The sequence below is a fragment of the Mastacembelus armatus genome, chromosome 16 (assembly GCF_900324485.2).
Source record: "Mastacembelus armatus chromosome 16, fMasArm1.2, whole genome shotgun sequence".
NCBI classification, from domain to species: Eukaryota; Metazoa; Chordata; class Actinopteri; order Synbranchiformes; family Mastacembelidae; genus Mastacembelus; species Mastacembelus armatus.
In genome coordinates this window covers 14,085,766-14,227,983 of record NC_046648.1, presented here as the reverse complement: position 1 = coordinate 14,227,983, position 142,218 = coordinate 14,085,766, and the positions used below count along the sequence as shown (strand labels likewise).

The 142,218-nt window shown below is 41.7% G+C and overlaps 8 protein-coding genes and 1 pseudogene across 24 annotated transcripts in view; 6 read left to right on the top strand and 3 right to left on the bottom strand.

Moving 5' to 3' along the window:
* Nucleotides 1-5,922: 5,922 nt before the first annotated feature.
* Nucleotides 5,923-8,025, top strand: LOC113136218 (G-protein coupled receptor 20-like). Its single transcript, XM_026316833.1, has 6 exons — nt 5,923-6,123; nt 6,248-6,514; nt 6,596-6,840; nt 7,099-7,183; nt 7,337-7,462; nt 7,652-8,025. The coding sequence occupies exons 1-6, from the start codon at nt 5,929-5,931 to the stop codon at nt 7,835-7,837; spliced, it is 1,104 nt and encodes a 367-aa protein (XP_026172618.1). The 5' UTR covers nt 5,923-5,928; the 3' UTR covers nt 7,838-8,025.
* Nucleotides 8,026-14,755: 6,730 nt separating this feature from the next.
* Nucleotides 14,756-42,587, top strand: LOC113136729 (solute carrier family 45 member 4-like; annotated as a pseudogene).
* A 4,765-nt stretch (nt 42,588-47,352) lies between these two features.
* LOC113136341 (DENN domain-containing protein 3-like) lies at nt 47,353-63,816 on the top strand. Of its 9 annotated transcripts, none has more exons than XM_026317066.1 (28): nt 47,355-47,777; nt 49,446-49,541; nt 50,022-50,211; nt 50,297-50,404; nt 50,633-50,748; nt 50,862-50,986; nt 51,260-51,368; nt 51,498-51,617; nt 51,729-51,806; nt 53,782-53,901; nt 54,529-54,644; nt 54,819-54,974; nt 55,693-55,789; nt 55,968-56,068; nt 56,382-56,563; nt 56,720-56,879; nt 57,065-57,260; nt 57,425-57,593; nt 57,931-58,196; nt 58,313-58,483; nt 58,874-59,003; nt 59,345-59,452; nt 59,580-59,719; nt 60,225-60,385; nt 60,513-60,649; nt 61,016-61,134; nt 61,521-61,661; nt 62,005-63,816. In XM_026317066.1, exons 2-28 carry the CDS (start codon nt 49,470-49,472, stop codon nt 62,251-62,253), a joined length of 3,837 nt encoding a protein of 1,278 aa, XP_026172851.1. In that variant the 5' UTR covers nt 47,355-47,777; nt 49,446-49,469; the 3' UTR covers nt 62,254-63,816. The 9 variants fall into 9 exon arrangements, 7 of the variants coding, with proteins under 7 accessions (XP_026172854.1, XP_026172851.1, XP_026172849.1 ...); XM_026317064.1 differs by having other exon boundaries at nt 47,356-47,777; nt 51,708-51,806; XM_026317067.1 differs by having other exon boundaries at nt 47,356-47,777; nt 51,708-51,806; nt 62,035-62,253.
* LOC113136342 (potassium-transporting ATPase alpha chain 1) lies at nt 63,080-74,235 on the bottom strand. Its single transcript, XM_026317073.2, has 24 exons — nt 73,651-74,235; nt 72,275-72,379; nt 71,996-72,055; nt 71,628-71,831; nt 71,355-71,468; nt 71,041-71,175; nt 70,813-70,930; nt 69,917-70,185; nt 69,590-69,668; nt 69,022-69,141; nt 68,743-68,852; nt 68,433-68,567; nt 68,065-68,257; nt 67,716-67,891; nt 67,399-67,535; nt 67,073-67,223; nt 66,640-66,808; nt 66,400-66,554; nt 65,997-66,120; nt 65,574-65,719; nt 65,336-65,469; nt 63,514-63,615; nt 63,214-63,305; nt 63,080-63,108 (listed from the first exon to the last, which is right to left on the bottom strand). Exons 1-24 carry the CDS (start codon nt 73,660-73,662, stop codon nt 63,080-63,082), a joined length of 3,069 nt encoding a protein of 1,022 aa, XP_026172858.1. The 5' UTR covers nt 73,663-74,235.
* A 1,678-nt stretch (nt 74,236-75,913) lies between these two features.
* LOC113136344 (SUN domain-containing protein 1-like) lies at nt 75,914-80,117 on the bottom strand. 5 transcript variants are annotated; one of them, XM_026317079.1, is made up of 10 exons: nt 80,045-80,117; nt 79,106-79,331; nt 78,326-78,416; nt 78,031-78,164; nt 77,815-77,900; nt 77,483-77,612; nt 77,237-77,352; nt 76,930-77,103; nt 76,722-76,811; nt 75,914-76,522 (listed from the first exon to the last, which is right to left on the bottom strand). In XM_026317079.1, the coding sequence occupies exons 3-10, from the start codon at nt 78,412-78,414 to the stop codon at nt 76,409-76,411; spliced, it is 933 nt and encodes a 310-aa protein (XP_026172864.1). In that variant the 5' UTR covers nt 78,415-78,416; nt 79,106-79,331; nt 80,045-80,117; the 3' UTR covers nt 75,914-76,408. The 5 variants fall into 5 exon arrangements, with proteins under 5 accessions (XP_026172864.1, XP_026172863.1, XP_026172866.1 ...); XM_026317078.1 differs by having other exon boundaries at nt 79,582-80,105; XM_026317081.1 differs by having other exon boundaries at nt 80,003-80,096.
* Nucleotides 80,118-80,120: 3 nt separating this feature from the next.
* tbrg4 (transforming growth factor beta regulator 4) lies at nt 80,121-85,592 on the top strand. 4 transcript variants are annotated; one of them, XM_026317076.1, is made up of 12 exons: nt 80,121-80,201; nt 80,284-80,338; nt 80,674-81,202; nt 81,313-81,633; nt 81,916-82,090; nt 82,459-82,616; nt 82,743-82,853; nt 82,945-83,089; nt 83,677-83,919; nt 84,056-84,167; nt 84,314-84,428; nt 85,049-85,185. In XM_026317076.1, the coding sequence occupies exons 3-12, from the start codon at nt 80,771-80,773 to the stop codon at nt 85,148-85,150; spliced, it is 1,914 nt and encodes a 637-aa protein (XP_026172861.1). In that variant the 5' UTR covers nt 80,121-80,201; nt 80,284-80,338; nt 80,674-80,770; the 3' UTR covers nt 85,151-85,185. The 4 variants fall into 4 exon arrangements, with proteins under 4 accessions (XP_026172861.1, XP_026172860.1, XP_026172862.1 ...); XM_026317075.1 differs by lacking the exon at nt 80,284-80,338 and having other exon boundaries at nt 80,128-80,201; XM_026317077.1 differs by lacking the exon at nt 80,284-80,338 and having other exon boundaries at nt 80,137-80,201; nt 80,766-81,202.
* Nucleotides 85,593-87,105: 1,513 nt separating this feature from the next.
* On the top strand, nt 87,106-99,949 carry nacad (NAC alpha domain containing). Of its 2 annotated transcripts, none has more exons than XM_026317041.2 (10): nt 87,106-87,485; nt 91,104-91,387; nt 91,504-96,964; nt 97,220-97,468; nt 98,018-98,109; nt 98,400-98,468; nt 98,630-98,776; nt 98,862-98,996; nt 99,186-99,308; nt 99,816-99,949. In XM_026317041.2, the coding sequence occupies exons 1-10, from the start codon at nt 87,401-87,403 to the stop codon at nt 99,828-99,830; spliced, it is 6,660 nt and encodes a 2,219-aa protein (XP_026172826.1). In that variant the 5' UTR covers nt 87,106-87,400; the 3' UTR covers nt 99,831-99,949. The 2 variants fall into 2 exon arrangements, with proteins under 2 accessions (XP_026172826.1, XP_026172825.1); XM_026317040.2 differs by having other exon boundaries at nt 91,086-91,387.
* A 923-nt stretch (nt 99,950-100,872) lies between these two features.
* On the bottom strand, nt 100,873-109,307 carry glipr2l (GLI pathogenesis-related 2, like). Its single transcript, XM_026317042.2, has 5 exons — nt 108,908-109,307; nt 108,241-108,349; nt 103,342-103,445; nt 102,785-102,862; nt 100,873-101,610 (listed from the first exon to the last, which is right to left on the bottom strand). The coding sequence occupies exons 1-5, from the start codon at nt 108,918-108,920 to the stop codon at nt 101,444-101,446; spliced, it is 471 nt and encodes a 156-aa protein (XP_026172827.1). The 5' UTR covers nt 108,921-109,307; the 3' UTR covers nt 100,873-101,443.
* A 26,608-nt stretch (nt 109,308-135,915) lies between these two features.
* Nucleotides 135,916-142,218, top strand: part of steap4 (STEAP family member 4) — a 9,499-nt gene continuing 3,196 nt past the window's right edge. Inside the window, exons 1-7 of the mRNA XM_026316972.2 lie at nt 135,916-136,502; nt 136,897-137,004; nt 137,095-137,165; nt 137,265-137,352; nt 141,424-141,702; nt 141,842-141,936; nt 142,045-142,155. Of these exons, the coding sequence (XP_026172757.1) occupies nt 136,278-136,502; nt 136,897-137,004; nt 137,095-137,165; nt 137,265-137,352; nt 141,424-141,702; nt 141,842-141,936; nt 142,045-142,155 (977 nt within the window). The 5' untranslated portion in view covers nt 135,916-136,277. The remainder of the gene's footprint in view (nt 136,503-136,896; nt 137,005-137,094; nt 137,166-137,264; nt 137,353-141,423; nt 141,703-141,841; nt 141,937-142,044; nt 142,156-142,218) is intronic.

Below are 142,218 nucleotides of genomic sequence, written 5' to 3'. Positions count from 1 at the left end.
TTAGTTTAAAACATTTTCTTAAAAAGTAGCTTACTTACACCCATATCACAAATTATGACTTAAATTTAATTTCCTAAAATTAATTGCTCTCTCAAATGACCCCAAGGGTATCTTGTTATTTTTTGAGACTTTTTGTTTTGTTTGTTTTATAAAATCACATGGCATCTGCTAAAGGCCAAGACTGTAAAAACATAATGTAATGTAAATTCCATTTGCCATGTCTCTGAGCTGTGTCCATATACAGTCACTAATAATTCTAATCTATTCCAGTCACAGACATTTACCAAACCGCACTATAAGACTTCATGTAATCATTAATCATGATGACATTAATCAACATGTCTAATTCATCAAAATTAGGCTACCTACCAGTGGTAACATTAATTTTGACAGTGACAAAGATCATTTTACCACTTTGCTACTGGGCATCTGATCCAGGGGCACAAAGATGTGTTCTGTGCACTTGTAAATTTGTCATTCAGAAATGTGAGGACAGGACTACAGATCTGCAGTTTATCAGCTTGGCAATGAATTAAACAGTTAAGTCTGAGGCAAATCACAAGGTTTCTGCAGGCATGTAAATACATGCTCTGTGAGTGTGACACTCAACAGTCATCAGTGGGGATTAGAGTGTAAATGTGACAAGAGGCATGGCTTTCAACACGATACAACATACACGATACAATACAGAAAATCAGCCTGGAGTAAAAATTCACTACCTTATTTTTTCTATCAGTCTTTTTCAAATTCCCTAAAAGGTAGGGACCTACTAGAAACAAGCATATACAGTAGGAAATGCTAACCTGCTCTTCTATAATGCACTCATTTACATTACAAACCCTAGAAACAGCATTGTCAGCATTGTACAAATCAAATATAGTAGTAATGTCCTTCACGCATCATTTAACTGGAATGTCCACCATCTCATTCCTTTGAACATAAATACTCTAAAGTGGTGATTAATGGTTTACGATAGATGTGGTCGACAAGCGATTTTTCTGTTCATGTTTTCCACTTGCATCTGAAAAAGAGAGGCAAATGTAATTATTTATTCAAGCAATTGATTCCTCACATGTGCCATCATAACTCTCATCACACTGAAGAAAACCACCAGCAGTGCCAAAAACTGAGCTTTTGCTGCAGGACAGTTGTAATCCTCCATCCATCCAACTATCATTCCTGAACAAATAAACCATGAGGGGACAGGGTGAGTGCAGCAAAAAAAAGAGCAGAAACCTTGTCCAAGCTCATCTATCATCAATATTCCAAGTGTTCTGGACAGAAACAGAACTTTCCAGTTCTCCTGGATGGACTGTATCACACACCAACATTCACAATAGACACAACACAAGCCATACAATGATCCATCGGTCATTTCTACACATACTTATAGACGTATGGACACTGATAGTTGATTGGTTCTGCCTTTGATTTGTCTAATTTTTATTTTTATACTCGCCCCCCTCTCCTCTTTCCTTTCTGCCCCTCTCCTGCACCTTCTCTTTGTGCTCATTCTTGGTAACTGGTTGATCAATGGTTCTTCTCCTGACATCCGTTATTCCGGATCTTCCAGAGAAACGCCGACAAGCTTTGAGTGATGATGATACTCCAGACAGGAAGCCAGGAGAAACAAACCTGTCTCATTCTGCAAGACAGATTGAGCATAGGTCCAGGGACACATTATAAAGAGACAGACTGGGCATGACAATGTTACTTATAGTCAGGCATATCTGTACTTACGCATTTGTATTAATAGATAAAACAATTAAAGAATAAATACTGAATAGCATTTACAAGGTTATACCCTATCTGTAAATTTTGTGCCTTTGTGTTTATTGTATTTTGCATGTCAAGACTTTTATTGAATTATTTGTTGCCTGTTTTTAAACAAAAAGTATCAGGATGAAAAGAACAGCAAATCACTTGTTTTGTCATTACAGCTTAGCTTAGAATGAGATGAAAAGGTCTGTCTATATATTCAGGATTGTGTGTTGTGACTTTATTTTTAATATATCACTAAGAAAGTTTTTGGCAAATAAATAATTTTTGCATTTAATTCATTAATTAATTAATCATTAGTCATTAGTTTTCATTTAATATAAAAGACAATGTTATGAGAATGCAATGTCTTGCACTAAAATAACAATATGCCTATAATATACTTAAATGTATTTTCACATTGTCTTTTTAACATTAAAATAAGGTTAATGTTTCCTTTGTCTTTTTTTGTTGTTGTTGCTACACGTTTTACATGGTCAAAATGAATTTTGAGTGATTGTTTGTTGTAATTCCATGCTCCACAGTGGATATTACATTCTCTAAAAGAGCAAACTCAAACTTCATATTTCTTGCATGTTAAACTTTTTGTTTCTTGGGACTACTTGACCTGATATGAGTTTCCACAATATGTTGAATCGAAGTTACAACACTAATGAGACAATTTATGTTGCTCTTTTTTCTTCATGTTTTTATTTTATAAGAAAGAACATTCAGAACCTCCACCATTTGTGTTTTGTCTGAGCTGTATAAAGTACAAAACAATATTTATGAATTGGAAAACACAATTTAATGTCACATATTTAATGACAACATTGTGCTTGTGCTGTGTGCATGTGCGGCATATTCATATACGTGTTATATGTTTCTGCACTGGTGTGTGTATGCTGTACAGTGGCATGTATGTGAGTGTCACCGTAGAATGTAAACACATACTAAGACTTCCTGTCTGAAGCTCAAATTACGGGTAGTGTTAGAGTGAGAAGGAGGGAACACAGAGTCACTAAAGGGAAAAAGTGAGCGCGAGACTAAAAATGAAGCTAAAGCAAGGATAAAGAGAAGGATTGAAAAAAGAAGTAGAAGACAGAGGTTTAACAATAGATGGAAGCAGATAGATCTGAGGATGTTTGAGAAATCTTAAGAATCCAATACACTGAGTAACGGCCAGAAGACTGACACAGTGACAGAAATGACTGGGATGTCACTTGATATACAGACCTGAAGAAAAGTGCTGGTTTTTATAGCCAACTGGCATGATTCAAGAACCTGAAAGAAAGCTGAAGCATCCTTACCTGGAAAAGATAAAGCATCACCTGGCTGAACTCTGACCAAGGGTTTTTGGATTAGGATTGACATGAGGACACTCCAGTTCCATCAGGTGAAGATTTAAGAGTTTATCTACTGGTTTGAGTAGTCTCCATATTTCTCTTCGAGGTAAGTTGTCACCAGCAGCGTGTAAACCTGTGCTACACAGAGGATATTGTATTTTAAGGAAAGTAAAAGAAAATCAGGTCTCATTGTCATCATGGGAACATGCAAACACAAATCTAATGTCAAAAATCCCTCAAACACAGCTATGTCCAGCTCTATCACAAACAAATGCAGTGTAAAGGATAATGATAATGAGTTTTTTCAGTTATTCAAAAGTGAAGATGTGTTTAACTATGTGGCACTCCAGATAATGTTTCGAATTATTACACAATAAGAGTCCAGAAAAGGGGCCCTGTGAACTTTAATTGCATATACAGCTATCACTAAATATAGAGTTACAGCAGCAACAAAATGTTCCCTTTGCCTTCAGGGGTGTTCTTCATAAAGTTATAATTTGATGCAAGAGAGCATGAGAACTTGATACCAGCATCCTATCCTGTCTCCCTCTTTCTCTCTTTCTGTACAATATATTTCTGCCTCTGTAGGCTCACACACACACAGGCACAAACAAACACACACAGACATACAACAAAACTCCCACACTAGTGGTATTTATTTTATTTGGACAGTGTTGTTTGTGATCTGCTTCTATGTGTTACGATGGGTGGGTGGTGTGATGCAGGATGAAGGGAGGTAGGCCCCAAATGCAGGACACAAAACTAGTTTTATTCTGCCTGGACTCACCAGGCACAGCCAAGATAATCTCCGCCACTCGGCAGGAAGGACAGGCAACACAAAAACTCGCCACTCGGCGTAAAATAAAAACCCCCTCTTATCAGTATCATTGTGCAGCCACTGCATCACCAGTCTTTGATGCTGATAGAGGAAAAGCAATAATAAGATAGAAGCTGTTGTGTTGATTAGATTGATATCAAATAAGCTTGGTTGACACAAATTTAAATTTATTCAATTAGTGCTTATACACAGTTTGTTCTAGGATTACAACAAATCTGATAACTTTGTTGTTGTGGGGGATTCACTTTTTGCCTGAAACATGGTACTTAAACAGTAAAAACTTGAATTATTATGTTTTCTCATCATTATAGCTATAGTTTGTGATGATGATTTTTTTTAAATGGGAATAACCTTTCTGCTACATGTTTATTTGAAAAGACAACTTTACGTAAATAATGTTAGGTTTTCCTTTAAAATGTGCCAAACCCAAATAGACAGTGTTATTTTTCATCTGTATTTGGGTTTTAATTTTGTTTGCTGGCCAATGTTTAGGCCATATTTTCAACTCTACACATCACAATATGATTGAGTAGTTATCACAGAATGGTTACTCACTGCTTGGATAGTTAGGTGAGGCTAAGATGGAACCCAGCATTCATTTCTCCTCAATCTAGCTTGACCATTAAAAACAGCCAAAATACATTACTTGTCATTGTTTGTTTCTGAAGTGGTTTAACACACAGTTTCCCCACAGCAACACTTATAACACACGTTAGCATTGTTAATGATGATAAACCAGCTCCAGTAGCTGAATAACATCAGGGGATGTTACTAAAAAAATACCCATTTGTTTTCTTCATTGGCCTTGTTACTGTAATGCAAATGAATGACATTCATTAATTCGTGCTTCATCCTCAGCTGAATATATTATTTATTCATTTTTAATAAATTTTATTTTTTAATTTTTATTTTTTATCTTTGAATTGCCCTAATTAGCCTGAATATACATAAATCTTTTTTGTACATATAAACTTTTATGCAGACTGGCAAGAAAAGGCCATATGTTGGCCTGTATAAGGAAGATGTGTTGTGTTTTATAAGACAGTAAACACATAATGAGGACAGGATTTGTGCCAGTAAGAGTTCAAATCTACATTTTTTTATCCTTAATAAAATAGCTATAAATAAATGTGCAGGTCTACTTGTGGTTCCCAGAGTTTCCAAAAGTAGAATGGGAGGCAGAGCCTTTAGCTATCAAGCTCCTCTCCTGTGGAACCAACTCCCAGTCTGGGTTCAGGAGGCACACGCTCTGTATTTTTAAGGCTATACTTATAACCCTCCTTTTTGACAAAGCTTATAGTTAGGGCTGGTTCAGGTAACCCTGAACCATCCCTTACTTACACTGCTATAGGCCTAGACTGCCTGAGGACTCTCCATCAGTGCACTGAGCTCCCCTACCCTATCCTAACCCTGCCCTCCCCTCCCCCACACATATATTTCACCATTGAATGTCACTAACTTTGTGCTCTCTCTCCCCCATAGTTTGTGCTCTTTCCCTCTCTCTGTCCTCTCTCTCTCTGTACCTTCTGTAGATGTCCCTGGTCCTGGAGCTGTATATTGCTGATGTGCAGTTACTGGGCCCACCAACCTGCAGTGTCTATTTGTTGTTTATTGTTGCTGCTCTTTTCTCTCTCCTCTACCCACTCACCCCAACCAGTCGAGGCAGTGGCTGTCCAAACTGAGCCTGGTTCTGCTGGAGGTTTCGTCCGTTAAAGGGAGTTTTTCCTCTCCACTGTCACCAAGTGCTTGCTCATGAGGGATTTGTTGGGTTTTTTTGAAGTGCCTTAAGATGATTGAATTGTGATTTGGCGCTATACAAATAAAAATGAATTGAATTGAATTGTTAAGTTGAAACTTAGACATTCTCTGTATGTTATTCTTGTATTCGCATAGGGTTCACATTATTGCCTTTTATTGTTATTTTGTCTGACAGTTGCATCATCATCCTCACCATAATTACCTAAAAGCATCATCACCATCATCATCATGAGCTCCAACAGTACAGAGTCCTGGATTATAAGCAATACTTCATTTCCCATCCTGCTTGCAATACCCAGTCCCACTAACAGAAGTGGCATGGAAGCATACCTTCAAAGACTGGCTCATTTAGATGAGGGGCTCTATAATGACTTCTATGGCCTCTGGATTACACTGATGGTCATAAACTCTCTCATATTCCTGGTAGGCAATTTTAACCTTTTTCTGCTCTTGTAAATACCCATCAGCTTTTGCAGCCCATATTTTCTTTGCTAGTCTGTACAAAGTCTAATTTTACTCTTATTTCATATCTCCCTCTCTTTTCCAGGTGGGCATGGTACTCAACATAGTTGCACTTTATGTTTTCTGTTTCCGCACCAAGCAGACGACCACTTCAGTGATCTACACCATCAACCTGGCAGTAACAGACCTCTTGGTGAATCTCTCTCTGCCAACTCGCATACTCCTCTACTACAGTGGCGGAGCTTGTCTCACCTGTTCCTACCTGCACATCTTCAGCTATTTTGTCAACATGTACTGCAGCATCTTGTTTCTGACATGCATATGCGTTGACCGTTACCTTGCCATTGTGCAGGTGAGTTTTGGAAACAGAACTTTTGGAAGCCTACTCCAAAACAAGGAATCTAAAACAAATTATTTTCTTATGTCCTTGCAGGTTGAAGAATCCCGTCGTTGGAGGAACTTGAGTGTGGCCAAATGTGTGTGTGTCTCTGTCTGGCTGCTTGCCATTGTGGTCACGTACTCCTTTCTTTCTATTGCTTTCCAGCATACAGGCTGCTGCCTGTCAAAACTCCTCTTTCTTACCATAACTGAGTTCTTTCTGCCCCTCATCATCATTGTGATCTTTACCTTGAGGATTATGTGGGCCCTTGCTGACCGTCATCTGATGCAGCAGAGCAGGTATAAATACTGTTAAACACACAATGACAGAAGAAAGAGCACAAAATCCCATGGCTTTTCAGATGTTATTTAATTATCTTAAAATTCAGGAATCACAGGGTTATGTATCCAGCCTTTGGATTAAAAAAATATTCCATACAAAGTAAAAGACAAAGTTAAAAGATTGGGAAACAGATGAATCACTTTTGCCATTCTGAAAGCACTGGGGTCCATATAGATGACGGGATGTATCAGTGCTGGTTGTAACTGTTTTCTCAGGAAGAGGAGAAGGAGGGCTGTCCAACTGCTGACCACAGTACTGATCATCTTCACTGTGTGCTTCACACCCTTCCACATCAGACAGGTGAATGAGGGACAGGTGTGACACATGCAATGTCATGTTTTTCTAGCCCTTTAACCCTCAAGTGTTTGCAAACTATATGTTTACTATGTACTTTTTTGGGTTAAATTTAGGGATTCTATTAATGCGATCACTGTGTTGTATTTTGTGTGACAGGTGGTGGTGTATTTCTACCCTGATATGCCTCATCATGTGATTGTCTACCATTTAACTGTCACTCTCAGCAGTTTAAATAGCTGTATGGATCCTGTCGTCTATTGCTTTGTTACAAATAATTTTAAGGTTTGATTTGACTCCATCCCTTACTATTTTTTCACATTATTTCATCCATCCATCCTGACATCCTTCCTCACTACCACCTGTCCATCTATTATCCATCCATCACTCTATATATTTGTCTATCCACTCCTTGTTTTTGCATTTATTTACACATGGATTAACTGAATAATTTACTGTCCTTTACTCCCCTAGGCAACTATGAGGCATCTCCTCCATCGTGCAGAGCTTGAACACACCAGCGGTGACATCATCAGCATGCAGCACAGCTCCAAGGCCTCAGGAGGGACAACCAATGCCATCACTAATAATGTAATCATGATGACCAAGATTCCTTCTTCACTGCAGAGAGACAATCTGGGGAAGAACCACACAGTGTAAACACCCTTTCACATGGGATGAAGAGAACTAAAAGTTACAGAGCTGTCACAGTTGCCTGGGGAGGTGTGGCTGATATTTTTGGGCTCTGCAACATGCTGACCGGTGATAACAGCATCACAGTGCAATGGCATAATGCTAAGACCTCAGGACTGCCAGCCAGCACTGCCATTAAAAGTTTAATATTGAGCACCAACCAATTTCTAAAAAGTAAGATACTGCAACACAGCTGGTTCAGCAATCTAAAAACTTTTAACTACTTGAATAATTACAAACTCTGACAAGAGACAAATTTAGTCTGCAAGTTAACATTATCATCATGCCAAGGACTTTTCGTATTAGTTTGGACCTGTGACTTTTCAACCATGAGACAATCTCCCTAACTACTAGGCCACATCAGTGCCAAATTCAAACCTAAAGTGTATTGGAGCAATTACTTGTAATAAAGCTGATGATTACAGTTTCCATTTTGGGATACGTAACAATAGTCTAGCTTCACCATCATTATATAAACATTTCTTTCACACTGTTGAGTAATCCTCAAATAATGAATGACTGAGAATGAACTGCCATTTCCAAAGGGTCAATGATATCTGTGACTGTTATGCAGTAAATTGTAACAATGGCCACAACAGAAGTGGCATTAACAAAAGAATATACTTGTGATGAGCACTAATACCTGCTTGAATTCACTACATCCTTTTCATTGAAAGGGAACAGCAGGAAATTAGATCTTAAACAAGACAGTTTTATGTCCCATATTAAAGGATAGTTACATATTTTAGTTTTGTTTTTTCCATGGGTGGGTGATAATGTCACTACAACAAAATATTGTGGAATGATAACTTCTGTGCAGTAACGTTACCCTCCCTTTTGAGGACATTACAGGACGGGACAACACAACCGCAGTGTTAATGTTTTGACCCGGGCTAAAATAGTATTTTATTATAACAAAGTTGGACATAATGTGCCATTACATAAACACTTAGTCACATTTGTTTAACAACAATCATTAGTACCTCTGCTTCAAAAGGAAATGAACGTTATATTACATGTATATTAGAGAAATTTGGATGAAATATAAAGAGGTGTGTCACCAACTAAACTACTTCGCTTTGCTGTGTGTGTTGATCTGGTCATTTTTCTTGTATCAAGTTGAAGGCATCAGGAACATGTATATTGCATTACAGTCAGACCCCTCAGTCTACCTTTCAGCGTTCATTAAGTTTATAAATCAAGTCTTAAAATTTCATATCTGAAGAAAAGGATTTGGAAATGTAACAACTAAATATGTTAAATGTGAAATTATTGAAATATATTATATATTGAAATATAATACTGTAGAGAGATTGGTGCGCAGGTGTGGGTGTACACAGTTTACACCCAAGCTCATGAGCCATTGGGTTGGGCCATGTATGGTGCTGGACAGACTGACCGAGGTGACATATCGGGTGAAGTTGGTAGGGCGCAATCGGGCTGTCGTCCTTTATAGAGACAGATTGGTACCCTACCAGCCTCTAGCACCCCAAGCGGAAGGGACTGATGAGCAACCAGATTCTCTTCCCCTAGAGGGGGAACCTCGGAGGTCAAGGAGGCAGCAACGGCGGTTGCCCTCACATCTTCAGAACTTTGTGGTGGACTAAGGGCTCTGGGGACAGTTAGCCCTCTTAGAGGGGGGCTATGTAGTGTGCACAAGGGATGAGGTTACTCAGCATCCCTTGCAGCACTGCCAGTTACTCTAAATAGTTAATCCTTAGTGTTCAGTTGGCCTGTTATGTGTGTCAGTTCTCATATCTGTTAACTGCCTTTAGGTGTCTCCCATGTAATCAATGTGAGGCGAACGTTTTCTTGTCTGCACCATCATGTTTCTTGGGTCATGTAGTCAGTGCTGCTGGAGTGGCCACTGACCCTGCGAAAGTAGCAGCGGTGAGAAACTGGCCTGTTCCCAAGAGCATTGAAGAGCTGCGTAGCTTCCTGGGACTGGCCTCCAACTATCGGTGGTTCAATCAGGGATTTGCCACCATCGCAAGTCCCCTGCACCAACTGACACAGAAAAGCCAGGTATTTCGGTGGGACGAGGTTTGTGTGGCTGCCTTCAAGAGACTGCGGACTGCTTTGATTGATGCTCCAGTGTTAGCTTACCCAGACTCGCAGCTGCCTTTCATCCTAGACATGGACGCAAGCAATGTAGGCGTGGGAGCAGTGCTGTCTCAGGAGGGGGGAGAGAGAGAACAGGTGATTGCCTACTTCAGCCGATCCCTCAGCTGCCCAGAGAGGAACTAATGCGTCATGCGTCGAGAATTGCTAGCTGTGGTTCTAGGGATTCTGCACTTTCATCCATACCTGTATGGCCACAGGTTCACGCTGAGGAAAGACCATGCCTCGCTCACCTGGCTCCTGAGCTTCCGGGAGCCAGAGGGGCAGCTGGCTCGGTGGATAGAGATGCTACAGGGCTATGACTTTGACATCAACCATCGAGCTGGGCGGGTTCACACCAATGCTGCCACCACTGTCAGATGGCTGAAAATCGGGCTGCTCTGTCACTGTGGTGGGAGTTCTGCAGACAGCCAACCCAGAGGATGATGCAGAGGCCCTGGAACCCCAGCAGCTCCAGCAGCAGCAGCAGGATGGCCCTGTCCTGCAGCACATTCACAGCTGGCTCACATCAGGCCAGTTGCCAGAATGGGCACAGATACCAAGGCCTACCATTCCCAGTGGTCTATTTTGCTCCAGAGGGACGGATTGCTGTGCCATCGCTGGGATGCCCTGAGAGGCCACCGCCACATTCTGCAGCTACTGGTTCCCCGGGGGCTCAGACCAAAGGTCCTGCAGGCAGTCCATGGGTCGGCTGGAGCTGAGCACTTTGGGATCGCCAAGACCCTACACAGGTTGAGAGCTCGATACTACTGCCCAGGATGCCATCAGGATGTGCAGATGTTTGTACATCGGTGTGATTCCTGCACGGCACAGAAAGGCCCAAGTCATCAGTCACATTCCCCTCTTCAGCAGTACCAAGTGGGAGCCCCCATGGAGTGGGTGGGGATGGATGTCCTGGGCCCTTTTCCTACAACTGATGCTGGGAATCACTACATCCTGTTAGCGATGGACTATTTTACCAAGTGGCCAGAGGCATATGCGGTACCGGATCAGAGCGCAGTGACCTCAGCAGAACGGTTGGTGAAAGAGATGTTCTGCATGTTTGGGGCTCCAGAAGAATTGCATAGTGACCAGGGGCGAAATTTCGAGGCTCGGGTGTTTCATGAGGTGGGAATCAAGAAGACTCGTACCACTCCACTTCATCCTAGTAACGGGCTGGTTGAGCTATTCACGCTATTTTGAGCTAGCGACAAAGAGACTGTGACATTCACCTCCTCATGGTCCTGTAGGCATACCAGACTGCTGTGCAGGAGTCCACTCACTGTACCACTGCCTGCCTCATGTTCGGGAGAGAGCTCCGCACCCTAGTGGAACTGATGTCTGGTTCCCCACCCCAGCCGGAGATGAAGGGGGGGGGGCTGGTATGGACTATTTGCAAAACCTCCGGGACCGCCTTTGGGAGGTCCATGAACTGGCACGCCACTGCTTAACAGATGCTGGGGTCTGCCAGAAGTGGGTCTACGATACACGGTGGAGAGGGGAGCCTCTGGAGATTGGTGCGCAGGTGTGGGTGTACACAGTTTACACCCAAGCTCATGAGCCATTGGGTTGGGCCATGTATGGTGCTGGACAGACTGACCGAGGTGACATATCGGGTGAAGTTGGTAGGGCGCAATCGGGCTGTCGTCCTTTATAGAGACAGATTGGTACCCTACCAGCCTCTAGCACCCCAAGCGGAAGGGACTGATGAGCAACCAGATTCTCTTCCCCTAGAGGGGGAACCTCGGAGGTCAAGGAGGCAGCAACGGCGGTTGCCCTCACATCTTCAGAACTTTGTGGTGGACTAAGGGCTCTGGGGACAGTTAGCCCTCTTAGAGGGGGGCTATGTAGTGTGCACAAGGGATGAGGCTACCCAGCATCCCCTTGCAGCACTGCCAGTTACTGTAAATAGTTAATCCTTTGTGTTCAGTTAGCCTGTTATGTGTGTTAGTTCTCATATCTGTTAACTGCCCTAGGTGTTGTGGAATGCAGATGCACCCATTGGGACTTCACATAAGATAAAGGAAGTAAATGGCCTTGGTTTGCTCAAGCAACCCCCACCCAGAACAACTCCATATAAGGTAATCATAAATTCCTTTTGGTGGGGCGCTGCCCAACAGTTTAAACATTGTATAGTTTCCATCTATTGTTTAGATCTCTCTGCCTGCATGTGGGAGTGGATCTCCGGAGACGTCTCTGTATTTTTACAATAAACCGGTGTGTCGATTCCTAACTTCCATTCCGTCCTCTTTCATCTCTCCATTAATGAACTCACAAGGTCACAAGGTCTGACTTTTCAACAATTTGGAGGTTCGTCCAGTCTTGGAGGGGAAAATTGGACTGAAAAACCGTCAAAGGTCACATTGACAGTTTCTGAGGCGCCAAACAAAAGGTAAGGCAGAAACCTATTATATTAAATTCTGCTGAAATGAATACCACTAAAATTGATACTGTCGATGTGTATTTCGGATTGGTTACAAATTGTGACGGATTGAAAGTTATAAATCGGAAGTAAAGTATATACAAAGAAAATACAATAAAAGAGAAAATAAAATCCGTGCGTGTTCGATTGGCGGAGTATTTAACTCTCGGATTGTGGTGGATCCCACCAGTTCTCGATGGGGGATTGGGTGAACTGGGTTGAAAGCCCCGGGGAGCTGGGGAGACCCCGAAACAGGAATTAATAAAAGTCCTGAGCCATGTACGATCGGCAGGCCACAGTTGAATAATTCCTCAGCCGTGTACGATCGGGAGGGAAACTGTGAATGCGTCTGGGCCGTGTTCGATCGGCAGACGCAGTGTGAGTGTAATTCCTCAGCCATGTTCGATTGGGAGGAAAAGTGTGAGTGTATATCTCAGCCATGTCCGATTGGGAGATATTTGTATGAATGTGAGATTGTGACTGGCAAGTAATATTGCATTATTCAATGTAGTTATTGTTATTAGACAAAGGGTCTAAAGTGTGTCGAACCGTATGAATATTATGTGACTTGTGGGGGAATAAAATGTATAAATTGTTATAAGGTGTATAATATCTGTTATAACATAGGAATATAGATGCAAGTATGATATTAAATATCAACTGAGTGAGGAGGTAAGTATGAACAGGAAGTGTCTCTGAGGGGACCTTGATTCAGACTGAGCAGAGAACCAGGAAGTAGAGGTGAAGTGATTCAGAGGCTGCTCCTCCCATTATTTGGCTCCCTCTAGTGGCGCCGAGTAGAATTACAGGAGAAGCTGCTGACACCCGCAGGAGGTGGGAGGTACTGCAACAGGAATTGGAAAATTGCTCCATTTGGTGGAGGGAATACCGAATTACAACTAAATATAAACAAATAAGGAAAAGATAAAAATGGACGGAGAATTTGATCGCGAGATGAATGATGACAGATGGGGCCCACCAGAAAAATGGCTCAATCTGGGGATTCAAGTTGAATCTATTTTAAAGGCAGGAAGACTGACATGTAGGGAAAAGGATCCCCAGGCAGCTCATAAAGGATAAAGGTAAGACACCAATGGATCATACTGCCCTCATCCCATGGCTATGGGCGAAGGCAGAGCAGCACAGGAGCTGTGCCGAGGAGGCTAAGAAGGATGGGGACAAGGCCTCTACTTTTAACCGGAGCAAACTGAGACAGAGAGCAACAGAAGAGGAAACTGAAGCACACCGATGGACCAATCTAGCCCTCTGGTGGCAGTGGAAATACAAGTGAAGCAGTCACCAACGCCTTATTCTGCGAGTAGGCCGACTGCACCCCCTCCAGCAGGACTATATCCGGTGATGGACATCTCCAAGGGAGAATTACAGGTGTCAGATATGTCTCCTGTGCCCAGAACCTCCTCCCCGGATCACCGGAATGGGGACTGCAGACGAGGGGAAGAGCCCCCTCATGACAAGAAGCCGGCCTATGACAGCGTATAGGAGAGTCACCCATTCCAGGATCGGGTCAGACGTGAACAGTCCTCCAGACAACCTACACTGCAGCTACAGGTCTACAAGCTACAAGCCTGCACGAAGGGAGAGAGATAGAGGCGAGCGAGAAGTGCTGTTAAGGTTCACACCACAGGAGGGTTCTCGACCCCCTGGGTCTATACTATTATGGGCGGAAGGAAAATGGAGACCTGAGGAGGAACCTCTGGATACAGATGAACATGACACGCTGTCTTGGTCTCCTGATTCAGTGGTGTGGGAGAGACATTTGGTGCATCACCTCAAATGTGTCCAGCAGCAGATGTTGAAGGAAGGAGAGCAAAATCAGGAGCTCCAGACTCAGCTGCTGAAGCTCCAGTTGGCAGAAGGCAAGGCAGAAAGTCAATGCCGAAAAGAACAAAAATAAAAAAGAGGAGGCCAAGAAGGTTATGTGGCAGTGGGGCGTGGATGCTCCGGATACTCCCGAACTGTTCCCAATACCTCCTTGGGAGCCGCAACATTACTTTCCAGGAAATAGGGGAGGATACAGGGGAGCTCCGAGGGGGGGCCGTGGGTGGAGAGGATGCAGTGGTCGTGGGGGCCCACTTAGTAGGGACTCAGCCCTATGTTTCCTCTGCAACGGAAACGATCATTGGAATAAGGACTGCCCATACAGGGGCTGTATGGCTCGGGGCCGAGATCAAGGGCGGCAGGGAGTGCAACCGCAACGTGGTAGGGGTGGCCCACCACCAGCTCACAATATGCCTGTGATGGATTGGGGTCCTCCATCCAGTTGGGAGGACTCCTACCAAGAATGACACATTCCACCGAGAGATCTGGACAGCGGAACGAACACGGCAGAACCACTGCTGTCCATGAGGGTGAATCTGTCGTTTTTGGTCGACACAGGGGCTACGTGTTCTACTCTCAACACCACCCCTGCTTCCACCTTGTCGAACCATAAGACCACCGTCATGGGCTTCTCGGGGGAGAAACAGACTCTGCCAGTAACTCGACCTCTGCTCACTCAGGTGGGCAGTCAGCAGGTACGCCACCCTTACGTTTATTCACCCGGCACTCCTGTCAACCTCCTCGGCCGGGACTTATTGATTAAGCTTGAGGCCACTATTTTGTGTGCCCCCAAGGGACTTACTGTCACTCTGCCAGATGGCCTGTGACTACCATGTCAGACACATTTAGACTGGACACGAAAACAATGCTTGTTGAAGCCGCTGGCGGACGAGGTAGCCGACATATACTGGGCTAGGTTGTGCCCGGAGAGTCCGGGACATAAGGGCATATGGTCCGCGTATCAGTCTTGGCACCCCTGGATCTCGCTCCTCGAGCCCTACATTCCTTCCCCGGATCCTCTCCATGTTACCCTCTTCTATGATAAGCTCCAAACCGATTGGTACAAGGAGGTGTTTGAATAGGTGGAGGGGGACTCCTGGAGCATCGAAGCCGAGAATATCTATGTTGCCCCCGAGGGGGTGGTGGCGGGAGTGCAGCTTCTCCCGGCCCAACAAGATTGGTTTCGCATGAGTGAGGACAGTGCACCACGTGTCTCTCGCCCTACATCCTAACCATGAGGCTAAAGAACTGGGGGGTATCTTCAAGAGGGCGTTGGCCCACAAAGACTGGCAGACCACCACCATACCGCAGGTCTGGTACGCTCCCCAGATTAAAACTTTTTGCATTCAGCTGACTGCCACAGACCCTGCTATATTAGAACACAGAGAGGTGTCTAGGTACCATGACATGGCACGCACTGACCATCACCCAGCCGCAGACATGTTATCTCAGCTGCCGGACTTTTTATGGGCTCAGTCTCCCACGGACGTGGGCTTAACGGACAGTCCCCCGGTCACCTTCCAGGTCCAAGGGGGGCTTCCCCTTTGGATCCGCCAATATCCACATAAACCTCAGGCAGAGGAGGGGATCAGGGATACTATTGAAGGCCTAATACAAGCGGGGGTGCTAGAACCCTCCTCGTCACGGTGGAACACACCCATTCTACCGGTTGAGAAAAAGGGTACAGGTAAGTTCCGTATGGCGCATGATCTTAGGGCCATTAATGATATATTAGTAACTTCCACCGTTCCGGTTCCCAACCCATATGTGGCTCTGGCTAACCTGGATCCTAGCCAGATCCACTTACCTTCTTCTGCCTCCCGTTGGCAGAGGAGTGTCGTCACATTTTCTCTTTCACTTATTGGGGATGCCAGCTCAGGTACACCCGACTCCCTCAGGGCTTCGCTCTCTCGCCTGGTATTTTCAATCAGGTTTTGAAACAGGTGCTACATTCCTGCACTTTGCCGGAAGGCACAACCTTAATCCAGTATGTTGATGACCTTCTGCTCGCCGCACCCACTGTTGCGACCTGTCTCCAGGCCACGGAGTCCGTGCTGCGTCATCTAGCCGAGAGGGGCTTTAAGGTCAGCAAATCTAAACTACAAATGTGCCGTAAACAAGTTGCCTTTTTGGGCCGACTGATTTCGCAAGCAGGGGCGGGATTATCACCTGCTCACAGGTCTACCATCCTGCACCACCCTCGGCCGGTACTGGTCAAAGATATGCTCTCCTTTCTGGGGCTCACAGGCTACAGCCGCTCTTACATTCCCGACTATGCCAACCTTGCCACTCCACTTCGACAGCTAGTCAAGGAATGCGGAATCTTTCAGCACCGCTCGTTTGGACAACTGAGGCAGAACGGAACTTCATCTCCCTCAAGCAAGCTCTGGCAACGGCCGCAGATCTGGCCATTCCTGATTATACTCAGCCCTTCTTCTTGGATGTTTCTGTAAAGGACGCAGTTGCCAACGGCGTCCTGTTCCAGAAAAAAGGGGAGAGTGCTGATGTACACAAGCACTGCATTGGACACCATGAAAAAAAGACATCACGCCTGCAACACAGCATGTTGCAGCAGTGGCGAGGATCTTACAGAAGACAGCCCACATTGTCATGGGACACCCACTCAGGGTTCTCACCACTCACAGTGTGGTGGCTTATGTAAATTCCCAGGCATTCACACTCTCCTCCCTCAGACAACAAAGGTTGAGTAGGATTCTGGAGGAACCACATATCTCATATACACATGAAGGTATTAACATGGCAGACAGGATTGGGACGGGACAGGCCCACAGGTGCGAGGAAAAAGTCCTGAAAGAGGAAAAAGTGCGCCGGATCTGCAGGCCACACCACTGCAGGACGCACGTGACCTCTACACGGATGGCTGCTGCTTCAGAGATGAGAAAGAGGGGTTGAAGGCTGCTTATGCGGTTGTGGAAGACATAGGAGGGGAGTTGCAGGTAAGGGTGGCACAAAGGCTGGAAGGACAACAGTCGGCACAGAAGGCAGAACTGATGGCCGTGGTGGCAGCTCTGAAATTGGGCAAGGGCCAAAAGGTGAACATCTTCACAGACTCAGCATATGCGACAGGAGCCATACATGTTGAATTAGGACAATGGCTTGGAGCAGGGTTCCTAACAGTGTCTAATCAGCCCATCAAACATGAGAAAGAGATGAGAGAACTAGCAGATGCCCTCTTGGAACCGCTAGCTGTGGCAGTGATCAAGTGTAAGGGACACGATCAGTCCAACAGCCCTACGGCAAAAGGAAATCAGGCTGCAGACCAAGCAGCCAATGAAGCAGCGGGATACCAAGTTAAATTAATGCTGCTGGATGTGACGCAAGAGATTAAAGAAAGACCTAACTTGGAGGAACTCAAGAGACTGCAAAAGGGGGCATCCCCCCAGGAGAGAAGTCTTTGGAAAGAGAGAGGGGTTACTGAGATACAAGGATTGTGGAGGGGGCCGGATGGTCATCCCATACTTCCTCCCGGAATCAGGAGGACAGCCCTCTTGGAAGCTCACGGGGTGGGGCATGTTGGTACAGCCCAAATGTTGAAGAACTTAGAGCAATGGTGGCATCCATATCTCAAAGATATGGCTAAAGAGCTGGTCAGGGAATGTCACATTTGTACTAAGTATGTCAGGTTTACGCTATACTGACTCGGTTCTTTTCCCTGAAGGCAATGAAACACACAGTAGGGTAGATGGATTAAGTGTAGAACATCTTTTTATGGTCAAATGTGGCTGAGACATTAAGAGAGCCATGACAGACAGATGTCTGGCTGGTGACAGAAATGACATCTTGGTCTCTGTCAGAAGCAAGTCAACTGAATGTGGGACTAGCAGTGTATAAGTGGGTGAAAAAGTACCACTTCTGCTGAGGCCTGTACTGCCATTGCAGCCGCACACACAGCTCTGACACATGCAGGCAGGGCACAAGCCACAGGATCTAACTTCTTAGAGTAATAGGCTACTGGCTTCTGTTTTCCTCCTGACAGCTGAGTCAACACTGAGGTCATAAACTTCCCTTTACAGTCTACTGTCTAGACAAAAGCTTTACTATAATCTGGTAGGCCTAAAACTGGCGTGGTCAGTAGTTTTCCTTTTAACTCACTGAAAGCCTGCTCGCCTTCAGGAGTCCACTTTATTTCCTGCTTCATGGCCATTGGGGTATCATAAATTAAATCTAACAGGGCTTGTGTCACCCGAGCATAGTTTGGAATCCACTGTCGACAATAGTTACACAGCCCTAAGAATTGCATCATCTGTTGCTTAGTGATAGGCTTACAGGCTTGCTGAACAGCTGTTTTCCTAGATTCAGTCAGGGCTCTGCCTTCTGGTGTTAGTTTATGACCCAGGAATACAACTTCAGAGGTAGCCCACTGCAATTTTTCTGGGGATGCTTTGTTACCTGTTTTTTCTAAGTGTTTGAACAGCGCTACTGCAGTGTCTTTGTTGTGTTGCTGGGTGTCTGATGCGATTAAGATGTCATCAACATAAGTCAAAACTTGGCTGTGTGTAGGCATGTGGAATGTAGACAAGCAATTTTCTAATTCAGATGCAAATATTGTGGGGCCGTCTACATAGCCTTGGGGTAACCTAGTGTATGTGAGCTTCTTTCCCTCAAAGGTGAAACCAAACCATCCCTGTGAGTCTGGATGCACTGGTATAGAAAAGAAAGCATTGCTAAGGTCTACTACTGTAAACCATTTCATCTCAGGTCTTAACTGATTCATCAGGGTGTGGGGGTCTGGGACACATGAGGCTCTACTCTCCACTGCCCTATTGACTTCCCTCAAATCCTGGATCATCCTCCAACTTTTTCCATCAGCTTTCTTGACTGGAAATATGGGGGTGTTACACTGAGCCTCTGGGGCTCTCACCAGGATTCCTGCATCGAGCATCTCTTGCACTACGGGCCTGATTCCTGCTAAAGCATCTGGTTTTAGGGGATACTGTTTTATTCTAGGTCAATCTGATTTAGGTTTGATTATGCCTTCTGAGGCTGTGGTCATTAGGCCTACATCAGTTTTGCTTCGGGACCAGAAACTGTCGGGCACTGCAGTCAAACATGGATCTATGTCTGTTGGTTCTACTCAAACATTTAACAAGAGACACGTTGCATCTTTTCAGGCTGGGATCAGCTCGTGGCTGCAAGAAGACGTCTCTTCTTGGTTTGTGGCTGCAGCCCCGAGCTTCACACAGACTTCTTTATTTATAGCAAACAAGGTTACACAATAGTTGCACAGAAGACCTTTAACATATATCACGTTCGCTTTAGAAACAAGGAAACTGGCTTTTGTCCCTATAGATTCATGAAGTTCAACCAGGGGGCACTTGGTGTCACAAGTTCCTTGCCCCAGAGCGGGTCTGTTTCACTTCCTAAACGCATACATTCTTACAACATATGGACAACTGACATGTGTTGAGCTGTCAACATTCAAAGCAGTCAAAAGTTCAATTACTCAACAAGATCACATGTACATTTACTTATAGCAGTGAATAAATTCTATGATAAACAATTTAGACTTTTGATCCTAACAATGTCCTCCAAAAGCAACACTCATTCTCGGTCATTTTCCCCCATGTGGGCACGGGGAGTGGCAGTTACAACCCAATTTAGGTTTTTGTAAAAGCTGTTTTCCACACTGTTGCTGAACCAGCCCCCCTCATCCTCGTGCCAATCACAAATGTCTTCTGCTTCACTTAAAACTGTTTCAACTCCTCCCAGTACATGTCATTAGTCTTAGACACTGACAGATGAGGATTAGGTGTCCACCCTTTTACAAGAGGTTTAGCTTCCTGGGTGAGGCCTACAGAACAGACTGTTTTTCCTTTTCTGTCAGTGTAAAGAGTCTTAAGAGTTATTCTTTGTGGCCCTAGTTTTTCAAATTTCTGTGCATAATCTAAGTCAGGGCCTGGAGTGTGCTTATAGTGAAGGGTGACATGCATCTGCTCTGGTGTGAGGCTCTCTGTGTGAGGTGGTTGAGGATTAGGCAATAGGAGCTCCTCCCTGTCCGTCCGGGGTCAGGCGAGGGCAGGTCTAGAGACCACCAGTAATGAGGCGCCCCTTGTTTTAGCACTACATAAGAGGGGACCTCTTCCCCTGGGCCCACTGCAGCCATCCCATTGGTGGTGGGCACTAGAGAAATTTTTAATTTGCTCAACAGATCTCTGCCCAGTAGATTAACTGGACAGTTTGGACATAAAATTGCCATTGCCTTCTCCCGAAGCCAGATGCCTCATCCTCAATCACAAAGCTTTGAGAGAAACTGCAAGGAGTGACCTGTCCATTTGCTGACTTCACAAAGATATGTTTATCACCTCTTGTCACTCCAGGAATTCTGTCCCTCAATACTGTTCTGTCTGCTCCTGTATCACACAAAAATTTTATTTTTACTCCATTAATTTTTAGCATCCTAATGGGCATCACTTTATTCCCTTCTGCATTATAATAAGTCTCCACAATTTCACTAAGATCCAATTCTTCAGTGTTTGAGGGGTCTAGTCATGCATTAAGGTTATGGGGTTCAAGTCGGTTGTACTCATCCGTGCCATCTATGCCTCTTCCTATTCTATCTCTGTTGTGGTCGATCACACTCTCGTGCAAAATGTCCTGGTCGACCACAGTTGTAGCATGTCATCTTTTTCTCCTTCATCTCTGAACCTGCTATCTTGCCTATCTGGGCCTCCTCTGCCCCTGCCTCTTCCTCTGAATCCTCCTCTGCTGTACTGCTGAGGGCCCCCCCGGGCTCCGCCACTGCTCATAACATCCAGGAGTGCACACAGCAGCCTTAGATGGCTGTTCTGATTTATGTTTTTGCGTGTCTTGTGCATGCTGTGCATAATTCATTATCTGAGTGACTCCATCTGTGGGAGTGTTGATGTTATGTTTCCGTATATGGTGGGTGATGGGCGGGCGGAAACCACTCAGCAAGGCTTGTTTTAGTTGTTGCTGATAGGCTGAACCAGGGGCCTCCTCAGGTTCCAATCCACTGTTTGCTTTAAACACTTCCTCTACCCTTCCTCTGTATTCCTGCACATCCTCATCATCTTTCTGTTTACACTGAGCAATGATTTGGTAATCAGGAGGTTTAACAAATGCTACTTGCATTCTATCCATCAACTTGATTACCTAGCACTGGGTCTCCAGGAGGCAGGACCACTCCTGCGGGGGTCCGCCCTGTGTATCCTCCCCTCACTCCCCCATACCTATGCCCTAAGGCTTTTCTACATACTGAGTCTATTTCCTGTTCATCTAAATTATAGGTTTGTCTGAGTTGTTGCAAATTAACAATCCACTGACAAACATTAGCAAGGGGGTCCCCCAGTCCTTTTACTGCATCCTCTAATTCTTTGCAGGACCAGGGTCTCCTTACCAGGAGGAGGGGTCTATTATCTCGCCCCACTCCATAATGAGGATTTGGAACCTCAATAGCTGGAAAAATACTAGTGTGATCTTCCAGTGGTGGCCAGGGGGGTGGGTCAGGACGGGGCCCCATCCATGACCCATCACCCTGGGGGTTTTTAAATGGGTTCGTGTCAGACATAGCTGCTGCCAATTGTTGAACCTCATTAACCAGGGGACTGTACAGATTTCCCTTTCTAGTGTGACTGGGGCTAGGTAGGACAGGTCCCACTATCCCACTGGAGGGGGCTGGGGGAGCCAGGGCTACAGCTGACCCCGCTGCCCCTGCCACGGCCGCAGCCGCTGCTGCGGCTTGTGCAAGCAGACGTCTCTGCTGTTCTCTGCGTTCCTCCTGTTGAATTAGCGCTTGTGGGCGCCCTACAAAATCAGCTGGATCCTCTTGGAGAGCTGCTATGAGGGACTTTTTCTCACCTTTCTTTTTATCTCTTTCCTTTCTTGTCTGTAACCCACAAAGCTGCCTTCTTTCTGCCAGTTCCTGCCATTTAACAGCTTCTATAATTTGCAATTTAAGTTTATCAGTTTTCTTAGGTCCTGCTATAGCCGCTTCTGCTTTTAATTGAGTTACCAATATATCGCATGCGCAGGTTTCCAGTTTCCCTGGAAACTCATACTTTTTCTTCCATTCACTCAGATATCTTACTGATCCTGGGGAATAAGTGTTCTAAATCTAGGGTCCCCCGTTAACTGGAGTGTACTATTTCCCTTTCCCATGGTTATACTCTGGTTCAAGCAAACGATCAGTCACAACAGTGTGTGGATCGTCCATTGTATCAAGCTTCTACAGGTACTAATTCCCTGCGGATACAGCCGTCCAACACACTCAACTTCTCGATTTTTGCTTGTACCACACAAGTAATACACACTTTTATTGGGAAATTGACACCGACCTATTCGGTTGACAATTGTCTGTCAAATGTTCCCCTTCACAACAAATATTCATCAATAACCAAACAAATAAGCATTCACATTCACTCCACAGTACTGTTTAATGCCCTCCTAGTGTCCCTGACACTGGATACACCTCAACCATGTCCCTGACATGGGAGATTATTTTGCCATGGTCTTTTATCCCTCTGTCCCTGACAGATATCAAGTGGTCTTGTCTAACAACTTTCACCGTCCGTGCATTCGAATCAATCTGATTCTAATCCCGCTCTGCAACGGTATTTAATTTAGACTCACACATTATTTTTTCTGACATTGTTGGGTTTTTAGTTTTAGTTTTTGTAAAGTGCCTTGAGATGATTTGTATTGTGATTTGGCGCTATACAAATAAAATTGAATTGAATTGAATTGAATTATTATCCACAGTCTCAAGGAAAGGTGGAAAGGATGAATCAAACTGTAAAAACCAAATTGGCAAAAATCTGTGCAGAGACTAAATTGAACTGGGTTGATGCATTGCCATTGGCACTCATGCCCATTTGCTGTTCTGTTAACCAATCCACTGGGTTTAATTCAATTCAATTCAATTCAATTTTATTTGTATAGCGCCAAATCACAATACAAATCATCTCAAGGCACTTTACAAAAACTAAAACTAAAAACCCAACAATTCCCTTATGAGCAAGCACTTGGCGACAGTGGAGAGGAAAAACTCCCTTTAACGGAAGAAAAAACCTCCAGCAGAACCGGGCTCAGTTTGGGCGGCCATCTGCCTCGACCGGTTGGGGTGAGTGGATAGAGCAGAGAGAAAAGAACAGCAACAATAAACAACAAATAGACACTGCAGGTTGGTGGGACCAGTAACTGCACATCAGCGATATACAGCTCCAGGACCAGGGACACCTGCAGAAGGTACAGAGAGAACAGAGAGAGAGGGAGAGAGCACAAACTAGGGGAGAGAGAGAGCACAAGGTTAGTAACATTCATGGTGGAATATACATGAGGTGGGAGGAGAGAAGAGAGAGGGGGGGGGTTAGGGTAGGGGAGCTCAGTGCACCGATGGTCCTCGGGCAGACTAGGCCTATAGCAGCATAACTAAAGGATGGTTCAGGGTTGCCTGAAGCCAGCCCTAACTACATGCTTTGTCAAAGAGGAAGGTTTTAAGTCTAGCCTTAAAAGTATAGAGAGTGTCTGCCTCCTGAACCCAGGCTGGGAGCTGGTTCCATAGGAGAGGAGCTTGATAACTAAAGGTTTAAAGGGTTATGCCATCTAGAGTAGCTCTGAGATTTTTTGGCCCAAATATAATGACTTCTGTTTTCTCTGAGTTTAAAAGTAAACAGTTACTGGTCATCCAGGCCTTGTTGTCAGTTAGACAGGCTTGAAGTCTGGTTAACTGGTTTGTGTTAACAGGTTTAATAGATAGATATAACTGAGTGTCATCTGCATAGCAGTGGTAATTAATAGAGTGCTTCCTAATGAAATATCCTAAAGGAAGCATGTACAGGGTGAACAGAATCGGTCCTAGCACAGAACCTTGTGGAACTCCATAACTAACTTTTGTTTGTGTGGAAGGTTCATCATGGACATGAACAAACAGGAATCTGCCCAATAAATGGACAGATAAAACACTTTAACGCTGTTCCTCTGATACCAATCACATGCTCCAGTCTCTGTAATAAGATGTTGTGATCAATGGTGTCGAATGCAGCACTAAGGTCTAGGAGGACAAGTATTGAAACAAGTCCATTATCTGAGGCTAAGAGAAGATCGTTGGTGACTTTCAACAGTGCTGTTTCTGTACTATGATGTGCTCTAAATCCTGATTGAAAATCTCCAAATAGTTCATTCCTGTGTAAGTGGTCTGATAGCTGCTTAGCAACAGCTTTTTCTAGGATTTTAGAAATAAATGGCAGGTTGGATATTGGTCTATAATTAGCCAAGACTCCTGGATCAAGACTAGGCTTTTTGAGTAAAGGTTTGATTACTGCAGTCTTAAAGGCCTGTGGTATGTAGCCTGATACTAGAGATAAATTTACCAAGTCCAATAAAGATGAGTTCATTAATGGCAGGGTGCCTTTAAGCAGTCTAGTCAGGATGGGGTCTAAGAGACACGTTGATGATTTCGATGAAGCAACTACTGATGTAAATTCAGAGAGATCTATGGGAGAGAAGCAGTCTAAACATAACTGAGGTCCTACAGATGATTCAAGAGCTACTGTAGTAGAATATTCATTTATTGCAGGTATAGGAAGCATCTGCTGAATTTTATCTCTAATAGTTGTGATTTTATTTGTAAAGAAACTCATAAATTCATCACTGCTGAGAGCTAAGGGAACACTGGGCTCAACAGAGCTGTGACTTTTTGTCAGCCTGGCTACAGTGCTGAAAAGAAACCTGGGATTGTTCTTATTTTCCTCTATTAGTGATGAATAGTATGCAGTTCTGGCTTTACGGAGAGCTTTTTTATATGTTAGTTGACTGTTTTTCCAGGCTAGAAAAATTTCCTCTAAGTTTGTGCAACGCCACTTCCTTTCCAGCCTTCGTGATGCCTGCTTTAAGGTACGAATATGTAAATTATACCATGGGGCTAGTCTTCTCTGATTCACTAACTTCTTTTTCAGAGGGGCCACAGAATCAAGCCTTTCACGCAGTGAGGTTACAGCGCTGTCAACAACATGATCAATTTGGTAGGGAGTGGGATTGAAGCAGCTGCCCTCCACTATGTTTATACTTGGCATAGATGTATTATTATGTATTATTATGTATTTATTAACAGCGTTGTCGGATAAACATCTGCTGTAGTGGAATTTTCTTCCAAACGCTGCATGATCCATCATTTTAAATTCAAAAGTTATTAAAGAATGATCTGACAAAACAGGATTTGGGGGAAAAACTATTAGATGTTCAATTTCGACACCATAGGTCAGAACAAGATCAAGGGTGTGATTGAAACAGTGGGTGGGTTTATTAACATTTTGAATGAAACCAATTGAATCTAATATAGAATTAAATGCAATGCTGAGGCCGTTATTTTAAACATCTACATGAATGTTAAAATCTCCCACTATAATAACTTTATCTGATCTAAGCACTAGATCAGACAGGAAGTCAGGGAATTCAGTTAAAAACTCTGAGTAAGGGACAGGTGGACGGTACACAATGACAAGTAGAACTGGTTTTTGTGTTTTCCAGTTTGGATGTGAGAGACTAAGAGTGAGGCTCTCAAATGAGTTAAAATTGTTCTGAGGATGAAAGTTTAATAATAAGTTTGAGTGGAAGATTGTAGCTACTCCTCCACCACGACCTGTGCTTCAAGAAACATAATTTTTATGACTGAGGGGGGTTGATTCATTCAGACATATTCATCCTGCTGTAACCAGGTTTCAGTAAGATAAAGTAGGTCAATTTGGTGATCAGTTATCAAATCATTTACTAACAAAGATTTAGATGAAAGAGACATTTGACAGTTCTGTTTTTCTGTTCAATAAGAGGAGTGGTCTTAATTTTTATTAAGTTTTTATGAATAACTCCTCTTCTGTTAACTTCTGATTTATTTGATTTATATGTTCGAGGGGCAGACACAGTCTCTATGTGGTTTGAGAGGGGCGGCGGCTCTAAGGAAACTGCAGAGAGGCGTTTTAGACTGAGTCTCTGCATCCCGGTCCCCACCCTGGATTGTCAGGCTTTAGGTCGGCTAATAAACTCGGCCAAATTTCTAGAGATGAGAGCTGCACCATTCAAAGTGGGATGGATGCCGTCTCTCGCTACCAGACCGGGTTTTCCCCAGAAAGTGGCCCAATTGTCTATGAAGCCCACATCGTTTGCTGGACACCACCTAGACACCCAGCGACGGAACGACGACATGCGGCTAAACATATCATCGCTGGTCAGATTGGGGAGGGGTCCAGAGAAAACTACGGAGTCCGACATTAATTTAGCAAAGTTACACACCGACTCAACATTAATTTTAGTGACCTCCAATTGGCGTAATCGGGTGTCATTGCTGCCAACGTGAATAATAATTTTCCCATATTTACAATTAGCCTTAGCCAGCAGCTTCAGATTTGACTCGATGTCGCCCGCTCTGGCCCCAGGAATACATTTGACTATGGTCGCTGGTGTCTCTATTTTCACGTTCCTGACTAAGGAATCGACAATTATCAGAGTCGGTTTCTCAGCGGGTGTGTCGCTGAGCGGGGAAAATCTGTTCGAAACGTGAACAGGCAGGTGATGAGCCGTGGGCTTCTGCTTAGGAGTACGTTTCCGTTGGACCGTCGCCCAGGCTAATTCTCCGGGCCGCTCCGGAGCTGCCCTTGGACCGCTAACAGACCCTGAGCTCGGTGGCTCCACACCAGCTAACGGGGCTAGGCTAGCTGGCTTTTGTTCGAAGGTGCGGAACCGCGCTTCCAAATCAGTGATCCTCGCCTCCAAGGCTAACAGAACCTTACACTTATTACAGGTATCATTATCGCTAAAGGAGGCAGAGGAATAACTAAACATGTGGCACACCGAGCAAGAAAGAGAGAGAGAGGGAGAGGCCATGTTAGCTTAGCTAACTAGCTAGCTAAGCTAACCGGTAGGCTAACGAGCGCTAAGTCAGGAAATAGCAATAAATACCGGTCAAAATAGAAAGGTACTTGACTATTACCGGAATGCAGCAGTTAATGAATTGTTTAGAGTTTAGTTAGTTTTTAGGTGTGTTAAACTATAGCTAGTTTGTTGCTAGTCTGTAGACGAACTATACAACACACACAACACGATACGCTTGCAAGACAAAAGTGATTCGCTTACCCGGAGAGCAACACCAACAGGGGGCGATCCTCCTTACAGCCTCCTTCCTCCACTCCTTTTGAACTTCAAACAGGGAGACCCTTTCCAGGGCCCCACACCACTAGCCCAGTAACTATTGTAGAGAATGAGGGTCTGTCAGCCAAAGCATATTTTAACTTTCTGCAAGCTCTCGTTTCAGCTTTCTCACATCAGGTGGTGGACCAGCACGGCGACGGAACACAAACTCCACCCGACGCCGACTGGGTGCTGCTGAAGGTGATCAAGAGGAAGTGGTCAGAGCCACGGTGGACAGGACCCTACCAGGTGACAGAAAGAACATCCCACGCAGTGAGGTTAAAGGGAAAAGGAGACACCTGGTACCACTGGTCGCAGTGTGCACCAGGAGAACGGCCATCCAGATCTTTGACCGAGGTCCAGGAGGACCTGCTACAACATACCTCTGTCTTGGCTGAGGCAGAGAAGGACCCTCCTCAGAAAGGGGCAGAAGCGAGAGGGAGCGAGTCAGGTACTGAAGTAGTCCACCCTCAGTCCCGAAGAAAGAAGAAGTCATCCGAGAGGGAGGGGGTGAAAAAGAGCGCCCCTCTCCAACATGAGGTGTGCCAAGCCTCCAGCCGATGAATCAGAGCGCAAGGGAGGCAAGGTCGAGGGTTTGTTGGTTGTGATTCTGAGTGGTAGTTTTAGCCGTTGATTTATTTAGTTTGTGTATGTTTAGTTATTGTTAGATAGTTTAGTTAACAATTGGGGAGTTAAAGCGGAGATGTTTGGATTTGGGAAGGTATTGGGGGTCCTTACGACCCTGACTATAATGATTGTTGTTTTGTGTTTGGTTAGTGGAAAAATCTCATTATGTCTGTATTAGTTTCTATTGCTGTGTTTGTGGGGATCCTAGTCACCTGTGGGTGCTGCTTCATTCCATGCCTGCGTTCCCTCGCAGTTAGGCTTATATCGTCTACTATAGAGAAACACGACCCGAACGTTCTGATGCCCTTATTGGCCCAGGGCTCAGATGACGACAGTGATGACCTAGACGGGGTACAGCTCCGAGAGATGTGATCTCCTAAGGGAGATCAAGAGAGGGATAGCAAAATTCTAATTTGTTTAGATGGGCTCTTAGGAGAGCCCAAAAGGGGGACTTGTGGAATGCAGATGCACCCATGGGGACTTCACATAAGATAAAGGAAGTAACTGACCTTGGTTTGCTCAAGCGACCCCCATCCAGAACACATAGAAGACATTTGGCAATAACAACTCCATATAAGGTAATATCATAAATTCCTTTTGGTGGGGCGCTGCCCAACAGTTTAAACATTGTATAGTTTCCATCTATTGTTTAGATCTCTCTGCCTGCGTGTGTGAGTGGATCTCCGGAGACGTCTCTGTATTTTTACAATAAACCGGTGTGTCGATTCCTAACTTCCATTCCGTCCTCTTTCATCTCTCCATTAATGAACTCGGGTGAAGGTCACAAGGTCTGACTTTTCAACAGTGTCTCCCATGTAATCAATGTGAGGCGAACGTTTTCTTGTCTGCACCATCAGCACACATCATAAGTGTTGTCTGTTAGTAGACTCCCTCACGTTCATGTGATGGGCATGAAAAATCTCACCGCACAACCTTGTGCGGTGTATAGAACACAGGAAGCTTGCTAGTGTCTGTTGCTGTTTGTTCAAAATAAAGTGCTGCCAAAAAGCTACAGCACCCCTAGTGGTTGATTCTAGATCGCTGCATGCTACAATACCTGTTTTTAAATGATCAATACATCTGTTAACCTTTCCCGCTTTGGTCTCCTGGTCGGGGACACAGGGGCGGTCCGTGCGAACTTCTCCAGGACCAAAGGTGTTCGTCCTCCGTGGTTAACTCCCGTCACCCGTTTGTTGGAGTAGTGAAGCACACAACAGATCGACACGACCTTCACTGAAAAGTTTTTGTGGTTTTATTGCCGTACTGCAATTAGTGAGAGCACTATACATTCGAGCCTGCAGCTAAACTAAACGCTCCAATCGCCACTTCAGTCCATTCATCTGCTCGCCGTGTCTCACTTACCGGGCGCGCGCATTGGCCACACACACACGTCACGCCCACCACACACACCCCGCACACTGAGTTCCCTATTCACCTCAGTGGTAACAGGCAATTCTCATAACACATCATTATTAGAATTATTTGTTTAATTACATTTTATACAATTAATCAATTATTATATAATTAATTCATATACAAAACATGAAGCTTTAGAAGTATAAATCAAATTCACTTAGCAGTCCTTTATTTGTATAATGGGGAACAAAACCAGACACAGGATACTTGGGTGCAATAAAACTTCAGTTCATCGTGGGTCATAAGGTTATGGAGGTCAGCTGGAGAAACAGACCTCTCACATAAACATCCTGTCTTCAGATCTAATTCCACAATGGCAACAATTTGAACTTTTGTCCGTATAACCCCAACATTTCCCTCCTGTTTGTCATTGTGAAACATACATCAGGCTGACCCAACTTCATAAGATTTTCTGAGTCACCATCATTCATGACAGACTACGGAGGGAGTGGAGGAAATCACATAGGTCCTAATCTAACAGTGTTAATGCTAAAATAAAAATGAATAACACACATAGATATGTATGTAACAAGGCTGGGCGAAAAACCCCTCCTTCAGGGGAAAATTCCCAGCCGACTCCCTCACCAGGGCAGTCACCTTATGGCTTGCTACCTAAAACGTTACATAGATAAAAAATAAACATTCACATCTCCTTTACACTCGGTCCTCTTCCTCCAGTAGAACTGTTTGTAGGAGAGTATAGGACACAAAGGCTTGGGTGAACATTTTGGTAATCATAGACTTAATACATGGCAGAATACATGTAGTAAATAAGCAAAACAGTATTAGAACAACAATAAAAGGTGTTATTAGTCATTTCCTGTATCCAGTGCCAGTCTGTGAGGTCAGTACGTGTCCATCGTTTGGCCCTAGGTTTTTTGTGCTCCTTCGTAAAATTATTATTCGCTATAGTCTCTAGATCTGCCATTGTGAGGAAGATTACCAATATGGTCAGGCAGAGCCATAATGGTAGGAGAACACATTCCCACCCTTTAGGGCAGGCGGTGGGTGCCATAGCTGGGAGCAAGGATCAGATGTTTTCTTCAGCGGCCAAAGGTTTTGATACCGGCCGACTTCCACCTCTACTCGACACTCACCAGGTGTTGCAGTACCTTACAGTGGCTCTGATGAATCCACGTGGGTCTCTCTTGGATCTTTACAGCTGTGGTCAGGATCACAGTGTAGGGTCCTTCCCACTTAGGTGTAGACCAGGTTTTCCTTTTTATGACCATTATCAGCACTTGGTCTCCTGGTTTAACCCTCTGCCCCTGTGGAGACAAAAGGTCATCTGGCAGATTATTTGCACTCACAACTTCCTTGGTCTTTAACATTTTACTCATCCACTCTGCAAGAGTAGTTTCTCCTTGAAGTTTTTCACACACATCCTCACAAATGGGAAGTGTAAAAGGTCTCCCATAAAGGATTTCAAATGGGGTCAGGCCTTTGTCTGTTGGCGTGACCCTCGTACATTTTTACCAGGGGGAGGCATTCTACCCATGTCCTCCCCGTTTGCTCCATGGTTTTTCTCAGTCTCATTTTTATAGATCATTAGATCTTTCAACTGGTCCTGCACTCTGGGGGTGGTATGAGCAATGTTTTTTTAACTCAAACCCCAGGTGTTTTGACATTTGTGTAACTACTTCATTCACAAAATGTGGACCATTATCACTGTAAACTCGCTGTGGGATCCCATGGTCTGGAATAATATTTTTGCACAGCGCTTTAGCCACTGTTAGTGCATCAGCATTTTTACTGGGCACAATTTCGACCCATTTAGAGTATGCATCTATCAGAACAAGGCAGTACTTGTATGTCTGACATTGTGACAACTATAAAATCCATATGAATGACTTGGAATGGATAATCTGGGTTGGGGAATCTCCCTCTCTTTGGTCTGAGATTTCCCTGTAGGTTGTGTTTACAACAAATCAAACAGGATTTACAAAAATATTTTGAGTAGTTATTAAATCCTGGTGCATGGAAATACTTTTCCACTGCATATACCATCCCTCCTGTTGACACATGGCAAAGCCCATGTGTCAAAATAGCTGCTGTATGATAAAGACTTCTAGGTAGGCAAAGTTTGTCTTTGATTTTAAAAAGGTCTTGCTCTATTGTGGCTCCTTCTTTGAGCCAGAGTTGTTGTTTAACTGGTGGGGCTCTTTTCTGCATGTCTGAAAGTACTTTATGATCTATGGGCTGTTTCACGTCTTCTATAATATATAGATTACATTTGCCGAATTGTCCCTGTGCAGCTGCCTTTGCTGTTACATCTGCCTTCTCATTTCCTTTCGATACGGAGTCTGTACCTTGTGTATGTGCAACACATTTACAGATAGCAATCTGCTTTGGTAACATAACAGCTTGCAATAACTCTTTTAGGAGGGAGGCATGTTTAACTGATTGTCCTCCAGCTGTCTTCATTCCTCTGCGAGCCCATTGTGCAGCAAAGAAATTAAGTGTTGAAAAAGCATATTGGCTATCTGTGTACACTGTAACACTTTTTCCCTCTGCTAGTCTGCATGCTTGAGTTAGAGCAATTATCTCTGCAGCATGTGCTGAGAAATGTGAGGGGAGCTGACCTGCTGCACAAACGTCCTGTTGTGACACTACAGCGAACCCACACATATTTTCTCCTTTCTCATTTTTAAAGCAGGAGCCATCCACAAACCACACTTCCCCCTCAGCTAAGGCAACATCTTTCAAATCACTACGAGGCTTGCACATCTCTTCAGTGTTTGTAATGCAGCAATGTGGTGTGCCTTCCTCAGCTGTGGGCAGCAGAGTAGATGGATTAAGTGTAGAACATCTTTTTATGGTCAAATGTGGCTGAGACATTAAGAGAGCCATGACAGACAGATGTCTAGCTGGTGACAAAAATGACATCTTGGTCTCTGTCAGAAGCAAGTCAACTGAGTGTGGGACTAGCAGTGTAAGTGGGTGAAAAAGTACCACTTCTGCTGAGGCCTGTACTGCCATTGCAGCCACACACACAGCTCTGACACAGGCAGGCAAAGCACAAGCCACAGGATCTAACTTCTTAGAGTAATAGGCTACTGGTTTCTGTTTTCATCCTGACAGCTGAGTCAACACTGAAGTCATAAACTTCCCTTTACAGTCTACTGTCTGGACAAAAGGTTTACTATAATCTGGCAGGCCTAAAACTGGCGTGGACACTAGTTTTCCTTTTAACTCACCGAAAGCCTGCTCGCCTTCAGGAGTCCACCTTATCTCCTGCTTCATGGCCATTGGAGTCTCATAAATTAAGTCTAACAGGGGTTGTGTCACCTGAGCATAGTTTGGAATCCACTGTCGACAATAGTTACACAGCCCTAAGAATTGCATCATCTGTTGCTTAGTGATAGGTTTACAGGCTTGTTGAACAGCTGCTTTCCTGGATTCAGTCAGGGCTCTTCCTTCTGTTTTTCCTAGGTGTTTGAACAGCGCTATTGCAGTGTCTTTGTTGTGTTGCTGGGTGTCTGATGCAATTAAGATGTCATCAACATAAGTCAAAATTTGGCTGTGTGGAGGCATGTGGAATGTAGATAAGCAATTTTCTAATTCAGAAGCAAATATTGTGGGGCTATCCACATAGCCTTGGGGTAACCTAGTGTATGTGAGCTTCTTTCCCTCAAAGGTGAAACCAAACCATCCCTGTGAGTCTGGATGCACTGGTATAGAAAAGAAAGCATTGCTTAGGTCTACTACTGTAAACCATTTCATCTCAGGTCTTAATTGATTCATCAGGGTGTGAGGGTCTGGGACACATGGTGCTCTACTCTCCACTGCCCTATTGACTTCCCTCAAATCCTGGATCATCCTCCAACTATTTCCATCAACTTTCTTGACTGGAAATATGGGGGTGTTACACTAAGCCTCTGGGGCTCTCACCAGGATTCCTGCATCGAGCATCCCTTGCACTACAGGTCTGATTCCTGCTAAAGCATCTGGTTTTAGGGGATACTGTTTTATTCTGGGTCTATAACCTGATTTAGGTTTGATTATGACTTCTGAGGCTGTGGTCATTAGGCCTACATCAGTCTTGCCTCGGGACCAGAAACTGCTGGGCACTTCAGCCAAGCACGGATCTATGTCCTCTAAAAGCAACACTCATTCTCGATCATCCTCCCCCATGTGGGCACGGGGAGTGGCAGTTACAACCCAATTTAGGTTTTTGTAAAAGCGGTTTCCCACACTATTACTGAACCAGCCCCCCTTGCCCTCATGCCAATCACAAATGCTTTCTGCTTCATTTAAAAACTGTTTCAGCTCCTCCCAGTACATGTCACTAGTCTTAGACACTGACAGATGAGGATTAGGTGTCCACCCTTTTACAAGAAGTTTAGCTTCCTGGGTGAGGCCTACAGAACAGACTGCTTTTCCTTTTCTGTCAGTGTAAAGAGTTTTAAGAGTTATTCTTTGTGGCCCTAGTTTTTCAAATTTCTGTGCATAATCTAAGTCAGGGCCTGGAGTGTGCTTATAGTAAAGAGTGACATGCATCTGCTCTGGAGTGAGGCTTTCCGTGTGAGGTGGTTGAGGATCAGGCAACAGGCGCAGGAGCTGCTCTCCTGTCCGTCCAGGGTCAGGCGTGGGCAGATCTAGGGACCACCAGTAGTAAGGCGTGCCTTGTTTTAGCACTACATAGGTGGGGACCTCTTCCCCTGGACCAATTGCAGCCATTCCATTGGTAGTGGGCACCAAGGATATTTTCAATTTGCTCAACAGATCTCTGCCCAGTAGATTGACTGGACAGCTTGGACATAAAACTGCCATTGCCTTCTCCTGGAAGCCAGATGCCTCATCCTTAATCACAAGGCTTTGAGAGAAACTGCAAGGAGTGACCTGTCCATTTGCTGATCTCACAAAGATATGTTTTTCACCTCTTGTCACTCCAGGAATTCTGTCCCTTAATACTGTTCTGTCTGCTCCTGTATCACAAAAAAAATTTATTTTTACTCCATTAATTTTTAACACTCTAATGGGCATTACTTTGTACTCTTCTGTACTATAATAAGTCTCCACAATTTCACTAAGATCCAATTCTTCAGTGTTTGAGGGGTCTAGTCATGCATTAAGGTTATGGGGTTCAAGTCGGTTGTACTCATCTGGCCGTCTATGCCTCTTCCTATTCTGTCTCTGGCGTGGTCGATCACATTCTCGTGCAAAATGTCCTGGTCGACCACAGTTGTAGCATGTGTCATCTCTTTCTCCTTCTCCTTCATCTCTGAACCTGCTATCTTGCCTAGCTGGGCCTCCTCTGCCCCTGCCTCTTCTGGATCTTTGAGGACCCCCCCTAGATCCACCACTGCTCATCACATCCAGAAGTGCAAACACAGCAGCCTGTGACTGTTGCTTTGACTTATGCTTTTGCATATCCTGTGCATGTTGTGCATAATTCATTATCTGAGTGACTCCATCTGTAGGAGTATTAATGTTGAGTTTTCGTATGTGATGCTTAATGGAAGGGTGGAAACCACTCAGCAGGGCCTGCTTTAACTGCTGCTGATAGGCTGAACCAGGGGCCTCCTCAGGTTCCAATCCACTATTTGCTTTAAACACTTCCTCTAACCTTCCTCTGTATTCCTGCACATCCTCATCATCTTTCTGTTTACACTGAGCAATAGCTTGGTAATCAGGAGGTTTAACAAAAGCATCTCTAATCCGCTCTGTTAATGGTGTGAATTGAGCTCCCAATACGATATTATTAGGAGGCCGAACTGCTCCAGCTGGAGTTCGGCCAGTATATTCTCCTCTTACTCCTCCATACCTATATCCTAAGGCTTTTCTACACACTGAGTCAATTTCCTGTCCATCCAAATTGTAAGTTTGTCTAAGTTGCTGCAGGTTAACAATCCACTGGCGAACATTAGCGAGGGGATCCCCCAGTCCTTTTACTGCATCCTCTAATTCTTTGCAGGACCAGGGTCTCCTCACTAAGAGAAGGGGCCTATTATCACCTCCCACTCCATAGTGGGGGTTAGGCACCTCTATGGCTGGAAAGATGCTAGTCTGGTCTTCCAGTAATGGCCAGGGGGGTGGGTCAGGACGGGGCCCCATCCATGACCCATCACCCTGGGGGTTTTTAAATGGGCTCGTGTCAGACATAGCTGCTGCTAATTGTTGAACCTCATTAACCAGGGGACTGTACAACTTTCCCGTTCTAGTGCGACTGGGGCTAGGTAGGACAGGTCCCACTATCTCACTGGGGGGGACTGGGGGAGCCGGGGTTTCAGCTGACCCTGCTGCCGCAGCCGCTGCTGCGGCTTGTGCAAGCAGACGTCTCTGCTGCTCTCTACGTTCTTCTTGTTGAATTAGTGCTTGTGGACGCCCTACAAAATCAGCTGGATCCTCTTGGAGAGCTGCTATGAGGGACTTTTTATCACCTTTTCCTTATCTTTTTCTCTTTTTGCCTGCATTCCACAAACCTGTCTCCTTTCTGCCTGTTCCTGCCATTTAACAGCTTCTATAATTTGTAATTTGAATTTATCAATTCTCTTTGGTCCTGCTATAGCCATTTCTGCTTTCAATTGAGTTACCAATTTATCGCATGCGCAGGTTTCCAGTTTCCCAGGAAACTCATATTTTTTCTTCCATTCACCCAAATATCTTGCCGCTCCGGGGGAATAGGTGTTCATAAATTTAGGATCCCCCGTTAATTGGGGTTTACTGTTTCCCTTTCCCATAGTTGCAACTTGGCACAAGCAAACGATCAGTCACAACAGCGTGGGGATCGTCCACTGTATCAGGCTTCTACAGGTACTAATTACCTGCGGATACAGCCGTCCAACACACTCAACTTTTCAATTTTTACTTGTGCCCAACAAATAACACACAGTTTCAGTGGGAAGTGACACCGTTCTACTCGGTTGGCAATTGCCTGTCCAACGTTCCCTTTTCATAAACAAACAAACAAACAAGTAAGCATTCACATTCACTCCACAGTACTGTTTTAATGCCTTCCTAGTGTCCCTGACACTGGATACACCTCATCCATGTTCCTGACATGGGAGATTATTTTTGCCATGATCTTTTATCCCCCTGTCCCTGACAGGTATCAAGTGGTCTTGTCTAACAACTTTCACTGTTTGTGCATTCGAATCAATTTGATTCTAATCCCGCTCTGCAACGGTATTTAGTTTAGACTCACACATTTTTTCTGACGTCCATTCACACAGTTTCACCCGCGGATTTTTACCTGATTTGACGCAAGAATTGCCTTCACGGTTTCCGTCAGACAGCAGGGCTGAGAGGATGTTTCCAGACGGGGACCTGCCGACCTCCCAACGAATTCACGTGGGTGGATTTTCTCCAGCGTCTAACGGCTGACTGTGCACAGATTCACGGCGTTCTCGTCCTCCTCTTCATCCAAACTGTTGTATTGGAAACCGGGCGGAAACACCAATAAATATGTCAGGTTTACGCTACACTGACATGGTTCTTTTCCTGAAGGCAATGAAACACACGACAACTTTGTATCGAGTATACGTCTGCAAGTGAGAACCGCCTCAGTTGCAAACGGAGAGAAGAGACTTTCTTCTCTCCCCATGCGACTTACACCCTTCTCCCTCTTTTCACTTAGCAGTCCTTTATTTGTATAGTGGGGAACAAAACCAGACACAGGATACTTGGGTGCAATAAAACTTCAGTTCATCGTGGGTCATAAGGTTATGGAGGTCAGCTGGAGAAACAGACCTCTCACATAAACATCCTGTCTTCAGATCTAATTCCACAATGGCAACAATTTGAACTTTTGTCCCTATAACCCCAACATGGACAATTGTCTACATTTTCCTTTTTGACCAGGATTATTGGTCTGAAGTAGCTGAAGTGAGCTGAATGAAGTGTGACTGCGCAACAGCAAAATGCTGTGGCTTTGAACATTGAACTCAAGCAGGATGTGCAGCTCCTTTAGCCTCTTGCAACATTTGCATCCAATGTTTGCTGCCTAGCAGTTCTCATCTTCTCTTCCTTTATTGGAGCATTACACCCACCTGTCGATCAGTGGAAGAGTGTCAGCATTTGGTAGGAATTACCTTAAAGATACACTTTTGTTACTTAAAGATACACTTTTTACCAAGATGAATAATTGATAACAAATGGAATTTATGCTCAGTCTATCAGAGTTCAAAACAAGGTTTATGATAAAACCAAAAAGTAAGACATATTGAAGTAGATGAACACACATCTCAAGATCACACAGTATACCCTATACAAAAGATCAGTGTTAAAGACCATGGTTCCAGACATATCTGAAAGGTAGTGCCTCAAACAACTAAAATAATTATATTCTCAGTGTTGTCTGAATAAGAACACTAATTGTGAAGCTTAAATGCTGTTCTTAGGTAAGGTAAGGTAAGAAATTGCTTGGTATTAAGTAATGTATTTGTCCAATATCTTGGCCCAGAATTAAACTTTAATGTTGAATCTGCTACTGCCTACATGAATATACTTGGTATTTTGTTTATGGTTGCCTTTAGGTCTTCCGGCACAATATTACAGTTTAACTTGGTTTCTCAGTCCCATCCTTGGTCTCCTCTTTACACCTGTGATTGGCTCAGCAAGTGACCGTTGTACTCTAAGATGGGGCAGGAGAAGACCATTCTTTCTGGCCCTGTGTGTGGGTGTGCTGCTGGGAGTGGCATTGTTTTTAAATGGATCATTAATAGGTGAGTAAAAGATGTCAGATAAGAGCACCATTTAGAAATTATAATAATTGCTGTTTAAACCTACCTCTTTTGAGATGTTCTTTCAGGACTCTCCATTGGTGACAGGCCAAGCAGTCAGCCAATTGGCATTGTCGTTACTGTAGTAGGTGTAGTGGTGCTCGATTTCTGTGCTGATGCCTCTGAGGGACCAATCAGAGCTTATCTTCTTGATGTTGCTGACACTGAGGAGCAAGATATTGCCCTGAATATTCATGCTTGCTCTGCTGGTAAGAAATACATGCATGAACCCTTACATACATAGACCATCTATGAAGATGTGTATAAATATTAGCTTCTCATAAAACATCTATAAGTAGTGCCTACATACTGTATACATGCTCCAAACCTACAAAATATTAACATTTTTCTCTGAATGTGAGCTTTAACATGTCGACAGTACACTCACAAAGATTTGTCTTTGTTTCTTAGCATAATAATTAATATAATGTGTAATTGTGTCTACCCCTGTCTGTGCAGGGCTTGGTGGGGCAGTGGGCTATATAGTGGGTGGTCTCGATTGGACTGGCACAGCTCTGGGCCAAGCATTTAAATCACAGAACCAGGTCCTCTTCCTGTTTGCAGGAACTATCTTCATTATCTCTGTCACAGTACGCATGCTCAGCATCCCTGAGCAAACTTTCACTCCATCCAACCAGGCTGAAGTCACAGTAGGTGGGGAGTATACCAGCCAGATGCCTTTCAGGCCTTTTGGGCACACCCACACCCCACCTTTACTTGATATGAGGAGGATGCTACTGTTCAAGGCCCGTCCCAAGAGGGCAGTGAATCAGATACAGAGGAAGGGGAAATGGACTTCCTTGGTGTGGAGCAAGTGCGGTGTAAAGGCGATTCAATCTTAGCCATGCCAGATGCTACAATCGAGTTGGATCCTGACCTCAATCCAGATATGTAACTTTTTCTATCAGAGCTTCAGCCAGAGCTAGAGGATTTTTTTCAAGCCATCAAACGGCAGTACTGGGTTCTCACGTCCTCCTGGTGGTGCACTTTTGCCTGAGCCTAAGGATCCAACAAACTGTCCTGGTTTTCTTCTTCACATCAGTCCTGGCTCAGACAACTCACATCTGAGACAGGTGTTTCATATGTGATTACTTTCTCTGTTTTTAAGTAGGCATTAAATAAAGGCCTTCAGAGACAGAAAAACCTCTGTGCTGTGTTTCAGACAAGTTGTCTTGAGTTTCTCCTGCTGCCTTTAGTATCTAATATGCTCATTGTGCCTCTCTTCTTTCCCAGCAGGCTACCAATGGTGTCAGTGTTTGCCTGTCTTCTTCTGCCCACAGTGCAGTGAAAGGGCATACCTCCACTAAGCTTGGAAACTGCCCCTCCAACACCTCAGTTTCATCACGATCACACTCTCACACGTTCTACAGACAAGTACAATTGCATTTATTAATTTTTTTATCTACCTGTGTATCACTCTGTCACTTTTTTAGTTTCTTTTGTCAAATGTAGAAAAGCTGATGTTTTTGTCTCTCCAGCCCTCCTTTACATTTTCATACTATGGACAAGTGGGATCGCAGTGTTATCGACTGCGAAGGACAGTAGCTTCAGTCCCTCGGCCAATTACCACCTCTCGCAGTCTGAATGATCTCAGTGACCTCCAGAAGCCTGCAGACATGAGGAAACTGCAGCTTTCAGCTGGTAGTCTGTCATCTGAAAGTTCTAGCAGTGAGGGAGGACCAAACAAGGATACAACTGTTCGATTACTCTGTTTATCCATGTTGAAGGTGAAGTAAATTAGAAAATTTTTTTTTGTTTTCTACCATTGTACTGCAACATTGCTTCTCTTTTTGTTCTTGATTGTTCTTTTTGTTCAGATGTGAAGGCAGCTGTGGAGATTGTGCATGTGCCACCTTCTCACATGGTTCTCCATAATAGCTGAAGTTGTATTTTACACAGATTTTAAGGGGGAAGTCATCTTCCACGGAGAGCCCACGGTACACACCCATGCACATATACACTTCTATTGGGTCTTGTTGTGCTCAGTATCCATTGAGTATACCCCTGCACAGTAGAGGAATGCAGAAACAAACCATAATGCATACTACACAACATAATCTATGCCACTTCTAAACATTACACAGCTATCCAGTCTATTTATCAAGTGTTCAATAACTTTGCTGCAATTATTCTAATTTTTCCAAGCACCAGACAATTCTACAGAGCTACTTAATTATAACAAAGGAGTACAGATCAGGGTGTCCGCGGATCCTTAAAAAGTCTTAAAAAGTCTTAAATTCCATATTATAAAACTAAGGCCTTAATTAGCATTAAAATGTCTTAAATTCGCGTTTCAAAGGTCTTAAAATGAAATCTAACAGACCCCATAAAGCAGATTTTATTTTCATCTTGAAATCAATTTGAAATCCTTTCGCGTATTTGTTACACAGAACGAAATAGGCGTTTGAGTGGAGTTCATTTAACACATGCTTTCCGGCAGCTGTGTGAACCGTGGGAAAGTTTCAGTCTTTTTTTTTAGTCTTTTAGGGTAAATGTAAATTTAATGACAATTGGTTACAAAACCCTACTTTTGCGCCGTGGTTAAGTGGAAAAGTGGTTAGTGGCAACGTGTTCGAGGTCCGGTGCAGGCTGTGCAAAAAAATGTAAAACTCGGAACAATGGGTATGAAAGCTTTGGAGACCCACATGCGGTGTGAATAAGACAAAGCGGCTGTGGAAACCTGTCGGAAAACACCTGGCATTTTATTTTTGTTTTACTCAATAAATCAAACAGTGTGTAAACAGTTTATATCAATAAACAGTGTGTTATGGTAATTGGTTGTATTGTGTGATGTTTTATTTTATTTCTACAAAATTGGTCTTAAATTTCATTCTGCGTGGTATTAAAAAGGTCTTAAAAAGTCTTAAATCTAGCTCTTAGAAACCTGCAGATACCCTGACAGATGGGCTGCTGGGGGCTCGTGGTCCATGCTGCTACTGCAGCTGTCTGCTCTGGTAAAGCTCAACTACAACCCATTTTTAGGTTACAATTTACTAACTACTGTATTAGCACACAAAAGTGGTGTGTGATACAATTAAACTTCCCTTTTCCCTTCCCTGTCTCCAATAAGTGATATTTTTCTCTACCCATTCTCAGTAGGTCAGTTAATACATAAAAGTGGGACTGACAACATTAGTGTAGTACTGTACATGTGCATATTGTCTCAGTATTAGATAAAGGGAAATTTTGTTTATTTAAAATTACTAAAAACTTTTTTCCCCTTAATTTTAGGGACCGCTGTAATGGTGATCTTCCCTAATGTTTATGTTGCCATGGTGATGATCAGTAGCATGGGCATCATCTCCATGAGTATCTCATACTGTCCTTATCCATTACTCGGGCAGTACCATGAAATTAAAGAGGTATGTGCAGACATAAACAGTCAACACATATTCATGCTCAGTGTCCTTATTTGACAAGAAATAAATAAAATCTATTATATAGATGACATGTATTATTTTGGTTTGGTACTTCACTGGAGGCTTGGCAGTATAAGATCATTTTGAAGTGTGAAAATATAAACAAGTTCTGCCAGGAGTGTGCATGCTAAAACAACTGAAGTCCATGTGATGTTGTCTCATTAGGTCTGTTGTAGGCCATTTCTTAGTGAAGCTGTTGTTACACAAATGGCCTATTTGTGTTTTTTCATTTATTTACGTATTTATTTTAGTAAATGTTTGCCATGAGTCTCAGCCCTAAAGCATTATGGAAAGCATCAGTCATATTTTTTTGGCATTTAGCTTACTGAAAGCTTTTCACATGAAAACATTTTAACTAATACTCTAAAGAAAAGAATATTTGCAATTATAATCAGCCTCTCATGTTCCTCTCTCCAGTACATTCACCACAGTCCAGCAAACACTCGAAGAGGTTTTGGTATTGATTGTGCTATATTATCCTGCCAGGTGAGCATTCACTTCTTTCACTTTTTAGATGCAAACTAAATGTCCTGTTTTCTCTAAATTGACCCATCTACATCTAATTGGGTGACTTTGGGAAGTTAAATGAGCCTCATTCATACATTCTTGTTTTTAGAACTGATCCATAGATAGTTTAGTTTGGGCTGTGGACCTTTACAACATGATCCTCAGGTGCTTTCTGCCATTACAATTTATGCTTCTGTGGTGTGTCATCATATTTCCAGGTCTATATCAGCCAGATTTTGGTTGCGTCAGCTCTGGGAACTATGGTAGAGGCAGTTGGAAGTGTTCGTGTCATTCCTATGGTGGCCTCCGGAGGCTCTTTCCTTGGCTTCCTTACTGCATGTTTCCTTGTCATCTACCCTGATGTGGAGCGCAGCAGCGCAGATCAGGATCTGAGCTTGGTGGATCTGTCTGGAGATTCAGAGCAGAATGGGAAAAGGACCAGTGACCAAAAGCTGCCTCTTCTTGACCTCACAGACAGAGAAACAGTTAATACCTCTGTTGTTTGAGCATGAGCCCACAATTAATTGTTCAGGCTTGTCCTCATCATGCACAAGCTACAGCGTGTGACTATTATACCAAACACATCCAAATTACATATTTGGCGGTCAGTGCCCTTCTGAAGGAGGAATGACAACAAAAGAGGAAAAGAATGTCAGAAGACTAACATCTTATTTGCTGTGAATGAGAGCCAGTGACGGTGAATCTAACTGACCTCAGACTATTGCAACAAAAGCAAGCATTTATTGCATGAACAAAAATAGGAAGCACACAGAGCACTTTCTGTCTCACCTCTGAACATATTGTCACACTGGAGTTGCAGAATGATGTAATGTGTGTCACTTTATGAAGGCTCCTCAATAACTCCTTAATAGACAGTCACAATGTTGTAAAAGTGTTACGTTGTGCACCTTTTCGTTACATGAAACACAAGCGACATTTTATTATACTGTGGTATATGTGACAATTGTGATGGTATATTTTTTGACATATGAAAGATTGTGCATTGGAGTTACAGTGAACTTCCTCTGTACATTGTAGCCTCTCATGGCTGCTCAAATCTAACCTCAAGTGGTTTGAATTTTCAATGTGATTGTGTTGCAGGCTGGTAGTGTACACAGTGTAATATGCTGCAAACATATGTGCTACACAACTGTAACTAAAAGGTCTCTCCCTTCTAAATGCCCTTCCATAATAAAGCCTCATCACTGTTAGATGTGGGAGTTGGTGTAAATTCCCAGAGCAGCCTTAATCTCACTGATAAGAGTTACGTGTTTACTTATGGAGTATTCATGTCACATGAATGGTAAAGAGGACTATTGACTCATCTATGCAAAGCTATAATTCAGTTGGCTGGAGTGTTATGACCAAATGGACCTCAAAGAAAAGCAAAGCCCTTCTGAGTATGGACAAAACACTGCACAGATTCTTATATATCTTACTTAACTGGGAGTAATGTCAAATCATTTTACATTTGAGCGACTTCTTTACTCTTTTTTTCAATATTTGAGCAATGTTAAGAATATTTGTTGTTACCTTGTTTCCTGCTAGTTATACCACTACTTCCCCTTTCATGACAGAAAAGTGGCTTTTGTTTTTTTTTAATATCATTTAGGACTCATGGCCTCAAGCTTTACACAACCGGAGTTACAAACACTAAAGGTCAAACACAGGTGGATTCTGTGGATTTTTTTTTGCAAAGGATATCAACGGGGAAGGGCAGAGTGAATACAAATGAATAATATAGAATCACACCTGTTTTTGTAAGACTGCTAGTGTGTGTCACTGCGTTTTTAGGGAACTGTTTTAGGGGTTGTTTTTAAAAGCATGTTATTGCAATTGAGTTAGGGTATATAGTTTTGTTGGTGTTAGGAATTTATCATTATGTATGAACATTATATTTTTTTCAACTTATACTAAAGACCAGAGGTGGCAAAAGTACTCAGGTTCTATACTTGAGTAGAAGTACAGATACTTGTGTGAAAAAAGACTGATAAAAGTAGAAGTACTGACTCAACTCCTTTACTCAAGTAAAAGTAAGAAAGTACAGGGTCTGAAATGTACTTAAGTGAAAAAATAAAAACGTTTTTTGCTGTCAATAATACTCAAATACATCCTTTGATAACTCCACAAAACTAAAAAAAGTTTAACACAAAAAAAGGAAATTCTTCTTTTATTAACAGCCTGCACAGTGCTAGTACAAATGCAACCACAGGGGGGCACAATCCAGTGTCTTCATGTTACGGTCCCAAGTCTGGGTAAATGCAGAGGGTTGTGTCAGGAAGGATAGCCGACGTAAAATTTAAGCCAAATCAAACATGGGAATCACAAATATGACTTCCATACCGGCTCAGTTGCGACACGGGTTAACAACGACCGCCACTGGAGCTGTTGACTTACAGGGTGCCAGTGGAAATTGGACTACTGTTGGTCGAAGAAGGAGAGGAGGAAGGCGTGTTCGTGGACAAAGAGACAAGAGGAAGGGCAGGAGTGTAGGACTTTAGAGTAGGGACTTTGAATATAGGGACTTTGTCATGGAAAACTAGAGAGTTGGCTGATATGATGGAGAGAAGAAAGGTGGATATCTTGTGTGTTCAGGAGACCAGGTGGAAAGGTAGTAAGGCCTATAGATTAGGAGCAGGGTTCAAGCTGTTTTATCATGGTGTGGATGGAAAGAGGAATGAAGTAGGAATTATCCTGAAGGAGGATTTTGCTAGGAATGTTCTGGAGGTGAAGAGAGTGTCAGATAGGGTGATGAGTCTGAAGCTGGAAGTTGAAGATGTGATGTTGAATGTTGTCAGTGGTTATGCCCCACAAATAAGATGTGAGTTAGAAGAGAAGGAGAAATGGATGGATGAGGTGATCCAGGGTATCCCTAGTGGTGACGGAGTGGTGATTGGGGCAGACTTCAATGGACATGTTGGTGAGGGAAACAGAGGTGACGAGGAAGTGATGGGTAAGTTTGGTATGCAGGACAGGAATGCATAAGGACAGATGGTGGTAGACTTCGCAAAAAGGATGGAAATGGCCGTAGTTAACACATTTTTACAGAAAAGGGAGGAGCCTAGGGTGACATATAAGAGTGGAGGCAGGAGCACACAAGTTGATTACATCTTGTGCAGACGTTTCAACCTGAAAGAGATCAGTGATCGCAAAGTAGTGGCTGGGGAGAGTGTAGCCAGACAGCATAGGATGGTGGTGTGTAGGATGACTCTGGTGGTGAGGAAGATGAAGAGGACAAGGGCAGATCAGAGGACCAAATGGTGGAAGTTGAAAAAGGAAGAGTGTTGTGTGGCTTTCAGGGAGGAGCTGAAACCGGCTCTGGGAGGTCAGGAGGTTCTTCCAGATGACTGGACAGCTACAGCTAAAGTGATCAGGGAGACAGGTAGGAGGGTACTTGGTGTGTCATCTGATAAGAGGAAAGCAGATAAGGAGACTTGGTGGTGGAATGAGGAAGTTCAGGAGTGTGTTAAGAGCAAAAGGTTAGCTAAGAAGTGGGACACTGAGAGGACAGAAGAGAACAGACAGGGGTACAGGGAGATGCAGCGTAAAGTGAAGGTAGAGGTTGCAAAGGCCAAACAAAGGGCGTATGAGGATTTGTATGATAGGTTGGACACTAAGGAGGTAGAGGTAGATTTGTACAGGTTGACGAGGCAGAGAGACAGAGATGGGAAGGATGTGCAGCAGGTTAGGGTGATTAAGGACAGGGATGGAAATGTGTTGACAGGTGCCACGAGTGTGATGGAAAATTGGAAGGAATGCTTGGAAGAGTTGATGAATGAGAAAAATGTTAGAGAGCACAGGAAGTAACAAAAATCAGTAAGAATGAAGTCAGGAAGGCGTTGAAGAGGATGAAGACTGGAAAGGCAGTTGGTCCTGACGACATACCTGTGGAGGTATGGAAGTGTTTAGGAGAGGTGGCAGTAGTTTTTGACTGGGCTACTTAACAAGATCTTGAAGAGTGAGAGGATACCTGAGGAATGGAGAAGTCTACAGGTGCCTATCTTTAAGAACAAGGGAGACGTGCAGAGTTGTGGAAACTACAGAGGAATAAAGCTGATGAGTCACACAATTAAGTTATGGGAAAGAGTAGTGGAGGCTCGGCTGAGGTTTGAAGTGAGCATTTGTGAGCAGCAGTATGGTTTCATGCCAAGAAAGAATACCAAATGCAATATTTGTTTTGAGAATGTTGATGAAGAAGTACAGAGAAGGTCAGAAGGAGTTGCATTGTGTCTTTGTAGATTTGGAAAAAGCATATGACAGGGTGCCAAGAGGGGAACTGTGGTTTTGTATGAGGAAGTCTGGAGTGGCAGAGAAGTATGTTCGAATGGTGCAGGACACGCATGAGAGCTGTAAGACAGTGGTGAGGTGTGCTGTAGGGGTGACAGAGGAGTTCAATGTGGAGGTGGGACTGCACCAAGGATCGGCTGTGAGTCCCTTCTTGTTTGCTGTGGTGATGGACAGGCTGACAGATGTGGTTAGACAGGAATCTCCGTGGACCATGATGTTTGCAGATGACATTGTCATCTGTAGTGAGAGCAGGGAGCAGGTGGAGGAAAATCTAGAGAGGTGGAGGTTTGCTCTGGAAAGGACAGGAATGAAGCTTAGCCACAGTAAAACAGAGTACATGTGTGTAAATGAGAGGGACTCAAGTAGAACGGTGAGGTTACGGGGAGTAGAGGTGAAGAAGGTGGAGGATTTTAAGTACCTACAGTTAACAGTCCAGAGCAACGAAGAGTGTGGAAAAGAAGTGAAGAGATGTGTGCAAGCAGGTTGGAACGGGTGGAGGGAAGTGTCAAGTGTGATGTGTGACAAAAGAGTGTCAGCAAGAATGAAAGGAAAGGCGTATAAGACTGGTGATGCAATGTTGTATGGTTTAGAGATAAGTGGCACTGAGAAAAAGACAGGAGGCAGAGCTGGAGATAGCAGAGCTGAAGATGTTGAGGTTCTCTCTGGGAGTGACGCGGATAGATAGGATCAGGAATGAGTACATCAGAGGGACAGCTCATGTTAGATGTTTTGGAGAAAAAGCCAGAGAAGCCAGATTGAATTGGTTTGGACATGTTCAGATGAGGGACAGTGAATACATTGCTGTGGATGCTGTGGTTAGAGCTGCCAGGAAGGAGGCCTAGAGGAAGACCAAAGAGGAGGTTCTTGGATGTAGTGAAGGACATGAGGATAGTTGGTGTGGGTGTGGAGGATACAGAGGATAGTGTTAAATGGAGGCAGATGATTCCTGTGGCGACCCCTGAAGGGAGCAGCCAAAAGGAAAAGAAGAGAGTAACGGACATACATTTTAATGTTGACATTAAATAACTTCTGAACATTTCCAAGACCATGAGTTATATTATTGCCCTGTTTAATTGTACTGGGATGGTTACTGAACTAAGTAAATTTGGCACAGCCCCACCTAAAATATTTTCACCAGCCGCCAATCTGGTGCAAGATATAAAAGCTACAAAACATATCGGAGTGTCCTGTTATTCTGTGTTGAGTTGTAATTCTTCAGATGATCAGTGCGCATGTTTGCGGATCCAAAGACAGATAGAGGAAGTAAAGGTAACTGTCTGTACCCATGTTAACCGGGATGAGCTCGGTTTCAGTTCAGTACGAAGGAATTCACTGAGTTTAGCACCGGACTGGCTGCCGTGACTCTGAAATGGGGTTGTACGAGGAGCCGCACGGACATCTGTGACAAGGTCAGTGTCGCAGAAGAGACGCTTGACATGTTTTTTATTGACTTGGGCGATATTTGGTCTTGTCGAGAAGTGGCGTTTGAGGTGTGGAGATTTACCAGAAGTATCCTCCCACCTTGTGACGCACAATCACGTCAGCCGCAGTAAAACTGTTTTAGCTAAACTTTAAAATGGAAAGCTGTGCTAAATCTTTGCTACAGTTTTATTCTGCATATTTCTTCCATACCCGAAGGCTGAAACAGAAATAGAGTTTACAAAATGGTGTTTTGTAATATTGATACTGTGGATCATTGCAAGGCACAACAGAGATCACACCTATTATATACAGATATATATTCTGTTATAGTGGATTCTAATTTGATGAGTTACTTAACCAGAGTTTATTTTATTTTATTTTGTTTATTTTATTTTATTTTTTAGTTCCAGTGACCAATTTTTACTACAGGTCTGTTTACCCATTATATGTGCAAGGCTGTTTTAAGGAGGACTTGATGTTAATATTTTATTCCACGTAGCCCATTCATTCATCGTGGCCAGGTACCAGTACCATGAGCCTAATCTTCCAAGTAGAGCCTAGTCTATCTGGTGCAAAAATATGAAATATGATTAAAATATTGCCTTCTAAAGAGTAGCAGATTATACAGGGAATAAACACAAGCGACATCCTGTTTCATGTCAACATTTTCCCCACAAAACCTAATGCTGTTCTAGTGATACTTGTTAATCAGCTGTCACATGGATTTGTAGGAACACTTAATGGCTGCCAAAATGAAAAATGACAAATCCTAATGCTATTTCATTCCAAAGGCTGACAAACACAGCAGTAATCACTGCACTGCCACAAGTCTGCACTGCATTAGATGGATAAATGTATACATTATACTACAGTAAAAAATTACTGAATAACTGAATACAATTCAAATACACTGTCTAGCCTGCCGACACTTAACATTTTTTTGTCTTTAGATTATAGCAATGATAATGTATTTGTACTCTATAGTCTGTCATATATTGGAAGACTATTAATTCAGTTATTTTCTGTTTTGGTATTATATGGCATTTAATGTTGAATTTGACTTGAAGGGACAAACAAAGTTTGTTTCTACTTTCAAGATTATCATTATTTTACAAGCCAAGTCTGGTGAGCCACACTGGGAATTGCATATCTTCAAGGTTTCTGCTGGTTAATGTGCTTTTTACTTTACATATATCCTCACAGGAGTTTCTGAGCTGAATTCTTCCAGGAGCTTAAACAGTTATAGTAATTTGGAGTGAAAACACATGCTGCCATTGGCTGCATGTTGTAGCCAGATTATCAAGACAGTTGACAGTTCAACTCTGTAAGCACTGTGTTGTGCACTGTGTCGTACAACTCCCACAAGAAGCCATATAGAAAATATCATCACCGTGCGATCTCTGATATAATAAAATGAACTTAGATTCTGGTTCTGTGGCCATTTGTAGTCGTACTAACAGCAGGAAAGCTATTTCTACACAATGACAGAAATTTATCAAGTCTCTGAACAAACAAACAAAAATCAGTATATAATATGTTTTTTATGTGTATATTTTTATGTAAACCTTTGTTACTCTCTGGATCCTTCGACTCTCTCTCTGACTGATTTGACTTAATTTCAGTGGTTTTAATGCAGCAGAGTTCTGTTTCTCCAGCTGGGCGCTGAACTGTTTTCAGTGATGACGGACCATCTGCCAACTCTACTGGAAGCCTGTGTGGTGGTTGGGACACCTAGTGAGAAAATCCAGGAGGTCTGCCAGGTTTTTATAATCACACCCATGAGGCATATTTGACTGATATAAACAGTGGAAATATCAGTGGTCAGGTCATTACCTTATTGATTAATTTGCTTTTGCAACCTAATTCCATTTTGTTCGGCTCTCATCTTACGAAAGATCCTAGATAACAAACATTAAGACATTTTTTCAACATGAGATTAAGTTTAGGTTTTCCAGTATGGGATGATATCTAAATGCTTATTGTGAATACATTTGGCTGTGTATTTCCATGACTAAGTCTCTATTATTTTAGATTCACCAGTAGACTGAACATTGATCCAGACAACAAAAATAATCACTAATAGAGTCCTGCTGATAATAATGTCCTCTGTTTTAAGTGCTGATGACATCTAAGTTTCAGTTAATAACTAAAAATAATTGAAATATACTTTTCTTCTTTCAAAAAATGAGGCACACTCCTGCCTAATCCTTTCCTTCCCATCTCCCATTTAGGCCATTAGTAATAATGGAGCTCCAGAGAACCTTTTGTTGGAGCCAGAAGTAATGTATGTTCTGGCACCTCCTTTTGTTAAGAGGCCTCAAGCTGAACGTGAAGCACTGAGACCTCATGGGCAAAGGAGGCGCTCGTTTCTTAGGACAAGGAGGGAGCAACCTCCTTCAACTGCTGCAACCACCAGCAAAGGTCTGGTACAATAACCGGTCTCTTTTTATGTACTAAACATCTTTGCAGGAACAGACGTTGTTAATTTTGTTTAATATTGTTTCAGCCACTGCCATTTTTACAGACAGAGGAGCAGAAGGAAAAGGAGGAACTGAAGATGTCACTGTTCCTACAGATATTGACCTCACGGCTTTACCTCAACTCTGCTTCCCCGGTATTTGGTCCTGTGGTTTAAATTTTGTCTCATGACATTCTCTGCAGGCACTAATATGTATATCAGAAACACTGTCATATGCTGTCATTATTGAGGTACCTTATTCAACAAATGTGTGATGTTTAATTTTGTAGGTGCAGCATGCTGGATCAGTCCAGCGGACACAAAACTGGCATCTTATAACTGCAACATATCATGCTGATACATAATCTATTTATTTATAACCAGGTGGCCTCCAAGTAACCAGTGAACAGAGAGATGAACAGTTCCACTTCCTGGTTTTCACTGATATCTTTGGCAACAGGACCCATGGAGCCGTCATGCAGTGTTACCGACCAATACTGGTACACAGTACTGCATATAATGACAGTTAATTTGAATCCCTTCATTTCTGACAATGTCATCCATGAACATTTGTCAACAAATAACATATTTGTTTTTTTGTGTTTTTCTGCAGGACAGTACATCTTTCTGCGAGAATGGAACTGGATCCTCTAAGTTTTCTAAAATTTTCTCAGCCTACAGCTTTTGTGTCATATCCAAATACCCTTACTTCAATGTGCTCAAAGACTGCCTATCATGGTGAGAGACTGCAGACTAAACCAAACTGTTCGGCTAATTGAACCAGTTTTGCTTTATAATGTCAAACAAATCAAAGTAGGTTTGTTTGTTCAGCTGCTTTTGTTTTTTTTTTTTTATGAATGCATGCTAAGATGTACATACAGACTTACAGTGGAGGTGCAATACAGATTTTACCTGAAATATTTCCTCATCTTTATTTCAGTATATCCTGCAATTGTTCTTCTTGTCTTTTTTGTATCTCAGTCTTTGTGTCTCTTTCTGTTTCTTTGTTAGTCTGTTAACCCACCTGAGGACTTCTTGTTTATCAGACATGGAGAGGAGAGTGAGGGAGTTTGCAGCCAAACTGTCACTTGTGCCTATCCCACCTCATGGACTGCATTTGGTATGTGTTTTCAGCATGTACTTAAATAACTTAAAGACTTTGATAGACTTTGTTTAGATTGGAAATCTGAATTTGTGATCTCAGTATAATACATGTATTCTCACTGCAGTAATGTTATGTGTTTTCCAGATGTTTACATTATGCCCTCTGACCATTGTGTTACCATCCAGAGAAGACAAAGACCATCCAGCTGTAGATTTAGACCTCCACCTGCCTTTCCTCTGCTTCAGGCCACAGAAACTACTGCAGGTATTACACATACCTATTACATACTGAAGCAGGAGGAGGCTCACATTAAATCTGAGGTCTCTGTTTGTCCATCTTCTTGATCCCCCCCAGGTGATATCTTGTCTCCTGCAGGAACAGCGGGTGGTGTTATTTTCTGCAGACTGGGCCAGACTCACACTGGTGGCAGAGAGTTTGCTGCTTTTCTTGCAAGTTAGTTCAAAATCTATGTCTGAAAATCTGTAAAGGGAAGAGTGGTGTTAACATTTCACCACATTGTTATTGAAATCATCTTTGGATCCTGAAACTGAATGTAAATTGTGAAAAAAGTTACAGCATAATACTGTAGACATTATAATAACTACAGTGGGTACGGAAAGTATTCAGACCCCTTTCAAATTTTCACTCTTTGTGTCATTGCAGCCATTTGCCAAAATCAAAAAAGTTCATTTTATTTCTCATTAATGTACACTCAGCACCCCATCTTGACAGAAAAAAACAGAAATGTAGAAATTTTTGCAAATTTATTAAAAAAGAAAAACTGAAATATCACATGGTCATAAGTATTCAGACCCTTTGCAGTGACACTCATATTCAACTCACATGCTGTCCATTTCTTCTGATCCTCCTTGAGATGGTTCTGCTCCTTCATTGGAGTCCAGCTGTGTTTAATTAAACTGATTGGACTTGATTAGGAAAGGCACACACCTGTCTATATAAGACCTTACAGCTCACAGTACATGTCAGAGCAAATGAGAATCATGAGGACGAAGGAACTGCCCAAGGAGCTCAGAGACAGAATTGTGGCAAGGCACAGATCTGGCCAAGGTTACAAAAGAATTTCTGCCGCACTCAAGGTTTCTAAGAGCACAGTGGCCTCCATAATCCTCAAATGGAAAAAGTTTGGGACGACCAGAACTCTTCCTAGACCTGGCCGTTCAGCCAAACTGAGCAATCGTGGGTGAAGAGCCTTGGTGAGAGAGGTAAAGAAGAACCCAAAGATCACTGTGGCTGAGCTCCAGAGATGCAGTGGGGAGATGGGAGAAAGTTCCACAAAGTCAACTATCACTGCAACCCTCCACCAGTGGGGGCTTTATGGCAGAGTGGCCCAACGGAAGCCTCTCCTCAGTGCAAGACACATGAAAGCCGGCATAGAGTTTGCCAAAAAACACATGAAGGACTCCCAGACTCTGAGAAATAAGATTCTCTGGTCTGATGAGACCAAGATTGAACTTTTTGGCATTAATTCTAAGCGGTATGTGTGGAGAAAACCAGGCACTGCTCATTCCCTGTCCAATACAATCCCTACAGTGAAACATGGTGGTGGGAGCGTCATGTTGTGGGGGTGTTTTTCAGTTGCAGGGACAGGATGACTGGTTGCAATTGAAGGAAAGACGAATGCGGCCAAGTACAGCGATATCCTGGAAGAAAACCTCTTCCAGAGTGCTCAGGATCTCAGACTGGGCCGAAGGTTCACCTTTCAACAGGACAATGACCCTAAGCACACAGCTAAAATAACAAAGTCGTGGCTTCCGAACAACTCTGTGACCGTTCTTGACTGGCCCAGCCAGAGCCCTGACCTAAACCCAATTGAGCATCTCTGGAGAGACCTGAAAATGGCTGTCAACCAACGTTCACCATCCAACCTGACAGAACTGGAGAGGATCTGCAAGAAAGAATGGCAGAGGATCCCCAAATCCAGGTGTGAAAAACTTCTTGCACCATTCCCAAGAAGACTCATGGCTGAACTAGCTCAAAAGGGTGCTTCTACCCAATACTGAGCACAGGGTCTGAATACTTATGACCGTGTGATATTTCAGTTTTTCTTTTTTAATAAATTTGCAAAAATTTCTACATTTCTGTTTTTTTCTGTCAAGATGGGGTGCTGAGTGTACATTAATGAGAAATAAAATGAACTTTTTTGATTTTGGCAAATGGCTGCAATGACACAAAGAGTGAAAAATTGAAATGGGTCTGAATACCTTCCGTACCCACTGTATCTAGTGGATGTTAAAACCATATTACCTTACTATTGAGTTTATATTATCACATTATTTTTTTAATGTACTGTTTCATTTTGAACATGGCACAGTCACATGCAATTTTAAGAACAGTCTTCACCCAGCCATCCACCTTAATTTTGTGGTCTAATAATATTCTGTCCATCCCTTCTTGATTTTTATTCTAGCCTATGTCATGGCAGCAGCCTTATGTTCCTGTCCTGGCCCGAGGCATGCTGGACTTTCTCATGGCTCCCACTGCATTCCTCATGGGCTGCCATGTCAGCCATTTTGAGGAGGTCGCTACTGTGAGTACATAACCTTCCAAATTAACATGTCTTGCTCTAGTCTTGTTTATGCTTGTGAATTTTGTTAATTTTTGTTGGCAATTCTATGTCAGTTTTAATTTGATTTTTAGGTAATTTTTTTTCTTTGGTTTTTAGTTAATAAATGCAGGCAGATTGTTTTCAGACTAGAGGTGTCACGAGTCCTCTTGGGACTTCCTGCCGGGAGACCCTTTATTTTGTAGAGACTTCCTTTTCCCTGTGCTCTGGTCCCCGGTAGCTTTATGTTCGTTAGTTCTGCGCATTGCTTTCACCTGTGTTCGATTACCTCTTGTGTTCTCCCTATTTATACCTGCCTCTTTCCTTTGTTCCCTGGCGAAGCATTAGTTGTGTATAGTTTGTGTTAGAGTGAAAGTGTTTTCTTAGTCCCGACCGTCTTACCCGGTCTTGGGAGCCTACCGTCTCACCCGGTTCTTTGTATTGCTTGTTTTGTGCCCTGGAGTTTCCAGGAAGAAATAAAAGCCTTGGTTTGTCCTGCATTTGGGTCCTACCTTCTCTCCCGCACCTACGCTCCAACACCGGCTCGTGACAAGAGGAATACGCAGACAGACAAAGAGACAGTTTAATCTTGATACTGTTTTATTTTTTCAGGAAACAGATGATCTGATTTTGATCAACATTGATAATGGAAGCGTTTCCACTTCTCATTCGAATACTGTTGACATCCCAGACATTCCTCCAGCTGCTGCAGACTGCTTCACACAGAGGTACTCTCTATAATACCAAGAATTATTCAAGTCACTACAAGTAACTGTAGTACATAAAAGCACAAGCAGAGACATTAACTGTATATATTTATTAACTGCAAACTTCTCTCAAACTAGACAAATGATATGGAGACAAAGTGCTATTAGTTTATAAAATCAAAGTGTGTTTTTCAGGTGTCGGTCTCTGCAGATACATTTTGACTTGTCCTGGTGCTGCCATGCAAGCTGCACCGACATCAATGAACAGCGGAGACAGAGAAGAGAGTGGCAATACAACCTCAACCACGACATCCAGAGGACTGCACTGGAACTAATTGTCAACGTATTCAGGTTGTGTGTGTTGTATTTTGCAATAATAGCTTGAGATCTAATTGGATGATTCTCCTATATTTTTGTTAAAATTGTTGTGGCAAAACCTGTTGGATGAACAGTAAAGAGAGTGCAGACAGATTGTCTTTTCAGAATATATTTCTTGCAAGAAAGGAGCAAAACAGAATAGAACACAATTGATCATTGTCTTCTCCAGTTGTTCCCCAGTTGCTCAGATCAGTTGTTCCCCAGTTGCTCAGCTCCTATTAGGCTGAGGCTGCTACTTATACAGACATGCAAAGTAAATGCAAATAATCATTCACATTAGATAATTAAGTCTGTACTTCCCTATTGTTCTACAAAGTGATTCCCTAATAAGGCTATATTCTAAAACTCTATATTCTCATATTCTAAAACTCTATATTCTCATTCAACAGTTAACCCTCCATCCTGGGCCTGCTCTCTTATACTTGTCCCTTCCTCACACCTAGTGTCCCAGATACTCCTCACTAACCTCCTTGAGAACACTGTGTCCCTTAGTGTCAGACTATACTAGGTCAGGAAGAACATAAACATCAGATATGATTATGAAAAACACATGAGCCTTGTTGAAGTCTATGAATCAACCTGTAAATGAAAACCTGTGAAACATGAAAAACCAAGAATACAGTAAGAAATAATCAATCATTGAAACTAATTTTTCCATTACAATATACATGTATATGTTTGTATTCAATAGGGATGTTAGCAGCCATCTCAACTATGAACATCGAGTGTTTAATAGTGAAGAGTTCCTGAAAAGCAGAGAGCCAACTGAACAACCGTTTTACAAGAAGGTAAATACTAACTTCTTATTTTGAGATACTTCTGTTCATGTTGTCATACATCCGCACACTTAAAGGTGCAATGTGGAAAATGTTTTTCATCAGCACTTTGTTTGGTGGCAATATTAAATGCCAGCTGGTTGTTTGGAGTAGTAGTGGTGAGTACATATATATTATGACTGTGTTGTAGGTCTTAGAGACACACATCTTCCATTCCTTCCTCAAGGATCGTCTCAACAGGAAAATGGACAATTATGCTCGCATGGAACAGAGCATACATTCTGAGATGAAGTAAGATATTTAAGTTATCTAATGAGCCCCGAACTAACTGATAATATTAATAATATTCAACACTTTATATTTGGAAGAAGAAGTCAGCAATTAACTAACTACAAATTTTCAACCACAACAGGAGATCACATACAAGTTGTGGGTAAATCAGATGTAGTTAATGTTTTTCTTCCAGTCCACTGCTAGGAAGATTTTGACAACAAAGGCTAAAGCAAGAAAAAGCCACTGCAATCCCCATTCTTTAACTTGTACCTAATTTTCTATTTTTTGTGCTGTTTAAGTATTGCAGAATTATTTCTCATTTATTATCTAGGATGAATGCTATGGTTGAAGCCCCATGCAGAACCACCACACAGGTGACTCAAAGCCAGCAAAAGAGCTCCAACCTAGAGACAAGGCTTATTAAAAGACCAAACCTGCCGAACTTGAGGGACAATCAAATTGACAGCTTCCAGAGAAGTACAGTGCTGAATAGGGTCATCATGTTTGAATCTGGTGAGACTGGAGAGAAATAAACCAATATTATTATTATTATTAGTTTATATAGAGACAAGCTATTACAGTGAAGATATGTCAGGAAAATATTTAAACCTTTTTTTTTTTCCTGTTATTGACTTCTCCTCTCCACATCTTCCACTCTCTGTCTTATAGGACTGAGAAGCCCTCCTAAGCCTGTAATGGTGTTTAAACTCCCAGACTTCCCAGTGTCTCTGTCCTTCCACTGTGTCCAAAGTTATTACAGTGAGCTCATCCAGCAGCTTGGCAAAGCTATCTTCTCTGTCCAAAATGAGAACCCTTTTTACCTTGCCAGGTACTCAGCTTTCATTAATTTTTTTCTTGTCTTTTTTTTTACTGTCATTCATATTATGTTTGTTTTAGTGTTACACAACCAATGGCTTGACAAGGTTGGTTTGTTAACATTTCTAGTTAATTCTATGCTAGTTACGTGTGCTGACTCCAAGGTCTTAGGACTTGAACAAGATATTTTTTCTGTAGATATTACTACTTGCGTGGTTTCATCAACACACTGTGTTCGCGGCGACTGGATGCTCTGAGTGATTTCCAAAACCTCAACAAAACAGACACCGTCATCTTCCCCAATCAGCTGGTCACATGGATAGTGGACTCCCTGCACCAAGACGAGAGACAGCAAGCTGACAAACGACCTGAACTCAAGAGACTCATCCTGAGGGTCAGTCAACTCACATGATCACCATTGCCATCATCATCTTGTAGAAATGGTTGTGGAAGGGGAAACTCAATTTTGGTAGCAGATAGTGGGTTCGTGATGAGACATCTGTTGGTGACTAATTATCAATAATTGTTGTGATGTTGTCTTCTCTTAATATCTGTTAGGTAAAAACAGAGAATGAGAAGCCATTGGTGCCACCTGATGACCACGTCAAGAAGTTCAAGCTTCCCAAAGAGCATATGCACCAGGATGAGTTTGTGCGTTGTGTGCAGGAGTGTGGGATTGTTAAGGATTTAGCAACCATAAACCGTTTATTTGATGCTCTCTCTGATGGTAAGTGAGGAAGGGACAGCTGATGTATGTAGACACTATCTTTTGATTAGACTATTAAAACTATTAAACTAAAACTATAAAAGAGGATTTTTTAGGCTCATTGTGATGTTGATATTTGAGAGGTCTTGACAAAAGACCAGAGCTAAAAAGTGAGTGATTATTCAGTAGTCAGTTAGAAACATGGCTCTGAATCGGCTGACAGATAAATAAGTAATAGTTGCAATGAAAATGTTTTTTGGTCCTACAAGAAAACTGTAACATAACAATTGCTTATATACAATTCTCTGTTTGCAAATGAGTGCATGGATATTATATATGCTGTACCTTTTTCTTTTAGGCATAGGGCCCTCAAAGCAGGTGCACCCCTTTCTTTTCAAAAACTTCTACACCTTGTGGAAGGAGACAGAGACTGAAGCCCAAGATGTCAACCTGCCTCCTGAGGTCATAGACCACCTTGACAACAATGAGTCTGTCTTCAAGGTGTCATCCTGTGTTAGGACCTCCCATGGCGTTGGTAAAATTGCCATGACACAAAAACGTCTATTCTTGCTTACTGAGGGACGACCGGTTTACCTGGAAATCGCAAAGTTCAGAGACATACAGGTCGATTATCTTCTCTTCCGTTGTCACTTTTTTCAGTTAAAATCTTTTTTTTTTCCTTTATATCCTGTTTACTAACCCTGTAATTTTAGATTAATAAAATAACCCTTCCTATGCAGGCGGTGAAGACTGCCTCAGCTTCTTTTCTGCTTCTTCGTATTCCTTCTCTTCATATTCATACCTCCAGCAGGCCTGAGGTGTTTGAGGCCAACCTAAAGACAGAGACTGAACTCTGGAACCTTGTGGTCAGAGAGATGTGGGCTGGACGCAAGATGGCCGACCAACACAAGGTACAAAAAAATCTGACTGTCCTGGCTTACAGACAAACAATAAAATAAAGTGAGGTCTTTGGTTAATAAAGCCATACTGGATAACACTTGATACAGCCCTGGAGAGTGGAGGGTAGTAATGAAATGTAACTCAAAACAAGGTAACCATTTACTCTTTCCTTTTCCAAACACAACATCCATAAAGACAGTACTGTTTGCATCGACCCACTTTGCAGATTCACGGGTCACATTTGAACAATGGTGAACTATGTGTGCCTGGGATAACTGTGATCTCATGATTACTTTTCTTTATAACGTAATATGATCACCATGGTGGTGACTGTGCAAGTCATTGTTTGAAGTGTTTATTTTGCTTTTCTTCTTATTTTATGGTTTATTTTGTCTGTGTAGGACCCTCAGTACATGAGTCAGGCTCTGACCAACGTCCTGTTAATGCATGCTGTCACAGGCTGCCTGCAGACCCAGAGGCCCATCACTGCTGCCTCAAAGCTGGCCTACTTTGACAAGATCAAGCATGAAGGTCTGACCTTGGTCTTTTCACACAAACATTTAGTTAAATAAAGGATTACAATTTCATTTAGAGTTATAATTGTTTTAAAGTTTGAGTAGACATTATTTATAGAACTGCAACTGCATCTACCTAAAGATTCACAATGTGTAACTTTTCTCACTATGCATATGAATCTGTTTATTATTGGATTAATCATCTGGTCTAAAATATGTCAGAAAACAACACAGAAATGAAATAGTCATTACAGTTTTTTAAATCCTGAGTTTGCTCTGTCCCTCGTGTGTTTCTCTTTATACCTTCCATTCACCCTCTTTTATTTCCATTCATGAATTGTCTTTGTTGGCAACCAGTGCCCATGAGTGTGTCTGAAACTACTTCAGAAACTCTCAAGCACAAGATCAACCCATCACTTGACCTGGCTGAACCTCAGACTGTACATGTGCTGCTCTACACACCAGGTACTATTTGGAGGTACAATTTTTCCCTACCCTACCATAGCAGTATTTATTTAACTGCATATAGTCAGTGCTCACAATTTAGCTGTCCACTGCTGTATTTTTTTTTTCTTTCTCTCTTTCTCTGTAGGTCAGCTCAAGTGCAGTGACTCAACAGGTGGGATGAACCCAAAGCTGTGGGTGGCTCTTAGTGGGGGAAAAGTGGTTATATTTGATGCAGCTACCTGGTGCAAACTGCAGGACAGCATCCAGGTCGGAGTGTCGCAGCTGGTGAGAACAGCTAAGAGGAACATTTTTTTTAAAGGGGAACGCCACAAATTTTACACAGAGTGTAGAGCTGTATGCTGTATGTGAGAGAAACCTGTATAAAACCTTAGCTCCAGAAAGGGCTGCACAGAATTAATGGTAAATTTGGTTATGGCTGAAGACTGTAATCTGTAAATGGGGGTTATGGAGTTAGAAATAAGCCAATTTACCAGACCTGTGTTTTCATCTCTGCTTGGGGCTACATTAGTCACTATAACACCCCCAAATCTCTGATTGAAATATCAATGGTTGCATTGCATTGAGGGTAATGTAGATACCAGTTTTTCATTGGACAATACATGGATTAAAAAAATGTCCATGCATTTGATTTTCCCCAAAATCTTAAGTTCTGTCCTCAAATCTGCCACATCGGCTTTATTGGCGCTGTCACAAAAAGCTGTGATGCTGTAAATGTTCAGATTCTAAACAGATTTTCTAATCAGTTGAGATCCCATGTTCTTCTATGTAGAACTGCATGCTGGGATTGGTCCAGGATCAGGTATGGATTGGCTCTCAGGACTCTGTCATCTACATCATTGACACTCACAGCATGTCCTGCAACAAACAGCTGACTGAACACAGACATGAAGTGACTGGACTCATGGTGGACACCAGAGATCAACACAACAGGTAAAGACACAGTTATGCCAGTTACCGGTTACTACACATTAAATATTAAAACTCTTACTAAAATGACTCTAATTATATAACTGAGTGTGTTGTGGGTGTTTTACTCAGGCTTTCCTCTCCTTCCTAGTCAGGAATCATATTCCTGCAGCTGTGATGGGACAATCCTACAGTGGGACTTATGCAGACTCAAAGTGAAGCAACAAATCTTCCTCAAGTGCAACCGTCTCTTGTCCATACAGATCCATGATGACGCTGTGTGGTGCTGTAAGTACACACTGTCCCCTGTGTGTTCTAATCTGAAACTGTTCTCTAGCTTATTTAGTCCATGTGAATATTTATCTGTATAATCAGTGCTGCTTGCTCAGGTGCAATAAACATACACTGTCACAGTAACGCGTTAAGAGTGTAATAACAATGTTCAGTAGCTTATTTTTTCACTCCACTAAACATTTGACTGAAAATACCCAAATTCAAACCCAAGTGTTATTGCATGTCCATCAATGTCTTTTTATTCCTTCATTACAAATGCAGTTATGGTGTTAAGTACATGACCACTAAGACTTTCATCTCTGTGTGAACATAACTTTACAAAAAAATGAGGCTAATCAGAAATGTGATGTGTATGTTCAGGTTGTGGTGACAGCATTGTGGAACTGAAAAAGAATGGGACTCCACAACGAAGAATGGCACTTCCTGACAATCTGCACAGCATACCCAGTAGATTCAGTAGCTTCATTGTTATTCCAGAGGTGACTTGCCAATTCTAATTCAGTATGCCGGCCAATTAAGCAATGTAGCAGCTGTTTAGATGTTTAGCAAGTCAATCATTCAGTCTATTGAATCGGCAAGCCATTGCTGTCAGTCAGTGAATGAAACAGTTGTGCACGGGTCACATAAAAATGCTCTCATCAGTTTTGGCATGTAAACAGCTGGGACCAGTAGTTACTGTAACCAGTGAAACTGAGAGGTTCAGTTACTGACAATGTTCCCTAAAACTTGGATATACATATACAACCAAATTACAATTTGATTAGCTGTTTTTGGTTTGCATAAACTTTTGGTGTGCATAAACCTCCACTACAGGTTTTTGTCTGGATTGAAGTATTAAATGAGTTTTTGTATGTGTTTGCATCAGCAAGGTCAGGTGTGGGCAGGCTGTGCAGACTCAGGCGAGCTGTGTCTCTGGTACACTAACAACCATTTACTACATCCATCAAAAAGAATCATCTTGCCAAGTAGTTCAGGAGTCACCTGTATGATTCGAGTAAAGGGCCAGGTAAGCTGGGCTACATGTCAGGTCACAAAACTATCATTTTAATATGGTGTTTGCTTCTTTATACATAATTGTTAAGTTTCATACAAAACATTTGAAGGTTAGCTTAGGTTGTGCAATATATACAACCGACCTTTTTCATTATTTTTTGATATTTTATAAATTAGACAATAAATTGATGAAAATAAACTGCAGATTATTTTCTGTCCTAATATGCCATTATAAAGAAGAGCCTGGAAAAGATACCAATTTTATAAAAAACTCCTGTTTTTTTGTTCTGATTGTTATTGCTGACCCTTAATTTACAACCTTTTTGGTTTAATTTATACAATCATCACTTATCCAGTACTACCTTTCTTGGATGCCCTCTTCTCAGATCTGGGTGGGCTGTTGTGGATGGAGCAGTGTTGGAGGTCAGTGTCACGGTCAGCTGAGAAGTCAGGTGTTGGTGGTGGACCCACAGAGTCACACAGTGACAAAGGAGCTGCAGGCCCATTCAGACAGCATTCAGACACTCTGCTCTGCTGAGGATCGGTACGTCCTGAGTGGCTCAGCACGCCGTGATGGCAGGATTGCCATCTGGAAAGTCGAGTAGACAATAGAGGTGGAACAGGCACTTGAATGGAAAATGGTGTGTATAAATGAAAAAAGGGGGACATGCATAGAGGAGAGCAGAAGACAAAAGGGAATTGCAAGTACATGTGTACACAGAAGATGGCAATTATTTGCTTATTTCCTCTTGGTATTTGACTGTGACAACAAAAGTATCCTATATGAAGTTGAGTAGAGTGAGGCTGACCACACAGAGACAAAATGTGAAGGTCAAAATTTAAATTTAAAATGAAAATTTCTTTTTGTAACTCTTTTTTTTGCTGTGAGCTAAAATCAAATACACAAAAAGATAAAAGCAACCCCACTTTAAAACTATTGTTTGTGTTATTTTGAAATATTAATTAGTTAAGTCTACCTGTTATGACCATTGCTGTTTTTGTGTGTACTGTAATTATACAGGGAAATGTGAGGCAATGCCCTAGTGTAATTACTGTAAGGATTTTATTCCACTATATGGAAACTCGCCACTTTCTGACCATTTAGGTCAGAAAAACATTAAGAAATATAAAGCACAAAAAAGTTGCTACTTTTGTTATTGATTTGAGGTCATCAATCTTAAAATTGTTTATTAGTACAAATACAATGCCATCATAGATACAGAGCTATATGAATTATTCAGTGATGATTTTAAATTATCACCTTTTCACTGTATTCAAGTGAATTAGGCACACTGTTAATATTACTACAATAAAACAGGAAAGCCAGATTAAGCTATAGTAGATCTCAAATAATATAGTTGTGTTAGCGAAATGAGATAGATCCTCTGGGTTCAGTAGTGATGCTTTCATAATGATGGTGCATCTCTTCTCTCAGTAATAAAGTTCCTGATCCCACCAACCTGAGAGATGACAAGCGATAGATTAATGAATACTGAATGTATAGAAGAGATGATTGACAAATGGATAGTAAAAGGATTAGAAGAGAAAAAATGATCTCAGCTTACTTCCTGGGTGTCTTCTGACTCCTAACTTCCTGATCTCATCATAGACAAAGATTAAAATACCATATGGAAGAGGAACAAACCACCACTGGACTCTGGAGAGAAAACATGTAACATTAGACTAAGCCAGCTACAAATTTTTTTGTTTCAAATGTGGAAAAAGCAATGACTGTAGAGTTGAAAAACATTCTGCTGGCAAGTTGTAGATTCATGTTTTAATTCACAATATACAGACCACAAAGATCTCATCTGAGCTTTGATTTGAGATTGTGGCCATATTAATGAGGCTGTGTGTGCTTTTACCTGATAGGCATGAAATTGAAGATATTGGGCATCCCAGGACAGTAACAAAGTAGATTACCCAAGCAGAGCTGGAAGACTATGGCACTAACCAGGACGCGATTTCTGCGCGCACACAAAAATATTCGCCTTATTACAATAAGAAGTAGAGTAGTTCAGGTTTAATGGTTTCCTTATAAAATTGATTGGTAAAAAAATAAATGACCAGATGGTTTGTTTACAAATAATAATGCTTTATGTAATTGCAACATAATTGTAATTTCTCACAGAGACATTCAGTTCCAACTTCATAAATCGCAAAGTAAGCTTTTAACCCTCCTGTTGTCTTTGGGTCAATTTGACCCATTTTAAAAAGTTAATATGTCATAACTTTGGTTTTCTTCCATATAATTGACTGTTGAATTATGTGTGTTTTATTAAAATTTATAGCACCTGTGGTCTTCCCAGGTCAATTTGACCCGGCCACATTTAGTGGTGCAATGGGTTACATACTATTCCAGAGGTGAGCACTGAGGACCACAGCCCTACTTGTTTTCCAGCTATCTCTGCCTTACCAATGCTGATTACCTGGGTCAGATGTGTTCTGCCAATCAGAAGCTGGAAAACAAGCAGGGCAGTGGACTTCGAGGAACATGGATTGCCCACCCGTCTACTATATATATACTATTGCGCTTTACAGCACAATGAACATATTTACACACACGCCCCAACTCCCAAATGACCTCTAACTAACACACACACACACACACACACAACTTCAAAGCTACCAATTTGCTGATTTGCTCACAACTTTTGATCTACTTTCATGGGGCTACACACACACACACACACACACACACACACACAGTTTTTCTGTTGATTGTTGAAAACAGTTTTTTGTGCTTTGCAAATCATATGTTTGCTCTCTATTTATGAATATAATTGCATCAGTCAATTTTGACCTGGCTGACCTGGCTATCTTGGCTAATGTTTGAGATATACCAGTCAGTGGTATCCAAACTAACTAATAAGTTCTGCTTATTTTTTTCAAAAATATGGTATAATTGTAATAGAGGTTTGTTTATAAATTAAATAATAAAAAGAATAAGAGATCTAAAAGAAGTTTAAAAGAGTGGTAGTGGTAATGATGTTGGCTAAAAATATGTAACAAAAAATAAAAAAATGATTTCAAAACAATATCTTGACTAAACTTTGATATATACCAGTCTGTGATCTACTTGGGAGCCTCTGATCATAAATATAGTGAAAATAATTCAGAATTTCTGATTTTTCTTTACTCAAAAATTAGGCATTTTATTTAATTTTATTTAAATGAGGTCCATCATACCATACATTAAAAATATGTAATATAAGTGTAAAATCACTTTTATTATGTTGGAAACAAATTCACTAAAAAGATGAAACTAAAAAATTGGTGATCATTTTATACCTCATGCTTTATAAGCAGTCAAAACAGACCAGGTCAATTTGAACCAGGAGGACAGAAGGTGCGTTTGAAAGAGGGTAAAATAAGCTGTTAGCACTTGGTTTGGCTCCTGGTCATGAAAAGGAGCTAAACATGCTGTTTCCTTCTATGCTTAACAAACCAAATAATACCTAACACAACTCAAGTAGCTAATTTAGGCTGTTTTAATGATGTGACTACAGACTGCATAGCAATGGGTAACCATCCTGGAATAATACATAAACACTCAAGTTAGGACGAGATGTTTTCCTGTTTTTCTGCTGATGACTGTAAATGCAGCATAAACCCTGGAGTAGTTAACAACATGAAATACAATACAAACTATTGAAGGACTCATGTTAGAGATGGGTCTTTACCAACCTGAAGAATCCTTGTTGGAACACAGACAGACGTCGAGTTTTCCTGATCAGCACATCTGCAATTTGACAGATCTCTATACTGACAAAAAACACAGTGTAGCATGTGTATTCCTGGTATAGCCTCTGACTAAAAGTCTGCAACCAGGGGAGAGGACACAAAGTAGGATATATTGAGTTTATATGCCAATTATGAAAAAATATTACCTTGAAAAAAGGTAGGATCTCAAGCCCATACTAACCCATTCTTGCCCATAGCTGTCCTGTAAGTCTTGAAGATGAACATTCTCCCACTGAGAACGCAGGCCTACACACAGGAGCGGGAACCAGCCCTCTTGGGCCATGGCGGTGAAATAGTCTGTAAAACCTGCAAAAGACTGGATGGCTCCTGAAGCAGTGTAAGAAATTAAAGACAGGTCAATACTTCTTTAAAATTGGAATTCTCACAGCACTTTGTTAGAGGTATTGTAATCAGCTTTATTGTACAGTGCAAGGATGTAGTTGAAAGACAAGAGTAGAGCACAGTCTATTAGCAGGCTATGTATTCACAGAAATGGAGACATACTAAGGTTTGTTTTATGTGGCTTAATTCACTTCAGTGTAAGTGAGGTTAATAGTTATATGTAGTGTGCCTGTTTTATTGACCAGCACAGACACAGTCTCACCTATCTGGAAGTATGAGTACACTGCCAGGGCTTCGTTTACCAGACGATCGCGTCGAGGGTTCCTGGGCTTCAGATGCATGATGTCACTCTCTGCTTTCTCATAAGCCAGAGAAACTGAGGGGAACTAGGGGAGCAGCAGAAACAAACAACCTATCAGTGTAAAGCAGATATGAGACTGAGGAAGATAATGATGCTAGTTTACTCTTAATGGCACCACATCATCTACTATAAAGGATAAGACTGGTGCATGGTGATTATAAAAACGTGTCACAGTAAAATATAAGCAAATATTACACAAAACCATCACATATTATGAAACTAAATTGCAACTGCAATTACCATAAAAAAATAAATAAGTTGTTTCTTTTTGTGCTGAAGTGGTACTAATGACACTAATACTCACAATATCAGTGGCCAGTTCGATGAAGAGGATAGTGATGCAGCCCAGAGGAAGAGGCACACTGACCGTGATGTAGATCAGATATGGTGTCAGCTCAGGAATGTTTTTGGTTAGAGTGTAGGCAATTGATTTCTTCAGGTTGTCAAAGATAAGACGACCTACCCCCACACACACACAAATTCAACAAAGTTGATTAATCTAGCTGCCTTTTTATGTATATATTTTTTTATTATTAAGCCTCACCCTGCTCCACTCCAGTGACAATAGAAGCAAAGTTGTCATCCAAGAGGATCATGTCTGCAGCGTTCTTGGCAGCATCTGAACCAGCGATGCCCATGGCAATGCCAATATCAGCCTTTTTAAGAGCCGGAGAGTCATTCACGCCATCACCTGTTACAGCCACGATAGAGCCCTGGGAGGGTGAAACATGAAAGCTCACAGACTGCAAAATATAGTTTGATCATTTATACAGGATATATATGAATACATGCAGACCAATCTCTCCCCCTGTTGCTGATCAGTCACAATCACAGTGAACTAAACAAGCTTTGTAGTGTTTCCCATTAATTTTTTAAAATTATGTATATAGGAAACTTGCTTTAGTTTTTTAAATGATCCAGTAACTTTAATCAATAAGACTACACATAGTACACTGTATCTGCATCTGTATATTTACCAGACGCTGACAACTCTCCACGATAATCAGCTTCTGCTGAGGGGATGTTCTTGCAAACACCATCTCAGGATGGTTTCGTAAGGCATCATCTAACTCCTCGCTGCTCATCTCTTTCAACTGACCACCGCTGATCACACAAGCACGGGCATCACTGCACACAGACAACACAATGAATATACAAAGACACACACATACATTTAAACACACCAGTCTAGTGAATCTCTTGTAGTCACACAGTAAAAAAAAAACATACTGCAATGGACAAACAGTCATCTCCCTGCTATGTCACAGAGATGAGTATTAAGTGTTTAGCTAGTGATTAATACCTCTTGTTGACTTGTTCGACAGGTATGCGCTTCCTCTGGGCAATGTCTTCCACTGTTTCACTGCCTTCAGAGATGATGCCAACATTAGCTGCTATTGCCCTAGCTGTAATTGGATGATCTCCAGTCACCATGATAACCTGAGGTTTCAAGATAAAAGATTTTTTAAAAAGTTGACTAGTTGAAAATAAGCACAAACTCCCAAAAGGAAATGCACTCTCCTGCTAAATTGTGCATTACAAAAGTAATCACATTTTTAAAAAAAATCAAGACCACCCCAAACAAGCTTTTTCTGTACATGTGGCGCAATTTGAACACACCCTGATTCCAGCAGTACGACATTTCATCACTGCATCAGGTACAGTGGCTCTTGGGGGGTCAATCATTGAGATGAGACCAGCAAAGCACAGTCCTGATGTGGTGAAATTCATCTCATCGGTGTCAAACTGATAGCCGCGAGGAAACTCTTTCTCATTCAGATAGAGATGACAGAAACCTGGGAAGGGATGAGAGTACATACACATGAAGTGTCGCTATGTATTAATCTATTTTAATTAGCTACAAAAGTCAATGGCACAAATACAAAACCTCACAACAACCTCTTTAATTGTAATTATATTAAACCAACATGATCTGGCCATGCCAGCATTATGAGAAGAGCTCTCTAACCCAGTACTCTCTCTCCCAGTCCTCCCAGGTCCATGTAAGCTGTCTGGAAAGCTTCTTTCCACTGTTCATCCAGAGGCAGCTCCTGGCCTTTTATCAAAATGGTGGAGCAGCGCTCTAAGATACGTTCTGGTGCTCCCTTCATCACCAGCAAGTAGCGCAGGTCCAGCGGATCCTCCAATTCATGAACAGATAACTGAAGAGAGAGGGGTATGAACAAAACTATATATGTCCTATATACTATACTATACTATAAATGGCAGTAGTAGTTTCACAGTAGGAAAGTAAAATCTTGTTTTACCCAGTTACTAGTGTAGTAACTGATCAAGGATCATAGTAATCCCATTACAAATAAAGCTTTCTGCTCCTACCTGGAATTTGTTGGTGGAATTAAAGGGCACTTCCACCACTTTCCTGAAGCGATTACGGTAGTCCACAATGTTTCCAATGGTGAGCTCAGTGAACTTCAGCAGAGCTGTTTCAGAGGCATCGCCCACAACAAGCCTCTGGATGAGATTGTAAAAGTGAGATCCAAAGTGACAAAAAGAACATTTTTTAAGAATAATTTGGAAAGAAAAGAAGGGAAAACAGGCTTTTAACCAAAAATTTTGGAACATAGAGCCACAATTAAATAGTCAGCTTCACATTTACTACAAAGTACTTAAAAGAGTGAACCTGTACCTTAGGAATAGGAACTCCTTCCTGATCAGGCCTGAATATAGCTCTGTTACACAGGGCAGCCACTCTCCCCAGTGAACGCCATGTCTCTGATGACTGGTCAAAGCTCTGGCCTAGAAACCACACAATCACACAAGATTATTTAGTGATAAATAATGTTACTTCATTTTTTAAAAGCCAACTCACAGATTATCTTATTTTAGCTTAGGTCTATGGGTTCGGCCACAACAGCAGTACAAAAGGAAACGCTCTAAAAAAACAGATTGTTATCCATGTGCTTACCTGACTGATCTTCAGTGGTATCAGCAGCATGAATCTGGTTGTCAAACCAAAGGTGAGCTACAGTCATCCTGTTCTGTGTCAGGGTGCCCGTCTTATCGGAACAGATCACTGAAGTTGAGCCTAAATACACAGTTAAAAATGTTACACATATGCGCTGTATATGTATGCATGCTGGAATAACTTAACAGAGACCACATTTTTTTAAAAGGCATACTTTTATAATAAATGTGTCATTATCCATCCATCCATTATCTATACCCGTTTCTTCCTAACCAGGGTCATGGGCATCTGCTGGAGCCTATCCCAGCTCTCTTTGGGTAAAAAGCAGGGGTGCACCCTGGACAGGTCACCAGTCCATCACAGGGCTAAATGTGTCATTATGCTGCACAAATACTTTCTTTGGATGACTAAGCTATTACAGCTATTAAATCTTAAAGAAATCACATAACAATTCATTCAACTTTAGCTAATTTAGTAATCTGTAGATTAGTCTACAGATGTAACACACTGTTTGAACACAACAAAAACTGTCAGGAGCTGGATGTGTCTGGTTTTCAGGTCTACTAACCTAACGTCTCCACAGCCTCCAGGTTCTTCACAACACAGTTCTTCCTGGCCAGTCGTTTAGCAGTCAGAGATAAACATACCTGTTTGTAAAGACAGTCTGTTACAGACTGACAGGTTACTACAGTGCAGTGTTAAATTTGCCTACTGAACATATAAACTTAATTTTACACACAAACACTAACACAGAATATTGTAAATTTTGGTGTGATAATGCAAAGTGAATATTCGCATAGAAAGCTTAATAATAATAATAATAATAATATAAAGAGACTATAAACAATGAACAGTATTACAGAAAAAGAAATACTCATTTGTTGCAGTTACTTACAGTAACTGTAGCAAGTAGCCCCTCTGGCACATAAGCCACCACAATAGCCATGAAAAAGATCATGGCCTCCAGGAAGGCATATCCAATGAACATGGCAACCACAAAGAAGGTAAACCCGAAAAATATGGCAAGACCAGCAATGATGTCCACAAAGTGCTCGATTTCTATTGCGATGGGTGTCTTCTCATTGCCAACGCCGCTTGCCAAACTGGCAATCCGACCAATGATAGTATGATCACCTGTGTTAATTATCACACCAGTGGCTACACCTGGAGAGAAAAGGAGTTTGTTCTTAAGTTCACCTGATGTAGTATTGTACAGGCCTACTGGGCCTCTATGGTTCCTCTATGGTTCCTCTATGGTGCCTCTATGGTTAACCATAACTATAACTATAGTAACCATAGAGGCACTGTTAACCTTTCAGCTGGATGGTCAAACAAGTGACTACAAAATGACTGCAAATACAACAGAATAAGAAAAAATAAATCCCAAACTATACAAAAGGACTAAAAAAAACAGAAAACAAGAAAAACAACTACAAAAATATGTAAAACGGTTAAATAAAACAAAATGTGTAAAATAAGTGGAAAATTGCTACATATTACTACAACCACAAGAAAACACAAATGAACTACAAGTCACGTAGTTGCTCAATCTGTGTCTTGTTCTGAGGAGTGCAAGAAAGGTGGAGCCCTTTACAAGGGCCCATTGTTTCGTAATCCTTCCCATACCTTTTCTGATTATTGTCACTGTGCCCATTACTAAGGCCCATTCATCCCAGCTAAAACAGTAGCAGTAGAAGTATTTATATAAAAATTCCATACATAAACAAATACTTGAAATAAATGACAAAATAGTGTCAGTCTGAACAATATGTGCTGTGTACTGTATCGCACCTTCTAGACACATGGTTGAAAAGAAAGCAATGTTTCTGGTCTCCAGTGGACTCTCATGAGTACATTCTGGACTCCTTGTTTGTGGTTCAGACTCCCCTGTCAAGGATGAGTTGTCAACCTGGCACACAAAATTCTGATATTCATGATATGTTCAGATTGTGTAGAAATTGTTTTAACAAGCAGTATATCTGTTTGTATGTACTGATACAGCATATGTGTATTATCTACCTTACAGCCCTGAGCAGTGATGATGCGAATGTCAGCAGGGACTCTGTCTCCTCCTTTCATTTCCACCAAATCCCCCACCACCAACTGGTTTGCATTGATTTGGTTTTTCTGGCCATCACGGATAACCATGGCTTGCTATTGTTAGAAATAAGAAGTAACAATAGCAAAGATAAAAGGTAATTAAAAATAGAGTGACAAAAATAAAAAGTGAAGAGATATAGACACAGTATAATGATAGAGGATGCATTAATATTAAATTCTTTCAATGTGAGGACATGGAGTTGCACGATTTTTATTGTTTATGTGCAACTTACCTGTGGCACCAGGTTTTTGAAGCTGGCAATGATGTTGGTACTCTTAAATTCTTGGTAATAACCAAAGCATCCAGTTACCACAACAACAGCAATCAGGGTGATGGCCAAGTACAGCTAGAATGTGAAATATGTAACCATGATTAGCTAGCAATGAAATTACTCTCCTCCCGTTCCTCTTTCATTTTTTTCCTCATCTCTCTGTCATCCCTCATAATCAAAGCAATCCACATAAGCTACAGACACATTGTGTCTCTAAATGGAAACACCGCCTACATCGTCAAAGCTGGTGAGGTTTCCTCTCCCAAGTTCAATTCCAAAGGCGATGAAGCAGATGACAGCAGCAACCCACATCAGACACTGCAGCCCTCCAGCCAGTTGTCTGGCAAACTTCACATACTCTGGAGTTCCTTTAGGAGGCTTCAGTTCATTTGGGCCATCTCTCTCCAAGATCTGATTGGCAAAGTTAGTGGTCAGACCCTGTGAACAGAGAAAAGAAGAACAGTTGGGGAAAAAAAGCATGGCCAAAAATAAAGAAAGATTATCCACACATAGGCAAACATAGAAATGAAATAAATTAGTAACATAAACTTTGAAGAATAAAGCAAAGCAAAAGATCTTAAAGAAGAAAATTAACCACTCACCTTGGTCACACTGGTGTTGTATCTCATTTCCAGCTCCTCAATTGTAATCTCATGATCATCCTGCAGGAGGAGACAGAGGACATTATTCACAACACTGTCAAAGGACAGTTCAGAGTGAGTTAAAGATGATTTACTCAGTGCTGCTTGGTTGTAACTTGGTGTTTATAGCAGCTGGAATAAAACTCTGAGTTCATTACTGTTTTATGTATCAAGGCTACATCTTCTCACTACTGTGTAGGCCATAGGCTTCTTTGATTTATACATTCAGTCATTACTCACTATATCCATTTCTTTCTTCATGCCCTCCAGTTTCTCCTTCTTTTTCATCTTTTTCTTCTTCTTCTTGCTCATCTCTCCATCCATCTCAAACATGTCGTAAGCCTCCTAAACTCATGCAGAAGGAGAGAAAACATTTGCACACATATTTAAAAAGCTTGACATTTTTGATATGGATACCAAAAGAAAAAAATGCAACTGTGTTCAGAAATAACTTAAACTATAAAACTAACTATAAATTAACTATAAAAGTGACTATATTTGTTATGTATATTGTTTTGACAATATTCCAGTGAAAGGCTGGTTATTGAAGTAGATATTTTTACTATTTCAGTTGTTTTTTAATGGGATAAGACTAAACTCCTGACACTTTATTAATAGAAACTAAATGGCTGGATTCACTTCACATTCATTGAATGACCTTCAGTGACTGTAAATATATTAACTTCTATAGAAAAAACTATAATACATGAATAATATACACTGTAATACAGGTGACCACAGTATCATACAAACGAAAAGGCAAAAAGAATTTAAAAAGTAAGTAAGCCTAAAGATCTTATCACCTCCTCATACAGGAGGTTAAAGGTTCAGTGGTATTTTTTTAGATAGCCTCAGTGTAGTTTAAAATAATTTTATCCTTAAAATCATTCAAAACCTCACAGCTAGCCAGTGATGGGAATCTTAAATAAGAAAATGTGCATGAAAATAATTATTGCTGAACTTATTTATTCATTTTCTTATTTTAATAGAAAAAACACCAGAAAAGGACATTGCCAGCTGTGGGCCTAAGTTTAAAATCTCTATCCCATGTAGTGAGGACAATGGTTAAAATTGTACCAAGTGCACTAAAGGGATTTAAAAGCAGAAACCAATGTTAACAAGTCTTTCTTCACACATAGTACATTGAAAAAGATAAAATACCAGATTCATACTAGGTCATCATAATTCTTTTGATCAGTCTATAAATAAAGATTACATTTCTGATTAACAAGAAGAGAATACTTATGAGTGTTTAAATTGTTAAAGTGAAGACATATTTCTAATATAATAAGGAATGTTGACCCAAATTTTAGTATATATTTAAAAGAAACACCTTAAACCATAACTTTTAAAATTTTTTTTAAAAAGGCAAATATTAGATTCAGTTTAATTCTAATAGCTCTGGTTATTCTATCATATCTTGCAGTACTATTTCTGGATAAGATGTCACAAAGTGAGATGAGAATGATTGATCTGGTAATACAAAATTATTTTTTACGTAAAATAATATTTTATACAAAATAATATTTTTCTACTAAAGGACTTGACTTGCTTTCTTCAACAAGCAATGGTAAACAATGTAAACAGTCAGCCATCTACTCTGCTGGGTCACCTACCTTTTTACTCATGGTTGCTGGTGTGATGGGGGACTGCTCTCCTAAATCAATAGAGGTCCAGACCACTCGATCCTTCTTTGGTGCCGAAATTTTGACTGTCAAGGCCAGGGCCAAACACACACCCTGTATCTCCCTCTCGCTCTCTCACACATACATATACACACAATGGTCAGAAACAGGTGAGATTATCTGGAATATCCTTTTATACCAGAAACTCCCCTTTTTACATCCACATGTGCACAAACATCTGTGAACACACACACGCATAAAATAATACCTCAAGTAGCAACAATGTCACCCCTAGCCAGATCACACACACACATTCATACTCATATAAGCTCTGAGTAGGCTAGTGTTCCTCTGGTATCTCTTATCTCACCTCAGCACGTTTCTTTTCCTGATAAACTTGATTAAAGTAAAGAGCAGTGAAGGTTAAAACAGACCAATGTCCTTCCTACCAGTGAGGTTGACATTGCACTACATCAATTTACACCAAATACTGCAGAAACATGACTATAGTCTACTGGTTATCAAATCATTCTAGAGGTTGAAATCCCGCTGCATTAAGCCTTAAGTGAGAAACAGTAACTTTGCTAGTCCAGGAAAAATCATCCACCTATAATGCTATGATATGATGGTCAAAACCATGCCTCGGAAAGTGAGAGAGGAACTCAATCCACAAGCCTGAGAACTGCACCACCAAACCAGATCCACACAAAATTTAATTTGTACTCTCCTCTCTGCAGGTGTGTGCAGGAAAAAAAAAACATTCACCATGATTTTAAAAGGTTAAGTCTGGTCATTTTTGTTTTATCTCTGTTGTTTTGCACCTACTGTGACTACTGTACATCACTGGGTACAAAACAACAAGCTACTGTATGTGACTGAGTAGACAGAGTTTTCTGCTCTCCAGCAAAAAATAAATAATAAATAATAAAAATGAGCATAAGAAGTCCAGCAGAAGATAAAGGAAATTTTACTTGCACAACAGTAAGATGTTGGTCTTCTATCCACTAATATTTTAATATATGAATTAACATGACATTGATATGAATCAGTTGCTAATTACTGACAGAAACAACCGGCATTTACTGATTAACTGTACAAACATCACTGATTTTAATTTTAATAGAATCAGAAAATATAAACAACTTTTAGAAGATTAAAATATCTATTATTTAATATGGCAAACTCTTCTCATTCCAAATGTTTGAGTTATGGTGGCTTTTGGATAACAGAATCCAGTGAAACATGGTTTACATGAGAACAGTACACGTAAAAATACATGTAATGACATGTATTTTATGTTTTACATGTAAAAAAGTTAGGTGCATTGTTACAGATGCAGATACTCAAACTGACCTAAATTAATCCCTCTAAAAATATTTTCAGATACCTATGAATTTAAATAATATAGAGGTGACAAATCAGTCTACAACATGGGGACACCATTTTAAAGAAGGAAGGACTCTAGTGAATCATATATAAACTGCTGTCATGTATAAATGAATAATGAGTAAACATTAAACTAAGGTCACCCTGTCTCTTACCTGTTCTTGAACAGAACATGTTGCATGTTGGGTAAATAACAGCCAGGTAAGATAAGTTGCATTTAAGAGCGTCAATATTGTACTCTGCTGTATATTGTGGAGTGACAGTGGCTGTGTAATCAAACTAATGTTATCAGCCTGATTTTATCAGCTTTAATTACACATTACTAAGGATATAGGTGAGGAGGGAGAGAATGGAGGAGATGATAGGGTAACAGTAAGACACACAAACACTTTTCTCTCTGCTAAGGCTACGTGTGTGCATTACACAGGTTAACACAATCACTGAAAAAAATATCCTGTTGTGTAAAAACAGAAATATCAATGCTCGGAGCACTGTAAAGAAAATGTTAACAAATGTAGGATTCTGCATTTTTGAAATTTAACTTATTAGTCCCCAAATCAATGGTTGAATACTATTAATGACCAGAAATTTTCAATGAAAAGCATGAGCTATGAAGTCAGGAAATGTAGTCCTTTTATTTGTGTTAACTGACTTTATGAGTTTTTCAAGTTTATTTTCTATCCCTTAATCTGGCTTTTTCTCTACGTTTTTGGAATAATCAGTTTATTTAATTACACAGTTGAGATTTCAAATAAATGACAAAACCACAAGAAACACATAAATGTAAAAGGTCTTTATTATTTAAATAATAAATCCAATAAATCCATCCAGAGCTTTGCTGTGACTGAATAACCTGCATGTCTTTGGCGTGTGGGAGGAAACTGGAGCGCCCGGAGTAAACCCACATGGACACGGAGAGAACATGCAAACTCTACACAGAGTAAGAACTGGAGCCCCTCTCTGTTAGGCTACAGTGCCGACCACTCCGCCCACCGTGCCACCCTCATGTCAAAGTAAAACAGACAAAAATGTGCAAATGTAAAACATATAAAAAAAATTTCACCTGGCAGAAAGGAGTTTCACTGAGGAGGAAGTGTGGCAAACCAAGGCTAACCATGTTTCTGCATGACTCACACCCACCCACCAATGCACAGGTGTCCCACCCAACCACTTCAATCATTTCCCTCCCACTAAGTCCACTAAAAATAATAGTTGCTAATATTTTTATGGCTCAAAATTCCACAACACAGGGTTAAATTAAGCCTAATTATTTACAGATATCTCAGTCTGACTCACCTTTGTATATACTCACCCCTCTTTCTCCATACGTTTTTTTCCATTGCTCTTCACCAATGCTGGTCCTTCAGTCTGCCAGCTTTCCATGGACACTGAAACTGTACAGACAGGTATAGTCGGGATTGCCCCAGTTGCTCTCGACTTGCAGCTTTGCATACTTGAAGACAGTGTTTTTTTGATCCTGAGAATCAAGAGAAATGAGCAGGGACAGTTAGATGGGTGGTGAAAAAAGTGACAGTAATAATGATTAACCAGAGATGAAAATCAGGCTTATAATGATTACAGTAAGGACAGATACACAGAGATTTAAGGGGAACCAAACTATACTTCTTGTAGCATTTTAGCTTTGTGCTATACTGATTAAATGGTGTAATACTCACAAGTAGCAAGAAAATCTGTACTGGATCCCCATCCTGTTCATAATGAAAACTTCCTAGTTTGGTTCCATCATCATCAACATTCTCCATTCCCTGAAAGAGCGAAAGAGATAAATATCCAGTTAAACATTATGCATATGACAAATTGAGTTATTAAATTGAGTGGTACACATGATGTCTGCAGTTTAACTATGACAAATCTGTGACGTACATAGACAGAAAAGTCCTTTGGGGCGCTGGGAATTGTGCCAGTCGGGGATGAGTTCCTATGAATGTGACTCAGTTTCACATGGCTGATGGTGACTGGGTGAGACAGTTTGATATACAAATGTCCCTGCCCACCTTCAAAAGGCCAGCAGCGCCCTGGAAGCAGAGTTGAATGTCCCTGAGGATAGAGCAAGTAAAAGGTAGAGTTTTGTTTTGTATATTAAAGAATAGTGAGTTTAAAAAAAGTTGCAACTAACATACCATATATAGTCATACTGCATGGTGACCTGTTTAGTGTGTATAGTTCCTACCTGAATAACAGTGCTTGGGTGCACAGCTGGTCGATATATGGGTATCCCAAAAATCGTCAGGCATGTTTCTTTTGTCTGGTACAATTCTGAAGTCTGATGTAGCACAATTTTTGCTCCTGTACACAAAACACACACACACAAAGAAAGTGAGAAACCAGTCTCAAATCTAAAAACGTAACTGTGTGAATTAAAACCTTGCTGGTTGCAGATGACGCTAATGAAGATCATTAACTGTACATGTCTCACCGAGTGACTCCAGAGCAAAGTTGGGCAAAGTGTCTGCATCCGGAAGAAGGTGCTTCTTCAACCTCAGCAGCTCTTCCTGCAGCTCTTTCATCTGCTTCTCAAACTGTTCATATCTTGCAATTGCAGAGTCCTGTATGTGAGAAGACATTCATTTACCATTAGATGTTGGCAACTTTGGAATGGTAACATACTGATATCAATGTAAGTTTCACAGTGTTTTTACTGTTGATAATTTGAACTCAGATTGTGTGTATTCCTGGGTGAACAGAAACACTAAAAATGCTTCTACTAAAAAGAGAAAGTCAAGCTGTTTTGGATCTTGTAGGTCATACCATATTCATGACATGTAGGGCAGGTGACTGGAAGGGTCCTGAATTGAGAACGCTGCTGCTTAGAGCAGTAATCAGGTATGTAAGTCCTGATGGATTTAAAGACACAAAGCACAGAATAAAAAATTCAGCAACGCTTTTTAAAACACAGGCACTTCACAAAACTCACAAGTTGGTGTAGGCCCACTAAATGTGATTGTGGAAGGAGAGATCACTTACCACAAAACAGGGGGAGTATGAAGACAGAGATACCATACAGCTTCCACTTGAGTATGGCAGGGTGCCTGCTGTTGCTGGTGGTCTCTGTGTTATTGGGCTCAGAATGGCAACGAATAAGCCGCCTCTTGAAAATCCTGGACGCACATGAGAAAAGAATGAAGGTGTACAAAGAACAGATGACTGACTAAACACATACAGTGTGATGACACAGACATTATATATATATATATATATATATATATATATATGTCTTACACATATACACTTCAGCTTACACATATACACTTCAGCTTACCTATATGTGGTCTCCTTATAGGAACGCAATGGTTGTCTGTCATTGTCATAGTATCCTGAGGTTTCCAGTCGAGGGCTTCTTCGTGGCATGGCTGTAAAACAAAAAGAACAAGTTAGTCACATACTGACACAAGTTTTATTTTGCTCCTATTAGATGCAACTAATTACATATGAATTAAGTGTTTCAGTTTTAACCATCTTCTCTTCTTTTTGTAACTAATATCTATTTTCAGCACAGTCACACATTCCTCAATCCCTCCCAAACATTAATAACCATTATGTTTTTTTTGTTTGTTTTTTGCTTTGATCCAACACCATGACTTTGCATTTGAAAATTATATTTATCCTCTGTTCTTACATCTCAGTGGACAGAAGAGTTAAGTTGTTGAGAAAGTATAAAACTAAACAATTTCGTGCTACATTACTGCCTGTCAGTAATTTTGAGGTAGGCCCACAGCCAAGTAGATCAAAATTTGGTGCAGTGACTGGGTTAAAAATAGGCTTATAATTGTCTACCTCTACATGACAATAACCACAATAATTTAATCTAACATCAAGTTCAAAGATGTTAGAATTTGTAGAAAAATTATGAGTGAGTCCCATTTTCTTGAAAGCTGTCTAGTATTTTGTCTGGCACTAGCTACCTATATACTGTACATTCAACAAAACCCCTGTTTTATTTATAAAAGCAAAACTATCCTATAACGTTACAACAGCCCTTCCTGCTTCGCTTACAGAGTTAATTTTGGTATAAGAATCGGCTATAGGAACGATTACTTACTTTCACTGTAAATTGGCTAAACTCAGTGTATAGTTGTGTAGAAAACAAAAAACAAAAAGTAGTTTCAGGTCTTGTAAGTAGTTTTGCGCTGCATTCAGTTTGACGTCAATAATGGAATGAGGAATGAAAAGCAAAATAAAAGATGAAAGTCAGAATTTCCATGTGTTTCATTCCATAACGTTGTCATAGTGATGATAGGCCCGAATGTTGCACACACACGCACACACTATAGAGAGAGAGAGAGAGAGAGAGAGGGAGAGAGATTGTAAATATATATATATATATATGAATACAACCAAAAACGCAACATTTTACGTTAATATTTTATTGATTAGTAATAATCCATCCATCGATTATCTACCGTTTATCAATCCAGGGAAAGTGGAAGGATGGCTGGAGCTAATCTCAGCTAACACTAGACAAAATGTGAGGTGGACAGAGCCAACGCATAGTTCAGAGTCATCAATTAGCCTAACCTGCATGTCTTTGGACTGTGGGAGAAAGCTGGAGTACCCGGAGAAAATCACACTGAAGGACCCTGCAAGCGCGTTCGTTTTTCTGCAGTGACTATCTGATTGGTCTATTCTGATGGAGGGGTAACCGTGGTTTTAAACTTAGTTCCCCCATGATTGGTGCGCAGTCCGGTCCCAATCTCTCGGCACTTTCTTCATCCAATCCCGTTGGACAGCGCCCATCTGTGAAATCTAAAGAATTCTTTACTGGCCGTTTCTAGGTGCCCCTCATTCTGAGGTTATCTGACCTGTAGCTCATGTTTACCAGAACAACGGTTTCTGGGGATGCACTTCTGCTTCTCTATCACAGTTGCTATACTATTCTCGAAGCTACATTCTTTTACAAACAGTTGATACAAAGCATTTAATAACTTTTAATCCTTACAACCCCTGGCTCCATTGGCATTCAAACCCGACACTTTATTACCGTGAGGCGGCCGTGCAGAAACTGGAGTGCCTGCATTTTTTTTTAACATCTGCGTCCGCGGATCACGTGAGCTTGTGCCACAACGTCATTTTCCAGCGACTGTATCTGATAGAAACCTCCATGTGAGCAGCTTCTACCGAAATTATTAATTAAATAGGTAAGTCCTATATCAGTACGAAAGTTGGTGATGCTGTGAGTCTGCATTCTGCTCCTGCAAATAAAGTTTATTCTTATAATAGAAGATGGAACAAAGCGCTGCTGCAGGTCAGATCGAGTCTTCCGTTTCCCGACAAGGTCAGGATTTAACCTTACAGGAAATACAGCTACTCTGCGACTGTCATTTCTATCCATTTCTATCAGTATTATCGTCACCGTGCAAGAGGTGTCGTTCACAGCCAACATAATGGATATTTAGCTGGCCTCAGTGTAGTTATATTGTTGTCATTGCGCACCTCAGACAAGTATGGGCTGCACCAGCAGCTTACACTAAATTGCCTAAGTGCTTGATGTCTTCAAGAAAGATACTTCAAACGTTGGTAGATGTGATGCTGAATATCTGACAGTGTGTCACTGTTACTTTCTGCCAGGTTTCTTAAATCCTTAAACCCTTCTTTGTTTCTTCTTTTTAGTGAAAATTTTAACTCAAACCTTAGGTTGGATGTGGGATGGTGACATTGACCGCTGAACTGTGAGAAATTGCTTCTATCCTGTTCTCCCTCAGACCCAATGGCCAGCCGCCTCTTGGCTAGATATGCCCGCTTGCTCTGCAGGGTCTCCCCTCAGGCCCCAGCAGCAGCAGAAGCTGTTGCTGCCCGCCTGCCTCTCTCTGTGGCTGGGCCTGTAGAATTGCAGAGGGCTCAGGGCTGGCCATGGGGAACAGAGAGGTCATTGTGTGAAGGTAGGACCATCACCAGGGAAGACACCTTCCTAACCGCGGTGCCACTTACCCAGCTGGATGAGTTGGTGAGAAAGGCAGAGGTGCCAGAGGACGTCCTACTGGCCTGGGCTGAACACGGAGGACACGGTACTCAAGCTGCTAATGCCCTGATAAAGTGGACTCTGCTGACACTAAGGACAAAGGGAAAACCTAAAGATAAACAACCAGAACTGATGATGGATTCAAGGTTACTGGATATGATGGATACTATATCTCAGCAGGTAAGTCAGTCAGATATAGTGGTGGACTGGCACTTTTATCCATTTGTCTTATCTATTCATGTGTTTGCTTGTTTTGATTAATTACTCATTCATTTGTGTTTTTGCTTCAGGTGTCTTCAGTGTGGAACAACAATCTAGTAAATGTTTGGCGAGCACTCTTAATGATGGGTTTGCCCTCTACTGATTCAGTACTCAGGTCTGTCCAGACAGAGGTCCTGTGGAGAGTTCGCAGGCTAACGTACAAGCAGTTGGGCTCCCTGGTTGATTGGGGAGCAGGCAGGCAAGAACAGCAGGATGTGGCAATAGTGAATGCTGCATTAAAACAACTAGAACTTCGCTGGACTGAAATCACTGATACTAAAACTGTCACTGCACTGATTTCCAAAGGACAATACATGTCACCTATCTTGATGGACAGATTAGAAGACAAGGTATCAACATCCATGACGATTTAACACTGTTAATGACCTGATCTATGGGTATTGCTGTCTGTAAAAGTTTGACAATAGTCTTGTCTAGTCCTGTAATGCCATAACACTGGCGAGTTCATGAAAGTGTGTGAGAAAACCTGAAGAATTTAGAATATTGTTTTAATCACTCAAGTGTACAAGCTAGAATAGATAATTAATTCTGGAGTTCAAATAGATGTTGGTACAATCAGGTAAGTGTTGTGCTAGACCAAAATAATAGCACTTTATACATATGTCTTGCAGGCTTTAGAGCTTGTGGAGGGCTTTTCTGCAGAAGAGATTCGTAAAGTCTGTGTATCTTTAGCAACACAGAGCCGCAGATCTGTCCCACTGCTCAGAGCTCTGTCCTACCACCTTCTCCAGAAGCCGTCATCAGAGTTCACCACTCCAGTGATACTGGACATGGCATTTGTTTATGGTAATAACCCAGTCATAAGATCTTCTCTCACATGGAGGCATGGAAACTGAGTTAAACTATGGCACACTTTCAGTGATCAGTGAAGAGCTATTGACCCATCCAAGGGACATGTAATCCCCATCTGAAGGCACTTTATTTAGTTTAATATCAATACAGCTACTTGTATTTCTTACGGAAGTAGCTTTTGTTGGTAATATATTATTTTCTCAGTGCAGAATCTCTTTTTATATTGTAATCATGAATGTTTGCATATAATTGCAAAGTATTTGTGAAACTAAAGCTTGTAGTGCCAATCAGAAGAGATTAAAGTACTACCTGCCCAGTAGCAGTCTGCATAATATTATCATCTTTGCTTTGCCTTTCCATAGGGAAGTTGAATTTCAACCATTCTCAGGTATTTCAGCGAATGGCCTCGGAGTTGTTACCCAGAATCCCTGAGCTCAACTCTGCTGATGTCACTCGCTGTGCTAAATCTCTGGGCTTCCTCAAATGGCTCCACATCCCTCTTTTTGAGGCCTTTGCGAAGGTCAGTCAAGACTAACTGTAGTTCACATGGTTTGAAAATCTTAATCACTAATATTCAATCAAATTTGAATTGTATGACTCACTGTGAATTTTTGTTTCTGTAAATATATGTTTTTTTTCTTGTCAGCACTATATAGCAAACAGTCAGAAGTACAGTATTCTTCAGCTCTGCAATCTGCTCATGACTTTTGCCAGACTGGACTTCCAGCCCAGTAATGGAGAAGATTTCTTTAGCAAGGTACTAATGATATTAAAGACTCTCTTTTGACTTTCCATGGTTGCTTGTCCTTCCTATTTTGAATGCATTTTCTTTGTGTTTTTGTGTAAAGGTTCACTCTGTGCTGGAGGGCTCTCTCTCAGGCCTGGAGCTGTTCCTGCAGACAGATGTGGTTTGGTCTGTGTGTGTGCTACAGCAGGCTAAGACCCATTACCTCATCCCCCTCACACAACAAAGGCACATTACCAAACTATCAGGTAAGAGTTGCACCCTATAGCTGTGGGTGGTTCTTCTACTTTTACTTCTTTACCTTCCTGTTTTTGATAAATAGTGAATTTATTCATTTGTAGAAACACACTTAAGCAAAATTAAATTAAGAGAGGCTAGTGAAAGTGGTTCACGAACCTAGTAACATAATTAAACATTGTTCACCTTTTAAAAATCTTGTAATTTAACATTTGCAGTCTTGAAGCATGTCCCACTATTATCACTATGCAAATAATGGTTGGTGAATGGTTGATTTACTTTTATCTTGTATCCATAATTCTAATTCTCATAAATTATTATGCCAAAGAGTGGGGTGTATATTTTGTTTAGGACACTGAAAATTTCTTTTTTTTCCTCATATTTCTAATATCCTAAACCTCTGGGAGCTGACTGTTAAAATATCATTGTAGCTCAGTAGATGGCAGTGCAGCACTAGTCAATTTCTGGTTAGACACTAATCCCATTTACTCAAACATAGGAAGCATAACCTTCATTCCTAAAACATCCTTAAACTATTTTTAAAAGCCTTGGTGCCAGTGATTTACCAGCACATTTTTTTTATTTTTTTTGTATGCAGAGGGCAGTCCAGTTCAAGTAGAGAACTATCGTCTGAAGCTCCTCCACATTGCTGCGACTCTCCACTTAGAGTATCCAGGTTCCTCAGATACTCCATTCTATCTGGCTGCTCAGTCTGAGTTGGCCAGCAGCTCTCCCCTCTCTCCCCTGCACAGCAGTCTAAGAGAGGCATTACAGAGTTTTGTGGGTGGGAGGACAGAGGTCCTTCGCACTGGGGTTAACACAGTGTATGGATGGACAATTGGTAAGGGGGCTAAAGCAGCTCATTAATTCACTTTCCACATAAGCAGACACACTAGCCATTCAGTTTTTTGCTGGGGTTTTAAGGACTTTTACTCTAAAAGGAACATTTAACAACTGACATGCTGTGCTCTCATCAGATGGAGAGATGGTAGTGGATTGTGACAATAAACCAGTTGACATGACAATGCTGAAAGCCCCACATCTACCCAGTGGAGGAGGAGACCAGGATTTACCTGTAGGGGCACGGCGGTGAGTCATAGGATAGAATCACATAGGGGCTTTGGTGGTCAAAGATTTACTTTTTGCTTTTCTCCCTTTCAATTGTTGCATCTGTCTTTTTCTCTAACTAAAGTTATTTTGTTTTTCTCTCCCATGCACCTCCATTTGTTCCTTAGGCTTGCTTTCCTGGCTTGGGAATTTCCCAACTTTGTCTCAAAGAGTAAAGACCTTCTCGGACGATTTGTCATGATGAAGCGACATTTCCATTTGGCTGGCTTCATCACAGTGGAGGTAGGAAAAGGCTGGAAATGGGATTGTCTAGCGCTATAGCAGTGCTGTGATGATGGTTTAGTTATTTCAAAATAAAACCTATTTATTTTAACAGAACTGAGCTGTTGTTCAGACTAGCTGAAGGCAAATAAAAAAGGAAATTTCAGGTGTGTTGTATTTGTCAGGATAGTGAATTGTATTTCAGTAAACAGAGAGAAGCTGCTGTTCCTGACAGGCTAAGGCCATGCAAACAATGGGACCTAATACTTTTGTAGAGCTGAGAGTCAGGTGGGTGCTGCTGCAGTCTGTGGTATAAATAGAGCTCCAGCCACAGCTCTGCCTCATCTAGGCCAATCCAAACTCTCTCCCTCTCTCATCTAGGACAATCTCCTTAGCCAGTAGTAGTTTTACTTGCCTCTCAGGGTTGCAGTATTACAGGATGTGTTAACTGGGTAACAATATCTAGATGAGACTAATCCCTCTATGTCCCTTTTTAATGTTTTTAGAAACATATGCAAATAAAAGTGTTTTGCAGTTACATTCAGTCCTAAGTACCTAAGTACTGAGCATTGATAATGAAGAGATTGTTGCTCATTGTTGCACTTTTTTTTTTAAAAATTATTATTCTCCTCCTCTTCCAGGTGCCATATTATGAGTGGCTGGAGCTGAAGACAGACTGGCAGAAATTGGCATACCTGAAGGATAAAATGGGGAAGGCTGTGGCCGAGGATATGGCCAAATGAACTGTGCGAAGTCTTGAACAAAATTTGCAGTCTCAGCTGAATGCGAGCTTTCCCAACCAAATAGGACCACAGGGAATACACGCATACAATACACCCACGTTCACACCGAGAGCAGAGCAGTACTGTAGAAAAGCTCTCTCATACTTTGCCAGAAAAAGAAAACATATATATTTTGACTCTGGTTCCCTTGGCAACGTGTGGGGCTTTCCCTGTTTCCATGGTGATGATGAGCAGAGAGAGACACAAATAACGCTATACATCGTCTCCTACAGTAGAAACGATATTATCAAGTCTTTGTGTATGCGACAGATGTGTCAAAATAGAAGAAACATTTTTAAAATTTTGGTCAAAATATGCCTAATATTAGCATGTCAATATATATAATTAACTTAATTGTCTCTGTGAATGTGTTGAATAAATTGTTGCATTGCTATTTTTTAAATTCTCATGAGACTGATTATATTATACATGTGCACATTTTCTCAGGGGTGCAGAGTATGTGGAAGATAGTGGGCACCAAAGCCAGAAATCAAATTTGAATAGATATTTTTAAATGCAATACTGAATTTGTAAGTGTATCTGTGTTAATGTACATGCCTCTTAATTAGCAAAAGCATTACTGATCAGAGTAATGTTTTGAGATAAACATTTTGCTGACCTGAGACTGCTTACACAACAGTAGCACTCAGAGGCTGTTAAGTGGCAGTAAGAAGATTGGCAAATGTAAGCTTGGGCAGAGGTGAAAATTTGAGTTAAACTGAATAATATCCAAAGAATAATACAAGAGTGGCAAATGTGGTGACAGGAAACAACAAATATAAAAAATGTTACTTTGATAAACCATGATCCAGAAGTATGGTGCCTCCCTTATTCTTCCTGATATTCAGGGATTATGGATCGATTGATGGGCTGTTGACAAAGAGCCCGGCTAGCACTTTCAGTAATAAACTCCTTGGTCATAGTATCTCTCTACCCTAGCAGGGTGTATGTGCAGCAAGTGCATTCAGTCAAGGATGAATAATTGGAAATCTTTCATTACATAATGTAAAGTCAACATCTTTGTAGCTTTTCAAATGAATGATATTTTAATATGAAACAGTGAATTGGTAGAACTCATTGTCCCTGCATTCCCACTGCCTGATGTGTGAAAGTGCTGCTGTGCACAGGACACCCACAACCTCAGAGGATAATGTGTGTTTAGAGTTCATAGACACATTTTTCCTGTTTAAGCTGTGAACTTATCAGCCACTGTTGTTGAGAACAATTAGGTTGCACAGAGCAATATTCAGGATATTCAGTAAAGCGGCAATCATTTCTGCTGATCTGGCACAAGTGAAGTTTTGGGTTGCCATGGAAACTGCCATTACTGATCATTTGGCTCAGTGCTGCTACCTCCCCTGTCATTATTTATATCTATTTCTCCGTTGCTTGTTATCTATGAGAGTACAGAAAAACAGAGTCAAGGAGAAGTGACTAAGAGGGAGAAGAGAAACATATGCTCTTGCTGCTCCTGGGAGAAATTTCACTCTGTTGATTCCTCAGGGATGTAATCAGAGCAAGAGGCAAAAGGTATAATTAGCAGAATACTTAAGGGTTTCACTTCTGCCATTTTTGCTCTGTATTTTGTTTTACTTTCTATTTCCCCTGCTTGTTTTGTTTTCCTTGAATCCATCTTCTTCTTTGTTTTCTGTTCATCTTTCTCTTGTTTTTGCAGTACCAGTACTTTCCTTCAAGGTTGAGGGCAGCACTGAGAGAGCAGTGGAAATCTGACATCACCTCCTAATATTTGGTCATTGCTTGGCTGGGAGAGAAAGGAGATAGATACAGGGAGGAAGGAAGGGAGGAAGAAGGAGGGAGGGAATCAGGAATTGGGCATGGAGAGATAATATTGCAACTCCCTCTCTGCACACACACACACACACTTTCAGATGAACTGGATTATGAGGCTCTAACACACACGCCCACAACAGCAGCATCACTGTGCTGCACCACAGTGAGAGACGAGCATTATACACCCATCTCTCACTCTCCCTGTTTTCTATCTCTCTGTCTCATTCTGCCTCAGACACAAACACGCACACACAGACAGACACGTGCTGCAGGGAAGATCTGAGTGTTGGGTCGCTGAGCATTCAGGCCCCCCGCCCCATTCTCCTTTCTTCTGATTTTTCACTCTCTCTCTGTTCACCTTGTCTGTTCTGGCTGTATGGTTTATTGTTGCGTCAGAGCCAAGGAGAGCCAGCGAGAAGCATGCCGGGGGAGAGCGCTCACAGATCTGTCCCTGCTGACAAGCATCCAGAGCAGGGAGCTGAGGAAACAGGGCTCCCTGGACCAGGTAGGACCTCTAGGGTTTGGGATGGAGAATGAAGTAATAAGGAAAGATAGGAATGAAGCCATAACTGGGAAGAGAGGATAAAGATAGTGTAGGTCAAGTAAATAGACTGGGGCAGGAGGGTGGAAGAGTAGAGGAAGGGAAGAGTTAAGATAGACAACATGGAAAGAGACTGAAAGACTAGTGTAGGAGACTGCGAGGTAAACACTCTGCTTTAATATGTCAAGTGGAGGAAAGTCTTTTTACAGCTTGGTCATTTCAGTGTGGCTGTTGACATGTGAAGTGTGTAAACTGTGATTCAGGTGCATGTTAGCCTCCTCACTAAACTGTAGGTTGTCTCTCCTTATAGCTCCAAGCGATTTAGAGCCTCCACCCAAAAGCTGTCAGCTCCCATTCACCTCTATACACTCCCCATCACTAAATCACACTTAACAATCTCCTGTCTAATTATTAGTCTCTAATGTAGAACTGCCCAGCCTCCATTCACATCTGAAACACAGCCTGTGTCCCCACCCTAACTCTGGCCTCCTTACCCCTATACCTCCTCCCACTGCCCCAGCCACAGCCTCAGTGCCACCCCATCTGCATCCACATCTCTCCATCAGTTTTGCGAGCTGTAAAAGCAGTATAGAGCGACTCCTCCCTTCCCCCAGCCTCAGCAGAAACATGACACAGCAGCATGGCCAGCATGGCAGAGCATACTTGTAGGAGCACAGCAGCACAGGAGCAAGAGCTTCTGTTATTGACCTCTGTTTTAATTATTGCTCACTGTGCTGTCCTTTATCTGAATTGTGATATTATGAAATAAGTGAAAATGAGGAGAGGAAGAGAATTGTTAATAGAAATAGATAAGTTTGTGTCACTGCAGATGAGAGATTGGAAGGGTCAAGATTTTATTATTGTCAAATTTTACTGACAGGTAGTAATAGTCAGAATGAGAATACCACACTGAAGAAAAATCTTGTTACTATTTCTTTGACATTTATTATACACACTATACAGTATATACTCTTGTAAATATCTGACCATAACCATATGATGGTTAATGGCTATTAGGAAAGCTCTGACTCCTTTCTCTCGGATGTAGCTTACAGTGGTTTGCTTTTTTGGATATGTTCCTGCTATACCTCCATTGTTGCTCTGATCTTTTCTTAGGCTTGATATTATTTTAAGTTTTCCTGGCCTGAATCTTTGCAGAGGAGTGAGGTGAGATGTCAGATGTTCTAGTTACAAGGTAGCTGAAGAAAAAGGGAGAGGTAATAGAAATGATTATGATTTAAAAGAGCTGGGGTAGATTGAGAAAGACAAAAAATCATAATAGGCTGTTAGGGAGTCTCTTCTTCATGGTTCAACCTGAGCAGTAGCCAGAAACAGAGGCTCCAGTGCTGCAGACTCTGTGACGCAGCTCCGGCCTGCTCCTCATACGGCAAGCCGGGTGCTCAATTTCACTGCATTCCCGCAAAGAGGACTCCGAGGCCAGGCCAGGGAAGGAGAGGGAGGAGAGGCAGATATCCATAGACTATGTCTTTGCACCACTGAGTCTGCAGTTAACCAAGACTGATGTCCCATGCTTGTTTAGCAGTCTAGCAAAACAGTGCATTGTGCATTTCCTATGTATTATGCCAATCATATAAGGGAAGAAAGAGTATTTTTAATTCTGTTCAATGTATGGATTGTTTTGCTTGGTTTTCTGTAAGTCAAATGTTGATTTTTCTTTGAGTGTCAACATAGTAAAAGAAGCTAGGAGCATTTTATTAGGCCCTGCAGGATGAGAAAATCACAATCTGAATAGCAATTATTCTACTTACATTATACTCTACTGGATATGTAAGAGGAGCATGGGAGTTGACTTTTATGCATACTTAATCATGCATCTCTCTGTTTAGTGGAAGATTTTAGTCTGTGAAGAATGACTCAGCACACACATGTAAACACACCTAGAGCCCGTTATTGGGGCAGTGATCAGGCAGGCCTGGTAAATGCTGATGCATGCATCCAGCGCCACCACCAACCCAGGCAGGGGATAAAAACAGCAAGACAGAAGCTGCAATGATAAAGGAAAAGGAAAGAATCACAACTCAAAGTGAAACAAAAAGAGCTAGATATATATTTACAAATCAGAGCTTAGGAGAAAAATATTTAAAGAACTACAGAAGAGACCATGAATTAGCAAGTGATATCTAGGTTCCTGGCAGAGCAACTGTGTGTAAGGGTGTGTATGTTTGCGGCTGGCACCAAGCTGAGCCACTTGTGTGTTATAATGGCTCATCAGCATCTGGACTGAGGTCACTGTGGCATTGGCCCAGTCAAGAGAGCAAATGAAGGTTCTTTTCCTTCCCTGTGTGTAATAGAAAAATAGAATTACATCACATTCTCTAGGACTTTTCAGAGAATGTACAATTTGCTATTATGATGAATAATCTGACATAAAATCATTTTACCGGAACTGTAACAAAGGAAGAAAACAATCCTAGACTCCCTACAGTTGCTTTCCCTTTCTTGCCACTCACCCTTGACCCCATCTATTTCATTCATCCTGTCATTTCGTCTCTCTGATTTAATCATTCTGGGTGACGGTTATGAAGATGATAGCATGGCCTAGAACAGGAGTGGGCAATCCATGTTACTCGAGGGCTACAGTCCTGCTTGTTTTCCAACTATTCCTGCACTACTCACTGTTGATTACCTACTTACTGATTGCCCACTGCTCCAGATGTGTGTTCACAGTGTGTGTGTTCACCGCTGTGTGTGTGCACTTTGGTGGTAATGGAATTTCCCCATTGTGGGACTAATAAGGGTAATAACTTAACTTAAATTAACTTACCTGGATCAGGTGTGTTCAGCTTATCACACACTGGAACATATCATCTCAGAAGAGGGTGGAAGTAGGGGAAGACAAAATGAATTGGTACATTCCAGCTTCTGATTGGCACAACACACCTGACCAGGTAATCAGCATTGGTAAGGCAGAGATAGTTGGAAAACAAGCAGGGCTGTGGCCCTCAGTGCCCACCTCTGGTCTAGAAGAACAAAACACAGACAATACTGTAGTCCAATAGCAGTTCTTTTTTCTTCAAGCCAATTGTCCACGCTGATACAGAAAGAGACAAAGAGAAAACTGAGACATAAAGTAAGCTACCTCAGTGTATGTAGAAAATCATTGTTTTCCACTTCCATGTTTTGTATTTAGTCTTATGATGGACCACTACAGGGAGGATTATTTCATATAATTTCACACCAGCCTCCTAATATTTTTTGTTTTCAGTCTTGGTGATTATTTTGCTTTTCAAAGGCATTTACAGAGTCAGAGTAATAACATAGATGTGATCGTGCGACTTTTGGTGATATGCTTTGTAGCTTGCTTTGAGTTAGTGTGTGGGAGAAGAAAGGTAAGCTCAATTAAAAGAATATAAATTTGATTATTGTACAGTAAAGGAGGTGCAGCTTTCCACATCGTGTCCTGTTACTTGATACTGAGATAATTCAGTCAGCTTTATTGCTCTCACTTTTTTGTTAAATTCTCATTGCAATTAAAATGTACCATACATTTGTACATGTACCTGCTCCTTTGCTTTATTTAAACTGTTGTTGTACTGTACATAGCTTTTCTCTGCTTTTCAGATATGACCAGGCATCCGTCTACTGACTCCACCCCTAGTTACAGTGGCTCCTCCCCTAGTGACAGTGGTTCAAGCCCTTATCCTAGTACTCCTCAGAAGTTACTCCCAGCATGCACCTCTCCATTTGGACCACGGATCTTTCATGCAACACCTAGCCCCTCTGGTACTCCAAGGCCTCAACCTGAAGGCTCTGATCATCGCAACAACACACCCAGATTGTCTGGAAAGTTAGGTGGTCACGGACCATGTGGCCGCTATGTCCCTGTTAAGATGGAAAGAATCAAGGTGTGTTATATGTGTATGAGTATGTTTATAATTTTACAGCAGCTATTATACCAGACACATTTCAGTGATACACTGATATAAACTTTCATTTTTTATGTATCATTTGTTATCCACAGGTCCTGACTGGTTCTGAGGTGGAGAGTGACTATCAAGAGCCACAGACCATTGATATAAGAGTAGTGATGGGTCAAGAGACACTGCTCAAAACATCAGAAAACCAGAAAAGGAAGCTCCTAGTTGAGTCAAGTGATCAAGCTGTCCCTTTGTCAGATATACCAAGTTTCTCAACTCCTCAGGCACAAGCAAAAGAGACCCAATTGGAAACCTGTAAAGAAGAAGACCAAGGCCAAACTTCCCCAAAACTGCAGGATCATCAAAAAGACCCTGTGCAGGCCACAACAACACCATCTATCCCTTTGCACAACTCCCCGTTTACTGCCTCATCCTCCTCAGAGCCAATCACAACTGATGACAATTTGATAGACAGCCAGGAGGAGAGCGAAACCCTTTCTCAAGATGAAGTGCCTTCCCTTTCTTTTTCTGAGCTGCCCTGTCCAGTTGCTTTATCCTTCTCTGAGCCAGCCTATGCTGTTGACCCGCTACGAGTGGGTGTGCCCTCATCTCTTGACCCTGACCTTTATTATACCGCCCCTTCCACCCCAATCAAGATGATTTCCCGCTCTTCACACCTTAAACATCATTCATATCCTGGCTCTCCAGTCTACCCTCTGTCCCCTGGTTCTCCCTCAGACAGTGAGGACCTGTGTTCCCCTCTCACATCTCCCTCTGGTTCTTATATCACAGCAGAAGGAGGAAGTTGGGCCTCCTCTTATGCATCTTCCACCTCTCCTTCCACTTCTCCCAACCTGCTCCTTACAGAAGAAGCACAGGAGGCTCCTGCTTGCTTTGTAGGCTCCTTATCAGAAATTGGAGATGAAGATGGAGAGGAAAAGGGACGAGTAGGTCCAGAACGAGAAGAAGAAAAGGCAGGGGACTTCTGTTTATACTGCCCTGAGGATTTTGTCACTAATTCACAAGTAGATATAATAGGAACAGTAATCCTTGAGGATGAAAAGCCTCTAAAAGGAGAAGAAACCAAGATTTTGAGAGAAAGTTGTCAAACATGCTGGGTGACTGAGGACACATCCCTTTTAAGAAGCAGTAGTAGCCGTAGCAGTGACTCCCAAGAAGATGGAGGAGAGTCTGAAAGCTCACTCTGCCCACTAGAAGAGGCCAGTGCAAGGAGAGCAGAGTATTCGAGACATATGCAAACAGGCCTGAAACTTCAACTGGAGGCATGTATTTCAGAGGAACATTATGGAAGGATGGATGACCTCCCAGACTTGCCCTCCACTGCTTTGACTCCTGACACAGAGAACATGACCATGGCTTCATCAAGCCTTAGTCCTGACTCACCTCTCACCCCTTTGGGTGCCTTCTGTCCTGTAGCCTTTGAGAGGCTCGGCCTCAGTTCTTTCATGACCTCCCAGACAGCCTGTGTTGATGATATACCAGAGGAGGAAAGGATGATTCCTGCCTCCCTCATCTCCTTTCCCCTCCACACAAACCTCATCTTTAAGGCCGATTCAATGGAAATCACCCTCTTCCCCACAGAAGAAGAGAATGAAATAATTAATGACAGAAATGAAAGAAAGGATGTTGATGCATATGCAGCAGGAGAGGAGGAGGCAGATGTTGAAGATGATGATGAGGATGATGATGAAGAGTATGATTATTATGATTATGATGACGATAGTGATGGCAATGCTAATGGTGCTGTGGTTGGTGCTGCTGCTGAAAATAATGAAGGTGATGACAGTGATGACCATGATGGCACAGGTGAGGAAGCTAAGGTAGAAGTGAAAGTTGTAGAAGAGGAGGAAGAGGAGGTAGTTGAAGAGCAGGAAGAGGATGAAGAGGAGTGTGATAGCAAAGCTGGGGAAGATCCTACAGATGAGGACAGCTCAGCATCCTTCCTTCATTCACTTTCAGATACATCTATCAATGAGGGGTTGGATGAATCCTTCTGTTTCCAAGATGATACAGATGACTCATTAGATTCTGCCTCATATAATGGGGAGGAAGATGAACATCTATACAGCACTGAAAGGCATGCACAATCACTAGAACCCACATCAGTAGATGTACTCGAGAAGACGGAAATCCAAGCAGGACCTGAACAGGGGTCTGCCACTGGAACAAGTCAAACTGAACCTTTGCACATACAACTGAACACTGTAGATCACTCCAAAGCTATGTGTGTTTCTGAACCCATTTCTGAAGCTATTGCCCCCCATGCCACTGGCAACACTATACATGTAGAACCTAAAACTCTGGAGGCACCTAAAACTCCTGAAACCCAAACAAACCATGAACTGGAATCTACCAGTGAAATAAGTCAAGCAAAATCACTGCTAACACAAGTGGGCACATATCAACAGAAACTGCCCTGCACTTTAGAATTCATTTCTTGTCAACCAGAGTCCTTCATCAATATTGAGAGTGGGAGTGAGAGTGAAGTGATGGATATTTCTGGTTATTCCACTCCTGTTGAGCAGCCTAAAGACACCCCATCTATTAACCCTTCCACCACTCCAGCTGATATTTACTTTTCTCCTGAATCTGAAGTTGACCTCCCTGGCTCTCCTACTCCTGGTAAGACCACAAAGGACACACCAGACCTTAACAGTTCAGGTCGTCCAGAAGTAATGATGGAAAAAAATCCCCAGAGAAAAGATGGAGATGTAAAACAGAGCAATGATTATTTGGAGGAAGAAAAACCAGAAAGAGACTCTTTTAAATTGCTTATCAAGCCTCGTCATTATCAGCCAGAGAGCCACAGGACTGTTGGAGCAACTAGACTTGCATTATCAAAGTCTTTCTCCAATAATGCACCTGGAGGGGCAGAGGCCATGTGCAGGTCCAGTGCTCACAGGGAGTTTGACATTGAGCTTGACCAGAAAAATGGGAATGCCCCAGATGAATGCATGAATGTTGAGTGTAGACGTACTGATTCTGGCCCCTATGGGAATATGGCCACTGCCACCAATGACTTGAATAAAGGTGTCCTTTTTCTTTCCTGCCCTAAAGACCCTAGTCCAAACCCCAGTAATATTCCTGTTTCCGTCTCTCCAGAGGTCATCTCAGAACTTTCTGACAACCTGGTCCTGACACCTGAACACTGTCCAAGTGACTCTATCCAGGAGAACCTGAGGGAAAACACTCTGAGCACTGATGAGGGGGTGCTGGGAGCTGTTGGCTCTCCACAGTCCCCCTTTGCCATTTCACCCAAAAGAGAAAACTCTGAGACAGACGCAGGCAGGGAGATGGGTCCTGGAGCTGGGGCATGGTGCGATGATAGTGTAGGGCTAGGGTTAGGCCTAGGATCAGTTTCAGAGGCTGAGTTTGGTGTTTGGGGAGCAGGAGAGTCTTTTTCCCTGTCTCTGGGGAAGAGGTATGAGTTAGAGGCTGAGAGTCTGCTCACGTGTGACACAGAGGGCCAAAGCACTCAAACAGTCATTGTTCCCAAAATGAGCAGTGAAGTGTACAAAAATTGTAACAATCTTCTGGGTTCTGTTCTGGATGAGGAAGATAACAACAGTCTTTGTGGAAAGACAGACCAGATGGTGAATGAAGTTGTTGAAGAGGGAGCTTCTGAGTCCAATTTGAACCATTGTAAGTCCATTGAGGGGATCTCAGAAGCAGGGGAAGGAGAGGATGGAAGTTCCAGATTCCCAGAGGATGATGTCAGTAATCTAAACCAAAGCAATAATGGAGACATGCAAATGCAAGACATCTGGAAGAAAAACAATGACTCTGTCTTTGACTCCTTGAAAGTAGGCACGTGTGGAGGTCTGAATGCCCTGTCAGAAGAAGTGAGACACCAGAGTATCACTGTCAGTGTTAGAGAGTCTGTGTCTAATATTCCACTTGAAGAGATGCCAGCTCAAGTTTTAGACACAATTCCTGATGAAGAGCAAGAACCAACAGACAGCTACATGAACCAGATATCAGACACAACGCAGAGAACATCTGCAAACAAAGGCATGTGTAGCATCTCAGTGCCATTAGCTGCTGACACAGATCCAACAAACACAGATGAAGCTGAGCCAAGGTGCCATAGTAATCCAAAGTGTCAGACAATCACTCCAGGGAATAATACAGCATTTTCTCTTCTACATGGATCCTTTGGTTCCTTTACTCCTAAATGTAAAGATCAGGAACCCAGACCATGTAGAAGTCTTCAAGAAAAGGCGGAAAATATAGTTTTTCTGTCAGAGATGGTGGTGCCTCAGACTGAATGCCACAAAAGATGTAATATAAGTTCTGTGATTGAGAGACTTGATGATGAACCGAAGACTAATGATGCCTTCAAAGGACAGAGGTGTGTTGTTTGTAACTCGGAGGAAGAATATGAAGAAGGAAAAGTGGAAGAGGAAGAGAATGAGAGAGGAGAAAACAAGAGGAAAAACAAAAGAGAAAGAAAAGCCTCTTCTGTACAGAATAGCCCAGAGGACATTGCATGTCACACCGAAAAGGGGGAACTTTGCACAGATAAACAATTTGCTGCTAAGAAAGGAAGGAGAGGGAGACAGAACAAAAACAGGACAACCCAGGCTGGTAATCATTTTGACTCTAGCCCTGAATCTACTGATGATCCAGTGAAACCTTCTGTTCCATTGAATACAACAGAAGCTGGATGGTCAAAAAAGATTGCAAACAATTCCAAAACTAAGCCAAGCCTAAAGGTAAACAACAAGGCTTCATCATCGGACTATCAAGAGAGGACATCTGGAACAGACAAAGCTGAAGATGGTTTACAGATGCAGGGGGATACCAGTCCCGGTCCTATGGTCAAAAGTCCAAACCATGGATACTGCAGTTCAACTAAACATACCCCAGACAACCTCAGCGATGGGTTGAAAATAAATGAAAATATCCATCCGGAACAGGAAGAGGAAGAGGAAGGCCTTGATAACAGACCGCTATCTGATAGTCAGAGAGCAATCACAGTGGACATTAATGACAACAACATAGATAGTGGCCACAGCCCACTTACTCAGGATACCATATCCTGTTCTCTGACTCCACTGTCTTTCTCACCATCTCCTGTTTCTTCCTCCCCTCTACCTTGTGCTGGAGAGCCAGAGCCAGATGATGATCTTTCCACACCTGTGCAGGAATCCCAGCCTCTCTTTTCATCCCAGCAACAGTCTTCACTGTCCATGTGCCACACCACCACTACCCTTTGCTCCACCTCCCCCACAACACAACAAGCCCCCGATTCTCAATTTGTTCCTAACAACAAACTTCAAGAGGTCACTGTTGTCCTTTCTACATCAACTACATCTACCACAAGTGTCTCTTCACCCTCATTCACCACCGCCATACCATTAGGTCTGTCCCAGCCTATGCAGGAATCAACCTCACCTGAGTCAGGGACTCTTGATTCTGCATGTGTTCCGGGCACAATTTCTCATTCCCAGTCTCAGTCCTGTTCACAGTCTAAGGCTAATCTCAACAACCAGCCTCACAAACAAATCAAGCAAGGGCACATATGGAACACTCAAAGCAGAGGTGAGAATAGAAATGATGGCTTTTTAGATTGATATCACAGCACAATACAAACAGAGTAATTCATAATTAATTTTATTACAGTCAATTTTAAAAAAAGAAAAGCAGCCGCTATATTGTGCATAGGACTTTATATGCCTTTTTTACTGTTTTTTTTTTCCCCACTATATTTCACTAATCTATTGGTTTTAGAATTTGGTAAAACAAATCAAATATGGGCTTCCCAATATGAATATGCTTGGTTATGATTTTTGTAAGATCCCAGTGCGGCTGAGGAGGAGACAGACAGTGAGGATGATGGTGGACTGCCGTCACGTGGTTGCAGATCCCAGCCCAGAGGAGTTTCAGGAAACAGAAATGGATCTATGCAGAAAGAGTCTGGTCCATCCAGTCAACGGGAAATACATATTTTTTCTGCTCATCAAGCAACTGAAAGACAGTCAAGCCGTTCTATCAACCACAGCCACAAGATTTCTGAAGAGATTGACCTATCCTTAAAAAACAATTGTGAGTTGTGTCAGACCTCCTGTGAAATTGAGAAATCCCCTAAATTTCTTCACTGTTATACACTGCACCCTTTTCTTTTTTTGGCATGTTACCATCTCTTTCTGTGTATAACCATCACTGTTATTGTTACTCTCTGTTACATTTATGTGTGTTTGAATATGAATTGATTATATAGGACAGAATATTCTAATTAGGTTCCAATTCTAATTAGGTTGTGTTTTCAAACAGATGGCACCACAAAAGACATAATTTATCTGTATTATATAGTTTGACTGATTGAATTATGAATGCTGCATTCATCATCAGTGCTAATAGTATATTGTATACAATGTAAAATCACATAATATGGACACTAGCTTTAACTTCAATAGACTAATTGAATTCCCTGGTGTTGATTAGATGGGCTTTTGAATTTTAGAATGAACACCCTTCATATGCATACAGTAACCCTAATGACACTAATGACCTTATTACTTCTGTTGACTAGTTTTTATATGATACGCTTTACTTACATGTACTTGTATGTATGTTGAATATCCGCTTGTGTAGGCTCCATAATAGCTTCATGCAATGAGTCTGAGAGTGAAGGGTCAGTGCCTGAGCTAGAGGAGACAGAGCCACTGAGACCATCGGAGCCCCAGGTGAGAAAGATCATTGTGCTTTGTTGGAAACAAGAGTAAAATGCATTTCGGAGAGATCTTGATATGACAAGGTAATGCTAGTCATAATACTTTTTTAAAAAACCCTCAATGAAATACATCTTTCCGCTGTTGCTAAAAACACAAAAATTCATCACTTCCTGTCTGTGCTAGAGAAAACAGGATGGCAAAACAAAACAATATTGGAAAACTTTTCTTTCGGTGATGTTAGCAAAATCATACATATCATTTGTGATTACATTAAAGTTACTGATATTAAGTTTTTCCTTTAGTCTCTTTCCTCTGCAGATGAAGGGCTGAGCAGGCCGAAACAGAGCCGCAGTGAGAAGAAGGCCCGCAAGGTTAGTTGACTGACTGTATAAAAACATATGAATTGTGTGCTATGTTAGAAATTAATATGAAAGCAATAGTTCTTTTATTGTTTAAGTGGATATGACCCCAGTGTTTAATGTGTTATTTTGTCTTTATTTCTCACTCTCTCTGCTGGTGTATGTATATATAGGCCATGTCTAAACTGGGTTTAAAGCCGGTCCATGGTGTGACCAGAATCACCATTAGGAAGTCCAAGAGTATCTTATTTGTCATCAGCAGACCAGATGTATTCAAAAGTCCTGCATCAGACATTTATATTGTGTTTGGAGAGGCAAAAGTAAGTCTTTCTATCACTCTTTATTACTTAAGCTTGAGTGCATTTATTGTATTTCCTTTCAATCTGTCTTCTCCTGTCCTCTCAGATTGAGGACCTATCTCAGCAGGCTCACAAAGCAGCTGCAGAGAAATTCAAGGTGCCTGTGACCTCTTCTCCTTTAGCTCCACCTGTCCCACCCAGCCTCACAATCAAGGAAGAGAGTGAAGAAGAGGAAGAGGAGGTATTGTTTCAGAACACCTAAGTACTGTATAACACTAATGTCAGTGCAGTATGTTGTAGTGCAGTCAAGATAAATGCTATTTATATAGGCCAAATCACAAATTGCCTCAAAGGGCTGTAAAATATTTTATTCTGTTAACTTTATCCTTTTTATTCCTCTATTTGTTTTTCCATCTTTTATATACATCAGGTGGATGAGGGAGGTCTTGAGCAGAGAGACATTGAATTGGTGATGGCTCAGGCCAACGTGTCACGAGCCAAGGCTGTCCGTTCACTGAAACACAACAAGAATGACATTGTGAATGCTATCATGGTGAGCAGGAAGGAGGGGGAAGGAATGAACGGGAGGGTGGGCAGATGGTAAACAACATAATGAGTCATAGCCAGTGTGTGGAGAATGCATGTAGGGTGGGTTGAGAGTAGAGGAAAAAGCAGAGGACAAGTGACAAGCGTTTCTCCCCAGTAACTGAGCAACCTCTACAGTTCTGTGAGGTCGTCAGTGCTGTTTCATGCCCACTAGGTGGAAGCAACAACATGCACTGAGACAACTGCTAGAGCTGTTCAAGTGACAGGGATTATTTTTATTGTCAAGCTGTCTTGAGCTCACTGGCAAAAGTGGGCTAAATAAAAATGCTGCCACTCATTTTGAATAAACTGAGTATAATATTTATTTATATAAACAGTGTGATATCTTCTATGACATGTTTTTTATTCAATACTAATCACAGCAATAATTCATTTTAAAAATTTTTTCACAGTTTTCTTACTTGGATTCTTTTTCTCCTTTTCCTTTACTTTTTTCTTTTCCACTTCCCTGTAGGAGCTGACGATGTGAGTTATGAATCCTGATCCCCTTCTTCCAGCCTATAAATGCCACTGACTCTTCTGTATCGCTGCTACTGTATGTTGCATCCCCAGTATCTGCTAAATAAAATCTGTTCCAATGTGGACTGTGACTGTAACATTAGACTGATTTTACTGAAAAGTCTGTAGATAGCGTTGTTATGAGGAGCAGCACATTTCTTAATGCTCTGCAAATTCACAAGCCTGCATTTAAAACATTTTCCTTTTATTCTATTTTCAGGATTTAGAGTGGGAATTTACAAAATGCAAATACTGAATAATAAAATTTGACTATGTAGTTATTTATCCTTTTACCCACGAATCCACACATTTTTTTGTTAGTCTCCCACTCTCCCACAAATATAAATGTCAGAAAGCCAGAAGTCAAGGTAAAAAAGATAATTACATTTTATCTAAATATAAAGTCTAATACACATTTAAAATGTTGTTACCATAAAGGGGAAAACAAAATCATCCCTCATCTCTCTCTTTAGTTGCTGCTAAAGGTTAACAAGGCCACAGGAAAACATGTTCCATCCATAGCTCAACCTGTTGAATATAAAGTATGTCAGTAATTTATATGGTAACAGATTGGAGCTTTAAAGTGTGAAGCTTGTGATGGCTGTTCATGTGTAGACCAGGTGAAATGTAGGCAAGGTATAACTTTTCTGATTACCAAAAAAAATTCATTATATATATATATATATATATATTTTTTTTTTTTTTGCTGCATTTTATCAGATTATTACTACATATTGTTGTAATATTTTGCAGGGGCAGTCAGCAAAAAGAAATACTTCACTCCTTGTTCACTCATTGTTTTTTTTAAGTAGAAGATCTGTGTAAGTTTCATAAGTATTCAGAATTTTATGTCAAACTTTGGAAAAACATGCTCATTACTCAGGCTAAAATGTCTGAAATGAAACATTTTTCTAGCAAACACTGTGACAAAGCCAGATGTGTCATTTTTCAAAAAAAGTTATCATTATGAAATGAAACTTTCCCACTCTCAAATATTGTCACACAATACTGCCGATGCTAGCATGGATGGACAGATGCCAAATGCAATGCATGCATCTATCAACTTTATTGTACAAAACTGATTAGAATATAAAACACATACCCAGGACAGCAGTGTCATGAGCTTCAAATTCAAAGCAATGACTACATATGTAAATTAGTATTCCCTGTGCATCCAACCAAATTAGATCCCATATACAGATGTGAAGCTGTGATGTAGGCCAGTGTGTGAAAATTTAAAACTACTGGTGTTAATGAATGAAGTACTGTCACAGTTATTGTAAATTCCAATCAAAATCAAGATTATACAATCAAAATGGTCACTGGAAAAGTTTTGTTAGTGATATCACTTCAGACACTGTGTCATACACAGGCCTCATTTGAAATTACAACATGGCACTTCAAACCTGAGTGCATTTTGTCTTTTAAAATCCATACAGGAAATGTAATACAGGTGTCTACTAGGAAGGAAATGGTGCTGCTCTCCAGAGTATTCTCCATACCAGTGCAGGCAGATAACTTATCTTCTGAAAAACAGAATAAATGCCTTTGGGCTTGAGCCAAATCTTGGATATCTTGGCAATTTCAGGAGGTGGTTTGAGCTGGGAGGACATTGTTCTCAAAGTGTCCCTGGTTAGTGATATTTCCAGCTGGGAAGTACCTGGCAACTACAAATGAAGACCCGTCTGATGCAGTGGCCTTACCGACACCCAGCTTTTTACTGCTTTTCCACACCATTGCTGTGAAATGGCCTAAGTGATGAATAAAAGGAGAAATAATAAATAAAAGAAAATTAAAGGCAGAAGAGGCAGGGGAAGAGGGAAGCGAATGAGAAATAAATAAAGTGTTAGGACAGCTGAGTGCTAGCAGACTTAAGGTCTTCTAAATATTTACGCACATAGTAATTTTAATTGTTCTCTCACTCCAAACCTCTCCCTTCTCCTTGTACACTTGATTGCTTTCTTTCTATGAGACAACTTTATCTGAAACAGTGTGAATCACTGTGATGAGCCACAAGTAGTGATCTGCTTCATGCATGATTAAGTTAAATCATCTCATGCACTCTGATATCTGATGTTATGGGTTATAACCATCTTGAGGAATTAGGGCAGACTGGAAACGACATGTAGGTTTAAGTGATACAAAGGGCTGAGATTTTCCCTATGGCTGGGCCCTTAGTCAGACGGTCATTCACTGACTGAGGTGTGACATCAGCACAAGAATAACAACAACCATCCCCATGCCTGACAGTGATACAGAGAAAATAAGCACATAAGTAAAAATAAACAAAGCAAGCTATTGATACATTAAAATAAATATACAGGAAAATAGAAGAGAATAAATGAGATGAGACTAGAGAAGTAGAAATGAAAACATGAGAAGAAAGTACTGTGTAAAACACAAAAAATCTATTTTTCTGTCATTTTGTATAAGACAATACAAAGTGACAGAAAAATAGATTTTTTGTGTTTTACACAATACTAATGTCTAAATTAAAGTTAGCACATTTAGGTAAAACTTTAACAAAGTGATGAAATAATATTAAGAATATACCAGTTTTCTATTATTTGGATCAAAGCAATGAGCACAATTTTAATTAATTTAGGGCATAGATAAATGATTGTTTTCAGTATAAATTAATTCTCTCAATGAATTACTTTGAATTATTGGCAACATTTAAATACCTTGTTTTATTTAAAGGTCTTAAGATATTTACTAGTACATTTGTTATCGCAAAAAAAAAAAAAAAAAGACCACCACTTTTTAGAAGTCATTATCTGTTTTTTGTCGTTTTATCCTCATTGTATTAATATAGGAAAAATTTGAATAATTGCCTTAAATTTTTCTAATATTGAGTTTTGTGTGTGTGTGTGTACTGGAGGTCAGAGAAGGTTTGGAAAGATGTTCTCATGTGTTATGTCTCACCAGTGCTAGAGGAGAATCCAGGACGGTCGAAGTTATAGTGTTTCACTTCATCATACCAGCGGTCTGCAACATCCTTCCCTGCATGAGCACAGGAGAAAGTGTTATCTCATAATCAAACCAGAGATGTGCCATACATATTAATCAGAATGACAGCAGTGTAAAAAGACTACACCACGGACTGACAAATACCTGTTGGACACATGTTTAATAATGTTGTGCTTTTGCTACATGGTTCACAGTGCTAAACTGAACGAGATGTCTTATAAATCACAATGTCCTGTGCTGGCATATTTTTGTAGTGAGTCATGAGGTCTGTCTAAAGTCCCAAACATTGCGTGAGGTGGAGGGCAAATAAATCCCAGATGTTCACTTGCAGGGTGGGAAGGTCAGCATCGACCTTCTACCTTATGGCCCATAGAATAAACTACCATATCCATTGATCTGTTGCATGTATATCCTACATACATACAAACATAGAGGTACCTCATGAGGACCAAGGAGTAGAACTTGGAGGCATGAGCATACGCACATAGTCATTCTGGTGGGAATTTTTTTACCGGATTGATCATAGGAGGCCCAGGCCAGGTTCTCTCCACAGCTTCCTCTGCTGGACTCCACACTATGTTTTAGGATCCGTGTGCTGGCCAGACTTTCAGCATAACTGCAAATAGAAACAAACAAAATCATAAATAGTCCTGCATTAATTTTATTTGTATAGTGCCATTTTATAGTATAGTGGTAGCTGGTTCCACAGAGAGGAATTAGTCATTTTGACTAGTCACAATACAGTATAATTTTAAATATCTGAAATGCAATTACGGATAAGTGAAATCTATTTATTGTTAAAACTGCTTGCCATAGTGGATGTGAAGAACAATCTGACCATATTTCCAATTACCCTTAGCCAGCAGCTTCAGATTTGAGTCGATGTGCCTCTGGCCCCAGTAAACATTTGACTATGGTCCCTGGAGTCTCTAACTTTACATGTCTGATTGTGGAGCTGCCAATTACCAGCCAGTTTGTCAGCAAGTGGAGAAAATTGGTTAGAAACATGGACAGGTAGATGATGAGCCATGGGCTATATCTTAGCAGGATGTTTCCGTCGGACTGTCACAGGCTGCTCCGAAGCTGCCGTCCAACAGCTAACAGGGTCCACACCTGCTAACAGGGCTAGGCTAGCTGGCTTTTGTTGGTGCGGACCCGTGCTTCCAATTGAGTGATCCTCGCCTCCAAAGCAACCAAAACCTTATACTTATTACAGGTCTCATTATGACTAAATGAGACAGAGGAATAACTAAACATGTGGCACACCGAGCAGGAGCGAGGAGAAGCCATGCTAGCAGCTAGCTAAGCTAACTGGTAGGCTAATGAGCCGTAAGTAACCAGAAATAGCAAGAAGTACTGGACAAAAAAAAAGATGGTACTTAACTAGTACAGGAATATGTAATGGTTTATGAGTTGTACAGAGAATTTTGTTAGTTTTTCGGTCTGTTAGACTAGAGCTACTCTATGAACGGGCTGTACAGAAATACAGCACAGCAGACTAACAACAGGAAGTGACTTCACCTACCCAGGAAGTGCTTTACCAACAGCGACCTGCTATAATTGTTTGGTTTTTTTTTTTCAATTTCATGCTATAAATCCAGTGACAAACTCACTTCTTAACTGAACAGACTACCAGTATGAGAAGTGCTTTCTTTCTAGTTTATCACTTCTTAAGACGTGACCTTCCCAGAAGTCTCTTTTAAAAGCTTATAGCACTTCCACTGTGATGTCCTCCACCCCTAAGATAAGCACTGTGACAGATACTGCACTGTACTGTAGGTGTAGAAAAGTCTCCAAGTTTACTAGCAGTGTTTTTCCTTTAGAAGTTAATGGACTATGTGCTTAAGGTTGGATGTTGTTTGGTTCATGTAGGTTGCTGGACGATTTGGCTCACGTGATTACGTCAGTTATGTAACAGAGGGTTTATATGGGTGCCGGTCCTGCGGAGAAAATGGCTTGGTGCACGGTGCAGCAATTTGCGCTATTATGATGTTACATGGTTGTGCGTGAATGAGGTGAGTATTCATTTGTTTGGTATTTATAACTGTTACTAACGTTATATGTATAAACATATCGTGTGTGAGCTAAGCTGATTGGTAGCTAAAAGTATATATGTTCACCATTCGTTCGCTAAGTTACGTTCCGTTCATTTGCCGTTATGACGCGAAGTGAACGTTAAGAAAGGAACAGAGATATTCAGTTATGAGCCAACGCTAATTTCTTGTTTGTATTGTAGTTTTAAACTATGTATAGGGTGTGTGTGCCTGAGCTGAAACCAAGGAGAGGTGGTAGTGGCCATCAGTATGGTGCAACCTAACACAGATCTGTGGAGGTTGTTCTATTCATTTGCACTGTTATTTCTTCTTTACAGAAAACCACAGCTACTAATGTATCATTGGAGGTAGACCTGTTATCACTGTTGTACTTGATGGAAATAAAGCTACTGAAGGCATCATCTAACACTTTATTCTGGGGATTTGGCCTTAAGTGGTGTTCTGGCCAACACCAGGTTGAAGGAAGTGATATAATCAGAGCCAGTGATAAAACAGAGCAGTTCACACATATCTTCACTACATTAAATGGTCCTTCGAGCCGGATCACTGGTTTGACCTCCAAGATGGAACCTTCCCCAGGGTATGAAGCTTGTGGTGCACGCCCCAAATGGTAGATTAGGCCTCCGGTACGCTATGTTGACTATGAGATGGACTACCCAGGCTATGTTAATCACAGAGGAAGAGAGGAAGTGGATAATAAACACAGAGAGGATAAGGCCTGACCTCCCTCACCTCCCCATACCATCCCATTATAGCAGAAGCTGAGCAGAAGCCGGATTCTATTTTTCAAGAGAGAGACTTATGCTATGGAGTCCAGAGTAACCTGCACATCCAGGAAGGTCAGCTAGATTCCCAGATAGCTTCAGAGACAGAAAGGAAGGTTTAATAGATTATTCTACTCCCCTGCCTCCAGCACAGAGTTACAGTCAGCCAACATATGAAAACAAAGCAGAATGGGAAGCCATAGCTCAGGAGCGCCATCTTCTCCATCAGGCACAACAGCAGATGGCATTTGATGTAGCTGAGCTTAGGGCACTACAAACCAAGATAAAACAATTTTTAGAAGCTGTACATAATCTGCAGGGCCCATCTTCTCTTCATGTACTCATGTCGACACAGTCAGTTACCAGAAGTTGGTAAATATGGTGAGGACGATTGGTCAGAGCCACCCCCCTGGCCGGACCTGGAAGAGGAAGTGCTGTTGGTTACTGACCCAGCAGGCCAACACTACCTTCATAAAATTGTACATGAGCCTTCAAGTATTAGGAAGGAGACAGTGGCATCCTCGCACCATAGGCAGCTTGTAGGTCATTCTTCAGGTACATATCCAGCATTTGATCCTCCCCGTCCCGTACAGACACAAATTGATACCAGACATCATCCTCCTCTCTGGTTCAAGTCAGTTTAGCCTTCCCCTCAGTCAGACGGTGTTACTAGTGCTGGACCCATGTATTCTTTGGCAGCTGATTGTGGAAACCACAAGAGAGCCTCACTGCAGTCCAGTGCTCCCACGACTGTCTGGAGAGTCTTGGATGCCGCCACTAACCCATAGGTCACCGTGGGGTATGAATACCATCACCTCAGCGAGGCTTAACATGGACCCCACCCAGCAATTCCCAATTTCTCACATCGAGACCTAGTTTCTCACCAAGTTTGCAAGACTCAGGATGTCACTACAGAACCTCCTTGCAGCAGAGGCAACCGAACTGTTTAACTATCAAGTGTTGGTGGACCACCTGCAATTAGAAGAAGCTAGATTAATAGCAGATGCTTACCTCAACTCTCCTACATCTTTTTAAGACACAATGTCAGCCTTGAATAAGTTTGGTCAACCACACCAGATAGCACTGAGGCTCATTGCTGTGATAATGAATGCCCTAGATGTGAAGAGTGGGGACGTTCCCACATTTGAGAGGTTCGCACTCCAAATAAAATCACTGGTGGGAATGTTGAGAACACTAGGCCGAGAAGGAGAAGTAGAGTTACAGTGTAGATCACATGAAACTGCCACCTAAACAAAGAGTTTTCGTCGTTGTTTCATCGTGTATCGCAATCTCAAACCATAAACGATTTAGCAGAGTGGCTGAAATATGAGTCTTGGTGTCAGGACTCTGAAAGACAGTTAGCAGTGAAGGGGACAAGAGAGAAGCCAGGGATCCGGCAAATTAATCGATTCACCACAGTCCTTCATGGTGTGAAGGATGCAGTTAAGAGTGGAGGGTCCGATGTCAAGTACCTCATCAAAGAGGAGCAAGAGCAAGCCATACTGCGCATTCTGCAATACCGAAGAACATTACCTTAGTCACTGTACAGCAGTGTCCAGAATGACTAGGGATCAGCTAACAGAATGGATAAAGGACAAGAGAAGGTGTTGGCGATGTGCACGGTCACACCAGGCAGCCCAGTGTAACTTAAAGAAGACTCTGTCAAGGGAAGCACCTGCAGGTGCATTACATGATCTTTACTACAGTAGGAATAGAAACTGCTATAGATATTTTGGATTGGTGGAAAAAGTTCAGACAATATTTCCAGGGATTAATTAGGTGTTGAAAAATTCAATCTAGTTACAAAGGAAAATATGCTTATCTATAATTTATAGGAACTCTCTCCTCAGCAGAGCTAATGAATCTTCGCTTTAATAACAAAGTCCAGTGAGGTTTGTTACTGATTTTGTTGGATTATGGTCTAAATCTAAACTTTGTTGCTATTCTAAATATGCAAGTGCAGTTGACACAGGAAGAGATAAAAGCACCATTCATCACGTCCAAATGAACTGTGCTGCACTTTAAAGGGGGTTTATCTCTACCTCAAATGCCATTATAGATATTAACAGTGTATACAGTAAATATATTAAAATTATTATATAGTGTAGTTTCTCTTATTAAAATCAATAAACATAATTTTTTCCCCAACATGAAGCAAAGCAACATTATTGCTTTGAATGTTACTGTACATTTTTTAAAAAAATTATCAGGTGTTAAAACTTGTGGTGGTTAACACTGTTTGTTTAGCATGACTTGCTGTTGTACTACCACATGCCTTAGAAATGAACTGAATGTTAAGGGTATTATGCAAGAGCTACTTCTATACTTCCTGGCAATTTGCTCAGCAGACCATACTTTCTTCAATAACATCTCTGAGTTTATTTGTTTCGCAAAGGCATGTTATATAGCTGCAATTAGTGGCAACAAATTGTCTATATAACCTGTGAAAACAAACAAAACAAACCAAGACCCTCAGTATCAGTGACAGGCAAAGCTGGATCTGTCACTGTTACCCAGCGCAGTTTGACAATGACAGTGTTCGTCTTCCCTGCGAATTAGGTTTCTGATTTGATCCCTGTGCGCATTAACCCACCGGGTAGCCTCTGTTCTCAACTTGCTGCTCAGCTTCAGTGGAGGAGCTTGGTGCTTCTTCCTGTAGTCGTTATGACACCGCAGCACCTCCTCAGCAAACTGCTTTGAGGCTGAGAGACAGAGAGGACAGAGTGAGGTCAGACAGGCTGAGAGACAGAAATCTGACAAAGGAGACATGGTGATGCAACATGGAGTCTCATAAATGAGAACACAAAGTCGAGCTGAAATCCAAGTTTGAGTCACACTAGCTGCAGATTGGCAGACCTCCAAGTCAGAGAGTACTAACTCAATGACAGATGATGGATGCGGAGTAAACGTCATCCACATCACCCCCTTCTGCTTGGTGCCTATCACTCACTGGCCTTTTCATAAGTTCTACAATCTCTCAAGTGCTCACACACAATAGGCACATTGAAATAGCCACACAGCAGCAACGCAAATACCAATGCTGCCAGGCATATATTCTACATTATAACTCTACAAATTGCACAGCCTTAGTTAAAAGGGAAAAAGATTTGTGTTGTTCTATTGTCCAAACACAAAAAAATTCGCAAACACACAGTAAACAAGCAAACAGACACACACAGTGTCATTGCAGACTACAGTTCTACATCAGGTCAAATTGATACAGTCAGAAGTAAAATCCTCAGGGTGCAGTTTCCACTTACCTGACTTTCCCATGATGTTGACACAGGAAGCCTTTCAATAAGATCAATAACAAGCTTAAACGAAAGCAGCCTCTCCTCTGGCTTGATGCTTTTTTGTTCCTGCTCTCTCTCTCTCTCTCTCTCTCTCTGCCTCTTTCTCTTTTGCCTGCTCCCTCTCCCTCTCTTCCTATGTTGTCTGTATAGATCTGATTCTCTCAAACAGCTGCTAACACTTTTATTTCAAGCCTTTCCTTTAAATTCACATTGAGCTTACAGCAGCTGTGTAAAGCTTCCTTTTACCTATTTATCCATTTATCAAAGTGGCATCTTAGCACACTACAATGTGCATGTCCTAGAGTATGGCTATCATAATAGCCCAGAGCAGCACACACCCAATCTGTCTTTACATTCCTACAAATGAAACAGGAATCCCTGCAGTTGTTGATGACATCATCACTGTGAGACATATGCCCAAATATGGCTCTGAGCTACTTGTTTTGTATGTGAGGATAGTGGCGTTTCCCACATTATGCACTGTCACTGCTATTTCTGAACTGACATCTCAGGTTTCAAAGCAAGTTTTTTTCACTTTTACTAACACAGATACTTACAGTGGGTACGGAAAGTATTCAGACCCCTTTAAATTTTTCATTCTTTGTGTCATTGCAGCCATTTGCCAAAATCAAAAAAGTTCATTTTATTTCTCATTAATGTGCACTCAGCACCCCATCTTGACAGGAAAAAACAGAAATGTAGAAATGTTTTCAAATTTATGAAAAAAGAAAAACTGAAATATCACATGGTCATAAGTATTCAGACCCTTTGCAGTGACACTCATATTTAACTCACATGCTGTCCATTTCTTCTGATCCTCCTTGAGATGGTTCTGCTCCTTCATTGGAGTCCAGCTGTGTTTAATTAAACTGATTGGACTTGATTAGGAAAGGCACACACCTGTCTATATAAGACCTTACAGCTCACAGTGCATGTCAGAGCAAATGAGAATCATGAGGTCGAAGGAACTGCCCAGGAGCTCAGAGACAGAATTGTGGCAAGGCACAGATCTGGCCAAGGTTACAAAAGAATTTCTGCATCACTCAAGGTTCCTAAGAGCACAGTGGCCTCCATAATCCTCAAATGGAAAAAGTTTGGGACAACCAGAACTCTTCCTAGACCTGGCCATCCAGCCAAACTGAGCAATCGTGGGAGAAGAGTCTTAGTGAGAGAGGTAGAGAAGAACCCAAAGATCACTGTGGCTGAGCTCCAGAGATGCAGTAGGGAGATGGAAGAAAGTTCCACAAAGTCAACTATCACTGCAGCCCTCCACCAGTTGGGGCTTTATGGCAGAGTGGCCCGACGGAAGCCTCTCCTCAGTGCAAGACACATGAAAGCCCTCATAGAGTTTGCCAAAAAACACATGAAGGACTCCCAGACTATGAGAAATAAGATTCTCTGGTCTGATGAGACCAAGATTTAACTTTTTGGCATTAATTCTAAGCGGTATGTGTGGAGAAAACCAGGCACTGCTCATCACCTGCCCAATACAATCCCTACAGTGAAACATGGTGGTGGGAGCATCATGTTGTGGGGGTGTTTTTCAGCTGCAGGGACAGGACAACTGGTTGCAATTGAAGGAAAGATGAATGCGACCAAGTACAGAGATATCGTGGAAGAAAACTTCTTCCAGAGTGCTCAGGACCTCAGACTGGGCCTAAGGTTCACCTTTCAACAGGACAATGACCCTAAGCACACAGCTAAAATAACAAAGTCGTGGCTTCCGAATAACTCTGTGACCGTTCGTGACTGACCCAGCCAGAGCCCTGACCTAAACCCAATTGAGCATCTCTGGAGAGACCTGAAAATGGCTGTCCACCAACGTTCACCATCCAACCTGACAGAACTGGAGAGGATCTGCAAGGAAGAATGGCAGAGGATCCCCAAATCCAGGTGTGAAAAACTTGTTGCATCATTCCCAAGAAGACTCATGGCTGTACTAGCTCAAAAGGGTGCTTCTACTCAATACTGAGCACAGCGTCTGAATACTTATGACCGTGTGATATTTCAGTTTTTCTTTTTTAATAAATTTGCAAAAATTTCTACATTTCTGTTTCGTTCTGTCAAGATGGGGTGCTGAGTGTACATTAATGAGAAATAAAAGGAACTTTTTTGATTTTGGCAAATGGCTGCAATGACACAAAGAGTGAAAATTTAAAGGGGTCTGAATACTTTCCGTACCCACTGTAAGTGCTTCAGTCACCTAAAACAATTGTAGGGAACTTTCCCCCCGTCTTTCAGTTTGTTTAGTAACTTTTAGATCAATAGGTTATCTCTAATACACCCAGTGATTTCTTACAGCAGTGGGACAGAGGCAGAATCTCCATTGTCTTCCTGCAGAAAAGGTTGATATTTGTTTTGTACGATGTATGCCTCCCTCTGTGCTTTAATATTTCTGAACTGAAATAATTATCATTTTAAAATATAATAAATGACATCTGCTTTAACAAAGGTGAATATGATGTGCAGCGACACCTCAAAAGGATTACCTCATAGTTTACTGTAGATCTCATAAATCACTTTTTGAAATTTCCCAGTTTTAGTACAGCTTGTACAAAGAATGATTATCTTTCCTCACACCTTAAAATCGATAGAACCTCAGCACCAAAGTACTGTGATGCAACAAGTAACATTAAAATGTAGTAAAAGGCTTAACTGACTAATCTCCCAGTTGTGAATAAAAGCTTATCCACACTTTGTCAAGCTTGAATGAATTAAGGTCAATAAACACACACACACGTTTGTTTACCCTAACGGTTAAGGTAGCTATTCTAATCAGATTTGGTTAGGGCCTAACCAACCAACATGATTTTCATGAACTTTCATTCATTTTCCTCAGAAAATTGTGGCAATTCCCTGATGTAAACATACAAAGTTTATCTACTATAGTGAACATGGTAAAGATTATGGCTATTAAACCTCAGCATGTTAGCATTGTCACTGTAAGCATTGACATGAACTTGCATTTATTTCAGACTGCCCTAGTAAGTTATAACTCCATGGACCTGGTACCATGGCGATTAATGAATGTTTGCTATTGGCACATTTTGTTATATTGCTGTGAGGGCAACTAATGCAGCATTTCAATATGTGAATACAACAAATTAAAATTCCAAAGACAGCTTCAAATATGAGTCATATTAAGCTAAATTCCAGTTTAAAATGGCAGTATAAAAAGAGGTTTGACAGTTATATTTTTTGTTACTTTGCAAGTTATAAGGGAATTTAGAAAGCCACAAAGAAATCACATAATCAGTGTTTCTATTGCCAGTGCATCACAGCATACACCACACTGTGGCAAGAATGAAACATATATATCTGATATATATATATATATATATATATATATATATCAGATGTAAAGTACTAAGCTGGAGAAACATACTGTTGTCACAACTACACCTTTACCAAAACTGAGTGATATATGTGTCATGAGCTGGTGTCGGTGTGAAGGTGTGGGAGAAAGGTAGGACCCAATCACAGGACAAACAAAAACTTTATTCCTTCCTGGGAACTCCAGGGCACAAGAACTGAACACAAAGACAGAGTGAGACGGTGAGCTCCCCAGACCAGGTAAGACGGTCGGGACTAAGAAATAAGACCGGGTGAGACGGTCATCATAAAAACTCAAAAACACCTTCACTATGTAACACAAACTATACACAACTAATGCTTCGGCGGGGAACAAAGGAAAGAGGGAGGTATAAATACAGAGAACACAAAGGGTAATTAACACAGGTGAAGAGGATAACCAAAAGACAACAGGTGAAACCAATGAACACAATTAACTAAAGTAAAGCTGCCGGGAACCAGTGCCAGGGGAAAAAGGAAGTCTTTACAAAATAAAGGTTCCCCGGCAGGACGTCCCAAAGGGGAATCATGACAATATGTGTGTGTTTGCAACAAACATTTGTTGTTTCTCATTATTTGTTGGTGAATCAAATGTACCCAGATATTCCAACACATGTCATGGTGATCATAAGCCCATATTTGCATGGAGTTTTGCAAAAGTATTAATACATATATTTCTATATATTTACCATTTTCTATCCATCGTCTTAGATTGTGTAGAGATTACTGCAGTAATTAACAGTTCAAAATGACCACTTTCTTTTCGTTTTAGGCAGCAGTCAGTCATAAAATGATGTCTTTTCACAGCATAAGAGTAATTTAAGAATAATCATTTTAATTCATTAGGTACAAAGGGATGCGGGTTCTAATTATGTCAGATAATGCATAATAAGATTTCACATTTGGAAACCCAACACTATGTGCTCAAATTCCAACATCTGAATTTTTATGTAAATAGTTCTTATAGGGTTAACCATGTATTTTAGAATCAGAATCAGTTTTATTGCCAGGTACAGCAAACTTTACAGTACTAGGAATTTGTCTTGGTGTCTGGTGCAAGCATATATACAGATATGGAGTATATGCAGTTTTAGAATAAGCTAGAGAAAAGAATAAAAATAAAATAAATACAATATATAGCTATATATCTAGATATATATTGTCATGTAGGGGTAACTGGGGTACTGTTCAGCAGACTGTCTGCAGTGGGGAAGAAACTGTTCTTGTGGCGTGAGCTTCTGGTCCTGATGTACTGGAGTCTCTTGCCAGAGGGGAGGGACTGAAAGAGTTCTTGTCCGGGATGAGAGGGGTTGGCTGCGATCTTGGCTGCGCATTATCCGGGTTCTGGAGACATACAGCTCCTGGAAAGATGGGAGGCTGCAGCCGATTCTCAGCAGTGTGGATGACGTGCTGCAGCTTGGCCTTGTCTGGAGCAAACCAGACCGTGATGGAGGATGTCAGGATGGATTCGATGATTGCAGTGTAGAAGTTCACCAGCATCTTTGAATGGAGGTGAAACTACTTCAGCTGCCGTAGGCAGTAAATCCTCTGCTGAGCCTTCTTGATGAGGGAGCTGATGTTCTGCTCCCACTCGAGCTCCTGGGTGATGGTGTTGCCCAGGAAGCAGAAGGACTCGACAGAGGTCACTGAAGTATCACAGAGGATGAGAGGGTTGGAGGGGGGCTGGGTCCTTCCTTAAATGAGGGGGGTGTCGTCTGCAAACTTCTTGAGTTTGACAAACTGGTGACCAGATGTGCAGCCGTAGGTGTATAGGGAGAATAGCAGAGGAGAAAGGACACAGCCTTGGGGGATCCAGTGTTGATGGTCTGGGAGACAGAGACATGCTTTCCCAGCCTCACAAACTGCCATCTGTCTGTCAGTAAATCTGTGATCCATCTGCGCATGCAGTCAGGCACATTCAGCTGGGAGAGTTTGTCTCTGAGCAGAGCTGGAACGATTGTGTTGAAGGTAGAGCTGAAGTCCACAAACAGTATCCTGGTGTAGGATCCTGAGGAGTCCAGACGCTGGAGGATGAAGTGGAGGGCCACGTTCACAGCGTCCTCCACAGATCTGTTGGCTCTGTAGGTGAACTGTAGGGGATCCAGGAGAGGGTCTGTAATGTCCTTGAGGTAGGACAGGATGAGGCGCTCAAAAGACTTCATGACAACAGAAGTCAGGGTGACGGGTCTGTAATCATTAAGTCCCGTGATGCTTGTCTTTTTGGGGACTGGGACGATGGCTGAGGTCTTGAAGCAGGCTGGTACATGGCAGGTCTCCAGTGAGGTGTTAAAAATGTCTGTGAACACTGGGGACAGCTGATTGGCACAGTGCTTCAGGGTGGAGGGGGAGACAGAGTCTGGGCCTGTAGCCTTGCGGGGGTTCAGTCTATTCACATCTCCCTCTTTGATGGAGAGAGGAGTGAGGGGTCGGGGGGAGGTGGGCGCAGTGGTGTGGAGCTGTGTAAATGATCCAGATATGGAAATGGACATGGGTTGCTGCTGATCAATGGCTGGTGGTGGGAGGAGTAGGGGAGGTCAGTTTTGTCCCAATGTCTTTCAAAGCGGCGGAAGAACTAATTCAGGCTCTAGGCTTGTAGTTGGTGATCGCCTTAAGCCCCTTCCAGACAAAGGCAGAGTCGTTGGCTGAGAATTGCTGTTCCATTCTCTCACCATACACTGATTTAGCTCTTCTCACCTCCTCCTTGTATTTTTCTTTGTCCCCACTTCTGAATGCAGCCTCTTTTTCTGACCTGAGCTGTCTGAGTTTAGCTGTGAACCAGGGTTTGTCAATGTTATAACTCACCCTGGTGTGTGATGAGTTTTAATTTCTGCCTGTATGCAGGAATCAAATGCACCATGTTGTGGTCGAACTGGCCCAGTGCGCCACGAGGGATAGCACTATAAGTACCGCTGATGGTGGAGTAGCAATGGTCAATGGTTAATCCACTTTATTTAAATAAAATAAATAAACATTGTGATTTAATTGCTTTAATCCAGAGCTATGGTGTATTTGTGTGTGTGAGGTGTGTCAATTAGTGTTTCTGCCACCTCTGTAATCATTTTAAGTGTAATAATCTACTTTCCCGCAAGGTGGGACTATTAGCAAAGATATTGGAAAAGGACATGGTTGGACTGACTGATATGTGTGTGTGCCTAATCACATCTTCATCTCATAATATGAGTGGACATGATGGGATTCATGTGAAAAGTCAAGCCACTGGATTTCTCATTAACTGAATAGTGCTATTTTAACAAATTGATTTCTTCCTTGCTTCCTCCTACCATCTGCAATTCAATTCAATTCAATTCAATTCAATTTTATTTGTATAGCGCCAAATCACAATACAAATCATCTCAAGGCACTTTACAAAAACTAAAACTAAAAACCCAACAATTCCCTTATGAGCAAGCACTTGGCGACAGTGGAGAGGAAAAAACTCCCTTTAACGGAAGAAAAAAACCTCCAGCAGAACCGGGCTCAGTTTGGGCGGCCATCTGCCTCGACCGGTTGGGGTGAGTGGATAGAGCAGAGAGAAAAGAACAGCAACAATAAACAACAAATAGACACTGCAAGTTGGTGGGGCCAGTAACTGCACATCAGCGATAAACAGCTCCAGGACCAGGGACACCTGCAGAAGGTACAGAGAGAGAGAGAGAGAGAGAGAGAGGGAGGGAGAGAGCACAAACTAGGGGAGAGAGAGAGCACAAGGTTAGTAACATTCAATGGTGGAATATACATGAGGTGGGAGAGAAGGGGGTTAGGGTAGGGGAGCTCAGTGCACCGATGGTCCTCGGGCAGTCTAGGCCTATAGCAGCATAACTAACTAAGGGATGGTTCAGGGTTGCCTGAAGCCAGCCCTAACTATATGCTTTGTCAAAGAGGAAGGTTTTAAGTCTAGCCTTAAAAGTACAGAGAGTGTCTGCCTCCTGAACCCAGGCTGAGAGCTGGTTCCACAGGAGAGGAGCTTGATAGCTAAAGGCTCTGCCTCCCATTCTGCTTTTGAGAACTCTGGGAACCACAAGTAGGCCTGCACTCTGAGAGCGAAGTGGTCTATTAGGATAATATGGTACTATGAGGTAGTACTTTAAGGTATGAAGGAGCTTGATTATGAAGGGATTTGTATGTGAGAAGAAGGATTTTAAATTCTATTCTATATTTTACAGGGAGCCAATGAAGAGAAGCCAATATAGGAGAAATATGATCTCTCTTGCAGGTGAAAGAATGCAGTTCTAGAAATTTGTTTTATGTGTGAGTTAAAGGACATGTCCTGGTCAAAAATAACTCCAAGGTTTTTTACAGTAGTGCTGGAGGCCAGGGCTATGCCATCTAGAGTAGCTATAATTTTAGAAAAGTTATTTCTGAGATTTTTAGGCCCAAATATAATGACTTCTGTTTTCTCCGAGTTTAAAAGTAAAAGAGTGATGAGAGTATACATCTGGAGGAAGACATTTAAATAGTGATCTTGAGACACTGAGGTTTTACAGCCATCTTAATTCATACTAATTGAGGTAATCGTGCCGTATGTGGGCTTGTGTGTATATGTGGTGTGAATGTGTGTATTTGAATGCATGCACATGCAGATGTCTTAGGAGAAATTGTGATGTGATTTATAGAGAGAGCCCCTTTTAGAGGGATGGTACAGACATTGATCCATGCAGAAATTACATAATTTATCTCTGCACATTGGCTATATACTGTATGTTGTACTTATTGCCTGATTCCCCTCCCTGTCATCTGTAGCACAATTTTTTTTGCTTCCCCTTTCCTACCCATCACTTTTCTTGTCTTTCATCGCCTCTGTCCATCCCCCCCAATCTGTAATTTTCATTTTCTCCTCACCTGAATGAAAATCTTCCTGCAGATCCTTTATAAAAAAGAAAGGAACACCAAATTCTTTATAGGCCAGAAATAATTTTCCATCCCAGTCATGACTGCAGTGGGTGTGGATTTATAATGACAGAAATGTGAAATAATTCTAACTGGGGCTGTAAGTGCACTTAGTTGCATATAATTCCTCTTTAGCAGTCCCAGGAGGAAAGTGAGGACTTTTTAATAACTCCTTCCATTCACCTCCATCTTCATTAAGCGGTCTAGTTGAGTGAAAATGGAGAGATCTACTGAGGGGGTGTTGAGAGAATTGATCTCAGCTGAGAAAAAGAGAAGTGAGGGGGCTACACTTTTTTGAAGGAGTTGCTGGAAGCTCTCTCTCTCACTCTAGAGCTCCACTCCAGACTCCACACATCAAGAAGCCTTTTATGGTGTCATTAGTGCAACTGTTCCACCAAGGACAAATAATTCTGCGGGTTACGAGGAGTTAATCACCTGCCAATCAAACCTCATCAAGCACCTCCACGGATGAGGCACTCTACAAATCTCATCATATTTATAGAACCTTCAATTAAGTAGATACAGGGAAGGAGACACATGCAGAGGGGAGAGAGTGACGGGGTGAGCAAAAGGCAAGCTGAGAGGGAAGGAAAAGACAGAGATAGAGGGAGACAGACACAGTAAGCACAGCTGGACGACTCCTGCCTGACACTAAGCAGCAGCAGAAATGCAATGTCTTAAAAGGCCATCACAGTCAATGAAGTTCCTAATGTGCTTAAAGCAATTACTTTGTCCTGAGAAGAGCAGAGTGCATGATGGATATTAACCTCTGTAACCCGCTCTATCTGGTCCATAATTAAATTATCCTCATGTCCTCATTCTCATACAAACATATATCCTAACACACACACACACACTTTTGCATGAATTCTAGGAATAATGGAAATTGTGTTCAGTTGGTAGTGAAAGACAATCAATTCAATCAACCAGTTTAACCTAGATAGATATAATTACTTTTCCTGTAGTAATGATGTTTATTTAATAGTGTTTAGAGTGAAAAGTTCTTTCAAGGGAATTTTTTAAAATTCACAATTGCTTATGATCTCAACTTAACCATGTTCTCAGAAATTCACCTTATAATCTGTACTAACTTACTAAATTGTTTCCAGGAAAGTTCTTTGCACTCCTCCAAGTATTTGATCATCATTTTGCATGTTTCCTTTGCTCCCACAGTGTACAGAGGCACTTTAATCTTTGCTGACATTTGGATCTACTGCCTGTTTTGTATACCCTCTTTCCTTTCAAACTCTGAATTTTTTATTTTGTTTGTTTTGTTGTTTGTTAGCTATGTCCAATTTGTAAAACTAATAATCTGTTCGAGCTGGTTTAATGCCATTTAATAGTTGTCATACAAAATGTTGTTTGCAGAACCACAGAGAAATCTTGACATGATGCTAATTATTTCTTCTGAAAATAACTAACCACTCTTTAAGTATTATGCATAGGTCCCTGGTGGAGCTTTTCTCAGCATCTAGGACAGCTTTTGTGATTGGACTGGGCAATGAGCTAATTTTGTATTTGTAGGTGGAGCCTTTTTGTCTTACTTTGATATTGGTTTATATTATAAAGTAACTTTGCCTTTCGAATACTAACCTATTGCTTTTGGTCAACATATACAAAAGCTATTTATTGAATAAGAATTGTGTATATGTGTGTGTGTTGGGTGGGGGTGAGGGTGGGAGTGAGAGTTGCCTTTGTCTTTGTCTATGTGCGCAATGTTTACCATGCAGAAGAGGACTCCATTGCTCTTGCGTGTCGATACAGGAGGATGTGCTATCTGGGAAAAAGGTGTTAGCCCATCAGCAGACAACCAAATACATTTTCACAGACACACACACATTCATATATACACTATGTCTTCAAGGTAGTTGAAAATCATGTGTTAATGAATACTTAGTGATGGAAATAGTAACCTCATATCAGACCTGATTTTCAAATATGTATCACTGCACATTCAAGAGAATATCTCAGTATGTTAACTGGAAAAAATTATAATATTCATCAGTAAATATAAAACTATATGTTTCTTTTTGCTGAGTGTGGTACACTGGTGACCTCCTCGCGGCACTGAAAATAATTAAGTATGCAGGTAGAGAAAGTAAGTGAATAACATTTTTTTCAAGCTTGCAAATGTCATTTACACCAGTAGTGTAATCACATCTGAGAAGATGCGATCATTGCCACAAATATGCCATTTCTCAACAAAATATAAAGAGCTGTCTGTTAAAGAGGAATCAAAACAATGATTGGAGCCAATGGCTTCTGGCTGTTGCAGTTTGACATCATTCATTTCTAAGGGCATTTTCTATACAGGTGTATTATACATACAACTGTAATACTGCATTTCAGATTTAGTTGGCCTTAGGACAATCAATGCTGTTCATGACAGCATTATACTGTTTAAATTAAGGACAGGTCAATACTGTACATCTGCACTGCTAATATACATTTTATTTGCTCTCACTGTGTGTTCTCTCTCTCTTTATGTGGTCATGGATCATATAAGGCCAGGAAGAACAAACAAAAAAAATAATATGAAGTGAAAATGCATGACCGCAGCCTTGGAGAGTAGAAGGACAAACAGGGTAGGGACCATTTTTGTGTGTGTGTGTGTGTGTGTGTGTGTGTGTGTGCCTACATGTGTGAGAGACATAAAGAAAGAGACCATTTCTCTCAGAGACAAAATGAGGTTGGGGAATTGGATAGAACACTTTCGTTCCCCCAAATGAAAGTGGCTCTCATATTTGCGGGAGGACATATGGGGTGTGAAGCAAAGCCACCAGATGGTGACGGGGGAGAGGAATTCACGCTGGCCATAAGACACAAGGAGGAAAAAAAAAAAAACAGAGACCAAGTTAAGTGGAATCAGTTGATGAGATTGCTTGGGAAACCTCAGGACTGGCGACTCTGTAAGCTTTAATGACGAAACTTCCTTAGTGTGTCCTATGGGAGTGAATGCCAGTGTTTCAACCATCTAAACAAAAACACAATGATTCTGTGAAACGCTGATGGCCTGGACAGCAAGTTCTAACACTATACAGCACACTGTATGGTGTCTACCTCACCTTTCCCTATCACTGTGTGAATGTGCTCTTACACTCTCTGCTTGCGCACATGCAGACTTACTCAGTGAACGTATATACACACATGCACACATTAACACATACACACACAGGGAAGACAAGGTGGTTGAGAGTCAGTGTGGAAATAGATGGGGGAGGTAAATAGGGGTGTTCATGGCAGTGTGATGGAATGAGGAAGAGGATAATTCATCCCATGTTTCCTCTAGCCTCTGTTCCCCTGCTGACAGCATCCTGAAATAGGGCCCACTGTGTCTGTATACATACCTATATGTGTGTGTATGTGTGTGAGAAAGAGTGGATTTCTCTTTTGTATGTGATTTCTCCTTTCCTCTCTATGTGTCTCTGTGTGTGTTTATCCCTCTGTGGATTGTGTGTCTCCTGAGCTCTGGGAGGGAGGATGAAAGTGGCCAATGTGGAGATAGATAGAGATAACAGAAGGGTATGAGTGAAAGAAAGAAAGAGCCCTCAGGGGAAAATGTAATATCCTTCCTGTTTCGTTTTTATGTTTAGATCTGGTTTGAACTGGAATCCCATTGGACTAGGGGTCAGTAAAGTATTATTACATCCTGCACAGCATCTGTCAACATTTAAATGTTGTTGCTGCTAAAAGTACAAAAGACATAAATGTAAATATGTTAGATATTTAGTAATGGTTTCCCATGGGACAGGTTTAGGTCACTGAAATGGCATGTTTGTGAATAGAGGAAAGGAAACAAAACATTCTTTTGGTATGGAAAAATTTTGCTGTGGTTATAATTAAATTTAAATATATGATAAATATAAAATATTTAATATTGAATAGCAGTATTTAATTCTGTTCAGGGACTTGTTTCACCAATACTAATTAAATATGAAATTTCTTAATCAGCATGTAGAGCAAAATTTAACTTTTTCTTTATACCTTTTTGGACCAAGACTAACTGTTGATATATTATTTTTGTTTGGCAGAAACTACATGTCCTCTTGGGATGAACTTACAAAGAATTGTGGCAAAAAAATGTGGCTTTAATAGAGTATGTACAAGCTACAAAAAATCACACAAGGCTACAGAAGTAGTAGGAAAAAAACCTAGCTTTAGGGAGTTATTTTGCTTTGCATGTTTTAATGCATATAAATTTATAAATGGGCACTTTGTCATCATGTAGTTAGACAGAGCACAAGTAACAATACACTGTTATCAAGGTTTGCACAGTCAACCTTTTGTTTAGTAGTTGCCCTTTCCAGCACAACCCGACCTGCTGGTTTTGAAGTGGAATATTAGTAATGTTGCTGGCTTGTACCTTATGAAATAAAATGTGCCTCTAACTCTGTTGCTCGAGTGCTCTGTGCTTGTCTGCTCTTGTTGTTTAGGAAAATAGACAATTTGTAGCTAGCCACCAGTGAAATAGTGTTGGGCAAGGCAGTCCTGTTATCCTTGCTTCTTTCATTCTACCTCTTAATCTGCTTTTTATTTTCAACATTCTGTTTCATACTTTTTTTCTTTCTTTCCCTCTTTTTTTAGCTCTGTCTGTCTGCCTTTGTCTCCTAAAGACTCTTTTCCTTTCTCAAGGGATAAAAACCCTCCCAGTCTTCAGCTCACAGAAGCCTGTGTGGAGTAATTAGAATTAAAGTATTAGAGTTAAAAAGGAGGATTTGAGTCTGATTATGATAAAGGAAAACTATAATCCAAATACTCCCTCATGGGTTTTTATAACATTTTCAGTGCAATCCACTCATTCAAATACACAAAGCTAAACAGACCAAATATTATTAGTTGTAACTGTTTGAAGTGAACCAGCATGTGTGCTTTAGGAGTGTGTGAACATATATTGCACTCATTCAGATGTGTGCACAGGTGAATATAACTGAATGGGCCTCATTTATCTGCCTTCCTGTCTCTGCAGTGAAGCTAGCTCTTCGTCTGCGATTAAAAATAAATGTCCCCTGTTCTGATCTCTGTCACTTTTTCACACTTTTCCTGTTTTTCACTCTTATCGACATTAAATCTTCCCTATTTTCTTCAAGCTATCTCACACACCCACACACACACTCATATACCTTGACACTTCACTCTTCCCTCCATGCTCCTCCTGGCTCTCTCCTCCCATCTTATTCTCTACGAACGCCCCCCCAATCTTTTTCTGAACATATTTCATCAAAGGCCTTCTCACAGTTAACACTCACCCAGATCTCATTATCTGCTGCTAAGCACAGAAGACTTGAAAGAACACACACACATGCACGCACACACTCAGACAGCTTGTATAACCCTAACAGCAGCATAGGACAGGAGAATCAAAGACAGGAACCTTCCGTAAAGCTCATGTATAATTCTTAAACTGAGCAGGGTTATAATAATCTAATGATTTCATGCTACGGCATGAGTGTAGAGTGGGGCTTGGCTTTGTCTGTGTGTGTGCGTGTGTGCATGTTTGTGCATATACCCTCTCACCCAGTCTCTGTCCTGTTAGCAGCTGTATTAACCTGGGGTCTCTCAACTCCCCCAATCAGCGTAACCCCATTAACTCCTATTAAGTCTCATTAACGGTCTCATGAGGATCGTTACCACTCACTTTTTCTCATTTCCTAAACACCAACCTATGCATTCTGTGGATGTCTGCTCAGTGCAACACAGCTTAAATCAGTAACTGTGAGTCGTTACACCTTTCATTGGGGGTGGGCCCAAGTGTGAATGATGCCACTGAACAACTGACAGTAATTGAGCAATCCACATCCTCCAAAAGACGAAAAGGCTGCCCACACTGCCAAGGAAACAGTGTTTTGAAGCCTGGCGTGCTGTGTGGAAAAACTACTACAGAGGGGGCACCAGAGTGACAGCTTGACACAGAGTCAACTATAATTATACATGACTGTCAAAGTGAAATATTCAGGAGTATGTGGTCATGGGGATGAATTATATATGCATACTGTCAGGACTTCTGTTCCAGAGTAGGATGTGATGTTGCAGGGGCAGAGAGGGAGTGGGATCTGGAATAAAATAAAGTGGAAAAACAAAGAAAAGGGAGTGAATGGTGTGATTAAACATGAGAAGTGAGGGCGGATTAGATTAGACATGGAGGAAGTGAAGTTTCCCTCTATAGCTCACTGAGGTTTGTAATATACCCAGGTGCGTGGAAGTTATATACCAGGCACTGCTGATTTGTAGCCAGTAGATTGGGTCTTTAATTACATATTTTATTTACATTTAGCATGCTTTAAATTGTTGCAGTTAATACTTTCTTTCGGTTCATTGGGTATTTACTGTAGAGTCACTAAAATCTGATGATTCACACCCATCTGTAAAGTGCTGAACAGAGCATGCTGCCTCCAGTTTATTTAGTTTCAGTTCTTGGTTTAGTGTGTTTAGCAATAAATGTTTTTGTGAAATATAATATAATGCAATGCTCATAAAATTTCAGAATAGGTCAGCCAACCTTAGGGAAGGTTTTCCTTAGAGCCGTCGCCCCCTTCAAACCACATAGGAATTGTGTCTGCCCCTCGAACATATAAATCAAATAAATCAGAAGTTAACACAGGAGTTATTCATAAAAACCTAATAAAAATTATTATCATTGAACATAAAAACAGAACAGTCAGATGTGGATTATTAAATATCAGATCTCTTTCATCTAAGTCTCTGTTAGTAAATGACTTGATAACTGATCACCAAATTGACTTTCTCTGTCTTACTGAAACCTGGCTACAGCAGGATGAATATGTCAGTCTGAATGAATCAACCCCCCTCAGTCATAAAAATTGTCATGTTCCTTGAAGCACAGGTCGAGGTGGAGGAGTAGCTGCAATCTTCCACTTAAACTTATTATTAAACTTTCATCCTCAGAACAATTATAACTCATTTGAGAGCCTCACTCTGAGCCTCTCACATCCGAACTGGAAAACACAAAAACCAGTTCTACTTGTCATTGTGTACCGTCCACCTGTCCCTTACTCAGAGTTTTTAACTGAATTCCCTGACTTCCTGTCTGATTTAGTGCTTAGATCAGATAAAGTCATTATAGTGGGAGATTTTAACATTCATGTAGATGTTGAAAATGATTCAACTGGTTTCATTCAAAATGTTAATAAACCCACCCACTGTTTCAATCACACCCTTGATCTTGTTCTGACCTATGGCATCGAAATTGAACATTTAATCGTTTGGAAGAAAATTCCGCTACAGCAGATGTTTATCTGACTACGCTGTTAATAAATTTAAGAAAATTATTCCATCTTTATTTACATCTATGCCAAGTACGAACACAGTGGAGGGCAGCTGCCTCAATCCCACTCCCTACCAAATTGATCATATTGTTGACAGTGCTGTAGCCTCAGTGCGTGAAACGCTTGATACTGTGGCCCCTCTGAAAAAGAAGTTAGTGAATCAGAGGAGATTAGCCCCATGGTACAATTTACATATTCGTACCTTAAAGCAGGCATCACGAAGGCTGGAAAGAAAGTGGCGTTCCACAAATTTAGAGGAAATTTTTCTAGCCCGGAAAAAGAGTCTATTAACATATAAAAAACTGTCCGTAAAGCCAGAACTGCATACTATTCATCACTAATAGAGGAAAATAAGAACAATCTCAGGTTTCTTTTCAGCACTGTAGCCAGGCTGACAAAAAGTCACAGCTCTATTGAAATCAGTATTCCCTTAGCTCTCAGCAGTGATGAATTTATGAGTTTCTTCCCAAATAAAATCACAACTATTAGAGATAAAATTCAGCAGATGCTTCCTATACCTGCAACAAATGAATATTCTACTACAGTAGCTCTTGAGTCATCTGTAAGACCTCAGTTATGTTTAGACTGCTTCTCTCCCATAGATTTCTCTGAATTTACATCAGTAGTTGCTTCATCGAAATCATCGTGTCTCTCAGACCCCATCCCGACTAGACTGCTTAAAGACACCCTGCCATTAATTAAGTCATCTTTATTAGACTTAGTAAATTTATCTCTAGTATCAGGCTACATATCACAGGCCTTTAAGACTGCAGTAATTAAACCCTTACTCAAAAAGCCTAGTCTTGATCCAGGAGTCTTGGCTAATTATAGACCAATATCCAACCTGCCATTTATTTCTAAAATCCTAGAAAAAGCTGTTGCTAAGCAGCTATCAGACCACCTACACAGGAATGAACTATTTGAAGATTTTAATCACGATTTAGAGCACATGATAGTACAGAAACAGCACTGTTAAAAGTCACCAACGATCTTCTCTTAGCCTCAGATAATGGACTTGTTTCGATACTTGTCCTCCTAGACCTTAGTGCTGCATTTGACACTACTGACCACAACATCTTATTACACACTGGAGCATGTGACTGGTATCAGAGGAACAGCGTTAAAATGGTTCCAATCCTATTTATCGTACAGATTCCAGTTTGTTCATATCCATGATGAACCTTCCACTCGAACAAAAGTTAGTTATGGAGTTCCACAAGGCTCTGTGCTAGGACCGATTCTGTTCACCCTGTACATGCTTCCTCTAGGCTATGTCATTAGGAAGCACTCTATTAATTACCACTGCTATGCGGATGACACTCAGCTGTATCTATCTATTAAACCTGTTAACACAAACCAGTTAACCAGACTTCAAGCGTGTCTAACTGACATAAAGGCCTGGATGACCAGTAACTTTCTACTTTTAAATTCAGAGAAAACAGAGGTTATCGTATTTGGGCCAAAAACCTCAGAAATAACTTTTCTAAAATTATAGCTACTTTAGATGGCATAGCCCTGGCCTCCAGCACTATTGTGAAAAACCTTGGAGTTATTTTTGACCAGGACATGTCCTTTAACTCACACATAAAACAAATCTCTAGAACTGCCTTCTTCCACCTGCGCAACTTTGCCAAAATTAGGAACATCCTGTCTCAAAATGATGCAGAAAAACTAGTCCATACATTTGTTACCTCAAGGCTAGATTACTGTAACTCATTACTATCTGGATGTCCCAATATCTCCATAAAAAGCCTCCAATTAATCCAGAATGCCGCAGCCAGAGTCCTGACAGGAACTAGCAAGAGAGATCATATTTCTCCTATATTGGCTTCTCTTCATTGGCTCCCTGTAAAATATAGAATAGAATTTAAAATCCTTCTTCTCACATACAAATCCCTTCATAATCAAGCTCCTTCATACCTTAAAGTACTACCTCATAGTACCATATTATCCTAATAGACCACTTCGCTCTCAGAGTGCAGGTCCACTTGTGGCTCCCAGAGTTTCTAAAAGTAGAATGGGAGGCAGAGCCTTTAGCTATCAAGCTCCTCTCCTGTGGAACCAGCTCCCAGTCTGGGTTCAGGAGGCAGACTCTCTCTGTACTTTTAAGGCTAGACTTAAAACCTTCCTTTTTGACAAAGCGTATAGTTAGGGCTGGCTTCAGGTAACCCTGAACCATCCCTTAGTTATGCTGCTATAGGCCTAGACTGCCCGAGAACCATCGGTGCACTGAGCTCCCCTACCCTAACCCTCACCTCCCTTCCCTTCTCTTCCCCTCTCTTCCTCTCCTCCCCCCTCATATGTATATTCCACCATTGAATGTCATTAACCTTGTGCTCTCTCTCTCCCCTAGTTTGTGCCCCCCCCCCCCCTTCTCTCTCTCTCTCTCTGTACCTTCTGCAGGTGTCCCCAGTCCTGGAGCTGTATATCGCTTATGTGCAGTTACTGGCCCCACAAACCTGCAGTGTCTATTTGTTGTTTATTGTTGCTGTTCCTTTCTCTCTCCTCTATCCACTCACCCCAACCGGTTCAGGCAGATGGCCACCCAAACTGAGCCCGGTTCTGCTGGAGGTTTTTTCTTCCGTCAAAGGGAGTTTTTCCTCTCCACTGTCGCCAAGTGCTTGCTCATAAGGGATTTGTTGGGTTTTTAGTTTTTTGTAAAGTGCCTTGCGATGATTTGTATTGCGATTTGGCGCTATACAAATAAAACTGAATTGAATTGAATTGAATTGAAGTCTGTAGATGTTTATCACAACTGTTGTGTAATGCAAAGAGGAATTCATAAATGCAATGTATGGAGCAAAACCTGCAAACCTAATTCAGGCAGGCAATTCTACTTGTACCTTCACACTCACATATGATACACTTTGTTTGCTGCAATAGCCAGTGGTACATTTGTAATGAGGTGGAGTTTCTGTAAAATCATGCAACTCTGTCCAGTTTTGCAACTTGTGAAAGTAGGGTATTACGTATCACCAAATTATATGTGCTAATAGAAATGATAAAAGGGGAATCTGTTCTTCTCTAACTTGCAATAAAACTAACAGGAGAATGAGGGACATGTCAGTCATGCACTGCACATACTCACACAGTCCAAAGAAAAGGTCAATCAGGCAACACAAGCTGTACCTGTGTGGGTGAATTGTCTGGGATATAAGGTTTTATTTTTTAACATCTGCACCTCAGTTTAATTTTGACTGACAGAAGTGTGTGTGTCAATTGTGTACACTTAATACATCGGTGTTACAAAAAGAGTACTGCTTACTCATTCAGTCAGGCTGTATTGTGAAACCACTGTGATAAGGACTCACATGAAGCTGAGTGCACATTCAGATTCTGCTCTAAGAGCCAGAAAGAAAGACAGGAAGATGTGTGTGTGTGTTTCTGTGTGTCTGAGGAAGAAATATGGTAAGGGAGTGCATGTGAGTGTGTGTGTGTGTCTAAGAGTTAGAAAGATAGAGAACGTGTGAAGTGTGTTACAAGGAAAGATTGGATCTGACCCATTAACTTTACAGACAACTCATTGAGGACCAGTGCAGTAGGGGTCAGTAGGGAGATTTCACTGTAAATCTCTACAACGATCACAATGATAGACCAGAAAGAGAAGAGAAAGAGAACTTTAAGAAAACGTTTGCGGGGGTCTGACTCAGTTCAAAGCCAAAATAAGTTTCACTAAGGATATCATTAGCTGCCAACCTTAAGCAAATTATGAGATTATATGAGGGTTTTTTTCAGCCTGCCCCTCTCATATTTCCTGCTTAAAAAAAGCTGTTTTTAGATTTGGTCTTTCTGGCTGCGTTAGGTCATGGGCTGCAACCCAAAACATAACCTCAAAAACATAGCTAAGAGTGCTCATAAGAGGACACTCAGTGCCTGAAGGGAAATACAAACAGCAGATGTGTCCTGTAGAGCAGGTGAAGCGAGAAAAGAAAAAAGTCACTATAGCAAACATCAGCCTCAGACCAAAATGTTTCTCACTCTTCTCTTTTGCCCTGTGGTGCAGCAGCTCCTTGGCTTGGTCACAAGTCAGATCCTGCCTTAAACTACCAAGGCCCCTGTAGCACTGTACAACCGCAGAACATCTAACACATTATTTTTATGGACAGAATTTCTAGGTGCAGCCAGGGGCCGGAGGGAGTCCAGTTCCATCTGCTGTCATCCGGGTAAGCGAATCACTTTTGTCTTGCAGGCGTGTCGTGTTGTGTGTGTTGTGTGGTTCGTCTGCAGACTGGCGGCAGACTAGCTGTGGTTTGGCACACCTGGGAACCGGCTAGACTTTGAACGGTTCACTGGCTGCTGCATTCCGGTGCTGGTCGGGTACCTTTCTGTTTTGACCGGTGTTTGTTGCTATTTCCTGACTTAGCGCTCGTTGGCCTACCGGTTAGCTTAGCTAGCTAGTTAGCTTGCTAACATGGCCTCTCCCTCTCTTTCTTGCTCGGTGTGCCACATGTTTAGTTATTCCTCTGCCTCCTTTAGCGATAATGATACCTGTATTAAGTGTAAGGTTCTGTTAGCCTTGGAGGCGAGGATCACTGATTTGGAAGCGCGGCTCCGCACCTTCGAGCAAAAGCCAGCTAGCCTAGCCCCGTTAGCTGGTGTGGAGCCACCGAGCTCAGGGTCTGTTAGCGGTCCAAGGGCAGCTCCGGAGCAGCCCGGAGAATTAGCCTGGGTGACGGTCCGAAGGAAACATACTCCTAAGCAGAAGCCCACGGCTCATCACCTGCCTGTTCATGTTTCTAATAGATTTTCCCCGCTCAGCGACACACCCGCTGAGAAACCGACTCTGATAATTGGCGATTCCATAGTCAGGAACGTGAAGCTAGAGACACCAGCGACCATAGTCAAATGTATTCCTGGGGCCAGAGCGGGCGACATCGAGTCAAATCTGAAGCTGCTGGCTAAGGCTAATCGTAAATATGGGGAAATTGTTATTCACGTCGGCAGCAATGACACCCGATTACGCCAATCGGAGGTCACTAAAATTAATGTTGAGTCGGTGTGTAACTTTGCTAAATTAATGTCGGACTCCGTAGTTTTCTCTGGACCCCTCCCCAATCTGACCAGCGATGACATGTTTAGCCGCATGTCATCGTTCCGTCGCTGGCTGTCTAGGTGGTGTCCAGCAAACGATGTGGGCTTCATAGACAATTGGGCCACTTTCTGGGGAAAACCCGGTCTGATAGCGAGAGATGGCATCCATCCCACTTTGAATGGTGCAGCTCTCATCTCTAGGAATTTGGCCGAGTTTCTTAGCCGACCTAAAGCCTGACAATCCAGGGTGGGGACCGGGATGCAGAGACTCAGTCTAAAACGCTTCTCTGCAGTTTCCTTAGAGCCGCCGCCCCCTTCAAACCACATAGAGACTGTGTCTGCCCCTCGAACATATAAATCAAACAAATCAGAAGTTAACAGAAGAGGAGTTATTCATAAAAACTTAATAAAAATTAAGACCACTCCTCTTATTGAACAGAAAAACAGAACTGTCAAATGTGGATTATTAAATATTAGGTCCCTTTCTTCTAAATCTCTGTTAGTAAATGATTTGATAACTGATCACCAAATTGACCTACTTTATCTTACTGAAACCTGGTTACAGCAGGATGAATATGTCAGTCTGAATGAATCAACCCCCCTCAGTCATAAAAATTATCATGTTCCTCGAAGCACAGGTCGAGGTGGAGGAGTAGCTGCAATCTTCCAGTCAAACTTATTATTAAACTTTCATCCTCAGAACAATTATAACTCATTTGAGAGCCTCACTCTTAGTCTCTCACATACAAACTGGAAAACACAAAAACCAGTTCTACTTTTACATTTTGTACCGTCCACCTGTTCCTTACTCAGAGTTTTTAACTGAATTCCCTGACTTCCTGTCTGATTTAGTGCTTAGATCAGATAAAGTCATTATAGTGGGAGATTTTAACATTCATGTAGATGTTGAAAATAACAGCCTCAGCATTGCATTTAATTCTATATTAGATTCAATTGGTTTCATTCAAAACGTTAATAAACCCACCCACTGTTTTAATCACACCCTTGATCTTGTTCTGACCTATGGCATCGAAATTGAACATCTAATAATTTTTCCCCCAAATCCTGTTTTGTCAGATCATTCTTTAATAACTTTCGAATTTAAAATGATGGATCATGCAGCGTCTGGAAGAAAATTCCACTACAGCAGATGTTTATCCGACAACGCTGTTAATAAATTTAAGAAAATGATTCCATCTTTATTTGCATCTATGCCAAGTATAAACATAGTGGAGGGCAGCTGCCTTAATCCTACTCCCTACCAAATTGATCATGTTGTTGAAAGCGCTGTAACCTCACTGCGTGAAACGCTTGATTCTGTAGCCCCTCTGAAAAAGAAGTTAGTGATTCAGAGAAGACTAGCCCCATGGTATGATTTACATGTTCGTACCTTAAAGCAGGCATCACGAAGGCTGGAAAGGAAGTGGCGTTCCACAAACTTAGAGGAAATTTTTCTAGCCTGGAAAAACAGTCTACTAACATATAAAAAAGCTCTCCGTAAAGCCAGAACTGCATACTATTCATCACTAATAGAGGAAAATAAGAACAATCCCAGGTTTCTTTTCAGCACTGTAGCCAGGCTGACAAAAAGTCACAGCTCCGTTGAGCCCAGTGTTCCCTTAGCTCTCAGCAGTGATGAATTTATGAGTTTCTTTACAAATAAAATCACAACTATTAGAGATAAAATTCAGCAGATGCTTCCTATACCTGCAATAAATGAATCTTTTACTACAGTAGCTCTTGAATCATCTGTAGGACCTCAGTTATGTTTAGACTGCTTCTCTCCTATAGATCTCTCTGAATTTACATCAGTAGTTGCTTCATCGAAATCATCAACGTGTCTCTTGGACCCCATCCCGACTAGACTGCTTAAAGGCACCCTGCCATTAATGAACTCATCTTTATTGGACTTGGTAAATTTATCTCTAGTATCAGGCTACGTACCACAGGCCTTTAAGACTGCAGTAATCAAACCTTTACTCAAAAAGCCTAGTCTTGATCCAGGAGTCTTGGCTAATTATAGACCAATATCCAACCTGCCATTTATTTCTAAAATCCTAGAAAAAGCTGTTGCTAAGCAGCTATCAGACCACTTACACAGGAATGAACTATTTGAAGATTTCCAATCAGGATTTAGAGCACATCATAGTACAGAAACAGCACTGTTGAAAGTTACCAACGATCTTCTCTTAGCCTCAGATAATGGACTTGTTTCGATACTTGTCCTCCTAGACCTTAGTGCAGCATTCGACACCATTGACCACAACATCTTATTACAGAGACTGGAGCATGTGATTGGTATCAGAGGAACAGCGTTAAAGTGGTTCCAATCCTATTTATCGGACAGATTCCAGTTTGTTCATGTCCATGATGAACCTTCCACACGGACAAAAGTTAGTTATGGAGTTCCACAAGGTTCTCTGCTAGGACCGGTTCTGTTCACCCTGTACATGCTTCCTTTAGGATATATCATTAGGAAGCACTCTATTAATTACCACTGCTATGCGGATGACACTCAGTTATATCTATCTATTAAACCTGTTAACACAAACCAGTTAACCAGACTTCAAGCCTGTCTAACTGACATAAAGGCTTGGATGACCAGTAACTTTTTACTTTTAAACTCGGAGAAAACAGAAGTCATTATATTTGGGCCTAAAAATCTCAGAAATAACTTTTCTAAAATTATAGCTACTCTAGATGGCATAGCCCTGGCCTCCAGCACTACTGTAAAAAACCTTGGAGTTATTTTTGACCAGGACATGTCCTTTAACTCACACATAAAACAAATTTATAGAACTGCATTCTTTCACCTGCGCAACATTTCCAAAATTAGGAACATCCTGTCTCAAAATGATGCAGAAAAACTAGTCCATACATTTGTTTCCTCAAGGCTAGATTACTGTAACTCATTACTATCTGGATGTCCTAATATCTTAATAAAAAGCCTCCAATTAATCCAGAATGCCGCAGCCAGAGTCCTGACAGGAACTAGCAAGAGAGATCATATTTCTCCTATATTGGCTTCTCTTCATTGGCTCCCTGTAAAATATAGAATAGAATTTAAAATCCTTCTTCTCACATACAAATCCCTTCATAATCAAGCTCCTTCATACCTTAAAGACCTCATAGTACCATATTATCCCAATAGACCACTTCGCTCTCAGAGTGCAGGCCTACTTGTGGTTCCCAGAGTTCTCAAAAGCAGAATGGGAGGCAGAGCCTTTAGCTATCAAGCTCCTCTCCTGTGGAACCAGCTCTCAGCCTGTGTTCAGGAGGCAGACACTCTCTGTACTTTTAAGGCTAGACTTAAAACCTTCCTCTTTGACAAAGCATATAGTTAGGGCTGGCTTCAGGCAACCCTGAACCATCCCTTAGTTAGTTATGCTGCTATAGGCCTAGACTGCCTGAGGACCATCGGTGCACTGAGCTCCCCTACCCTAACCCCCCCCCCCCCCCCTTCTCTCCCACCTCATGTATATTCCACCATTGAATGTTACTAACCTTGTGCTCTCTCTCTCCCCTAGTTTGTGCTCTCTCCCTCCCTCTCTCTCTCTCTCTCTCTCTCTCTGTACCTTCTGCAGGTGTCCCTGGTCCTGGAGCTGTTTATCGCTGATGTGCAGTTACTGGCCCCACCAACTTGCAGTGTCTATTTGTTGTTTATTGTTGCTGTTCTTTTCTCTCTGCTCTATCCACTCACCCCAACCGGTCGAGGCAGATGGCCGCCCAAACTGAGCCCGGTTCTGCTGGAGGTTTTTTTTTCTTCCGTTAAAGGGAGTTTTTTCCTCTCCACTGTCGCCAAGTGCTTGCTCATAAGGGAATTGTTGGGTTTTTAGTTTTAGTTTTTGTAAAGTGCCTTGAGATGATTTGTATTGTGATTTGGCGCTATACAAATAAAATTGAATTGAATTGAATTGAAATGACCTTCCTTTGCAGGGTGGCCGGACACTCCCTTAGAGATAGGATGAGGAGCTCGGTCACCCGGGAGGAGCTCGGAGTAGAGCCGCTGCTCTCCACATCGAGAGGAGCCAGCTGAGGTGGCTCAGGCATCTGTTCCGGAAGCCTCCTGGGCACTTCCCTGGGGAGGTATTCCAGGCATGTCCCACCAGGAGGAGGCCCCGGGGAGAGACCCAGGAGGACATGCTGGAGGGACTATGTCTCTCGGCTGGCCTGGGAATGCCTCGGTGTCCCCCCTGGAAGAGCTGGAGGAAGTATTCAGGGAAAAGGAAGTCTGGGTATCCCTGCTTAGGCTACTGCCCCCGCAACCCGGCCCCGGATAAGTGGAAGAAGACGTCTAACATGCGCAGGCCTTTCTGTACCATCTCCTTTTGTTTGTCACCATATCACACTCTGCAACAAATCATTCCACTGTAATTATATAACTGACCATACTGCTACAGTTATTTATATATCTGATAATTCATTACCTGGGGAGAAAATGACTTCTAACCATGGTCGCAAGAGTACGTTTATCAGAGCTGCTTTGAAAATAGTACAGTACAAACACTGCATACTGCATTTAATTCTTGTGGAGTGCAACTTAAAAGCAATCATTTTGACTATATAGTAGAATGATCTAGAAAGCAGGACAGTACTATATCAATAACCTTCATTTTACGCAGCAGAATTCATCAGCATAGACTTGTACATTAGCTCTAATGCACCTTGCATTTTGCTTAGACAATCAGATATTGCACAGTGTAAAGCCAATCATGGTAATGGCTGCAGCCTGGGTATACTGGACAATCTAATCATCACCCTTGCCTTAGAGTGTCTTTATCTAGACTTGACATTTGATATGTGATTGTTGCTTCCATTCAGTTTGGTTGTGATCATCAGAAAACCACCCACGCTTTCCGAGTTTACATTGTTTGGCATGTAGCTCATGAGTACTTGACTGCTGCAGTAGCTCTAACTGTTACTGAGGTTGAGCTCTGTTTTGGTGCCTGGGTTTTTACTGGTTGAGCTTTGTGCTTGACTTCAGAGAGCAAGGACTTCTGGGTCAGTTATAACTGACCACAGGATATGGGGGTTGGAGGGCTAGTGCTGTACATAAACAAATTGGACTTGCTGGATTTAGATTCAAAATTTTCCCATCCTCATTTGTTTTGTTTGCTTTTGTTCATGTTTACTGAAAAAAAAGGTTTTTCTTTGTTTTTCCAGCCAGACCCTTTTTTTCATAAACGCCATGCTTCCTTAAGCTTTGGGCCTTTGGAAAGAACAGCATGTGATTGTTTACCAAACAGCACATTAATTGCCATTAAGGTCTCAGGTTAATTGCCTACAGAACCAGATCAGAAGTTCATTATGTTTATTAAATTATGTTGTGTATGTATGTGTATGTGTAATACCATTATATTTGTGTCATGTAGACACACACAAAATACACTGGCTACTTAGTGAAGCAGCAAAGGGAGTAACTACAGTGTAGGACATCTCACTAGGCCTGTGGTTCACCTCAACCCTGAACACTGGAGCTATTATGGACATCTGGGAAAATAAGAGAGGCTACACCAAGAGGCCAACGTCGGTCATGCAACACAAGTGTGCAGATTAGACTCAAATTAGTGGGTCTGCCTGCAAAGTCCATGAATCAGCGAGTGCCACCACTGACCGCCATTATCAGTGGCTGATTATAAGGATGGGGTTCTTTCACTCCAGTTGCACAACAAATAACTCCTAAAAAAATATGTACTGTTTGTTTTGCACACATACTTACTAGGGCATGTGAATTTTTTGTAGGGAGGGATTGGGAACTTTCTAACGTGTTTACATAGCATGACCTAGACTTCGTTCAGATAGTGAGTTTGTAAAGATCTCAGTATTACTGCTTCACAGTTGTGATGAATAAAATGTCAGCTAATCCCTTTCTTGCCTTAAGTGTCAACATTATGCTTTGCACTCAATCTAAGATGCAGGTTTAACTTTGTTTTCACTTCTTTGGTTTCCTGCTGTGTAAATTCCTAAATGTGAATGTATAAAAATCTTTGATCAGCTGATAATCTATAATTTAAAAAAATCAGTGTCATACTTTGTCACACCTTAATAAAGTACAGTATAATGCTGGTGATTTTCTGTTTTTGTTATGTTCCACATGCTTCATACAAATGTTTATGCCTGCCTTATCCTTTAATGTTTTGAGATATGCATTCACTTTATGTTCTCTCATTTTCCACATTCTCTATGTGTGTTTCTCAGTTTATTAACAGCCGCTATTAGGTAAAACAAAAAAAAACATGGTATATTTGGCACACTGTAACGAATTAGAGTTGTTTTCCAGTGTTACACAACCTGGCACAGCTGATCTGCTGGTTTCCCAGAAGAGGGCCGTACTGGAAAATTTGATATTTCCAAGCAAAACACAAACACACACAGGCACAGACAGATGAGGAGTTTGCACATACAACACACACTCATGCCAGCACAAGACACGTGTCTCTTACCTTTTGCCATGGAGACTTCCTCTTGAACACATCTCAAAATGGGAGGGGAAGGGCCAATACAAAAACTGGCTGAAGACTGAAAAATCTGTCAGTCTTGAGAGTAATGACTTAGAAGAACAGACATGGGTTTCCGGGACAGACTGTTGATTTGCTGAACCTTTTTACAGAAGCACCAAAAAGAACTGTTACTTTGAAGACTGTATTTTGTTCTATCTTCCTTGATCCTGGACACATTAGTCATATTTCACTACAGCTATCTAGCATTGACAGAGAACCTGGTGGAGTGTTTTGTTGTTTCACAACCACAGGAGATATCCTTGCAGTCTGTGTGTGACTGTGGCCATGTCAGCCGACAGACTGAGCAGCATGTCAAAGGAGGTGAAGCCAGACAGCATTTCTCTGTGCCCTCTGAGCGCAGCAGCTGCCCTGGAGCAGGAGCTGCTGTGTATCTTTGGGACAGGGGATTTAGGGCGCTCTCTGGGCCAGCGTCTGCTCCAGACTGGCTACAGGGTGGTGTACGGCAGCCGTAGACCTCACAGCTGTGGCCTCTTGCCACAGGGAGCTCAGGTATAACATATTGCATGATGTCTTCACAAACTGTGGAATTTAGCTTCTTTTTTCCAGCTTTTTCTTTATGATTGCTACTGACAGTAGATACTTCAGAATGTATATTGCATGATGGTCCTGAGCCAACTCAAATAAATATGTTGATGAAGATCAAAGTGTAAAAAATCAGGTAGAAAAACATTCTTAACAGACTTTGAAAGCTAAACAAGGTCACTGATAATGTTTGTGCATTTGTCTGCAGATGTTTCTGTATTTTTTTGTATGTGCTACTGTACTTTTACTGTGTTTTCATCTTTGATGCAATACATGCATAACTTTATGCTTGTTGCCACACATAAAGACCATACATAATAGGTACATACATAAAGGTTCTGTGCTTCTCCGTGTTGTGCAGGTGAGAAGCCATGCAGCAGCAGCCGAGCCAGCAAGTCTGGTTTTTATTTGTATTCACAGAGAACACTATGACTTCCTGGAGACACTTGCACCTCATTTCAAGGGAAAGGTATCAATGTAATCATATGCCTTTACCTAACATAGCACTTGATTAATTTCTAACTTTTCATCCAATCTGCTGTTTTCAATTTATTGGAAGGTGCTGGTGGACGTCAGCAACAACCTCAAGAAGAATCTATACCCAGAGGCCAATGCTGAGTATCTGCAGAGGTAAAAGGAAATTAGGCAATACTTGAATGACCTGAACCTTTTGGTTGGAATCATCAATAATTGGTGAAACATTAAACATGTTTGTTGTTTGCTGCTCAGGCTGATCCCCGGAGCACATGTGGTGAAAGGTTTCAACACATTGTCTGCCTGGGCTCTGCAGAATGGACCCTCTGATGCAAATAGACAGGTACTCAATGTGTCTGTTTGTGGTATCCTGTTCCCAAATGCCTGTTTATTCTGAATCATATTTGCTTAACATTACTTTATGTTGGCAAAGTATATCTCATTTTGGACCTATTGACTACTGGTTGTCAGATTCTTCCTCCACTGCAAGTTCTCTGATGTGTTTACACAGTGGGGTGTTAACCAACAAGTTAAAACTAATAGCCTCTTTCATAAAGGGAAACATTTCAGTCCAAATGATATTATTAACTTGTTTTGAAGTTTTGGTGCAATCAAATCCATTTACAAATCCAAGTAAAATGAAGCCAAACTGGAGGAGTCAGCCTCATGTTAAGTAAATGCCTTCTCTGAAGTATCCTTGAGTCAATTAATGCCATGTTTTAGATCTAAGCTTCCCATCACATGCTTTGCTTTCTCAGTCTGTACTGCAAAGCTACAGCATATGTGTGTTTTTTTTTAATTTGGTTGTGCAATCTCTGAGGGCAGTAAACCCTCACAGAAGATTGTGTGTGGGCTGTAGTGAAAACGGTTGAGAACCATGGCCTCGGACTTGGAGGTGCTGATTCTCATCCCTGCCGCTTCACACTCGGTTGCAAACTGCCCCAGCGCATGCTAGAGATCCTGGCTCGATGGAGCCAACAGGACAACATCATCTGCAAAAAGCAGAGATGAGATCCTGTGGTCCCCAAACTGTACTCCCTCCGGTCCCTGGCTGCGCCTAGAAATTCTGTCCATAAAAGTAATGAACAGAACCAGTGACAAAGGGCAGCCCTGCCGGAGTCCAATGTGCACTGGGGACAGGTCTGACTTACTGCTGGCAATGTGAACCAAGCTCCTGCTCCGTTTGTACAGAGACCAGATAGCCCTCAACAAAGGGCCCACATACTCCTGGAGCACCTCCCACAGGATGTTGCGAGGCACCCAGTCGAATGCCTTCTCCAAGTCCACAAAACATATGTGAACTGGTTGGGCAAACTCCCATGAGCTCTCAAGCACCCTCGCGAAGGTATAGAGCTGGTTCAGTGTTCTATGACCGGGACGGAAACCGCATTGTTCCTCCTGGATCCGAGGTTCGACCACCGGCCGGATCCTCCTCTCCAGCACCCCGTCATAGACCTTCCCTGGGAGGCTGAGGAGTGTGATCCCCCTGTAGTTGGAACACAACTCTGGTCCCCTTTCTTAAAAAGAGGAACCACCACCCTGGTCTGCCAATCCAGGGGTACTGTCCCCAAACGCCACGCAATGTTGCACAGGTGTGTCAGCCATGACAGCCCAACAATATCCAGAGACTTGAGGTACTCAGGTCGGATCTCATCCACCCCCGGTGCTTTGCCACCGAGGAGCTGCCGAACTACCTCAGTGACTTCAGCTTGGGTGATGGATGGATCAGCCCCTGAATCCCCAGCCCCTGCGTCCCTTATTGAAGACCTGTTGGCGGGGTTAAGGAGATCGTCGAAGTACTCCTTCCACCGTCCGACAATATCCCCAGTCGAGGTCAGCAACTTCCATTGTAAACAGTGTTGGCAGAGCACTGTTTCCCCCTCCTGAGGCGCCGGATAGTTTGCCAGAATCTCTTTGGGGACGACCGGTAGTCCTTCTCCATGGCCTCATTGAACATACCCGAGTTTTTGCCGCTGCCACCACCTGGGCTGCAGCATGCTTGGCCCGGCTGCTGTACCCGTCCACTGCTTCGGGAGTCCCACAAGCCAACCAAGCTTGGTAGGACTCCTTCTTCAGCTTGACAGCATCCCTTACCTCCGGTGTCCACCACCGGGTTTGGGGATTGCCGCCACGACAGGCACCCGAGACCTTACGGCCACAGCTCCTAGCCGCCGTGTTGACAATGGAGGTGGAAAACATGGTCCAACCAGATCCCCCAGGATCTGGTAGAAGCTCTCTCCGGAGGTGGGAGTTAAAGACCCCTCTGACAGAGGGTTTGGCCAAACATTCCCAACAGACCCTCACAGTATGTTTGGGCCTGCCAAGTCTGTCTTGCTTCCTCCTCCGCCAGCAGATCCAACTCACCACCAGGTGATGATCAGTTGACAGCTCTGCCCTTCTCTTCACCCGAGTGTCCAAGACATACGGCCGAAGGTCAGATGACACAACTACAAAGTCGGTCATCGACCTCCAGCCTTATGCTTGAACATGGTGTTTGTTATGGACTAGCATAGAAGTCCAGCAACAGAACACCACTCGGGTTCATATCGGGGAGGCAAACCCAATCACGCCCCCCCAGGTTTTACTGTTGCTGCCCCCCCAGATAATAATAATAATAATAATAATAATAATATATTTATAAAGCACTTTACATTTTAAGAAAAATCTCAAAGTGCAACAAAAGAGTCATAATGACACACAATACAACAGTTTAAAATTTTAAGCGCTAGGGGAATAAAAACATTTAAACTTTTTTTTAAAAAAGGTATGTTTTTAGGCCCTTTTTAAAAGCATCAGACATTTGTGGAGCCCTCAGATGATCAGGTAGGGCATTCCATAGAGACGAGGCGGCTGTTCAAAAAGTTCTGTCCCCAATGGTGCGTGTCTTAGTCCTGGGAGGGAGGAGCCAATGAGTATTTCTGGAACGGAGAGAGCGTGCTGAGATCTGCGGAGTAAGAAGTTCCTTGAGGTAGATAGGGGCATCACCATAGATACACTGATATGTGAGGAGGGAAACTTTATACTCAGTCTGAGCTGAAACAGGAAGCCAATGTAGAGATTTAAGGATTGGTGTGATATGTTCATATTTACGCACTCTCATCAGGATCCCAGCAGCACAATTCTGTACATGCTGGAGTTTCTGAATGCTCTTATTGGGATTCCCGATCAGAAGTGCATTGCAGTAGTCAAGTCTCGAGGAGACAAAGGCATGGATGAGTTTCTCAGAATGACGTAAACAGAGTGTGGGACGAAGTCTGGCTATATTCCTGAGATGATGAAAAGATGTCTTATTTGTGTATGTTTGATATGGGCTTCAAAGGTTAGATGAGGGTCAAACATAACACCGAGATTGGTGACTAATGGTGATAAAGAAATGTCCTGGCCAGAAAATGTAATACAGTTTATGGTGGATGTTCTAATCTGATGAGGAGATCCAATGAGGATGGCTTCTGTTTTTGAGCTGTTCAGCTGAAGAAAATTGTAATTCATCCACGCCCTTATCTCCTCCAGACATACTGTGAGTGTTGATAGTGATGATGATAATGAGGATAATGATGATTGAGTATCAGTTTTCATGTATAATTGTGTGTCATCAGTGTAACAGTGAAAAGAAATCCCCAGATGACTGATGATTTTAACAAGGGGAAGCATGTAAATAATAAATAAAAGAGGTCCGAGAACTGAACCCTGAGGAACCCCGCAACCAATAGCATGTGAAGAAGACCTTGAGCTTCCTATGGCCACAAATTCAGATCTGTCTGTTAGGTATGCGAACCATAGGTCGAAACAAAAGTGACAGACCTGTCCCCGACCCGAAGGCGCAGGGAAATGACCCTTTCAGTCCGGGGGGAAAACTCCAACACTCTCACCGCGAGCAACTCCAGAGTAGAAGAGAGTCCAGTACCTCTCAAGGAGATGGGTTCCAGAGCCCAGGCTGTGCATGGAATGTGAGCCTGACTATCTCTAGTCGGTACCGCTCCACCTCCCACACAAGCTCAGGCTCCTTCCCCCCCAGTGAGGTGACATTCCATGTCCCTAGAGTCAGTTTCAGCATCAGCATCCACTTATGGATCCTCCTGCGGGTGGTGGGTCCACAGAAGGGCGGCCCCATGTTGCTTTTTCGGGCTTTGCCCAGCTGGGCCCCATGGCAGGAGACCCAGCCACCAAGCGCTCGCCAACGGGCCCCGACCCCAGGCCTGGCTCCAGGGCCTGTCTCCGGCTCCCACCATGCCGGGTGACGTCACAGTCCTCGATGTTTGCTTCATAAGGAGTCATCATTGTGTTTTCAAATACATAAACAGTGCATAATATACAATACATAATATATATATATATATATATATATATATATATATATATATATATATATAAATAAATACATAATATACAAACCATGGATGTTTTCATGCCCCAGGTGTACCTGTGTGGAAATAGTGCTGAGGCAAAAGAGGCGGTAGCAGAGGTGGCCACCAAACTGGGTTTCACTGTTCTGGACAAGGGGTCTCTGTCTTCAGCCAGAGAACTGGAGGACTTCCCGCTGCAGCTGTTCCCAGAGTGGAGGCTGCCACTACGCCTGGCATTCGGCCTCACAGTCTTCTTCTTCTTCTATCTGCTTATTAGAACTGTCGTGTCTGCATATGTTGAACAGGGGAAAGACATCTCCTTCAGAATCATGGCATCTCTGGCCAACAAGGTAAAAATTAAGTGTCTTCTAAATTAGCATTTGCCCTTCTTTGAAAGGTAGCCTCCAGGTGGGTTCAAATAATTTAACTTGAATGTAGCGCATGTCAGTCTCACACTAGTTAGAGTAATGTTTATTCTTAATTTTTCAGGTGTTTCCAATTGTATCGCTCATCATGTTGTCTCTGTGTTATCTGCCTGGTGTCATAGCTGCCTTCCTCCAGCTCTACAGAGGAACAAAATACAAGTAGAAAATCAAAATAAGATGGATTTATCTTTAGCATCTACATAAAGATGTATAGTATACATGTACTTTAAACATAGTGCCTTACAAGTTAAAATATGTTTGTTTTAGACGTTTCCCTGACTGGTTGGATCGCTGGATGTTGTGCAGGAAACAGCTGGGACTGCTAGCACTTGGCTTTGCCTCTCTGCATGTGCTCTACACTCTCATCATTCCCATAAGGCATGTAACAGGTGCCAACCACCTCATACTTCTTCCTTCAGTAGATCTGGAATGTCTAGTTAA

Coding starts and splice junctions, on each gene's coding strand:
- LOC113136218 (XM_026316833.1), top strand. CDS start 5,929: ATGAGCTCCAACAGTACAGAGTCCTGGATTATAAGCAATACTTCATTT. Junction 6,124..6,247: donor TAAACTCTCTCATATTCCTG/GTAGGCAATTTT, acceptor TCTCTTTTCCAG/GTGGGCATGGTACTCAACAT. Junction 7,184..7,336: donor CACCCTTCCACATCAGACAG/GTGAATGAGGGA, acceptor TTTGTGTGACAG/GTGGTGGTGTATTTCTACCC.
- LOC113136341 (XM_026317064.1), top strand. CDS start 49,470: ATGACGGACCATCTGCCAACTCTACTGGAAGCCTGTGTGGTGGTTGGG. Junction 51,618..51,707: donor GGCCACAGAAACTACTGCAG/GTATTACACATA, acceptor GATCCCCCCCAG/GTGATATCTTGTCTCCTGCA. Junction 61,662..62,004: donor TGATTCGAGTAAAGGGCCAG/GTAAGCTGGGCT, acceptor TCACTTATCCAG/TACTACCTTTCTTGGATGCC.
- LOC113136342 (XM_026317073.2), bottom strand. Junction 70,186..70,812: donor TTCAACCATGTGTCTAGAAG/GTGCGATACAGT, acceptor TTTTCTCTCCAG/GTGTAGCCACTGGTGTGATA. Junction 67,536..67,715: donor GTCGTACTGCTGGAATCAGG/GTGTGTTCAAAT, acceptor TTGAAACCTCAG/GTTATCATGGTGACTGGAGA.
- LOC113136344 (XM_026317079.1), bottom strand. CDS start 78,414: ATGCCACGAAGAAGCCCTCGACTGGAAACCTCAGGATACTATGACAAT. Junction 78,165..78,325: donor TATAAGGAGACCACATATAG/GTAAGCTGAAGT, acceptor ATGTGCGTCCAG/GATTTTCAAGAGGCGGCTTA. Junction 77,901..78,030: donor CATACTCCCCCTGTTTTGTG/GTAAGTGATCTC, acceptor TAAATCCATCAG/GACTTACATACCTGATTACT.
- tbrg4 (XM_026317074.1), top strand. CDS start 80,287: ATGGAACAAAGCGCTGCTGCAGGTCAGATCGAGTCTTCCGTTTCCCGA. Junction 81,634..81,915: donor TGGACAGATTAGAAGACAAG/GTATCAACATCC, acceptor TATGTCTTGCAG/GCTTTAGAGCTTGTGGAGGG. Junction 84,168..84,313: donor TTACCTGTAGGGGCACGGCG/GTGAGTCATAGG, acceptor TTTGTTCCTTAG/GCTTGCTTTCCTGGCTTGGG.
- nacad (XM_026317040.2), top strand. CDS start 87,401: ATGCCGGGGGAGAGCGCTCACAGATCTGTCCCTGCTGACAAGCATCCA. Junction 87,486..91,085: donor AACAGGGCTCCCTGGACCAG/GTAGGACCTCTA, acceptor TACTGTACATAG/CTTTTCTCTGCTTTTCAGAT. Junction 98,997..99,185: donor GTGAAGAAGAGGAAGAGGAG/GTATTGTTTCAG, acceptor TATATACATCAG/GTGGATGAGGGAGGTCTTGA.
- glipr2l (XM_026317042.2), bottom strand. Junction 103,446..108,240: donor TTGAGAACAGAGGCTACCCG/GTGGGTTAATGC, acceptor TTCTATTTGCAG/TTATGCTGAAAGTCTGGCCA. Junction 101,611..102,784: donor TGGATTCTCCTCTAGCACTG/GTGAGACATAAC, acceptor TTCATCACTTAG/GCCATTTCACAGCAATGGTG.